At 33.2% G+C, this 125,808-nt stretch overlaps 5 protein-coding genes and 7 long non-coding RNA genes across 20 annotated transcripts; 4 read left to right on the top strand and 8 right to left on the bottom strand.

Moving 5' to 3' along the window:
• Window positions 1–934: 934 nt before the first annotated feature.
• LOC131675332 (kynurenine aminotransferase-like) lies at window positions 935–5,075 on the bottom strand. 2 transcript variants are annotated; one of them, XM_058954266.1, is made up of 9 exons: window positions 4,954–5,075; window positions 3,149–3,305; window positions 2,795–2,892; window positions 2,584–2,734; window positions 2,226–2,462; window positions 1,819–2,056; window positions 1,577–1,743; window positions 1,189–1,512; window positions 935–1,101 (listed from the first exon to the last, which is right to left on the bottom strand). In XM_058954266.1, exons 2-9 carry the CDS (start codon window positions 3,200–3,202, stop codon window positions 1,024–1,026), a joined length of 1,347 nt encoding a protein of 448 aa, XP_058810249.1. In that variant the 5' UTR covers window positions 3,203–3,305; window positions 4,954–5,075; the 3' UTR covers window positions 935–1,023. The 2 variants fall into 2 exon arrangements, with proteins under 2 accessions (XP_058810249.1, XP_058810252.1); XM_058954269.1 differs by having other exon boundaries at window positions 4,917–4,968.
• A 28,836-nt stretch (window positions 5,076–33,911) lies between these two features.
• Window positions 33,912–35,766, bottom strand: LOC131675058 (uncharacterized). 3 transcript variants are annotated; one of them, XR_009302984.1, is made up of 6 exons: window positions 35,615–35,766; window positions 35,391–35,546; window positions 35,119–35,305; window positions 34,737–35,034; window positions 34,478–34,671; window positions 33,912–34,407 (listed from the first exon to the last, which is right to left on the bottom strand). It is a non-coding gene; the product is annotated as an uncharacterized LOC131675058 (long non-coding RNA). The 3 variants fall into 3 exon arrangements; XR_009302986.1 differs by having other exon boundaries at window positions 33,913–34,407; window positions 34,745–35,034; window positions 35,629–35,766; XR_009302983.1 differs by having other exon boundaries at window positions 33,913–34,407; window positions 35,629–35,766.
• Window positions 35,767–39,202: 3,436 nt separating this feature from the next.
• Window positions 39,203–41,131, bottom strand: LOC131675244 (uncharacterized). Its single transcript, XR_009303022.1, has 5 exons — window positions 40,968–41,131; window positions 40,760–40,871; window positions 40,475–40,658; window positions 40,097–40,389; window positions 39,203–40,000 (listed from the first exon to the last, which is right to left on the bottom strand). It is a non-coding gene; the product is annotated as an uncharacterized LOC131675244 (long non-coding RNA).
• A 4,298-nt stretch (window positions 41,132–45,429) lies between these two features.
• Window positions 45,430–47,262, bottom strand: LOC131675294 (uncharacterized). 2 transcript variants are annotated; one of them, XR_009303031.1, is made up of 6 exons: window positions 47,011–47,262; window positions 46,769–46,927; window positions 46,468–46,690; window positions 46,085–46,380; window positions 45,724–46,020; window positions 45,430–45,658 (listed from the first exon to the last, which is right to left on the bottom strand). It is a non-coding gene; the product is annotated as an uncharacterized LOC131675294 (long non-coding RNA). The 2 variants fall into 2 exon arrangements; XR_009303030.1 differs by having other exon boundaries at window positions 46,999–47,259.
• Window positions 47,263–49,663: 2,401 nt separating this feature from the next.
• On the bottom strand, window positions 49,664–52,942 carry LOC131675358 (uncharacterized). Of its 4 annotated transcripts, none has more exons than XM_058954336.1 (6): window positions 52,774–52,941; window positions 51,065–51,226; window positions 50,796–50,982; window positions 50,534–50,724; window positions 50,248–50,435; window positions 49,664–50,166 (listed from the first exon to the last, which is right to left on the bottom strand). In XM_058954336.1, the coding sequence occupies exons 2-5, from the start codon at window positions 51,158–51,160 to the stop codon at window positions 50,406–50,408; spliced, it is 504 nt and encodes a 167-aa protein (XP_058810319.1). In that variant the 5' UTR covers window positions 51,161–51,226; window positions 52,774–52,941; the 3' UTR covers window positions 49,664–50,166; window positions 50,248–50,405. The 4 variants fall into 4 exon arrangements, with proteins under 4 accessions (XP_058810319.1, XP_058810310.1, XP_058810305.1 ...); XM_058954327.1 differs by having other exon boundaries at window positions 49,669–50,166; window positions 50,235–50,435; window positions 52,779–52,942; XM_058954322.1 differs by having other exon boundaries at window positions 49,670–50,166; window positions 50,235–50,435; window positions 52,731–52,942.
• Window positions 52,943–55,112: 2,170 nt separating this feature from the next.
• On the bottom strand, window positions 55,113–58,418 carry LOC131675302 (uncharacterized). Its single transcript, XR_009303033.1, has 6 exons — window positions 58,248–58,418; window positions 56,625–56,730; window positions 56,352–56,538; window positions 55,870–56,284; window positions 55,573–55,795; window positions 55,113–55,506 (listed from the first exon to the last, which is right to left on the bottom strand). It is a non-coding gene; the product is annotated as an uncharacterized LOC131675302 (long non-coding RNA).
• A 2,494-nt stretch (window positions 58,419–60,912) lies between these two features.
• LOC131673847 (uncharacterized) lies at window positions 60,913–64,032 on the bottom strand. Its single transcript, XR_009302754.1, has 5 exons — window positions 63,716–64,032; window positions 63,443–63,632; window positions 63,092–63,371; window positions 62,962–63,004; window positions 60,913–62,866 (listed from the first exon to the last, which is right to left on the bottom strand). It is a non-coding gene; the product is annotated as an uncharacterized LOC131673847 (long non-coding RNA).
• A 12,495-nt stretch (window positions 64,033–76,527) lies between these two features.
• Window positions 76,528–78,418, top strand: LOC131675229 (uncharacterized). Its single transcript, XR_009303020.1, has 5 exons — window positions 76,528–76,681; window positions 76,758–76,915; window positions 77,000–77,183; window positions 77,263–77,693; window positions 77,769–78,418. It is a non-coding gene; the product is annotated as an uncharacterized LOC131675229 (long non-coding RNA).
• A 3,709-nt stretch (window positions 78,419–82,127) lies between these two features.
• LOC131675232 (uncharacterized) lies at window positions 82,128–84,020 on the top strand. Its single transcript, XR_009303021.1, has 6 exons — window positions 82,128–82,282; window positions 82,367–82,503; window positions 82,591–82,768; window positions 82,853–83,117; window positions 83,219–83,282; window positions 83,358–84,020. It is a non-coding gene; the product is annotated as an uncharacterized LOC131675232 (long non-coding RNA).
• A 10,016-nt stretch (window positions 84,021–94,036) lies between these two features.
• On the top strand, window positions 94,037–102,424 carry LOC131675155 (THO complex subunit 4-like). The gene is made up of 3 exons (XM_058954022.1): window positions 94,037–94,183; window positions 101,029–101,554; window positions 101,933–102,424. Exons 2-3 carry the CDS (start codon window positions 101,141–101,143, stop codon window positions 102,242–102,244), a joined length of 726 nt encoding a protein of 241 aa, XP_058810005.1. The 5' UTR covers window positions 94,037–94,183; window positions 101,029–101,140; the 3' UTR covers window positions 102,245–102,424.
• LOC131675146 (uncharacterized) lies at window positions 95,030–96,484 on the bottom strand. The gene is made up of 2 exons (XM_058954013.1): window positions 95,816–96,484; window positions 95,030–95,744 (listed from the first exon to the last, which is right to left on the bottom strand). Exons 1-2 carry the CDS (start codon window positions 96,175–96,177, stop codon window positions 95,210–95,212), a joined length of 897 nt encoding a protein of 298 aa, XP_058809996.1. The 5' UTR covers window positions 96,178–96,484; the 3' UTR covers window positions 95,030–95,209.
• Window positions 96,514–101,022, top strand: LOC131675131 (ankyrin-2-like). Of its 2 annotated transcripts, none has more exons than XM_058953992.1 (3): window positions 96,514–96,813; window positions 96,884–99,959; window positions 100,041–101,022. In XM_058953992.1, exons 2-3 carry the CDS (start codon window positions 96,981–96,983, stop codon window positions 100,794–100,796), a joined length of 3,735 nt encoding a protein of 1,244 aa, XP_058809975.1. In that variant the 5' UTR covers window positions 96,514–96,813; window positions 96,884–96,980; the 3' UTR covers window positions 100,797–101,022. The 2 variants fall into 2 exon arrangements, with proteins under 2 accessions (XP_058809975.1, XP_058809984.1); XM_058954001.1 differs by lacking the exon at window positions 96,514–96,813 and having other exon boundaries at window positions 97,066–97,154; window positions 98,161–99,959.
• Window positions 102,425–125,808: the final 23,384 nt, after the last annotated feature.

Genomic DNA, 125,808 nt, shown 5'->3' on the forward strand with positions numbered 1-125,808 from the left:
ATTTTCCACAACGCATATTCATTTCCAGTCGACCACGACATTGAGACAAGATTGTGTAAAGATCCAGTCAATTCAGATAGGATCGTATACTAAAGATGCATCCATTTAATTATGAATCAATTATACGATATATCCACCATTATTATTCATACACAACAATAATCGCTGGCAAAAGTTATACTACACGTTTCTTATAAGGAAACTACCCCAAGTATATCTCATCAATTTTCTTCATTTTTTGATATGTTGTAGTACATCAAGAAATATTGGACCAATGTCTTTTCTATTGTGCTAATTTAGCGATTTATATCTAATATGAGATTGCTGTTAAATTACGAAGGAGATCAGTCCTTGTGTCTTGGAAATATTAAACGTATGAGCCCCTGTAGTAGAGAACTATGAAATCGAAAAAAAGTCCACTATGAAGTCGAAAAATCATACACGAGAGAAAGATCTTTTAATTTTTAAAGACACTGCTTTTATTATCGACAGTAAACATTCTCATAATTTTCTGGTATGTAACTTCTCAGTTTATTGAAGTTGTAAAAATTTCTACCACGCGACGGCTATTTCATTGTTACCTTTTCCATTGCAATCACGAACTTAAACAGTACCAGACCAGGGATTCATACTATGTTTGTCCTGTCTGTGCAACGATAAGTAGCCAGTTATGAGTGAAACTACTTGGCTACTTAGGTATGAAATAATAAATAACCCTTGCTATAATGATGTAAAAAATGACGTATCACAGCATGCTTGCTCATCTGTAGAATGTTCTGCTTATTCTGAATTCGGAATAAACAGAAAAATTAAAAAAGATTGTAATAATTTTGGATAGATTAGAAGCGCAGATAAAAAGCGAACGACTACACGATAATACGAGATACTAATACGAGATAAACATTCTTAGAGATATCATTGATGAAAGTCTAAATTGAGAAACATTCACAAAATATTGTTTTTAATTTTATGCCTGATCATTTACAAACACATATCTTGCAATTTATGTAAAACAATCATTTTTCATACATTAACAGTTGGAGTAATGACAGTTTTCATCTTCTTGAACTTTTGTGCGCCCTTCTCAAGAGTACTGATGTTCTATTTGAATGAAAAATATCAGTCAAAATATTATAAAAATGCTACTTATTGTTAAAGTAGTACATATTTAAAGTAGTACATCTATACCTTATGAAAACAAAATCGTACATAATCTTGAGCCATGTGTTTGTGCTCCTTTCCGTAGAACATTTCAAGTGGCCATCCAAGTACACCGACATTCTCAATCATCCAAATGATGAAGTCCATGGCAGTGCGAAGTTTAGGTACTCTCTGTCGCAACGATGACCAATTACCTATCATACAAAATCCAGCGTTGGGAATAACAGGATCCAAACCCGCCTCGGTAAGCATTTTCACCATCATATCTCGTTCTTCTTTGACCGACTGTGAATGACTCGCGAAGAACATAGGATTACGTTGTTCTTCCTCGAAAGCGTAGGCTACAGCATACTGTTGAGAATATTATCACATGGATATCATGGTTCTATTATAACAAAACTGATTATTAAAGTACCTGTGAATGCGAAGGCGCGCACGCAACATTCGGTAAATGTGCGACTTTTAAATGGTTGAGGAGGTTTGGATGACCGTAAGCCCAACCGACTCTGAAGCCAGACACGCTGAAACTTTTACTTGCACTGCCGATTGTGATGGTTCGTTCGAACATTCCTGGCAGTGATGCTATAGGCGATAAATGGGTCAGATAATATTTTTGACTAAAGTGAATTTTTCACTCGAATTGTTTCATGTGTATACCCATTCTAATATGTGGCTTAAAAGTCATCCATTCGTGGGCTTCGTCGCTTATAACTATAGTGTCATACTTTTTGGCCAAGTTACCAATGAATTCCAATTCCTCTCGTTGGTATACTTTTCCGAGAGGATTTAACGGATTGTTTAGCATAATCCCTTTGGTATTTTTATTGAACAAACTTTCCAGTTGTTCCTTATCGATTAACCAGTCGTCTCCACTAATCGTTCCATTAGTTTTGACCTAGTTTGAATAAATTATTCAAAATTACGCTTATTGTGTCATTTTTTTTCTAAAAGAATAACAATGAATTGGTTGAATACATCCGATTACTCGTTCAAGTGAAACTTAAATAATTTCTTATACACAATCGGCAAATAAAAATGACAATAGTACTCTGCGATATATCTACCAATTTTAAAGGTGACAGTCTGGGTACACCCCAAGCCATTTTGATGTCTGGTATATATTTAATGTAAGTCGGCTCGATGACAATCCACTCGTCTCCAGGCATTGTATGTCCGAGAACGGCTACTCGAAGAGCTTCGGTAGCGCCCACTGTTATCAAAACGTTGTCTTCGCCATTTAACTCCTGACCGATTAGAGGTGAAAAGGTTTTAGCAATTGCTGTCCGCAATCTTGGTGATCCCTGACGAAAAAAAATGGTTCAATTATTTTACCTACTTGTGAAAGCACACGTACAGTGCAATGATAGATGTAGCGAGATGTAATGTGAAGTTGATAAGTATGAAGATTTAAAACAAACTCACGGACGGTTCGGTGTATTGATTTGCGAATGGATCAGACGAGGCGGTCGCGTTTATTAAAGCATCTATGACGTGCCGTGGAGCTATACCGTCAAACAAATCTTTGCCAAAGTCAGCAAGATCGTTAACGTCTGAGTAAGGATCCAACCATTCTCTGAAATTAACAAAAGTTATTTAATGAACACAATCAGTTATTAATGGCAGAAATACTTACTCAGCCGTGTCATTCAAGCCTATAAGATTTGTTGGAAAGTCAAATTTGGAACGACTCTTAATGACTGCTGCATCAGATATGACCAAACAGCATGCAATCTGAAAACATTTTTCTATATATGCATGTAGCAAGACAAAAAATTCGCTTCTCTGATTTTTCCATAAAAAAGTACGATAACGCTTTAAAAAGTACACGGTTAGATCATTTAACGTAGTATAATTGCATTAATTTAATTTCAATGCATTTCGGATTATACTGATCATTTAAAGTGTATATAAATAGACACCTTAACAATTTTTACTTTGAATCTCTGTTTTGAGTTTATGATACAAACTAAATAGTTTTTATACGAACAAAGAAAGTTGTGATGTGCCTCGAAATCATTGTTACTGGCGTATGAAATGACATAAACTCTTCCGTTTTCCTCGTATGCGTAGAATTCCAAAGTTTGCTTATATACTTTTCATAACTATCCAATTAGTATATGTCAGAATCTAGATGGCTGTAGCCACTGCAAATAAATAGGATCCAATTTGCACAAATTAATCAAATTTCTTTTTCTAATAATATTTTGCTTAAAGAGGGATTTATTGGTCTAATTAGCTATTAGGCAAAATTTTATCAACAATCAATGAAAGACTCAAAGAAAATTGGAAACGTATAAATCGGAATTTTGAAGTAAGAGAAATCTAAGATCAGTGTTTCACGCAAATCGGCAGCAATAACTATTAATAACTATTTTTCGACCTCATAGTAAATTTGTTATTAATCAAAAACTTTCGAAATTATAAAAATTGAAAAACTGCAACTTATGAGAAGTTGGTTAAATAAATGGCGTCGTTATAACATAATGAATTTTTTACGATTATGGTATTAAGATGATAATTTATTTTCATTATTATTGAAAAATCATATGTAGGAAGATAATTATACTACTTGACTTTTTGATAATAAAATAATTTTAATAAATAATTGTTACAACGACATTTTAATTATGAAACGCACATCTTTTATTATCTTGTAACATTTCGTGCGTCAAACACTATTTTTTTTACTTTATTTTCTAATAAAGATGTGTAATCACATGAATATTCGTATATCCATATACCTTACGTACAATTTTTTCAAAAATAAATTTTTTTTATAAAATAAATTTGAAGTCTACTCACATAGTTTTAAAAATACATTTAGAAAAACTATCACATATAACTAAATCTGATCAACATTTAAAAAAGAGTTATGGTACAATATAACATATTATAAATCAATTAACTTCTTACGTATGTTTTTATATAAGACCGTATTCACGAGACAATGTCTTTTGATAAAATATTTTATAGAAATATTTAAGAATTAAAAAATTATTATTGTAAAAAATCGTTTCATCGATTTATTACAACAATTATTTTCTAATTTAAGTAACCTATTTGATCACTCGATCCCATGTTATTATAAGGCTGAAAATACAATTTCACATTTTTATTTTTATATTTCTTTCATTACAATATTTATAAAAAACTTATTTTTATCGATACGAATAATGACATCGTACATATATTATTATTTTTTTATGAGATTAGCTTAAATTTTATTAAATTTCGATGATACTTTATTCAACTTTACTCAATTATATATAGGTAAATATTTGACCACACTTATCCTAAATTTGCGAATCAAAATAATAACTAAGTTGGACATAGATATATAGGACAACTTTTACCAAACTTTATCGAATGTAAATTTGGCAAAGGTTTGGAAAAAGTAAAAAATTTTTCATGTTTACGGATAATTATATATTTACGCATGTAATGTCAGTTTGAATCATTTATTCGATAATACTCATTCATAATTGTTGTTTTGCTTCATTAAATAAATTTTTGGAACTCTGATATTTTTGCTAAAATATATTGTCGTTCTAAATAAAATGTCTATAAAAAAAAATTTATAAAAATTCCTACGTATTTAAATTTGACATAGACTTGTATTCGCCAATCTAGTCATTAAAATGAATATTATCAATAATATTATGAATATCTTATTTTCGAATAATGCAATGTGAAAAATTAAATTCATTCCGTTAAAAACGAAATAGTCTATAGCGTATTCGTATTTGAATTTTTACTTTGCATGTAATTGTTGGAGAACGAAGATGTGCTTACCAATGGAACACCGCGTGATAAACTGTGAAAATCGTCCAAAATCGTACGTATTATTTCTTATTCGATTCTGATAAGCGAGACAGCTATTTACATTTTAGTATTCGCCATAAACGACTTGAAAATAACTGTTCGTTTTTTAAGCACATTTGAAATATTGAATTAAAAAATCACTTTCAAAACAGTAATTGCTTAGGCACGTACAACATTAAAATAACTTTTTCACTAAATTGAAGTAGCTATTTTTATTTGATCACGATTGTTCCATTACTGTGTTATTTTCGTGTACGTAATAAAGAAAGCCAACTTATGATTCAATTTTTAGAATCATTACTCATAAAATTATGTTTTAATCAAATCAATAACGAAGTAGAATGATTTCGGAAACATACCCTCTCAAATGAGCTTTCCCAAAGAAATCTATCAATTCGATCCGGAGTTATTTTTGGATTTATGCAAAAAACTCAGATAGAATATACAACCTTTTGTTAGAAGATGAGAAAAATACGCAAATGGTATAAACAACTAAATGCTAATATCGATTCTCGTGCCATATATATTACTATACAAATATACGTCTAAGCGTTCATGATAAATGAAGTCCTACTTGTAAATTTAACGTTCTTAAAGATACCTTGGAAGTAATATTTTATTTCATGCGTTATTTTTATTTGTCATATCTAAACAAAACTAAATAAACCATTACTTTAGCTTATTAACATTCCATACAGCTCAATTTAAATACTTCATATGGCATCTTATTGACTCCAAACAAATTTTTTGAAAAAAACACGGATTAAATAATATGAATGTAGATCTAATATAAAACTCGAAATATAAAATCAAGAACACATTTTAGAGTCTTTTCTGTATAATTTTGTAATATTTTGTCCATTTTGTACGGTTTTGCTTTATTCATGGATAATCATTTTCTACCTATTACAAATAATAATTCTTCCAGTTATTATGCTACATTTGTCTAACATTAAGCAAGTCAGAATTTGATAACTATAATAGTTTAATATATAATAATTTATAATAAATTAATAATTTATAACAATTTATAAAAATTTATAAACTATTAATCGTTTCAAACTTAGAAACATTCTATAATAAATATTAAAAAAATAGTAATTGTTGAGAATAAGTATCCAGTTTGCTGAATATATTTTTATTACCAAGAAATCTCAATACAGTAATATTATTTTATACGAATATAAAATTATAACAAAATATAGTTACACGACTACTTTATTAAGTCTTTTAACGATGAAAAAAATTCCGAAATTTCCTAAATAAAATAGTTATATTATTTATTCGATTACTTCTTGCTACTACTTTTAAATGACTTTATTAGTATTAATCCGATTTAAATATATTGTGAAAATTGTTTCTAAACTTTTGAAATTAATGAAATATATCGAAAAATAACATGGATGTTATACATTACATCCACATGTTTTTTATAAATTATCAAAGGCCATAGCCAGGTTTCTATGCTGATCTAGGCCCCAAGCCATTTTTGAAAACTAACTATAGGATCTTGTTTGAAATGGTTTGAGAAAACTTCACGCCAATTTTCAGCTCTTAAAATACATTAGAACCGGGGTAAATTAAAAAAAATCGATTTTCAGCACTTTCTTTACGTTTTGACCTCTAGCTCAACCGCAAACAGTGTGCTTAAAGGCTGCAAAAGTTTGACTAAAATGCATCTAAAATCTGCTAAAGCAGGAAGTTTCTATGTTGTTTGGACAACAAAAATCAGTTTTATTTAAAATTCTAGCTGCTCCCTTTCGCAAGTTACGAACATTCATAGATTTTTACCAATCAACTGTACTACGTGTGTCGACAAGTTTTTTATATAAAATGTTTTTTCAAATTTATCGCTTTTCCCATGTATAATCACAATATTTTTGAAAATCAGCTCGCAAATCTCCATAAGTTTTTAATCGCCTACAATTTTCTATTTCTGAAGTGTCCATTGCGCTCGCCGATTAAGTAGAATTAATACAATTTTCTGGAATGGAATTACCTCTCAAAGTATTCAACAAAATAAAACAATATGGGAAGGGATATGTGGAGATAGCAGTCTGTTGTCCATTAATTATTAACAAGAGTTTAAAATCTGCTACAAATTTAAATGAAATATTATTCAGTTTTGTTACATCAACTAAAAGTTTAAAATTATCATAAGATTCTTTGATTTGAGAAACAATACATAATATCAATTTATCAACACTACTTAGCTTATCTTTTTTACCAATACTTGCTTCTTTAGAGTATAGCGATCTATTTTCATATTTATCTAAATCATTTAAGTTGAACTTATTGTTTGCGATATCTTCGAGATTTGACTTTGGAGAGTAATTTTTAGGAAGAATTGTTAAGCTATTCTTAAAAAACCCCTGACCTCCGTCTGCCATAACTTTGATAGTACAATTCCCTTCTATATTTCTTTTTTCTATAATTGAATCAAGTAACTCTTCAGCATCAGCATAGATAAGAGGTCGTTATTGTTATTGTGATGTATTTTCGCAGTCAAATTCATACGTACCTACTCTAATATCTTTGAATGCTTTCGATTTCTGCGACATATGCTGATTATAATTTATAGGAACTGATTTTCTACCTACATTACACCTTAAAAAATTTGCAATTTTTCTCATTTGATTATATGGTGCTCCTAATTTAACTCGAAAAATATCCAAATTTTCTTCACTACTAAAGGATAATGGTTTTCTAATACTATCATGAACAATCAATTTTCTTTTACGACCACCCGTCGCTAAAGTTAGAGTTTGACTCTTTTCATTCATTTCAGTAGCGGAATCCCATTTACTTTTTATAATGGAACTGACTACTTGTTCTTTATTTTTATCAGGAAGCTGTTCAACTAGTTTTAATAAATTTTCTTTAGCGCTCTTACAGTCATGACATACCTTTCCCTATTTGTTGAAAACAGTTACTACAAAGCTTACTAACATCTGAATTCCTTTTATTGTTTTATAATCGGTTTGCAACTTCTTTTTTTTTCCATAACTTTTTTTATATTAACCTGAAACATCTATGTTAGTTCGCAACTCTCTGAAATTTCCTTGACCTTTTTCTTACATTTACGTGCCCAGAAGAAGTAACAGTAGAACATATAAAAAATTGCATGTGTCTCCTGTAGAACGTGTCTTTTTTGGTAATAGTATATTGTTATAATCAGGCATAATTTGTATTTGCCTGTTGTAAATTTCTTTTTCAAAATCAAGAAGTGTTAGATAGCATGACCTGCAGATACTTAGAGGATATTTTTCATTATTGAAATCAAAATCTTTTGATACATACTTTTTTATGAAATTTGCCATTTTATCATTTATCAGAAACTTTTCTGGCTTAACTTTACCAAAAACAATTTTTCTACCACAAGGACTGCATATCTTCTTTCTGTTTCCATTATGAAAACATTTACCATCGTGACTCATACTAAAAATAAAATATTTGTAATAATAATGATTATAAAATTAGAAAGAATTTGTTGAATTATAAATCCCCGCTCAGTCATGAGTTTTTTAATTTTCAAAGTACGGTTATATTTAATCTTTGCATTTATGTATATCTTAAGGTCTTCTATTCTTAATACAAGTTGAGTTTTTTACATACGCCACCTAGCGTCAGTAAAACTTATTAAGTTATCTAAACCTATATGTAACAAGTACTCAAATTTTTTATCACCATTAATTTAATTTTTTTATTTAAGCATTTATTCAATTTGAGAAAATGGTGAATTTGAGATAGTGGTATCATTCGGAGAACGTTAATTTGGTTTTTTTATTTGAAACTGTTTTTTCGTATCAAATATTACAGCTAAATACATAAATATTGCAGCTTTACACTCAAACTCAGATTAAATATCCGACATGAATTATAATAATATGCGACTATAAAAGCCTCTTAGTACAGGTTGTTATGTAAAAATCTAAGAATGCTCGTAATTGGCAAAAGGGAGCAGCTAGGATTTTAAATTAAGCTGATTTTTTATGTCTAAACAACATAGGAACTTTCTGCTTTAACAGATTTTGGATCCATTTTAGTCAAACTTTTGCAGTCTTCAAGCATACCTTGCGCAAAGCAACATTTTTCGACGTACTTGGTCTAGTTTTACTTGTAAGGACATTTTTCTAACTAATAAATATATGTGCAAATTTTTTTCGATACTACGGAGCTTTGAAAAACGGTTTATTTATCGAAAAAAGTGATTCTTTTCGATTTTTTTAAATTTTCCTTCATTTTTCGGCAAGAAGACGATCCGACGATGTCTGGAGACCTATCCTAATTGATTTCTTCGAAAAAAAATACAAAAGAAGTTGTATTAAAAAGTTGCAAAATTTAGTCGCGCTCCGAACAGTAATCAGCAATGTAATGGAAAATCACAAATGTGTTATCAGTTGTTACGCTAAAATATTACTCAAAAAGTTCACAAAATTTTAATAAAAATATACTGCTTTCATTAACTCTAATGTTATTTTGTATGATATGCATGACTTAAATCATTCTTTATCTGAAATTTCTCGAATGAACTTTCGTAAAAAAAATTTTTACCCTCTACTTTTAAAGTTGCATGAAAATTATAATTTTAATAAGATTTAATAACAAAGTCAGCGACTTCGAGTTTTCCAAATAGTTATATAGTAAAAATCTCATTTTTTGAAGTTTGCTTGGTGAATTTATGCATATTTATGAATAATATAAAATAAAAATTTTTAAAAATTGTTGAAATTGAAATTACTATTGATTAAAACCGAAAAATAAAAAAAAAATTACGTCTTACCATGCGTATCTAACTTTGTCATTTGAGTACTGGAAGCTGTGGATATATATCGCGTATCCGTAGGGTCCGGAATCGAGTTTCATAGAACATACTATCATTTAATTTTTGATGGATAATTGAGTGAGAGTGTCTAAAATTGTGGCCGTACTACGGTTGAGGCGATGACCAGTAATATTATATAGAAAAACATCGATAATGGTGATTTTCCATTGTATTGCTGATTACTACTCGGAGCGCGGCTAGATTTTTCAACTTTTTAATACAATTTGTTTTGTTTTTTTTTCGAAGAAATCGATTGGGATAGGTCTCCAGACAGCGTTCGATCGGCTTTTGCTAAAAAATTCGGGAAAATTAAAAAAAATCAGAAAGCATCACTTTTTTCGTTAAACTGGTTTCCAGAGCTCCGTAGTATCGGAAAAAATTAAATTAATTAAATAATTAATTAAAATTAAAAAACTAGACTAAATATGTCAAAAAATTTTGCTTTGCGACTGAGCTAGAGGTCAAAACGTTAAGAAAATGCCGAAAATCGGTTTTTTTTAATTTGCACCGATTCTAATGCATCTTAAGGGCTGAAAATTGATGTGAAGTTTTCTCAAACCATTTCAAACAATACCCCATAGTTAGTTTTCCAAAATGGCTAGGGGCCTAGATTAGCATAGAAACCTGGCTATGGCGTTTATGTAAAGTATAGGTGTTTACGTTAATAAAATAAACAGGTAATCATTATGTATACGCTGTTCTATAAATATTACATAAAATTTTTTATCATTAAAATAAACTACTTGTCTTTTAATTATTACAAAAAAATATATTTCTTGTATGTACTATCTATATAAAAATAATACTATGGCATATGTTTTCTAAACTGTTGAAAGTAATGAAATCTATCTACATACAATACGAATGATATAAGTTAGTTTCATATTTTTCATAAGTTAAAAAAAGAAAACTTAAATACAGCGCAATCTCCAGATTATTATATGGTCAGTCGATATCTATACGTTATAATATATGAATTACCAAAAAGTTATGTCAATTTGAGAAAGAAATGAAATTAGCTTATAACATTTGTATTGTATGTAAATAGATTTCATTAAAGAAAGAATTCAAATCAAGTTCATTACAAAGTAAGCAATCAGCATATCAGTATTCTAAAAAAAATCATTCAACTAATTTTATTCAAAGTAAGCCACCAATATCTCATATTAATATAAACCGTTATGAGTAAAATCTAATTCTTTTATTTCTTCAGCACTACATTTTCATATTAACTTTTAATACGATCAGTTTATACTCACAAATCTTTAGCTGGTTCAATGCAATCATTTTGATAGTTGATTATTTTCTAAAAAATTAGTTGATTTATCTATACTGAGTTCTTGCTCTGACTGATTCAAAAATCAATTCAAGAATTTTGAGAATATGCTGACTAAATTATAAGTTAATATTAAATTCTTGCTATGAAATGATGAAAGAATTAACTATTTCCTACATAATAATCTAAAAGAATACTATACCATTTGATAGAAAAAAAGATGACTATTTCGAGGAAATAACTCATACAATAGGTTACATAGATAGCAAATAGATGGTTTGTGGAGCAGAACTAGATCAAGAAAAAGGAATTATCGAAGAGAAAATACTTCGTTATATGATAACAGGTAATATGATGAACAACCTATGTTTAAATATTATAACCAAATTATTCCTAGTATTTTGAACACTTTAATAGATAAATTAAATCCATAGAGATTACTTATTTGTGAAATAAATATTCAAAAATACTGCAAATATAAAATAAAACTGTTGAGGCACCGAAGTCATTGTGTATATAATTTTGCGTAAACTGCGCCTTCAGCATTCCTACCGCAGGTCGTGTCACGACCCTTGATGGTCAATTTAAATTATTGAATAAAACAACAGTATCAATATTCAACATTAGCTCAAATTACGTATTGGCGTCTGTATTGATTGTAATGAAGTTCAATAATAACATTTTAAACATACATGAAAAACGAACAGATATACTGCGAAAAATTACTATTATACTGTTAAATATATGAAAAAATGATATTTTATTAAAATATAAAAAAGATTCTGAACTGTTCCAAAAGTGTATCAGAAATATTTAAAAATTATTTTTTAGAAACGTTATTTAATAAATTATGACACTATTCGTCACAAAATACAATGAAAAATTTTAACGATCGTTTATCAAATATTTTATTAAACTTTCAAGAAATGTTTCCGATAAAAATACAAACCGTTAAGTAGCTGACGCTCGAGCACCTTATGGTGCAAAACTAATCTAGTTAAGGCACGGTAAACGTACCAAAAGTACTGATTTAAGTTCTGTAACGGAGAATTCCGGCCGTACCCGTCTGGGTTGCTCGCGGCCGTCCGCACAAATTATTTATTCGGGGATTCGGGAAGCAAAAGACGTTCCCACGACTGAATAACGCGTCGAGCATAAACACGTTAAGCGCACAGATTCGAAGTCGGGATGAGGAGTGATACGGCGGCGAATAAACACAACAGCGGATTAACACTAATCCTTTAATCGTCAACAATGAGTTACAATACAGCGAGCTCGCGCTTATACACTACGAGCGGCACAACAATGAATCCGAACGCGAAAGGTGAATCGGCGGCTGATCAGCCTGCCGATTCTCTTTATAAATTAAACCGTTACAATAATGCACGACAAAATACTTTCCGCCGTTAAACTATCAACGGGATAGCCAGCAGGTCTGCCGTGCTACCACCTATAAGCTGGCGCCCAAACATGCAAGAGAGAGAGAGACAAGAGAAAAACACGGCACCGACCTCGACCTTCAGCCTCTTCGACGGCTGGAGCGCTCTGCGCGTGACGTCACTGGTGCGCTCCTCGCTGACCGTCTCGCTGATGTTTGTTGTCGTCGCTATCTGTCCTCTAGCTCGCCCTCTTGCTCGCTCCGCAATATTGCTGCCTCGATCTCAACCCGCTCGCTGTTGTGGCACGTCACGTTCCTCGCGCGCTCGCCCGCGCACCTCGCCGGTTACCCGCACGCACCGGTGCCGGGTATCTTGTGGGACACGGCTGGGCGCGACCCAGCCTCACGCTCTATCACTCGTCCGCGCACCGGGCGTGTCTCCGGAATGAACAAGACGTCGGCGAGGTCGCGAGGCCAACTCGGAAAAACCGCGACCTTTCGGTTTTATCCGCGCGCGCGACTTTCTCCGCTCAATGCCTAGCAGAGACTCTCCAATTTTCCGCGGCGAATCGTCAATTCGAGCGCTCTCTCTCTCTCTCTCTCTCTTTCTTTCTTCTTCTGCGCCATCTGCGTCGCTCCAGCAGTCAGCTCAGCCCGTGTTCAGCACCTCGTAAACAAAAGGTCCACGCATGAGTGTGTGTGCCAAACGTACGCACTCTCAGCCTGGCGCGCCGCACGGACATTTGCGAGAGCTAAACGGACGAGATCGGCCTAGCCGAGATTCTCCGTCACAGTTCAGATAGCTATAAAATGTTGCATGACACTTGGGACTTAAAAATCTTAACGACCGTGCCAAAGCAATGTAGGTCAGGTTATCATGGTAAAATAGTATAAGTGTAGGAAGCTTAATTATCTTTATTCTTATTTACTACACTTTTTTGTACAAAAATGCAATTAATATTATTGATCTTCATTTCTAATTTTCGATAATAATTGATGAAAAACTACATGACTACTGATAAATTCACATCAAAATCAATTGAATAGACCTACAACTTAGACAACTAATTGTCAGTTACAGCATTTATAAAGCAAGATGAATCATCTGATCGTATTTTTTGTTCACTTTTAAAAAAAATTATTAATCTATCAAAATGCTTACGAAAACAGTTGAGCAATACCTTTGAAATCCCCATAATCATAAATATTTCCAATGGAGTCATAACTGAATGGAAGTTTTAACGCTTCTAATAGGCAGAGGCAATCATCGTAGGGCAGGTAATCAGCGATGACCTCGTTGCAGAGATCGGGTAGCTTACAGAGCATTTCAACAGCATACATAACCAAGGGCTTGAGATTAATATCGAGTGTAAACAATGCTGTCCGATATCGTTGTTTAATCAGCCCTCCAAAAGTTTCGAATTTAAAAATGAATTCATACGAGCTGACAATACTTTTGAGTTCCTTTAGGAGACAAATAACCTGTTCATCGCTTGCCCCATTCAGCACATGGTATAAAGTTATTCGATTCTTCACCCGAGTTTCTCGTAAAACGCTGATCTCATAGCGCGACTCTGTGAGGAACATACGGTAGAACACGTAGCCTCTGATCTCGTCGACGGATGCGTTTCCCTCCGGGCCATAACCATAGACACTTTCGTGCCAGTCGTGATACCAGCGCCGATTTTGTTCACAAATCGGCAGCTTGAGACACGCGAGCGCATTGATGCGTTTCAAGAAGTGGTCGGCACAAATTACGATGGTATCCGTGGGCAAGTAAACTAGTGCTGTTTTTCCATGTACATCAACGACGTTGATATCGGACCCGCACCATAGTAGAGCCTCAACCATAGCGTTCCGAACTAATGGAGACCTCTTTAGATTCACTGCTTCGTGTAAAGCTGTGGTGCCATGACTGTCCAGCTTGTTCAAGTTTCGCTGAACATCCTCATCAAGGCAGCGCTCAATCGCGGTTATGTACATGTCGGCTGACCGGTATATTGGTCCATCACATACAATTTCGTGCCACCAATCTTGATCTTGGTTTGACGATTTTGACGCCAGCTTTCTGTTCATATTTTTAATTTCAACGAAATTCACTGCTCGCAGTTTTCTAGTCGATCGAATCGAGCTTGATACTGAATCTGCCAATCACGACTGACTTGTCGATAAATATAGAGCCAATTTCATTACACGTTCTCTCTGTACGAGCTCAAAAGCACTAATACGCTCTAGCGTGAATTATAAAGTTATAAGAATGAACCTTATTGTTGTTTCGACAATCGCAAGGACGCGTGCTATTTACACTTTCCCGTCGACGAGATGCCACTTGTCAATGAACTGTAATACAAATAGTTCTTGGTTAAATTCTATCTCATTACAAATGCAGTTGATTTGTGAAAACTATTCAGTCGATGACATAATATTTGTCGATCAAAATTTATAAATGATAACAATAACTGTAATATTTGAATTTTGATAATACCACTTAATCATGGTTTTTTCTACCTTATGCATTAGAAATACATTTTACATTTTAACTTCAACAGTTTTTTAAGTATTTGATATTAACTTTTATGTTGAAATGAATGATACAGAGTAAATTATATTAAAAAATCATTTATTATTTCCATAAATTTATTTCACCTAAGTGCCAGGTATGATGATAATATTATTGTATCCCTCAGAACCTAGAATTATCTTAATATTCTGTTTTCAGAGAAACCAACTTCACAGTATTATCTCATGCATGGTCGAAAACACATAAAAATTAGTTGACCCACTTTTACGTACACTATAATAAAATTTATTGCTCAAAATTTTCTCTCCGCTCACATCGTCGTTCAAGCAACTTATAAATCTTGATTAACTAATCCATTTCTGTAAAAACCTTACACTCTAAGTAGAATTGATAACAAAGTATATGACAAAGCAAAATAGAATTTCTTTTCTTACGCATGGAATTGTGAATCCTGCAACCTCTTGAAGAAGAAAATTATGATTTCCAACGATCGAGTAAAACTGTTTTTAAATTGATTTTTAACTACTTGTATAAATATAACAAGTTTACTTATTTTTGAAGATTAGTATTGTACATGAAGTATTTTCATTAGTATTGTACATGGTTATCAATTAAATATTCAGCCTGACATTTCTCTTGTCAACTTTTCTGTGATAGTAAGTCGTAATATTGTAAGAAAAACTTCCAAAAACTATTAGAAACGATGTAGCAATAAAATTTTATTATGAACTCTATTGAATGAAGGTTAACTAGGATACAGATAATAATTGAGGTTTAGTTATTAATTACACTGTTGATTTCTCGATGATCATCCACTGACTGATTCACCAAGCATCTCCTTGTAAGTTTCAAGCCTCCGTTCATTTTTTCCAGTCACCTACACGTTTTAAAAACTGAGCATAATTTTAAAAAACTGAAAGATGCGATGAATAAATTCTAGCAATAAATTTTGTATTCAGCTGGTAAAAATATATCGGAATACACGTGTCGCTTTCTGGTGTAGAATTTTTGTGTGTATCTCGTAATAAATTAATACTCATATAACGTTCATCTTCCATTCTTTCATAAAAGAACTTAAGCAGATTAAAGAATTGTTTGTTTAAGTTATCTGCGAACAATCTCCGAAATTCGATAAAATATTGTAACGGTTCGGTCTGAGCTATTTTTTTCCGTTTCTCACTGCGCTACGGCAACTCGCCATACATCCGGAAATGAAGAAAAATCCTATCAAAACTAAACCGCTACCTTACTTATACGATTAAATGTATTAGGGCACTTGATCAAGAACATTACTATATTTAAAGTCTTATAAAGAGCGTGAGTTCACGTGTATGCAAAATTTATTGTTTACTATGTGAAATTTATAACTTTAAGCTTTTTTAATAAACAAAAGCCCTTTTTTCAGTTCATTTCGATGCACTGATCTCGAATTTAAACTTATTATGCGTATTAATTAATTAACACTTAGATCAAATTAATTTACAAGTATAGATCATAAATAATTTTGCAATAAACAAATACAATGGTAATTAAAAAATCATATAGTGAAAATCGTATCTTGAGAATAAGAATTAAGAATTGGACACATTGATAACTGATTCTGGAATAAAGTTATCGATAAATAAAAAATTAATAATTTATTTCATTATTTAAAATTGCGTTGCAAAATAGCTATTCGACAGTACGTACTTGTAAAATTAGTAAAAACGATTGTTATTCGATCGTAAATTTTATATTTGCAAAAGAAATGATTTACGAATTCGTTATTTAATTATTATTCAAATTCTATCTCTTAAATTGACAAACTTGATCTTGGATAATGTTCCGTATATCGTAAATAATTTTTTGGTATGAAAAATTCATATGATTTTATTGTAAATTTTATCTTATTCATTTAATTAATTTTATTTGTGTATATTTTTATAAGGCGATTTTTCCTCGATCAACGGTTTATATCGTAAAATTAAGCGTTTTCAAGTTCATTTTTTACATTATAAACTTTTCACTTTCCGTGCGCAATTTCGCGGTAAAGCTTATTCAAAGTTTGTGTAATTCTGCGATAACAGCGTTGTAGGGGCAACCCAGCGTAAAAAGGAGCCTCTTTCGTGAATATAAATTTGCTTATAATTGTGGCGAGGATAGATTCTGATCCAACCTTTCCTAAATTCTCAGCCATTTCCTCAGATCCGTTTCATTATTCAGTTATTAGCCCTGCTAACCACTTCTCCTTTCCTGCATAACTGTCTAAGAGCTCAACTCAGCTGTAAATATGCCCGCCAATTATCGGCTTCAAAATTGGCTAGCAATTCAGCTAAGTTTTTGTTGCGGTGCTGTCTAGCCTTTCCCAGATATATGCGACAGTACTTAGCAGAAATTCAAACGGCACATCGACATGAAGAACCATGTCGACTTAGTCTCTCTTTGCTGCTCGATGAACGACACTTCTAGTTGTTATTAAGATTTCCTGGCTTTAGGTCACGCAGTCATCGAAGAATGTCATCCTCGCGGCTTTGAATTTGAGTAACGCATTTCCAAAGGTTTCAGTAGAGATTGTTGACGTTTACGTAAGAATGCACCAATCCTTATTAATAAACCATTTAACAATTATTAATTTTATTATTTCAATCATATTATTGCTTACTCTCGAGAATTTCATTTGCAAATCTATCTTTGGGTTCAAACTTCATTTTTATAATATACTCTTGTATCTCTGATTTTCGAAGAAACATTTTAGCAGAAGGAGCAAACTTATAAAGCTTATTAGTTAGCCGACGCTGCCGACTGTGGTTTAAAAACCATTAACGATGGTTTGTTAGTTTTTTGTTCAATAAAGCTTGATAAAGTTAGAGAAATTTCTGACGAATAAACGTTGCTGAAAAATAAGGAGTAAATTTATTTACCAGCTTGCTACTCCCTCATTAATCAACACATCTTTTAATATATAAAAAGTCGAGAGAAACATATACATCTTAAATTTATTAAAAATTGTCGAATATATGATTGTTTTTTTTTTTAATATTCTTGCAAATAATTTCAGATGTTATTATAAAAAAATTGAATGAATTTCATTTTGATAATTAGAAAAAAGATATTTAAACTAATATTTAAATAAAAGAAGTTTCTTCATCTTATAATTATAAATAAAGAATGTTACGATACCTCTCATCGTAGAACGCTATTTTTTTCATTATATAAACCTTCTTCCGTGATAAAAGCAGAAGTTTATTATGATCCCACGAAAAATAACGTTATTAATTACTTTAGACTTTTAGCGCTAGTCATATGCGCTAAATTTTCTATCCATTGAAATCTGCCGTAGAGTCTTTACCTCAAAAACTTTATTTGGAACAAGTGCATCATGTATAATCAATACTTCAGAGTACATACTTTTAAATTGCTAGTTGAATAAAATTTCAATATGGGCTCATGGTGCGCTTAATAACTCGACCGATTAATAAATTCAGGATAGTTAGGATAGATCAGGCTAAATGTTAATTACCTCGAAGATTTGTTTCTTTTCTATTTATTTATGTAATCTATTGCAATACTTCTTATTCGGTCACAGTATCTGTACGTAAAATATTACTTATAATTATTACATAACAAATGAATGGAATGTATTATTATTTTTTAACATTAATCCAAATAGTTTTTTAAATCTGTTTTATTTTTATTGACTTCTATGAATATTCATTTCCAATCATTCAGTTTGATCAAATTGTAAAATTTAATTTAAGTTATAATTTTGTTGTATTGCAATCAATACTTATAGGTCAAAGTATTGCAATCAATACTTATAAATCATCCATTAAAATAATATTCGTATTTTACAACTTTAATCAAAGCATATTATATCATTAGGATTTGCTAAAAAATAATAATAATATTAATATCAACTTCGTGAGAATATTATTTTGTTTGGCATGAATACTACATTTTATTTTATCGTAAATCGAAAATGAGAAGTATTTTTCTTAAGAAAATTTACGCTATCTATAGTTTATAATATAATATTTGTAATAAATTTTCATACTATTAACTATTTTATGATAATTTTAATTACTCTTTAAAATTTTGAAGTAATAAGTCAAATTACACTCTTCTTATTTCACTTAAATAAGTGTGGATTAACGTGTTTTTTTAAATAATTTAAATATAAAATCTTGATTATTAAATCTCTTATTATTCACTTAATAATTAATGAGTGATGTTTGCAAGAGTCCTAACAAATAATTGAATCAGCATTTAATTGTTGAGTAGAAAGCCTAGCCATCATCTTTCTCAGCTTCTCAACCTTTTCATTACTGCTTGATTCAAATGGTTTACTTTGTTCGGCATTGGAATTATTAACTAGCACATTGCTAGCCGTATCGTGTTTGAATGAGTTACGAGCCTCCTTTGCTTTTTGTTGATCGATTTCCTTGCTACTTTTGAGGTGTTCCAGAGTTTGCCAGTACTTTAGTTTAAACATGAAGCCAAAAATAGGAAATTTTTTATGAAACCATGGAGATTTTACATATTTCTTAAGATATTTCAAACGATTCTCCGCGACATAGCTGCGATCGGTCAAGTTCAATATCTGGCTTAATTGATATGTCTTGATTGAAGAATGTGAAATTTTTTCTAATTCTGTTTTGTACATTTGACATATTACAATCTCTCCTTCAGCTCTGATGCGAAGAAGATTCTCGTTCGTCAGAGATGGATCGTGCATTAATACTGCAACGTATCCACCGCAAAGATATCTCTGATTGTAAGTCGCGAGGATCTTGCTATACCAATCCCGGTTCTCTCTACAGATGTACTGCCCGAGGAAAGCGAGTTTATGCAAGTGGCGAAAAAATTGAAAACCTGGGCTATAATCGGGACACTGTTGGCTATAAGTGATGGGAGTTTGTTTCAAATTGTTCAGTGCGTTCACATCAGCTCCGCACATGAGAAGTCCATTGACTGCTGCATAATTCTCACTGACTGCAACTAAATGCAGTGGAGTATTGCCATCTGAGTTTTGATCATTCAATTGGCATTTGTTGATTTTCTTGAAGTGCTGCTCGATTTTAAAAACATACTTTTTGGATTTCCATTTGCAATCGTTCAAGATATTAATTCCTATTGTTTCCTGCAACCATTGAATGTCTGAGTCACTTAGCTCTGGTATTCTGGGTTCACTCACATACTTCGCTGATTGCATACTTGTTTATAGATTCAATCCTACTTTGTCAAATCAATTGATCTTTTTGTTTTCTGAAAATATAAAAAATCTTATTAATTAATAGTAAATTAATTAATAATAAAATGCTATTAATTAATAGTAAAATGTCGATAAAAATATCATAGCGGGATCGGCAGTCACAGTTTTAATGACAAAATAAATTTCTCCAAAAAGTGATACCTGTATATCTCGTCAAGTACGCTCAAAAACTCTTTTTGCAAGTACGAAGAGAAAATTTTTATGAATTAAGTAAAATCTAAAAGCATTTTTCCTGTGAGTTTTACGGTTCTTCAGCACACTTTCGACTTATAATTATCAAACGAAGTTATTTAATAAAAATAAAAATTTTATTTCCAACTGAAGTAAAATGGCATGAAGTGCTTGTCTTTAATAATTAAAAAATATTATAAGTAGGTGTGAGTCTTCACATTTGATTTCTTATTTTCAATTCTACATATGGCGAATATTTGGATAAATATCACGACTTTCTTCATGTAAATTGGTTAGCCAAGTAACAAAGTAATGTTTAAAAGTTAAAGTAAGTTTCAACTTTAGAAACTTGTAATTTGTTGTAATGTGTTTAACAATATGTATTGTCACAAATTTAACAAAAGTTATTTAACCAATTACGCACATTTCGTAGGACATCGATTAAATCTGAGCATTTCCATGAAAATAATCAATTAATTTAGTTCGATTTTTGAAAAAATTCAAACAAGATGGATGCTCTTAAATCTTTCACTTTATTATTCTATAAGCTACAGTACCGGTCATTACTTTTAGATGGGTAATCTATTTTTTACTCCGAATTCTAATACATCTTAAATGTTTGTCGGAAAAAATTTTTGAAAAATCATTGGAAAGTGCTTATCAAAAGCCTTATGTTTGAATAACTAAATACTTTTTTACATTTGTTTTTAAAACTAATAGGATTTTAAACAATTTTAAAAAATTTTTCATTTCTTCATTTTTGTTCAACCACTTACAGTTTTTTTAATGAATTTACGAAAAATCGGTAAACAGATTTGAGAAAGATTTAAAAAACATCAAATATAAGTACTATTTTTTAAATTTTTGCGTCACTTAGTTCTCAAGTTATAATTAGATAAAGTTATAGGTTCATTTCTTTAATATTACAGTTGATCAGACGATATTCCAACATTACTTAAGTAATAATTTACTTAAGTAATTGTTTATTTAAATAATGTTTGTTTACGTTTCCGACTCCTTAATTCGATTTCTAATTACTAAAGGCGGGAATGCTCCATATATTTATGTCACGCATCAGTTAAAAATGAGTTTCCACTGAATGAGGACAGTACTCTTATAGAGGCGCGATCTCAAATTCAAAATTTACATAAATTAGGTATTTCTCTCTATGTAATCGCAAAAAGATTGTGTTCCTTGCTATCGAGTGTGCAAAATGTTGAAAAGTGTACGTAACCCAAGAAAACGTGAAACAAAACAAGACAAATTTAAAACTAGTACTTTATCGAAAAAAGAAAAGCGTGTACAGCTTTTTGAAATGAAAGTTTATCACATTCCGAAATTTCAAAAAATTTGAAGTCATGGTTCAGTATATCGAGCATGTCGAAGACATCAAGATTTACAAAGTAATACTGATCGCAAAGAAAAACCTCGAAAAACGTCAAGCTAAGAAGACAATTTCATTATTGTATTATTATTTCATTATTGTGACAGAAGAATAACTGCTCGTAAAATAACAACAAATATTAACGCATCAAAGAATAAATCATTTAGTTTAATAACATAGTAAAACGCCGCTTACATGAAGCAAATTTAAATGAACACATTGCTAAAAAGCCCCTCTTTCGATCCATTAATCATGAAAAACGTCTCACATGGGCAAAAGAGCATGTAGATTGAATAATTGAAAATTAAAAAAAGTTTTATGCACAGACGAATCAAAATTCGAGTTATTCGGCGGGAAACATTAAAATTACGTGCGGTGTGGACCTGGAGAACGATTTTCTAAACAGTGTCTTAGCCAATAGTCAAACACGGAGGAGGGAGTATCATCTAGTGGGGTTGTTTTGCTTATTATCAAGTGGAAAATTTGAACAAGATAAAAGGTATTACGTATAAAAAAATGTATCACAGCATCTTGCAGCGGCACACTATTCTGTCTGAATTACGTTTAATTGGTAATGGACTCCACTTTCAAGAAGACAATAATCCTAAACACTCTTTAAAGCTGTGTAGAAACTATTTGAATGAAAAAGAAGAGAATGGTGTGTTAAAACAATTTCAGAGAGTTGTTTCTTTATTGTACATATTGTTGTGCAAAATATATTTAAAATAAAATTATACACCTATTATATAACATACATTTCTGACATTAATCCAATTATTATAAAATAAAAATTCTAATCTAATTAAATATACTTATGCTAAAAAAATGTATTTTTCATTTCTTACTCCATAATAAAAAAAATTAATCGACTGACTTATCGTATTGAAAAGTTGACAACAAACTAACGTAAAAATTAAAAAAGAACAGTTGCATATGACATTTTGAAGTTTCCAAATCTGCTTTCCGACTTTTCGTAACTTCATTATTACAAAAACTGCAAGTGGTCGAACGAAAATGAAAAGTGGACAATTAAAAAAATGTTGTAAGAGCCTAGTCATTTCAAAAATAACTTAAAAAAGTATTTATTTATTAAAAAAAGCTTTTGATGAGTAGTTTTCAATAGTTTCTTCAAAATTTTTTTCCGACAAATATTTAAGAAGATATGATTGTTAGGAGTTGGAGCGAAAAATGGATTACCCATCAAAAATTACTGGCTGGTATTGTATCTAAAACTAAAAAAAATAGGCTTCTTACCGAGGATGCTATACTTTTTCATTCGCAGAAGACGAAAAATCCATCACAGAAGTTCGTAATTTTTTATGACAACTTAATATTTTGTAAAAAAACAGAAATTTCAGCCCTTGGAGATTTTGCAAACTGTTAGTAGGTATCAAATTAAAAGTTTATAATTGTCTTTGAAATTAACCAATTGATACGTTTCAACGGAGTTTACATTATCAAAGTTTCGTAAGAGAGAAAATGTTGAGCAGAAAGTAAATTAATATATAAATTTTGATATGTTTGGACCCATTGCATTCAAATTTGAATTTTGATGTTACTTTTTTCATGATTCATTAAATTTATTTCTTATTGAATTACAAAAAAACCATGAAATTTCTGTTTTTACCTTTACAGATAAGCATTTCGACGAGCAACAAATTGGTGTCACGATCGTGCTATACGTGATAAGATATTTTTGTATAGCCCACAATTTATACAAAGATAAAATCAAAAAATGTAATGCATATGCTTTTAACGTTTTATAAAAAAGTTAGTTATATATTGAAAAAAAATATGCCGAATGAATTGATAACTTTTTTTAACCCAAACCCATATCTGCAAATTACAGAAACAAGTCGTGATAACATAATTCCAAATGTTTTGATCGTCATATATCTTATAACGATAATTTTTATTAATAAAATACATTTACTAATGTCTCTTATTTGATACATTTAAAAATATTATAAACAGACAAACAACTACTCGCTATGATTAAGGTGTTCAACAATAATATATTACTATACTGATGATCGAATTATACAGGTTATCCCATTGACGAGAATCCAGTCGTATATATTAACTTGTTTTCGTTGCACTAGGTTTTTATATTTCTATCTTTACAAAATCATAAATAACCACTTATTTTCATTTTCTGTTATTCAATCTACGATCGTTCAAAAACTTGTCATTGACAGTATTAATATTCCGAGTAATATTTTTATGGTATATCACTTTGTTTCCAAATTGATTAAAGCTGCTAAACTAGTTTAAATACAGATGTTGCATCTCATTCAATACCTTTGAACATTTATATTTAGAGTTGTAAAAATGATGCACTTATTGCGAACACACTTTGTGCCAATAAGTATACGCACACGCATATTTTACTGTTGCTTTTAATTTACAAGAGAATGATTTGAGACGATTAACAACAATAAAAAGCCGATAATAATAAGAAACTTCTGTAAATTCAATATTTAAATGATGCTAATGTTATATGTTTTTACTTGCTGTTATACTTTTATACCATTTAATGCCATTTGATTCATTAATTGAATCTGAGTCCGCTGTTTACAAAGTGGTTACCAATGTATGATTTAAACAACTTTTACAATAGGACGTAAAGTAAATTTAGTGAAAAGTAAAGTTTTGATAAAATAAATTTATACCTATAACGAATATATTATTACTTACAAAATATATGTTATTTAATTACTGACAATTGATGGTAAAATGTATAGTGAGCAGCAACTGTAATTAAGTTGAACAAAGAGCACGATAAAATACTAAAAAGTAGCAATAGTACAACGAAGAAATTGAAGCTTTGAGTGTGAAGAATGTGAAGTGAGAAGGCTAATTCTTACTTTTGCCTAAAGAGGGCCAGACCGTACAATATTGAACATGTGAAATATGGAGCAATATAACACATACATAAGTTCACTATAAAGTGCAGATTATTTAAAGCAAGATGTTATAAATGTATCGACAACAAAATTTTCCGATGAATTTTGGTTACTAGTAAATTTTCAATTTTTTCAGCGTTCTTTACATTCTTTCTACCGATATTTCAATATTCTATTGATGACAATGAGTAAAAATAAATAATTTAATCATTTATGTAACAAAGAAAAATAATGAAAGATATTTTCGAAAAATGTAGATTTGAACGTTTGTAAAAAAAATTATAGTTCCTTATTTTTGTACATACAAATCTACAATTATTAGACAAAAAAAGAAATTAAAAAAATTAATACTGATGATTTCAATAGTTCACTAGTATAATTTCTAAATTATTCTGTTAATTGCGCTATTTATTGATCTTTTCAATTGACAAAAGAATTTGAATGTTAAATTTCTAATATTTACGGCCGATCAAATCCCACGAGAACACGCTTATCCCAACGTATTTCTTATGGGAGCATTTAAGTTACTGCTATAATTATAGCTATACTTCCCGTGATAAAATCATAAAATATGTTAATACCAACGAATATAAAAAGCATCTATATTCGTTAGTTATACTTATAGATGGAACAATTTCGCTTGGACATCCAAATACGAGTTTTTTTCTTACAAGAAATTTTTTCAGCTAAATGTTATTCAGCATTATTTATTATTAATTGTTATTAAAACATAATACTGGCCAAAATAGTCAACATAGCTAAACACCTCATGTCTTACATTCATATATAATAAAAATGGATACCTAAAAAAATTAAAGTATTAATTTTAATGAAATATATAATAAATTCATTTTGAATATTACTACAAATAACATTCATAGACTGAATTTTTATTTCAATATATTTTCTAGGTTTAATTTTTTTACAAATATAATCACAAAATATGTTTCATATTCATCTCTGTTATGTAAACATAGTTCTTTATAGCTTTTAAGTTGTTACGTACATATCATTATAATATTTAATTAACAATGTCAAAGAATGATTATTCATACTCTATTAACAAAAATATAAATAATTTTCATTATTTGATGAAAAAGTTGTACTTGGACTATAATTTTATAGATCATTTCTACCTCATTATAAATTATATTACAATCATATAAATACTAAATTATTTCTAATTTATAAAAAACTAATTCATAAAAAATGTACCAGATAATGATCGGCAGTGCTTTCATGCATCATTATAAACTTTCGCATTTAAAATATTTACTTAAAATATTTGAAATAAGTATTCCAATGTTCAAAAAATACAGTTGAATTTTAATGTTCTTACATTAATTATCTATGATTTTATAATAAACAAATATTGCTTAGATATGGAACTATTTCAATCCAAGAAATTCATTTATATTCATCAATTAAAAATAAAAAACAAAAATTATTCAATCAATGTATAAATTGATAGCTATGTTATGATCTATCATATCTCTATTTGAAAGCTTACAGCCAGCTTACTGTAAAATCTGTTATATATCTATGTAATTAAGCCATTTAATCAACATATGTCCACTCTGCTGCTTGTATCAAATTTTGAAGATCATCATTATTTAAGTAATTGATAATATTTTTGGCACAAAGATGAGGTAAACGTTGTCCTAGGCACTTGATAATAGCAATTTCAGATGATGGTAAAAGTTTTCTACGATCAAGAGCCTTCCTATACTTGTGCTTAACTAGACAGCCAAGATTGGGATATTCTTCATGAAAATCTTCAGCCTTAATAGTTTTAGCCAGATTTTCCATTTTAACAACTGAAGTTGCAACTTTGTTAACATCTTTAGTTAGCAATTCATACAGAGTCACCCTATGACCTGCATGCAGCAATTCTTTTACTTTGTCAAATTCTTTGGCATAGCTAGTGCCAGGAAAAACAAATATCTTAGGCATATTTATAAGCAGTAATTTGATGTGATACTATTTTAATTCTGATACTTTATAAAAAAATAATATCAGACATAGGAAATCTGTAATGATATATAACTTTAATTTTAGTATTACACAGAAGTAAAAATGCCTGCTTTAGTTGATTAATTTCTACTTACATAAAATATATTAGAAAATTACTATACATATCAGATGTTATCATCGTTTCATTTATTATATTATTCATAAGTTGTATGAATACTTTTTTCTGTACATCTTGTTCTTTAAAATATCAAATGTGCAGAAATATAAGCAACCCAAATAAATATTCCAAATACACACATGCAAGATACACATACAAGACCTGTGGTATGATTATATACGATACGGTGCCAACACTGTGACCTGCTCCATTCCAGCCTGCATAATTTATGCAAAATTAAAATAAAAAATTTTAATTGATAGATTTTTATTTGCTTCATTCAAATATGTAATCAGATTTACTTGTACTATTATGGTTTTTCTATAACAAATTAATAAAAATAATTACTATAACTGAAAAAATCACACCTCTTTACATTAATTCTTAATCGATATATTTTCTGCTCAACTAAATTTTTTAAAATTACCTCCGGACTGATTTAATTTGTACAATAAAATAACTTAAACAATGTTAAATAGCTACGGCCACAATTTAATAATTATAATTCGAATTTTCTACAAGGAATAGAGCTACACAATTATTTTTTTTTAGGTACTAATCGAATGCTCTTAAATTTTTTCTTTTAATCGGTATTATTAACTTAATTATCTATTTAAGCGTCAAACATAGATTTTCATAATAATAATTTTCACCAAGTCGTAATGAATCTATATCGTTTGTACGACTACGACTAAAATTCACAGTCGGTTGAGTCGGCAGTCAGCCGTTCTATTTCTCGTTCCGGTTCAGTGATAAGAATCCAATGACGCCAAGTCTCTTTCTTATACGAGTATAGTCATAGCGCAACTAGGTCATTCGTACAACTATGCCTAGCGACAGTGACAGATAGGTTATGACCAATGTTTCGGTCTAGACAGTCCAAGTTTCACATTCCTTAATGTTTACTATTTTTAATTTGTTCATTTGAATTCATTTTATATAACGATATACAATTTTCAATTTACATTTGATGCGAAAAAATTGAAATAAAAATTAAAGAATTTAAAGATACACAAATGAGCAAAAGCCATTCTGACAACTTATTGGAAACCTTTATTTGTTTATGTCATACTTTATCATAAACAAATTATCATAGTCTTGCTATCTTCTAGGAGTATTGAAATCTACACGAAGATTAAACAAGTTACTCTCAGTGATTCTACTATTACTTATAGTCATAATAAAAAGGTTCCTTTCGTACAAGAAGAATTAACATTACATTTTGATAACAACAATACATTTTTATTTTTTGGTATTTTTGAACAATAAACGCCAATGTCCGAAATACCTATAGGGCATGAGAACTACTTCACCAAAAGAAATTTACGTATGAAAGATTTTACGAGTTTTATCGATTCTCTTGCATGATTGATCTAGTATCATAACAGTATCATCAGTAGGTACGTATGTACATTCGATTCGACTATTGAAGTTTAATACAATAGAAATAGCCATAGAGGCATCAATGATTAAACCATCAATCCAACTTATTCCATATAGAGATGAAAATTCTTTTACCCCGATTTGAATTAAATTATAAGACAATGATGCTCTCGATTTTATTGTAGCGAATGAAAGCGTTGCATATTTTGACCTGAATTAATACGTTGGCTCTTCGAAATTATTGTTAGCAAATTTCTTTAACCGAATATAAGAATGGCTTATATATTGATATTATATATATTGATTTATGAACTGTATAATTTTTCAATTTATTCGAATATTGAAAGAATCATTTGTTGCTGTTATCATTTTTCGTTTGCGTGGTTCATTTGTACTAAATTTCACATGTTTCTTCAAATTCTTTTGTTTATAGACAACAGCTTGTCGTTCATTTATAATTTCGTTTGAATTGTGTATATTAGATTCTGGTTTGCTTATTTGAATAACCCATCGTTTGCCGACAGTTATATTTACTCGATTTTTCTACTTCAGATGCAGTATTATTATCAATAACAATAGTTCTTTTTTTTTCCTGTTCTACTATTCCGTGTATTTTGCTCATTAACAATTTCATTTCTCTATTTTCATCAGTCACGTTCACAAATTGAACTCATTGTTTATTTATTTTTAAAGTTTTCTTCGATTTTATTCTAATTTTTCTTTTTGGTTTTTTTTCAAATTTTTATTGGTTATTTTAGAAGATTTTTCACATTTTCTCTCTTTCGATTCAGTTCTTTTTAGTTGTAAATCATTTCAATTTAAATGCATTATCATTAATTTTTTCATTTAATTTATTTACTTTGATGCCAATTGTTGATGCTTTTAGATGAGTTTTCTTTTCTTTCTTTTTGCTTTCGACTTTTACATGTGCTTTATGATCTTTCGCTCTTTGGTCAACGTTAAATCTAATTCTAATATTTAAACCGATTTTGTCTTGAAGGGAGATTGGGGAAGTAAACATCAGCCTCTTCACACGATACGAGCGACAAGAGTCAACAGTCACGTGACTTAAGGTGTGTTCACTCTAGGGAGTTACTTGAAGTGGGAACAGCGTGACAGTCATAAAGGTGAAAACACGTATACTCATAAGTAGTTAACAGAGTGGCGGTTAGCTCTGCACCGTGGGATTTTGCGCAACCATTTTCACCTCCCTCGGTCCAGCCTGCAAATTAATGCAAAAAAAATATTTAGATGTGTAAACCAATAGTTTTTTAGTTACCCAATTCAACTGCGTTATTTATTTTATTTGCCCACTTTCACTTTACTTACAAAACTTAATAATTATATCCGGTATCACTGCAAACTTCAAGCGTCCATATCTCGATAATTAAGTAATACTTCTTAATTCCTGAAAATACAAAAAACTGCCCTTGCAATGATTTAATTTGCCCAGTCGATTGCAATGACAATTCATAAATTTTTCATATGAAAAATATAAAAAACTAAAGTATGTGTACGATTCGCGCATTGTGCATGCGCAATCAAATTAGGGGTATCTCATCGGCTTTGATAATGCCACGATCATTACCTATAATAAAAAGTAACTAATCATAAAATATTTTTCTTTATTATATGTAAACGATTTTTAACTATTTCTTTCACTACAATAAAGGTCATTTTATTTGATTTAAAAATTATTACAGAAGTTTCATTGGACAGTGAAATATGAGGTTAATTAATGTTCTAATTGTATAGAATTGGAATAATTATAATTTTATAGCTACATATTTAGGCATTGGTTTCTCTGATAAAAAATACCATCCAATATGATATGAAAAATAGCGGCGTTGTCAAATATTTCCGGTACAATACAGATTTGATTTGATTGCGCCTGCGCAATACCAGAATCGTATAAATGTTATTGCTATTTAATAATTGTCACATGAAAAATTGATAAATTGTCATTGCAATCGACTGGGCAAATTAAATTATCTCAAGAGAAATTTTTTGCATTTTCAGGAATTAAGAAGTATTATTTAATTATCGAGATATTGACGCTTGAAGTTTGCAGTGATATCGGATATAATTATTAATTTTTGTAAGTAAAATGAAAGAGGACAAAGAAAATAAATATCGCAGTTGAATTGGGCAATTAAAAAACTATAGGTTTACATGTCTAAATATTTTTTTTGCATTAATTTGCAGGCTGGACCGGGGGAGGTACCATTTTCCTCTTAAGCACATCTTATTCCCCCCTGTTATATAATATACAGTGCCGGTCAGCCACTTTTACCCCCCCACGGGCAAAATCAGTCTAACTTCAAAGTTTTATATCTCTGGTAGAAATTAACGTACAGTAACTAATTAATTACGTAAATTAACGCGCGTGGGTGCGTTTGAAAGGTCTTTCGGAGAGCTTTCAAATGATATGACTCACGGTTGCCATCGATTGTTTTTTTAAATTTTGCAACAATTATACAAAATTGAAAATTCTGAAATTTTTTTATTATTTTTGACAATTAGCCAATTTTGGAAAAAAAATCGTACGAAAATTTGGAGTACACCATTTTTTAGCTATTACCAAGCCCTATCTGAATCACTCATCAAAAATTTATTTTCGTCAAATATGACGCGCGCATGGGCATTTTTTCCTGGAAGTGACAGTTTTTTTCAACATTTTTTATCTCCGTCAAATTGTAATAATCGAAAAAAATTTTATAGGAGAAAAAATGTTTGTTTTTTCACGTAGAATACTGCAATAATTTTTTTTTCGGTTTTTCGAAAAATTTTTTTTTTCGGTTTTTTTCAATTTTTTTTTTCTCACAGTCGGTACGGTCAAAAGATGAGAAACCACAAAAAAAAAATTTTTTCCACCCATTCAATAATACTACATAACAAGTATCGTAAATTACATAAAAAAAAAATCTTTTTTTTTTCGACCTTGAAAAATAATTTAAACCGAAAAAAAAATTTTTTCGAAAAACTGAAAAAAAAATTATTGCAGTATTCTTCGTGAAAAAACAAACATTTTTTCTCCTATAAATTTTTTTCGATTGTTACAATTTGACGGAGATAAAAAATGTTGAAAAAAACTGTCACTTCCAGGAAAAAATGCCCGTGCGCGCGTCATATTTGACGAAAATAAATTTTTGATGAGTGATTCAGATAGGGCTTGGTAATAGCTAAAAAATGGTGTACTCCAAATTTTCGTACGATTTTTTTTCCAAAATTGGCTAATTGTCAAAAATAATAAAAAAATTTCAGAATTTTCAATTTTGCATAATTGTTGCAAAATTTACAAAAACAATCGATGGCAACCGTGAGTCATATCATTCGAAAGCTCTCCGAAAGACCTTTCAAACGCACCCACGCGCGTCTCTGTACATTAATTTCTACCAGAGATATAAAACTTTGAAGTTAGACTGATTTTGCCCGTGGGGGGGTAAAAGTGGCTGACCGGCACTGTACATATTTATAATATATTTAATAAAAGTCATTGCATTCGATTATTACAGGACTCACTTGGTAAACAATACGAACAATTACCAGACACAAATAGAAAAATAAAAATACGTAAGTTAAATACATGTACATAGAATACAGTTATATACAATCAAATAAATAAAATAAATCATTTCTTCTATTCTTTTTAGAAACTTACAGCTGAAAAACGAACTAATAGATAGTCAGGGAACGTGAGTATGACGATGAACGGAATGAAGATAGTGATAGTAGCACAGAGGATGACGGTGACAATAATAATGAAGACGATTGATTATGGTTTTTATCATAATGCACTGCTTCAATCAGAAAATAGTTTTTGAAATATTGCAGATAAAAGATAAGTAGACTCATTAATACATTTTCGGTGTGTAGAAATCATCAAAATATATTTCGTCAGGTGGCATATTTGCATTATATCACGGTTGCGGGGACATAATTTGAGATTGGGTACAAGAAGCATATTGTTAAATATCTACAATAATAAATTTGTTATTACAGGTGTTGAATGAGGTATCTGATGCCCTGAACGAGAGGATGATCGACGTGGGAATAGGTAGCCATCAGGTGTTGTGGATGTCCTGCTTGATGTAGTCCGGCTTGTGGTTGTAGTGGAAATGAATAAGCCATTTGTTCAAGTATATATTATAATTTTTCATAATTGTAATATATAATTTTTTAATTGTAAAATATATTATTCTTTGTTAAATGAAACATTCCATTTGCGAAAAACTAAGATTGAGCGTAATTTACGTGAAATTTACCATGTGGAAAATTGGGATCATGTTGTGGAGAAGGAAATGAATTTTTTTTTTTTTCATTTCAATAAACTATAAATTAAATATCATTCACAATTATCAAAGTATTTTTAATTAGCTAAGAGGGTAGTAACTTACTGATTTCTCCTGCTGGAAATGTCAGCTCATTGTTCTCAACAGTTTCTAACTCATCTAGAGTTTTAACTTTTCTACCTTACAAAGTCGCTGAAGTTGCAATTAGAGCATTTACAGTTGGTAAAGACTAGTGGTTTTTTTAATTGCTGAAAAGCTGTTTGTAATTGTTGACTGGTTTGTACTTTTTTCATTAAATTAAATTTAATTGAGGTCCTGATTTATAATCTTCCTGTGTCCCGTTCTTTAGAGTATACTTATATACTCAATTAATGTATTACTTAATTAATCTGAAATCTATCCACTTACTAACCTAACCACTTATAATATTGATTATGTTAGTATAGTATACCAACATAATTAATTTACCACATTTTTTACAATAGCATTATATATCTATTCGACCAGCGTTTACAGCTTTTTAATAAAAATGTGTTCGCAGAATTTTTTTTGAAAATGTAAACAACACTGAAACCGGAATAGTGATGAGAATCGGATAACGCTACAAAAATTTTTGATTTCTTAAGTTTGAGTCGTGGCGTTTCTTGGTAATTTGTATGACAATGACCAATAAGTCCGTTCTGCTATTCTGATTGCTCATTCCAATCTGATCTCTCGATCTCTATAGTTAACGATGGGAATAGCCTCAACAAAATAGTAAATGGCAAAAATGTGAAAATGACCAATGACACAAATAGGGCTGTGCAACTGAAGTAAGGGCGCTCGGTTTTCTAGATAAAAAAATCTATCTTTCGTCCAGATGAAAACACAGACATTGATGAGCATATCATCATCTTTCCTTAGAATATTTTGACATGAGCTTTCAAATATAAGCTATGTATTATTTCGATTGTAAATATTTAAACAATAGTAGTTGACGTTGTTATATGTTGGTGAATAACTATATACCTCTCTATGAATGTAAGAGTGCTACTATTAAATCAATGTAAATCATGTTTCAAATTATGAGTGAGCGCAGGTTTGCACACGCGTGAGCTTGCAGTCTGTATTCAAAGCGAGTGTAACAATTCACGAATTTACTTTTGACGAAAATATTTAGATATATATAGATATCAATTTCCTTGAAGGCATAGATATCTTGATGCTACGCATAACAACGGCTATTTAAGTAATGTAGTTGAAAACATATTTTAAAATTATTCGTAATTGAAGATGCTATTTAACTAAATTAGACAACCAACAAATAAAAATTAATGAAGTTGATTATTTATTTTATTACTTAATTATAATTTTTAAACAAATGAATATTCATTTGAATTGGATATTGACTCACAATTATGGATATTCATAGTCTTATAGAAATGAATTATAAAATAGATCACTTAACGCAAAGATTTATGCAAGTCACAATATATAATTAATTAATCATTAGTGAATAAACCTATAAATTAGATTTTCACATTTAACGATAAAAACTTAATATTATTTTTCAGATTACTACAGAATATTCTTTACTATTTAAACAACAATGATAGTCGAAATAATAAATTGAAATTTACATTTTGGTTTTAAATAAATTCAAATTGTAACTACGCTGTCAGACTTCAGTTTAACAAAAAAAATTTTCTAAATAAAAGAAATGCGTCTTCAAAAATGTTTTCCAATCAAATAATTTTCATAAAATCAAAAATAATTTTCTAAAGAATTATTTTCTAATGAAGATTATATTCAATTAAAGTATATGATCATTATTTGAAAGCGTCTTCTTAACTTATCGAATCATCCAACGTACTGATGCTTTTTCTTGCCAAAATGCTTGAATCAGAGAACCCGAAGGATTCAGTGTCTGAAAAGTCAAACGTTATCCAAGTCGAAATTTTGTATAGTCCAGTGAGATTGTTTTTTTTTCAATATACCTAATTCATATACCAATGATGGGCAATGCCAGACCCTCGGTTATCGACAATCAATTAGCGCATCTCTTCCGTTGTTGGCTCTCGTTCGTCATCTGCTAGCCATTTGGAAAACAGAACCACATTTTTAGTAAAATACCTTGCTTCGAGATTGCCTGATTCCGAAACACTCACTAAATTTTGATCCATGTCGCATCCTGCAAAAAACCGTATTGAAATTAATCATAAATTAATATGAGATATCTACAGTTAACAAACGAACCTTATTACCGTCAATAAAGGACTTTGTGTAATTAGCTGAGCGATGCTATCGGTCACAGAAATGATTTGGGAATGTCAATGCCAGGCTTGACCATTGATGGCCTCGTTCAGACGCCGACTATCTACATCCAACATTTCTACCATTTCCTGTCGTCTATGCTCTTCAGCCCTTCTATTCATGCGACTATCAAACTTGTGTAATTTGTAAAGGGATACTAAAACTGCTATAAAAGCTATGAAGATTATTACTAACGTGATGTACAATAGAATATACTTCCATCCGTAATAACTTTCTACATCTGTCGTTGATCGTATAATCATTATTCAATTATAGTTATAGCATAGTACATATTTATTAAATGAAAAAAAAACTCGATGCTTACAAGGGTCATTTAGCTCAGGGAAATCGCCGCCGTTGCATTCATTTTTATTACAGCATTTATAACCATAATCGGAGTGTTTTCCCTGTGTTATATTATTACAAATATTTTGGTTATGCCGTAATGAAGTAACGCATCCACGTAATTTTTGTACGATGTCTGCGGATTCTCGAATGGTAGATTTAAAGCACTGAAATTTAAAAAACATTTGTTACGTATTTCAAATTTGAGATATGAATGAATGGCTAACAAGCTTATTAAGAGATTTTAATTACGTTAATTGCAGTTATACAAAGTGGCATTCGATTTATTGGCATTGTACACAAGTCACCCTCACACTCATAACAATGAAAAATAGGTTTCGTCGCCTGCATTTTTGTTTTGTGTACACTGAATAGACTGTTATTAATTTTGAGATTTCAATCTCAGTCCTAAATGGAAAAGTTATTTAACATTAGAACGAGACGATAGTACGATAGTATTCATGAAGTTCACAAACCGTTCTACAATTACTTTCAAGCAGGAGCCTTGGCAAATCCTACGTCCGCTAGCGTCGATTTTAGTTGAAAATGACAGTAAAATATTCACCAAATTAATGCCAGACATGCGACAGCACTGCCACAGAGATGGAACGAGAATGAGCAAGATTTGACAGAGTGAACAGCAGCTTGATTTTGAGACGTATATTAATTTCTAGCTTATAGTAGGACTTATTATATTAATTATATTAATAAGCTTATATACAATGTATTAAACAAGATTTTGACGTATTACAACCCAACGTCTATGTATTTGAATTTTAACCGGAATGAAAGTCTGTTAGGAGTCTACTGAAAATCTTCTTTATTATCTTGATGGATTTATATGATTAGTGGTACTGTTTACTTGGAATACATTTATTAATATTTATTATATTTTTTTTAACACTAAGATGATGCAAGCGTAATATAGACGAATAAATTGAAGTACAGTTCCGTGGTAAAATATTAGGAAAAAGTAAAAAAAATAAATTCACTATTTGAAAATCCTGGTGTATATAATATTAACGTCGATGTTTATCTTTTTGCATTAAGCATTCAGTAAAAATTTGAAAAAAAATAAAAATATAACTTTGAAAAAACGTTATTTATTTTATTATTTAATGACATTAAATAAAATCGTTCTAATAATTTCAATTATAAAAATCGGTAATAATCATTTACCTTAATTTTTCTGGAGACTATACACTTTGAACGGAAGTGTGAAAATATACGAAAAACTCATGCAGGGGCATATCGCGAAGAGGTTGCCTCAACGGCCTGCTCAATACATAAAAACATACATTTTTACGAGATTTAACCCGATAAAATCATTAAATTTTGTAATGGATATTTTCACAGATACTTCATATCTTGTACTGATTGAGAATTGTATTATAATAATATTTTTAATGATAAAACTCGTAGTTTATGGAGTGGCAAAGAAACAATATTACACAGAAATCACTTAGAGCTGTTAGCTCCCAAGCAACACTATTCGTTGTTAAAACGTCGGAGCAACGATAAAATTGAAACCAAGCAACTGAAAGGAACTCTTCAGAAACGTTGCTACAATTGCTTAATGTCCGCTTGAGGTTTAAAAAGTTACCCACTCGATCGCTCTGGAGTTAACGTCGTCAGAGACAATGAGATTTCTCGGTATTCTCAACGCGTCCTTGAATCCTTCCACTTTGTTCTTAAATTCTTCGGCTGTGCAGTTTAGGGTTCGAGTGGACGATGACAATACGTGACAGCGCCCACCTTTATCCAGACGTAGTCATCTCCTGCCCCACAGCTAAGGTCCACGTAACGCTGACCTCCCTAACCCAGATAGCTGACGTACCTGAGTCATTTGAAAACCATGTCGCAGTCATTATGTTCCGGCACTGTCGCTAATCACATCTCCGTTTCATTTCGCCATTGAAGTAGCAGTAGTTGCGTTGCATCGCATTTGTCTAGGTTTCCCTATAGTTTTCTTGTCTAACTTTCTGTTCAATATCCATTTAGATATAGAATTTCAAGTATTTCTAATATGATATTCTATATATGTGGTAAATATATAATACTTATTCTACTTCTATATTTTAAGCTGATATTTTTCAAATTTTTAACTCGTTTAGTAAAGATATTGATTTTTTTTAAAAACCTAAATTCATATTATTTCATGCTGATATTAATTTGATTAAAAAAGTTGTACCAGAGCTTCTTTTCTGCGATGAAACAAACCTCACAAAAGTTACTAAAAAGTTTTAAACAAAAAAAATATAAAATTGAAGTAAATCTTAAAAATATATACAAAAATAATTATTTTTTACTAATTTTTAGATAATACAAGAGTGTAAATTGCAGCTCCCTTCGGTTTAGTTAAATGAAACATTTTTCATACTTTTCTAAAACGTTTGTAAAATGTTTGTAAATTGCAGCTCCATTGGGCGTAGCTTAAGGGCTACCCTTCCATAAATATACAAATCAATGTAAATAAATGGATTGGCTTTGCTCTAAATTTGAAACATTTATTTTTGAAGAAACTGCTAGAACAACTATCGACTTATATTTTTTTTCGGGTTGCGAGCATGCGGTTAAACTTTGGAACAAAGTCGACCTAATAATTTACATTGTATATCTATACGATGGTCGGGGGTCCCTTAATGATACATTTTTCACACCTTGTTAAAACGTTTGAACAAAGCTTACACAAAGACAATGTTAATTCAAACTTAACAATTATCAAAATAGCTATGGCTCATTAAAATTCAATATATTTGCTCGTTTTTTACGAGCATTATAAATCAATTTATAGCAAAAACGTTTTTGCAAATGCGATGGTAAAAAATTAGTGTTTAATCAAAATACATCATCATTTCGTTATAATATAGTAATAATAATTTGAGTTTTCTCTTTATCTAGACGTAATTCAGGACTATTTATTTAAACATGTACAAAGCGATCTTCCTAGGAGATGCGGCGAAATATAATTTAACGATCAAACGAATTTGTCTTGAGTGAAGTTCGATTGCAATTATATGAGCCGCCTAGTTGTAAGACATTACTTTTCCCACTCTACCCAAATATTTGTTGTGTACCCCTGGAAAGTCATTGCGTTTGATTTAAACTAATGATGATACAAACAAATATCTTAAGATTGTTGAACATCTTTTGTTTTGTTTTTGATACATACGGATTGAACCGATTAAAGAATTGAATTTCAAAGCCATTACTTACGAAGATGAGGCGGCTCATATAATTCCGATGGAACTTCACTTTAAGTAAATTTGTCTAATCGTTCAAGTATATGGGTGGTTCTTAAATATTTCAATGGGCTTAGAGATATCAAGTCACTGATTTTTTTCAAATTTTGTACAGTTGTACATTTCTTTCTACATTTTTATCTCGAAATATTAATTATATTTAAAGTGATTAACTGTTAAGAAAAAATGATATTTCACGACTATTTTTGACGAACATATTAAGTTAGTGATACGAATTAATAATATTATTAATGTGATATGTCCGTTCGGCTTCCGTATAATCGATTTCGAATGTCACGATTCGATGAAATCGTCTGCGTCGACGATCGTCGGAATTAATCACCCTTATCCAGATCAATGATTTACTAAAATCAATAAATAAGTGAGTTACTTGTTTTTACACACTAGACAACGAATTAATTTATTAAAAAAAGAATTGAAGAAGCTGAACAGAACAATTTTTAAGATTTAAATCGCATTATTTAGTAGAATCAGTTCAATTTTGTAATATATTAAGTTAATACAATAATAAAATAATTCTTTAATAAACTTGTAAGTATTTCTTGGTACTATTAACATTTAATAATTAAACTTCAGTGGATATCTGTTCAATACTTTAATATAGTTAGTTCAGTCAAGCGAAAATTTTGCGTACTTTGGTAACTTGCAGATTACCGTATTAATTATATTACTGTAACAACGGTAACATTAATAATACAGTTAAGAAAATATTTAAAACTTTATTAAAAATTTATTATTATGATTAAACATTTATGCTATCCAACTATATTAGATAAAGACCAATAAATAAAAGATGATAAAATTGATTATTTATTTTATTATTAAATTATTATCACTTTGAATCTAAACAAATAAATATTCATTTGAACTTAACGTTGACTAACAATTATAGGTATTCAAGAGGCCGTTATTGAAATTAATTATAAAATAGATCACTTAACACAACGATTTATGCAAGTCACAATGTCGAATCAATTAAATTTAGATCATTAGAGAATATACCTATGAATATGATTCTTATATTTATCAATAAAATCTTGATATTTTTTTTCTAGATTACTGCAGAATATTCTTCACTATTTAGACGACAATGATAGACGAAATAATAAATAAAAATATGCATTTTAGTTTTACATAATTCAAACCGTGGCTATTTTGTCATGTACCAGTTTATCGAAAAAATAAAAATAAAAGAAAAGCGTCTTCAAAAAATATTTTAACACAACAATAATTTTCGTAAAAATTATTTTCCAATTAGATCGTTATTAAATTTAAGTAAATGATAAAATCTTCTAAGGTGTCGAAAGTGTTTTCTTAACTTATCGAATCAGACAAGGCATAGATACATTCGTTTGCTAAAATGCTTGAATCAGAAAACCTGAGGAACTATATCTAAAAATCAAACAAATCAATATCTGAAAAGTCAAACGTCATTCAAATTGAAAATTTAAATGGTACAATAAGGTTGCCTTTTCCACTATACTAAATCCATATGCCAATGATAGAGAATTGAAAACCTCTGATTATGGACAATCAATCAATAATGTACGGAATTGTCTGATTCAAACTGCTCGTCAAATTTTAATTGATGTGTCATTCCTGCAAAGAATCGTTTTGAAATTAACCATAAATGAATGTAAGTTTTTTTCAGTTGACAAATGAACCATGATTGATACCGTTAATAAAGGACTTAACTGGTATTTTGTGAAATTAGCTGAAAGGTGCTATCATTGACGGGAGTGATTTCAAAGCGTCAGCGTTGGGCGTGAGCTTCGACGGCTCTGACGTCGATTTTTATACGCTGCTTCGACGTCGCATTGTATTCATCTCTATCATTTCCTCTCGTATTTGCTGTTCTTGTCTACCAAAGCGTTTATAAACCTTGTATAATGTGTAAAGTGATACCGTGACTACTGCAGCAACTATGATGATTACGAATAACGTTATACACAATATTATATACCTCCAGTCAAATTGACTCTCTGTATCTATCATTGATGAAATAAAGATGATTCAATTACTATCAGTTACAGTATAGTATATAATTATTGTATGATATAAATCGATGCTTACAAGGATCTATCATAGGAAACGAGCCGTTATTACAGAATTCTTCATTGCAGCATCTATAACTAAAATCGGCGTGTTCCGCTTGTGATACGTCATTACAAATATCTCGATTGTGCTGCGGTGAAATAACACATCCGCGAGTATAATGTATAATGTCCTTGGATTTTCGAATGACAGATATGAAACACTAACATTCCAAAAAAAATTGTTGCATTTGTTTCAAAAAATTTTCAAATTTAAGATATACGAGAATGATCGGAGATGAGCTAATTGAGAGATTTGACTTACGTTCATTGCAGTCGTGCAATGCGGCATTTCCGTTAGTGATAGTGTGCATGACGTGTCTTCACACTGATGACAATTGAAACTAGATTCCATCATAATATCTCTTTAGCATACACTGGATGAATTATATTAGAAAGTTATTTAACATTAGAACGTGATGTCAATAACATGATAATATTTATGTATTCCACAAACTGGTCTAGATACATACAAATTAAAAGAACCTTGAAAAATCCTGCGATCGCTAGCGTCGATATATCTCTTTTTCAGTTAAAAATAAAAATCGTTTATTCACCACCAGGTTTATGCCAGACCTGCCACAGCACTGCAGATGGAAAGAGAATGAGATAGATTTGTCAGACTGAACAGCAGTTTGACTATGAGAAAAGTATTAATATTTGGCTTATTCTAGGACTTAACAAGCTTATATACAATCTATTACAGAAGATATTATACCCTACCGATAATGTATTCCATTTTCAACTGAAATCAAAATCTGTTCGCAATCTACTGACAATCTTGTTCACTATGTTGCTGGATTTGTGTAATCAGTGGTATTTATGAATCTATTTATCGTATCAGGTTTAAAACGGCATATGTAACTTATTACTTTTGCTTAGTTTTTAAAAACTCTTATTTTATTCATTTTATTAAATATTAAATTGATTTTCACGTAAAATAATAAAATAATTTTTTCTTGATACAATTATTGCTTTCTTTAAATTAAATATACTCTCTGAAAAATTCTTAAATCTGGGTTTTACTCACCAAACTCCAGTATAATAAAATTAAAGTTAAGAAAGAAATAAAATCAATAACATGACGGTTTCTACGCTTTCTTGTCTTAACTTGAATATTCTAATCGTATTTAAAACGTTGAACGGATTACATTAATATCATACAAGTTACTTTTATAGTGGAATGTAAGTTAAGAAAAGAGTAAAATAGAAAAGTAACCAGCAACTATGCTTTAATGCACATGAATTATAATTATTCGAATTGAATTTGACTTTGCTTTGTTAATAGTTACTATTATTATTAGGAGAGGAATGAAATCTGTGAAATACTGGCAAGTATGCTTTTGTCCAAAAAAATTGTAGTAATTAACCTTTGCTTGGAGTATCATATTGAATCAGAAAAAATTACAGAAAAATATAAAATCTTTGAAAAGTTGGTAAAAAAGGCAATGTTAACGTTTATAAAGAATCACTTTTAATTTATTTTGCTAAATTTGTAGCTGTATTGCTGAAAAAAATGTTGAATACTTTAGCTGTTTCTTCTGGATATTTTACTTATTTGCTTTGTGTTTTATTGGTTTTACCTTTGTTATTTTGTTCAATTTTCTGGTAAGCCGACAATTGTAGACATAACTACTTTGCACTTAAGTTGTTGTGCACAGTAACATACATGAAAATTGATACACAAATATAGTGTCATATTATACTGTGCATAATCATTCATGTGTAAAATAGTTATGCGCACAATTATCGACTTACCGATTTTCTATTTTATTTACTATTGATATATTTACATATACTTTTGCTCTCTTATTCAAACCTATTAGAGTTGTTCCATCTTTGATTTTGACGTCTTTTATTACTTTATTTAAAATTTTTTCATATTTTTTGTACTCTTCATTACATCTGTTCATCGGTGTACTATGCCAAATGTTATATAGCCGCTCTTTTTTTGCAAGAAATGATTATACCTTTAACCAGTCTTTTCATTTTATTTCTGCTTAAAATAATCAAAGTTACTTAAATTATAATGGTTTTAATCATATTGGCTACAGTATTACAGGTAATTCCTGAATCACCTATAGTAACAATAATATTCCATTTCATTTTTTCAGTAAACATTTTTAGTCTTTTATAATGAACATATTTATAATTGTATTTCTTAGCTATTTGTACCGGGATAGTATTTAAATTCTGGAAAAATAAATAGTGATCAGTGAAAGTGCTAATTACTTTTTACGGGTTTGTAATGATATCCGTTCTAGCAAATATATTATCAACGTAAGTTCCATTATTTTTATTATTGAAATTTTGCCTTCTATACTATTAAACTTTGGTTATACTTATACTTCATTAGACAATAAGAAATCCTGAACGTTGCTTTTTATTTATAAATCAATATTGAAATCATTTACTGTAAAGTGACTATGACAGTACTGGTATTCAGTTTCAAATACTCGATTAAATTTTTTTCAAAAAGTTTGCTGTAATAACGACATATATATACTCCAGTTACTTTAATTCCAATTGAATTTTTCAATATAATATCACAACTAATTACATTAAAGATATTACTTCTATCGTATTTAATATTATAGTTAATACTATTTTCAATAAACATAACTACGCCGTATACTTTATTTACATCTCCATTATTGTTGTACATGTTGTAATTTTATAGTTGATATAATTTACAATGATCTATTTTCCATAATTCAGAACATACGATGACATGAGCTTTGTATTTTAATCTGTTAATATGTATTTGTAAGTTATTTATATTTGCATTTAAACTTCTAATATTCATATAAAGAATAACGAATTTGTTCGCTAATTAAGTCTCGTTTATTATTTATAAAATTTTCAATTACTGGTGTAAAATCTCTATTATTTGCCATTTATAAACTTCTTAGAAACCTTGGTAACTGTCTTTCTACTCTGAGTTTCAGATTTATCGGTAATCCGCTTAATAACTTTTAGTAAGTTATTGACTAGTTCTTTTTCTAATGTATTTTTCGATGTACCTTCATTGCTGTTGCTGTTATTCGATTAATGAACGCTATATCTAAAAGATTTTTGAAACAATTGAAAATTGAATTAGGAAAACTTTATCACATAGTGGTATTGATAAAGAAAAATTTTGTGCTTATCAGAGTTTTTTCTGGCTAAGTTGCTCTGATGGGTCCCTAGAAAATAGTCCCCCAGATTTGGTGAGATTTGATTGCGTCGGCTGCTCCGTCAGTGCTATACCTACATATTCACTGTTGCTCACGTACACGCGGCTACAAGCTGAAAATTTATGCAATTAATTTACCTATATTTATTATTAAAAAATACGGAGTATTTCATGAAAAATTCTCACTTATACTTTGAAGTTGAAGAACTAGGCAGTCGCTGGATGTTGGTTGAATTTGAACCTGAAAATAATATAGATCATCTGTATTTTTATTCTTTGAAATATGTACATACTTTGTGATTATTTTATTTTTGTATAATGTTAAGTGATTTTGATTTCCATCTAAAAAAAGTAAAATAATCACAAAGTATGCATTTTGAAGAACAAAAATACTAGTAATCTATATTCCATATTTTCATCTTATTCATCAGATTCAAACCTTCAAACTTATTCAACCAACATCTAGGGACTGTCCGTTTTTCTACTTCAAACTATGACTGAGAATTCTACATTAAATGCTAAGCATTTTTCAATAATAAATATAGATAAAGTAATCGAATTAACTTTCAGTTTGTAACCACGAGTACTCAATTAGCAGTGACAAATAACAATCTAGGTTTAGCACTGACGGAGCAATCGACATAATCAAATTTTACCAAATCTGGGAGCCTATTTTCTAGAGATCCAGCAGAACAACTTTCCCAACAACAACGCTGGTGTTTATAGTACAACATATGTCACTATGATGACTGCGTAATCAAATGGTACTAATATATCCGTAAACTATCCGTACAACTACAGATTGGACTCAAACTTCTAATATATTTGTGAGAATTTATAATTTACTAATAATTAATGATCCTAAATTCGCTAGCTGTATTATGTAATTATTAATAAAATTGTAGTGAGAATCACATTTATTTTTACACCTAATTTAGAATAGCTACGCTTTGGTCTTTAGAGCCAGGCTGCATAATATATTTAATTGATAAAGTGAACTGAACTATAAGCTAAGTTCGATCAATTATAATTATATTAAAAGTGTTGTACGAAGAAATCAAACATCTACCACGCCTAAATAAAAATTATTTATTTTAACCTAATTATGAACATACTGTTCACGTAAAAGTGCAAGAATGCTTCAAAACAATGAAAATAACATCAATATAATACAGTAATTATAACAAGAAAAAAGTTCTTATATGTTTTTTTAAATTATTATGAAGGATCAAACTAATAACGTGACCATACTTTGATCTCTTTGGGCGACACTATATAATTGTAAATAAACATGACTCCGAATTAAGCTCGTTGAATCAATTAATTAATTGCTAACATAGACAAAAGAATTTTACTATGAACTTCGTTGAAAGCACTATTGACTTCTAAGTAAACAACAAGTAGTTATTATTTTTTTGCCGCATTTTCAATGTCGAAATTGAATGCCGTCAAAATTTTAGATATAGAGCTTTTAATTTCAGTAACCTGTTTGGCTTTAAGGTACTATATTTTGATTTTCAACCCGACATGAAATTATATAAAAAATTATTGATTAAAAAATCTTCTGAATATATTATGCTAAAACTAGAGGGCGCAAATTCCCTGCTCTTGCATCCATCCCGCACAGCAATTCTACTGAACTGATTCTCAAATGTAACAATAACAATTTAATTTTTTTCCAGATAAATAAAATATTTCACATGATAATGATGTTTAAAATAATAAATCAGAATATCGAAAATTTTAGTATAGTTTATCAGTTTATAGAAAAAAAATTGAAAACAAAAGAAATACGTCTTTAAAGAATCGTTTTTAATTAAAAATATTTTTCGTAAGAATATTTTTCCAATAATATCATCGTCCAAGTAGTATAAATAATTAATTATTTGAAGATATTGAAAGCGTCTCCATAACTTGTCAAATCGGCCAACGCGCTGATGCGTTTGTTTGTCAAGAGGTTTGAATCAGAGAACCCAAGAAATTCGTTATCTGAAAAATCAAACGTTATCCGAGTTGAAAATTTGAACAGCATAATATTATCTTTTCCAACATACCAGATCTGTATGCCAATTGTCATCGGAAATTTTGGAGTTATTAGTTTGATTATCAGCATTTAATTAGGACCTCTCCTCGGTTGTTGGCTCTTGTTCGTCAATAGCTAGCTACTCGGAGTCATATCTCCTATAATATAGTTTAAGCTATAGATATCGGATTGTCAATAAGTCTATAAATTCCAAATGTGCAAGTTGAAACCATATAATTGGTTCATCGATTTGATAAAACTGACGAATGATAAATAATATTTGATTTGAAAAAGTTCTTTACTCCAAACTTTGTTTGATTTGGCGTTTCTGTAAAGAATTATTTTAAAATTAAACCTCTAGAGGTTTCCCGTTGACAAATAAATCGTATTACCATTAATAAAAGACTTTGTGTAATTAACTGAACGATGCTATCATTGGCTGGAGTCATTTCGGATCGTCAAAGTTACGATCCAATACTTCTGACGATGCCGATACGCCCACGTGGCAATCCATTCATTTCTAACATCTCTACCAATTCTTCTTCTCTTTCTTGTCCTCCTTCTCCTCTTCTTTCTTGTCGTCCTTCTCCTTCTTCTCCTTCCCGCTGTGTTCTGTTGGCGCGCATCTCATATTGGTGTATTTTGATAAGAGTAGTGATGAGTACAACAAAAGATCCACAGATTATTGCTATAAACACATATAACATAATATATTTGAAGGAGAAAAAGTAATCTGCAAATATCGTTGATGAAATAAAAATTATTCAATTATTACCAACTATAACATAGTAAAAATACCAATGTCGACCCGTATTAATATCAGGTAGGATAGGCAAATGGCCGCCATTGCAAAAATCCCCTTTACAGCATTCATAACTATAATCGTCTTTATGCAGGAATGTTACATTACAAATATCTTGGAATACCTCTGTTGTAGGGATGCATCCACGATTATAATTAATGGTTGCGTCGGATCTTCGAATGGCATATTTATAGCACTAAAATTTCGAAATCATTTGATGCGTATTTACTAATTTGAAATATAAATGATGAACTAATTGAGAGCTTTTACTTACATTAATTGTAGTGTTGCAGGTTGGCAAATTCTTTACTGCTTTTTGGCACAAATCACCTACACACTTAAAACAACTAAACTCAGATTCCGTCATAATTTTTCTTTTGTGTACACACAATGAACTATTATGTTAGACCAATTTGGGATTCTAATTTCAATCCTAAACGAAATAGTTATTTAATATTAGAAAGTAACGTTGATAGCGCGATTTTACTCATGAATTTCACAAACCGTTCTAGATACTTTTGGACTAGTAGAACCTTGGCAGATCCTGTGATCGTTAATGTAGATATACGTTGTTCTTTCTCTGTTGAAAATGACAATAAATATTTACCAAATTGATGCCAGATCTGTGATAGTACTACCACGTAGATGGAACGACAGTGAAGTAGATTTGGTAAAGTAAACAACAGCTTCACTTTCACACATGTGTTGCTAGCTTATGGTAGAACTTAACAAGCTTATATATGATTATTTATTAAATAAGATTTCGACGTGTTACATCCTACCGATGATGTACTTGAATTTCAACTAGAATGGAAACTTGTTAGGAGCCTACTGAAGATCTTATTTATTACGTTGATGGATTTATATAACCAGTAGTACCATTTATGTCTTGGAATATACTTATTAGCATTCATTATATATTTAAAAAAAAAAAAAATTATATTAGCGCAATACAGACAAATAAATGAAAGTACAATTCTGTGGCAACGTATTAGGGAAAGGTCATAAATCTAATATTTAGAAACAATATGAATGTTAATTCATTTCATAATGTTGATTCATGTCTTTTTGCTTTAAGTATTCAGTAAAATTTTGAGAAAATATAAAGTCATGACAAAATTTTCTACGATTAAACTTCCAAAAAACCTAGTTTTTTAAAATATTTTTGCAAACTGAAAAAAAATTAATGAAAAATATAATTTTTCTACCTCTACGTGGCTTTCCACTCCTTGTTATTTTTCATAACAGTGATTTAGGCTTTATTCAATAAGTAAAATATTACAAAATTTTTGTGAAAATGCACTATAACTATAACCGTGAATGTCTACCAAAGTATTTTATTTACATTGTGAAGAATACTTTTTAGAATAACTTATATTGAATTTTTAGTATTTTTGAAACTTTTAGATAATTTTTCAACACAGATCTTTGGATAATAAAATCTTAACACTTCATTGATAACAATTTAAAATCATAAGTATCATATTAACTTCATATTTATTTGCCAATAAATAAAATCGTCAGTTATATCTCATACCAATCATGGGAATATTTAATGATTATTGAATTTTCGAATTTTGAATTTCACCAATAAAAGTTTTGATTTGTATTCGTGCATTAAAATAAATGTGAAAAAAAAACGAAAAATATGAACACGCGAAGCGCGCTAACATCACTAAATATTGTCTCAAATGATAGGATAATACGGATTGAAAAATGGACATTGATGATTCAAATGACAAGATCAAAAACAATTTCAAGAATTTCCTTTAAAATAAAAACAGCCGTTGAAGTTTAGAATAAATTAGATAACGATTTTTTCACAGGCCTAGGCCATGCCGAAAATATGACTTGAACGTTCATTAAAAAATATGCGCTCAAATTTGTGCTTTCCATATATTGTTTTGAAAAGTACCGTAACTAACGTGTTCGAGAAAAAGAGTCGTCTATCGTGCCTTTCCACCCTCGCTTCGCTCGGACGTAAATCTCACGTGAGACAACAATCTACTTTCCCGTACCAGTTAAGTATTGTATTATTTTAGGAAGAACTTGATAAATTATTTTCACAATGTGCCACTATCAGATTCACAACGGTCGCTTTCTTAAAGTCAAAGATCGAAAACATCTCTTGAACATTCACTTTGAATTTCGAATTTAACAGTTCACATCAAATAGATTAGGATTTTTTGTATGATAAATGACTTTTCTTATGACGATACCATAGTTATTGTTGCCAATATTACTATTATAATCGCTAATATTAGTTTGGTCGCTTGCATACGTCGCATTTGGATCAGTCGCGAATCAATTACATATTATTTAATAAATATATTCAATTATTATCACATTTATGTAGCACAAAGGTTCCAACAAAAGCACTCAGAAACAATTTAAGCCGTGTATTAATCAGGTACTGACGAATGAATTAGTACACAATTATTTCAATCTCGATTCGACAGGTACAAATTATTTCAGGTATTTAATTCTTCATACTACGCAAGCGATTAAAATTTTGGATTTAACTAACAATTACGTTAATGATTTATGGAAGGCTAGGCTCCTTTGAAATTCCAAAAAGGCAAGACTACGATAGTTTTGAATTTGATTTTTGCGGAAAGTTTGAGAAAACGAATAATGACCAAATAATAGAATACATGGTAATAGATTGATACAGTCATGTTTTGAATATATTTCAGTACAAAATGAAGATAATTATGTTAGTATGGAGAATATTACAAATCAAATAATTGCATATGATTATACTTAATTATACTATGTAAAGTAAAGATATGTTAGTATATTTATAATAATATATTTCCACGGATAAAATGTTAATATTGCCATATAACTAGATGTTTCTTTCATAGAAACCAACTATTATACAACTCGAGGCGGTTCGTCGCCAGGCGATTTTCATTTGAGAACTGTCGTTGGAAATACCACGAAAATTGTGATCCTTTTAAACAAAAGAAATGAAGGAATTGAATTTTTGTACAGTCATGATCAACTGAACTGAGTAGATATATATTTACATCAATTTCTTTGAAGTTACAGATATATTGTTGCTGTGCGTAACAACGGTAATTTAGGTAATAATTTAAAATGTTGATAACATGTTTAAAACTCATTTATTATTAAATTTCCTCTAAACAAACTATATTACAGAAAAACTAATGAATAAAAGTTGATATAATTCATAATTTATGTGATTATTTCATTATAATCACATTGAATGAATATGAATTAAATATTGAATTTAATATAGATTTATGCAAATCACAATGTGCAGTCAATTAGATTTTGACATTCATCGATAAAAACTTGATTGTTTTTAAATTACTACAGAATATTTTGCATTATTTAGACGACAATGATTATTGAAATTATAAGTTGGAATATGCTTTTCGGTAATAATAAAATTCAAATTGAAGATATATGGTAAGATACCAGTTTATCAAAAAAATATTGATAATATAAGAAATACGATTTACAAGAGTCTTTTCGAGTCAAAAATAATGTTTATAAAAATATTTTCCCAATGAAATAATCGTCAAAGTAGAATAAATAATTAATGCTTTCAAGATGTAAAAGTGTCTTCTTAAGTTGTTGAATCGACTGATGCGTTGATACTTGTCAAGAAGTTTGAATCAGAAATCCCAACGAATTTGTTATCTGAAAAATCAAACATCATCCAAGTTGAAAATTTGAATGCTACAATACGATTGTGTTTTCGAACATACTGTATCCATATACCAACGATGGAAGTTCCGGAGTACTCGATTGTCAGCATTTAATTAGTACTTCTCGGTTGTCGGCTCTCGTTCATTAATCGCTAGTCACTCGAAAAAAGGATTCATATCCTAAATCAAGGTCTAAAGCGCACATACCATATATCTCCAAAAATATGAAGTTCAAACTGTAGATTCGAATTCTCCACAAATCTATAAATAACAAATGTTATTGTCAAAACTACAATCGGAATGCTATTTACAGGATCGGAATTAGTGACAGGGATATTTGAGGAACGTGAAGATCTGACCTCTTCGGGTTCATTCTGTTCTGATTCAGACTCCATCTGTTTCAATTGGAATTCTCGCCTTGCATTAAGTATTTGATTCTCATACTGGTTTAGTTTGAGTATAGTCACGATCATTGTTCCAAGAGTTCCAAAGGCAAATAATAACATTAAACTGAGTAGTAAATAAATCCAGGAGTTATAGCACGCTGCATCTATCATTGATCAAACAAAAATAATTCAATTATTGGTAGTTATATGTAGTGCGCTTTTATTAAATGCTTACTAGTCTCTAATGGATTAGCAAAATGACCGTCGTTGCAGAAATGACCTTCACAGCAGTCATAACCATTATTGGCAGTATTCGCATCTGGTATATTATTACAAATATTTTGGTTTTGCATCGATGCAGTGATACATCCGCGTGCAAAATTTAAGATGTTTCCTGTTTTCCAAATCTCAGATTTGAAGCACTGAAAATCCCAAAACATTTGTTACATGTTTCAAAGAGATATAAATTATTAGAAAATGAGCTGATTGATAGCTTTTACTTACGCCAATGCCAGTCGCGCAATGTGGCAATAGCGTTAGTGATTTTGTGCACAACTCATTTGCACACTGATAGCAATAGTAAACTGAACGTTGCGCCATGATTTTTTTTTTGCATATGAAAAATGAGTTATTCTATCAGATCGATTTGAGGTTCTAATATTAGTCCTAAAAGGAATAATTATTTAACATTAGAATGTGATGTACGGAATAACATGGAAACGTTTTTAAAAACGTTTTAAAGAAAATTTAAGAACGTTTAGAAATGATAGGTTGTAAAATTGTTACAATCACGGTAAATCCGTGTGCTTAAATTTAAACGTTTAATATGACGTCACCCATAAGAAATACATTGTCCTCAATTTTAAATACTTCTAAACGTTTAAATTCAGCGACAATGTATTTCTTATGGGTGACGTCACAATTACACACTTAAAACGTTTAAATTTAAACACATAGGATTTTTAAGGTTTTGCCGTGAATTAGATTAAATATGATAGTTTCTTTTGGTTAAAAAAAAATTAGAAAACCTCACGAAAACGTCGCAAGATGGTTTTACTAATATTATCTAAAAAGTTGTGAAATGTTTCTAGAACATTTTGAAAACGCTTTAAAAACGATTTTTTAATGTAAATTCAGGAAGTTGTCACGTCTAAATGTTTCAGAAACTTCTACAAAATGTTTAATTTAAAACGAATTCTGCATTCAATTATCATTGAAGCTTGAAAAATCATGAAAATAGGATTTTTCTTGTTTTCGGCCCTGTTTTACCATTTTTAAATCTAAAAAAAGTTGCAAATATTGGTTTTAACATGAAAAATATGCCAAAAATTTGGTTGGAATTGCAAACCGAAAAAAATTGGTTTGATGTTTTCAAATAGTCCCCTTCTAAATTTGAATTTCATGCCAAAGATTTTACTATGACATCATTTTATAGAGTTTAAAAATGCTACGAATAAAGTAAAATAATTTTTAACTCAGAAAATGACCAAAATATTCTAAAATAGAAAGTATGTCAGAAACAGATTGTGCTCATGCGCGTGAGTCAACAGGTTCGCCATTTTATTTAACATCATAGCTTTTGATGACAAAAAATGTGTCTAACCTGAATAAGATTCCGTTAAAGGCATTTTTAACTTATATATCCCGCCGAGTCCTTTATTATACAATAAAAACATATTTAAATTTATCATTCGATTTCTCACTGCCAATCTTGTGAAATCTCAGTTAGTTATATCATCAAATCTTTTCTTCTTCGACATCAAGTTTAATCGTTTCTCTATCAATAATAAATAACTATAGTTAAGCCTGTCGCAATAAAACTAACGAATAAACTCGAAACTTACTATTTATAATGAAAAAGGAAAACCTTTCCAAAACGAATTTATTTTGAAAAATGCGTTTTTAAATTGTTTCCAAAACGTTCTACACATGTGTCAGCTTATTATACAATATCATTTAAACATTTCTGAAAGGTTTTTTAATTTATTACACTTCTTAAATGTTCCTGTAACAAAAACAGCGGTCATATTTAACGTTTCTGAAATGTGTATGCAACATAAATTTCTTAACGTTTTCAAGTTCTCCAAAAACAGTTTCCAAAACAAGTTAAAAACTTTTTTCTGCGTTTTTCGGGATTGATAGAGTGATAGTATTCAAGAATTTCACAAACCATTCTACATATTTTTAGATTTAGAAATAGAAATTAGAAGAACCTTGCCAAAATCTATGATTCCTAGTTTCAATACATCTCCTTCACAGTTGAAAATGATAGTAAACTATTCACCAACTTAATGCCAGACCTGCGACAGTACTGCCATACAGATGATTCGGGCATGAGGTCGATTTGGCGAAGCGAACAGCAACTTAACTGAGATGTGTCTTCAACTTACAGTAGCGCTTAACAAGCTTATATACGATCTGCTAAATAAGATTTCGACGTATAACATCCCACCAATGCTTTGAATTTTAACTGCATTGAAAATCTGTAGGAAGCCTACTGAAAATCCTGCTTATATCGTTGAGGGATTTATAGTAAAATATTAGGAATTCATCATGAATGCAATATTATGCAATATTATGAAAACAGCGAAATATAGTATTCATTTCAACGTAATGTGAACGTCAAGCCATATCTTTTTGCATTCAGCATTCAGTATAAAATTTGAAATCTTGACAAAACATTTGATAGTTTAACTTCTAAATAATTTTAATTTTAATTTTAAATCGTTATGTTTGCGATCGTCGTATGGTACATCAATAAATTTAGTTCAATTGTAATTGATTATATCTGAAATGCATGTAGCTAATATATAACTAATAAAAAATAGTTACACGAAGGTTGAAACAATAATTCAGGTTTTTACTTGTTTCAAAACCAGGAATGAAACGGATGCGAGTATTTTATCAAATTAATGGTATAAGAGCGATGCTGATGCAATTAGAAGTTTATTATCACTTAAAAATATAAAGTGACTCGTGACTTGACATGTTTGCATTGCCTAATTTGTACGCATAATTCGAAGTATAGTTTGAATAAATTAATCAAGTAAGGGTAATTTCTATTCAATTTGCTTCGAATATTGAAATTGTTTTTTGATTTAGCAGGATTGAAAAACCGAATCTTAATTTTTTTAGTTTAATAAAAAACGAATAAAGATAGCGTTGTTCAGATGCAATTCGGATTCATCATTGACGAAGACATAGATTTTTTAATTAATTTTTTTCTTTCTACATACTTTTTAAGGCTGTAATGAGAAATATATTAACGGTTCAAGTAAGTAGGTGGTGAGCGTATGCATGCATCAGTGTCTAAGGTTGCGAGAGCTGGGACGTATTCCTTTCTTTCTCTCGATCTTGTGCATAACAATTATCAATGGCAGCTTATGTACTGTGAAAATTGATAAAGGGAATTAAGTGGTAAAACTGTATTCGGTTTGTTTCCATTTCGATTTTCGTGTTTCAAAAATGTAGTATGGAGTTACAATGTTATAATAAATATTAAATTTCAGAGACACAATTAATGTCAAGTTATAGGCAACATTTTCTGTATCAAATACCTGTTAAACATTACCAATTTGAAGGTTAATTTATACAGAAATCAACAAAATACTTTATAGATTTTAAGTTTTAAGAAAACAATTAGCGTTAAAGATTATTTATAACAAATCTAAGTTGATAAAATGAATTACGAATTATAGAAACTTTGAATATAGTTAGATTAAATAGAACAATGTCAGCTTTAGAAATTACATAACAATAAGAATAAATGAATAATGTATGTATTTCAACTTATAATTATTTTGAAATAATAAATGTAATTTTATAATTAATTTTAAACTATGATATAGAATGTGACTTTACAGATCCAAAAATAAAATGATAGTATCATTTACAATGTTGAAAATAATACACCAGATGCCATCTCTGATGGAAGCTAGAACCTCGGAAAAATGACTTCTGCGGCTATACATTCATCCGAGAGAAATCTTCATATAATCTTGAAGGCATTGTGTAAGAAAGCTTCTCTGAAGTTATATGATAAATAAAGGTATGTTTCTGTAACGAATTCTTCTCAAAATTGTTTTGAGTTAAATTTGCAAATGTTCTCATAAAAGTGGTAAAATTGACTATATGGAAAAATCTTTCGATTAAACCAGAATAGCGATCTAAAGGAATTTTCATTCACTAACGTTCAGAAAAATGTGGTATCTTTTTCGAAAAATAAGTTACAACGTGATGAAAAAATGTTCATAATAGCTTTAATAGAATTTTGTTAGACCACAGTAGAGAAAACTTATAAATTCCCAGCTTATCAATAGTCCTTAATTTTTTTACACATTAGATACTTTATAAAGGCATATCTCCTTTCTGACTAATAAAAATTTGCAATGTTGAAAGTTAAAATACTTATTCATAATCTCCATTACTTACTTAGTTAACATGTTCTTCGGATTCTCTGCGTGATGGGCTCTGTAGTGCATTTTTTTATCACAAATTTAACATTTGAATTTGGATAGTAATTCTACTTAAAAAAATGGTCCAGATATACAGCTTATTTTTTACGATAACTTTATTCAAAGTTGTAAGCTATATCTACATTTGCATCAAAAAGAATTTTTGAACTTACACATTTTTTACGTTTTTAATTCTATCTGTGCAGATACTGTCAAGGATTGAAATAATAAATTGGAATATACACTCTAGTCATACAAAATTCAAACTTTAGCTATGTGCTAAGGCACCATTTTATCGAAAAAATATTAAAAAAGATAAATTAAAAATAATTTTTGTAGGAATGTTTTCCAATGAAATTACAATTAAATTGAAGTAAACGATTAGTTTTTTAAAAATGTCGAAAGCGTGCAATTAAATTGTCGAATCAGCCGACGCTTTGATACTTTCACTCGCCAAGGAATTTGAATTAGAGATCCCAATGAACTCCTTATCTGAAAAGTTAAATGTTATCAAAGTTAAAAATTTGAATGCTAAGAAAATTGTGTCTTCCAACATACCGGATCGATATGCCAATGATCGAAAAAGTTCCGGAGTCCTCGATTGTCAGCAATAAATTAGGATCTCTCCTCGGTTATCGTCAATAGGTAGACACTCGAAATCATATCTTAAATCAACATCTTCAATGCACATGAGATATATCTCCTAGAATATAGCTCAAGCTGTAGATATCCAATTGTCAATTGTCAATAAGTCAGTAAATATCAAATGATATCGAGAAAGCTAAAAGCATATAATTAGTTCACTGCATTGATAAAATTGAAAAACATCGAATGATACATTATTTGAAAAAGTACCTTGCTTCAGTACGGGATTACCAGATCCCGAACTGCTTGCCAAACTTCGATCGAATTAATATTCCTACAAAGAATCGTTTCGAAACTAATTACGAATAAGTTTGAGTTGTTTCCTGTTGACAAACGTACTATATTGTCATTAATAATAGAGTTAATTGATATTTGTAAAATTAGCTAAAGTATAATATCGTTGACAGAGTGTTCCAGGAACATTAAGGTCTGGACCTGACGTTTATACGCTGGTCTGCATCCATCTCTACCAGTTTCAATTGGAATTCGTGTCTTGCTTCAAGCAATCGTTGTTCATACTGTTTTAGTTTCGTTACAGCAAAGAACATTGTTCCAAGAGTTCCGAAGGCAAACAATAACACGAAAAAGAGTACTACATAAATCCAGGAATTACAACACGGTGTCTCTATCGTTGATAAAAAAAAAGTCAATTATTCTCAGTTATATGTAGTGCGCGTTTATTAAATGCTTACCAGTCTCAAATGGCTTAGCAAAATGACCGTCGTTACAGAAATGACCATTACAGCAGTCATAACCATAATTGATGGTATTCGCATCTGTTATATTGGTACAGATATTTTGGTTTTGCAGCGCTTTAGTGATGCATCCGCGCGCAAAATTTACGATTTCCCCGGTTTTCTGAACAGCAGATTTAAAGCACTGGAAATTACATGGCATTTGTTACGTGTTTTCAAATTTAAAATATTAATTATTGGCAAATAAGCTGATTGTAAACGTTCACTTACGCCAATTGTAGACGTGCAATGTGGCAATGAGGCTAGTGATTTTGTGCACAACTCATTTTCACACTCATAACAATAGTAAACCATAGGTGACGCCATAATTTTCCTTCTACATACATAAAATGGTCTATTTTATCAAATCAATTTGAGGTTCTAATATTAATTCTGAATGGGATAGTTATTTAACATTAGAATGTGACGCCCCGAATAACATGAAAACGTTTTTATAACGTTGTTTAAAAAACGTGAAAACGTGTAGAAATTTAGTCCGTAAATCGTTTTAAATAAGTTTAATATGATATCTTGTTTTACGAAAGAAACATCTGGGAAATATTATAAAAACGTTTCAGAAAGATTCTACTGATACTATCTAAAAAGCTGAAAAGTTTCTAGAACGGTTCGAAAACGTTTGAAAAACACTTTCTTTTGTATTAAATTCAGACGGTGGTAACGTCTAAATGTTTCAGAAACTTTTTCAACGCACTTAATTAAAAACGAATTCTGCATAGTTGAAACTAAAGTATTACAAAAACCAGGACACAATTATTCAAAGAATATATCGTTAAAACTACGTGCTTTGAATTGTTTATGAAATATGAATGCTTAATATCATTCGGAAAGGTTTAGACAAATTTATTGTTAGAAAAAATACACGCAGAAAAATTGAAAAATATTTCTCACATAATTAATAATAATTATCATTGAAGCTTGAAAAATCATGAAAATAGGATTAAATTTAAAAGAAGTTACAAATATTGTTTTGACATGAAAAATATGCCAAAAATTAGTTTGGAATTGCAAACCGAAAAAAATTGGCGCTAATTTGATGTTTTCAAACGGTCGCCAAAATTTGAATTTCGGATCAAAGATTTTATTACGACACCATTTCATAAAGCTTAAAAATGCTATGGTTACTACAAATAATTTCTAGCTAGAAAACTCACCGAAATATTATGAAAAATAGAAAAATTGTCAAAAACAGATTCCGTCCATGCGCGTAAATCTATAGAACTATAATTTTGTTTAACATTTAATACAAGTTTCGATGACAAAAAAATTTGTTTAACCTAAATAAAATTCCATTTGGAGCATTTTTAACTTGCATATCTGGTCGAATCCTTTATTAGACAATAAAAAACGTATTTAAATTTATCATTCGATTTCTCACTGTCAATCTTATGAAATAATAGTAACATCATCAAATTTTTTCTTCTTCGACATCACATTCGATCATTTCTTTATATCAATGATAAATAGTTACAAGCTGAGCCTGTCACAATAACACTAATCAATAAACTAGACACTAACTATTGAAAAAGGGAAACCTTTCCAAAACATGTTGAAACCGTTTTCAAAGCCACCCGAATTTGTATTGAGAAAAGCGTTTTTAAAATGTTTCCAAAACAATTTATAAATGTGTCAACTTTTTAGAGAATATATTTTCTAATTTATTACGTGTCCTAAATGTTCGATTAACAAAAATTGGTCATATTTTATGTTACTGAAACGTTTATACAACATAAATTTCTTAACGTTTCCAAGTTTTCTAAAAAAAAAAAACGAGTTGGAAACTTCTGTGTGTTTTTCGGAGTTGATAGGGTGATAGTATTCGTGAATTTTACAAACCGTTCTAGATCCTTTCAAGTTTGAAGAACCTTGCCAAAATCTGTGATCCCTATTTTCAATACATCTCGTTCACAGGTGAAAATGATAATAAACTATTCACCAACTTAATGCCAGACTTGCGACAGCACTCTCATACAGATGGACCGACAATGAGGTAGATTTAGCAGAGTGAACAGTAGCTTGATTTTGAGATGTATGTCTCCGGCTTATAGTAGCGCTTAACAAGCTTATGTACGATCTACAAAATAAGATTTTGACATATAATATCCTACCATTGTTTTGAATTTTGACTGAAATGAAAGTCCGTTGGAAGCCTACTGAAAATCCTGCTTATGCCGTTGAGGGATTTATAGTAAATATGTTATAAATCTAATATTCGAAAACAGGGAGATGTAATATTGATTTGAACGTAATGTGAACGTCATTGCATATTTGCACCAAGCATTCAGCATAAATCCTGAAAAAATGTAAAGTGTTGACAAAGTATTTGATGGTTCAACCACCAAAACATGGTTTTTCAAATATATTTTTACAAACTGAAGAAAAATTGATGAACAATATAATATTTAACGACCGCTTCATGGCTTTTCACTCCCTAACGTGACGTCAAGAACATTTTTCTGTACTATTAGACTAATCTATTGAATTTAATTTTTTTTTTCTATTATTTATTTTATCTCTCTTTAAAAAATGTATAGCAAAAATCGGTTGTGAAGCATTTAATGATGTCAAGCGATAGCTGACAATGGTTTTTGTAGTCATAAACAAAGAATAAAAGGTTAATGTTAATAGGTTGATCAAAAATGTCAATTCAATAGTCATTGTTATATATAATGAATATATAAATAAGATTAATGTAATTATTATATTAAAATCTAATTTTAAAAAATATAAATAAATCTATTATAAAATAACAGTAATAAAGTTTTATATAATTCAATAGCTCAAGACATCATAAGTTATATCCGAATTTTTATTGCTTGTTCTAGTATTTTTCACTTTAGAAGGTTCTACTACCAATCGTACCATGTGGCAATCTTATCTTTTTGCAATTGCAAATATATTAATAAATATATACCTTATATACTATCAAATAACAAACAATTTAGATTATTTAACTACCAAACATATTTTAACGTAATTAAACATTAAATCGAACCAAAAATCAACCAGTTATTAACCACAAAATTTTACTGATAAACAATTAAATACAGAACTATACCAATCCAAAAAAAGCATACCATACCTTAAACCAATAATGCAATAAAATCATCCAAGATAAATGTTAATGAGTTAATTATTCGAATCAAATGGTTCTAGAGCGACCTACGGCATTAATGCCACAGGGGATAGTCATTCGACTTTATTATCAAATGTTTTCGAGTTATCGTGTATTCGATTTTTATAAATCCATATTTTTTAGTATGTCACAGCAAAACAGCTGGGAAGAGTGGAGGTCAAAGTTTGCATTGAGTCTAATGGGAACCGGTACAATAAAATTTGTTGAAAAATAATTTCAATATTAGTTTCAATAATTTCGTGATAAATAAAAAGTTTACTTGTTATAAAACTATAACAAAAATAAGTAATAGTAGGTTCGATACAATAAAGAAATTATTTCTGTAATATGAATATAGATTAAGCCTTAGAGGCCTATGGCTTTGAGTAAGTAAGATAATTATGTACATACATTTATTAATAACAAAAATCTTTCTTGAAAAATATTTATTGTGAAACACGCAGCTTACTCATCGGTTACAATTTTAGTTTCAGTAAATTAATTGAAAAACTATATATCATAAGAACAGATGTGTTAACGAAATCAGTTTAATGAATAATTGTGATTCTTATACTATTGCTAACCATAATTTTAGACTTTGATGTACAGTCCATAACACATCAATTAACCATTGTATAAACTTATAGATAACTGTTATAAAGCTACTCTGTACAGCTCTGAAACAATGGTCGACTTTTATATAATCAATTCATACCATAACAAATATTTTTCTAATAAATTATTTGAATTATTGTCTCATATCAAAAAACTATCGTACATTTATATTGGATGAATGAGTTTTTTATTAATTATTGTATTGAACCTACTATTACTTGTATTTTTTATAGTTTTCTAATAAGTAAACTTTTTATTTATCGCAAAATTATTGAAACTAATATCGAAATTATTTTTTAACAAATTTTATTGTACCGGTTTCCATAATGATTCAGTACAAGTTTTGACCATCCACTCTTCACAGCTGATTCGCTGTGATATGCTAAAAAGTTTATTATGAGACATTCTTTATGGTGTAATAAGGGTATCTTTTAATATTATTTTATGTAATTTTGCGATCAGATACAAATTTTTATGTAGGTTTTATCTTTTTTCATCATTTATTCAAATAAAATTTGGATACGTCAAGTTTGCGATTCATTTCTCTTCATTATCATCAGATCAGATCACGTTTCTTCTTTGATCTTATATTTCATTTAATAACTATTGTATTACACATATCATTGAACATTTAATATATCTACACATTTCAATATACGAATATAAATAATAAATACAATATTCTACAAGTAATGTGTGTATATATACACGTTCACTATCTTTCTGTTAATGATACTTATCAGATTAGGTATAATATTTAGGGATAAGTACATAAATAGTCAATGTGAATATGAAATCATGTTATTTGGTTAATTATATATGTGTATTTTTAATCGTGCAATGGTACAAGAGCAAAACAGATGCAGCTAGAAGTTTATTATCACTTGAAAATGTAAAGTAAGTCGTAAACTTAAATCAGTCAAATTTCCTTGTGCGTCGATAAAACTTATGAACATTATTCATATATCTTCAATTATGCAAGCATCTAATGAAATATTATCAATATTTCTTTTAGTTACAAGATAAATATTTTTTTAGTTATCGTTCGATGGATAAGATTATACAATTTATTTACAAGAACATATAGATCAGAAGAAGGTATTAAGACTCATATGCCATGATTTCTTTGGTACGTTTTCGACGTAGATAAGACATGTTTCTGCGAGTTATTTTTCAGCATTGTACATAGGTTTTCAAATTTTTATTACAACATAATATCACAGATATATTCCATTTGTTATCTATGTCTAGATCAGAAATATTTTTAAAAAATCATTTGGTCATTTAGTATTTAACAATTATCAATTTCATTATATTATACAGTGGTTGCATCCTCACAGCATTAGGCACGAGTCGGTGATTTCTTCCATCATGTATGTTATTGCAAAAGATCATATAATTTTGAATGCGGTGGTACAGAAACCAAATGAAATATAGAATTAATTATCTTCTTCGTTCGGTTTTTAACAGAAAGTAGTTTTCAAAGAGTACACAACAGTAATATCTGTTGATATTATCAATTGAAATGCTAAGTGCAAACTAAGCTATTTTTCAGAAACAAAGTGTTTGTTTTCTACCACTGATGCCGAGGCAAATTGAATTTTACAGTTTTAAACCACTGTATTGTATTGCAAATTTTGTACTCAACAATGTTATTTCTATGCATATTATTCGTTTATATTTTTTGCAATTTTTACCTTTGAACATTTATTGTAAAAAGCGGACAAATAAATTCGAGGTAGCAAAGTTAGCACATTAACTATTACTATAGTATGTACAAGCGATTCCATCACTAAAATAATCCTACTCTTGCATTCACGTTCCACCACAATTCTATTTGGCTAATTCTAACATTTATCGGAAATAACTTAATTTTTTTCAGATTTTTACAGAATATTTTTCGTTCTTCAATAATAATATAATAATAATAACGATAATGATAATTTAAATGATAAACTGGAATATATATTATAGTTGTACAAAGTTCAAATTGTAGCTACGTGATAAAGCACCAGTTTATCAAAAAAATATTAAAAATAAAAGAAATATGTTTCAAAAAATATTTCAAGTCAAAAAAAACTTTTATAAGAATGTTTTTCCAGTGAAATCATCATGAAATTAAAGTGAATGATTAATTCTTTGAAGGTACCGAAAGCGTCTTCTTAACTTATCGAATCGGTCAACGGCTGGTGCGTTCGCTTGCCAAGGAGTTTAAATCAGAGATGCCAATAAATTCATTATCTGAAAATTCAAACGTCATCCAAGTTACAATATTTTACGATACAAGAGCGGAAAAGTAGATTCTCGTCTCGTGTGGCGTTTACAAACGATAGATATACAAAATCAAGATCTTTTTCCTGAACATGTATCGTATAGTATTTTTCGATACAACTTCATTTTTAAGCGCTCGTTTTCGAAAGCACGTTTTTAAATGTACATTTTTGGCTGAGCGTTGAAAAAAATTTGAAGTACAGTAAGATTGCCTTTTTCAATAAATCAGATGCGTATGCCAATTATTAAGAATTCCAGACCCTCGATTAACGACAATCAATTTTTCATCCAATCGGTTATCGGCTCTCGTTCGTCAATACCTAGTCACTGGGAAAACGAAGCTTATTTTGAATCGACGTCTTCAACGCACATGCGATACTTCCAAAATACGAAGTTCAAGCTGTCGATGTCGGATTGTCGATAAGTCTATAAATATTGAATATTATCGTGAAAGCTGAAAGTATATAATTGATTCATTGAATTAATAAAACTAATGAAAAACAAATGCTATATGATTTGAAAAGGTACTTTGCTTCGGTACAAGATTACCTAAGTTTAAATCGCTCGTCAAACTTTGATTGTTGGAAAGTTTCTGAAAAGAATGATGTCGATATTAATCATAAATGTAAGTTAGAGATTTCCAATTGACAAACAAATCACAATACAGTGAATAACGTACTTCATGAAATTATTTGAGCTATGCTATCATTGATAGTTTAGAGTAATATCGGAACGGTAACATCAGGTGCTCTTTAAAAGGGTCTCTCTAAATGGGTCTAATGATGCCCTTCATATGTCGTCCCTATCTACTATCCTTACCACATTCGGTGGTCTTTGCTGTAATCCGCCTCTGCGTCGTATTCTGAGAACTACATTAAAGTAGAATGCAACAGCTACGCCGAGTGCTATTAAAATTCCATTGAATATAAAAAACAACCAGAACAAATATTTATCTGCATCTATCGATCATGAAATAAAAATTATAAAATTATTATTACGCATTTTTGAATGAGAAATATTCAATGCTTACAACGATATCGTAGTAGTTCAGGAAAATCGCCACCGTTGCACAATTCCTCTTGACAACAATTATAACCATACTCATAATGACTTGCCTGTGTTATATTATTGCAAATATCTTGACTTTGGTGCAGTGTAGAAATACAACCACGAGAATGTTGTATCTTGTTACCGATTTCTCGAAGAGAAGATTTCCAGCACTGCAATTCCAAAAATATTTCTTGCGTATTTGCAAATTTGAGATGTAAGTAAACAGATAAGCTAATTGAAAGTTTTTACTTACGTTAAATGCAGTCTTGCAAATTGTTAATTTATTGTCTGGTAATTTGCACTGATCATTGATACACTGATAACAACTGAACCAAAATTGCGACATAATTTTTTTGTGTACGAGCTATATGAGATATTATATGAGATAAATTTGAGATTCTAATTTTAATCCTGAATGGAATAATTATTCAACATTAGAAAATGACGTTGGTATGTAAGAAAATGACAATAAACTATTCATCAAGTTAATGTCAAGTTAATTCGTCAAGTAAGAGCACTGCCACACAGATAGAACGAAAATCAGATATATTTGACAGAGTGAGCAGCAGCTGCTTTACTTTGAGATTTGTTTCCGGCTTATAGTAGGGCTTAATGAGCTTATATACGATCTACTGTACAAAATTTCGACATATACACCTCACTGATGATGTACTTGAATTTCGTGAACTGGAATTAAAGTCCGTTTGAAGCCTACTAAAAATCTTGTTTATTCCATTGATGGACTTACATGGTTAGTAGTACTAGTAAATTTATCTATATCTTGGAATATATTTATTAATATTCATTATTCAATTAGTAAGACTAAGATCAGATAAACACAATATAGCTGATAAATGGAAATATCATTTGTTGGTAAAATATTGAAAAAAGTTCAGAAATTCAATTTTGTATTATCGTAAGATATAATATTCACTCCAACGTAATATAAACATCAATACGTATCTTTTGGCATTAGGTAATTGGTAAAAATATGAGAAAATATAAAGTTATGACAAAATTTTCAATAATATAACATAAAAAGAATGTAGTTTTTCAAATATATTTTTGCTAACTAAAAGAAGATTAGTGAAAAATATAATATTCAACTACCTCTACGTGACTTCACTAAACGCTGTTTTCACCTGTAATAATAGCATTGTGAATCTCAAATTTCAACAATTATCTTAAATGACGCGACAATATTTATAAAAATATAGGTAATGACGATTCGAACAATATGATCAAAAAGCATTTTCAAAGGATTCATTACCTCTTTAAAAATTGACACACACGTGTTCATGTTTGGAATGGAATGATACAAAGTTAGCGGATAAAACTTAACAAGCTCCGTCCAATTCTTTTCACCACCAATCTCGTAACGACTTTTTGGTATAGCATTTTATATAATATTAGCCGTTACTCGTCTGTATCTCACTCCTACAACAATCTATCATGTTTTTAATGCAGTTAAGAAGTTAAGTATAGGTGATAGGTCCATATTAAATACATAGGCCTACTAACCTTAAATATTACTTTATTCTGGTTTAATTTTGAACTTATTGGAAATAACTCCATCATACACCATTCCTTAAGTTATCTAATAATGGACAACTGAAATATTTATAAAAAATTCAAAACTGAAAGAGAGTAACATTCGGAGATAAATTACTACAGTATTATAATTATTACATTACAGTAACATAGATAATAACTTATGTTACTGTTATATATCATCACTTTGTAAAATAAATTTTTTTTTTTTAATTTAAGCTTTATTAACTTCTAATACATAAGTTATTTAGCAGTATACAAAATACAATAATAATTTTGAGAACATATCATTCTGTTTCTGTTCTTGCGATCAGGCAAAGCATGTTCGAGGAATACAGTCTAACTTAGGTTGCTATATTTTAACATTACAATCCGTCAAAAATTTACAAACAATACGCATTGCTTTAACATTTGGTTCAGATAGTAAGCATTTGATATCTAAGGGGAGGTATAGTTTTATTTTTGCTAATGATTTAACTAGTGTAGGCCTTTGGTTTTCATGTAATGAGCATTGCCAAATTACATGGTTTATATCTTGTACATAATTTCCGCATTCACATTGTGGATCAGGCACGACTTTTATTTTAGTTAATGATTCTTTTAAATTAACATGATTGCTGCGAATTCTACAAAAAGTAACGATAAGTTGTCTCGAGAGTGACTTGTCAGCAAACCAGGGTTTCGACATGTCTTTATAATTTGATTCAAAGTAAGTTTTTCCTTTTACAGTAAAGTCGCAGCAGATCGATTTATTGGTTTTATTTAGAAAAATTTGTTTGAAAAATGGTTTAAAATCACTGTAAGGAATATTTTTGATAAAAGGTATTTGTTCCGTTGCTCTTTTAGCATGCTCATCTGCCAGTTCGTTACCATCAATTCCTACATGTGCTGGTACCCAATAGATCGTAACTCTAATTAAATCATTGCTTCTTTTCATTACTTCGATAAGTTTACGTCTTATTTCTAATAAAATATAATTTTGATCAACCGTGTTTTTGGGGTTAGTTAATGATTGCACTACACTGAGTGAGTCAGTAAAATTGTCAACTTGATAGTTATTAAACTCCAGTGCAATATCAATTGCATCAGATATTGCTATACATTCGGCGGTAAAGATTGAGGCTTTTTTTATTATACTTTTAGTTTTGATGACATTTAACTCTGGGCACACACAAGCAGTGCCTACCGATAAACCTTTCTCGTTTTTACTGCCGTCTGTATAGATTTTTATGGAGTCGATACTTTCAAATTTTTTTTTGAACATTTCATTGGGGTGCTCGCTTTTTTGCATTTGTAGCCCAAATTCAAAATTTGTATTAATTTTATATTTAATAATATCATGTTCGTAATTGTATAAGGATGGATATATGTCTTTATGTATTAAATGTTTGATGCAAGTTATTTTTTTAATGCATTTTTCTAAAATGGACTTTTTTTTCCTTGTACATGTGCCAATGTCTAACTCATATTTTTCAATAGTCGATAGTGTCAGTGAATTTTTAATGCTATAGGTTTTTAACAAAAAGTTTGTACATACTATCTCAGTTCTGTGTTGCAACATTATCAATTTCGCTTCGGCAAGTAATACATTGGTAGGAGTGCTCATCCTTAGACCAAGTGACATCCTAATAGCAGCATATTGTATTCTTTCTAGTTTGTCCTTTTTTGCTTTTTGTGATGGGTAGTAAATAAACCATCCATAATCAATTATGGCTCTTACATAGCTTTTATAAAACGTTAGAAGAGTGGTGGGATGCGCTCCCCACCATACACCTCTTAAGAATTTAATAATATTGAGAGCTCTGTATGTTTTTTCATGTACATATTGTAAGTGTTTGTCAAATATCATTTGGTAATCAAAGAGCATTCCGAGAAATTTGACTTGTTCAAGAGATGGTAGCATGGTGTTGCCTATCGCGATTTCCGTGTCGCCCGGTAGATAGCCGTCTCGGTTGAAATGTATGTAGTTTGTTTTAGTTGGGGAAACGTCCAAGCCAATAGTTCTCAGTCTGTCAGTCACTATTTTTATTGTATTTTCTATTATTTTTTTATCATTGTCAAAATCTGAGGTTTCAATGTACAAAACTACGTCGTCAGCAAATTGTAAGTTCTTTATTTTTTGGTTGAGTTCTAAAAAGATACTAGAGACATAAATAATATATAAAAGTGGGCTAAGCACTCCCCCTTGAGGGACTCCCTTATAACAGTGTTTTGGGTCATCAATGTTAATTTCCGAAAACAACAATCTGTGTTCTATTAAGTATTTGATGAAATTAATAACCTTGGACGAGCATCCTTTATTTGCTAGTGTTTGTAATAAAATATGACTTTGAACATTGTTGAATGCGTTGCTTATGTCTAGAAAAACAGCAAGAACGTGCTCGTTTTTCTTAAAAGCGTTCATTATATTTAATTTAAAGGTTGATAAATTATCCATACAAGACATTCCTTTTCTAAATCCAGATTAACTGCTGGGTAAAATGTTCTCATTTTCGACCCATGACCTTAGCCTGTACGAGAGCATTAGTTCGAATATTTTACAAATACAGGAAGTCAGAGCTAAAGGGCGTAGTCCTTTGCCGTTTGGTTTTTCTACAAAGTGTATGTAAGTTTGTATCCAGCTCTCGGGATAAGTGTTGGTGGCGTAGCATTCGTTAAGTATGTCGAGTAATAAAAGGTGATATTTTATGGGTAGGTTGTGAAGAACTTCGTAGTTTATTCCATCTAAGCCTGGTGCAGATTTATTTCCCCTGGACTTTAAGGCAGTATTAAATTCAACAAAGCTGAATGGGACATCTAACAGGGGGTTGTCAGAGCCGCTCAATATTTCATGACAGTTAAAAAGTTTCGGTTCAGAATATAGTTCATTTAAGGTTGACTCGATTTTTTCTTTATTATTTGCATACTCGTCTTTACTCTGGGGATTAATTTTTATCCATTTATTTTTGAATATTCTAGCTTTTTCCCATGTGTATTTTAAGTTGACATTCATATTTATAGATTCTGCAAATTTATGAAAAGAATTTTTCTTTTTTGTTTTGAAAGTATGTTTAGCAACTGCTCTTAAACGTTTGTATTCTATCAAGTCCGAAAGTCTACCTGAATACTCCCATTTCTTATAAGCAACTTGTCTTAGGCGTTTAATTCTTTCACAGTCATTGTCCCACCATTCGACCGGGTTTCTGTGATGTTTTTTGTTGTATACTCTCTTTGGGCTGCAGTTTATAACCGCTTCAGATATAGTTTTAGTAAAAAGATTGTATTTTTCTAGAGAATTGGAATTTTCGTAGTCATACGTAAGAAACTGTTCATAATTTTTCTCGAGTGTGTTGTTAACTTTTTTCCAGTCGGTGCGTTTTGATTGTATTTTGAATGAGCGTTTGTTATATGTTATTTTTTCCGAGTCATAATTAATGTAAATCGGAAAATGATCTGATCCCCGTGAATCTTCAGTTACTTTGATTTTTATTAGATGTGCTATGTTCATAGTGGAAAAAATTAATTCGATATTAGACTTGGTGTTGTCGCTACTGTTGAATCGCGTATATGTATTCGAGTTATGTAAAAACAAATCGTATTTCTCGGAGTGCTCTTGTAATCTTTCTCCATTGGAATCAGTCGTATGACAGTTCCATGATTCGTTGTGCGAATTGAAATCACCAAGAAAAATGCTTCTGTATTTAATTTGAGAGTTACTTAGCAAACTATTCCACTCATCATTGTCTAGTAGAATATCAGAGGGTTTATAAGACGCTATAATGGCAACCGGCTGTTTTAAATTGGTGATTTCAATACCACATACTTCGGTATAAAAATTATCGTTGATTACATTTTTAATCTCAGTATAATTATAATTTTTACGTATTAAAAAAACTATACCTCCTCCAATAGAGTATTGTCTATCTTTACGGAGTGTGTTGAAGCCGGCGTACAGAAAGTGGTCACTGTCCTTCAACCACGATTCGACACAAACCAACACATCTATATCTTGAATTATCTTCGCAATTTCTTCTTTTTTATTGCAAACACTTCTGGCGTTCCAATACAGCACTCGTAGATTAGTAGCATTATTTTGGTTATCACAAAATTGTTTTTTTTAGCCATTTTTGATAGTAATTGTTTATTCATTTTCTTGTTGACTTTCACTTTCACTTGTTGTAGCATCATCAATTTCCATATCTTGTTGATTACAGTGCGCTGTAAGGTGTCTGTTTATGTTCGTTATTCTTCTTTTAATAGATCTACCGATAATGTGTTTGTGAACATCTGTCAGCATGACTATGAGCGCTTTTACGTTTGGGGTGTATTTTTCTGCAATAGATGGGATTTCGGCGTATCCCGTTGAGTAGGTATCTGTCAGGAACAAGCAAAGTTGAGTGGGAGTTATAGGGTATACACTTTTATACTCTTCTTCTTTATTGTTAGCTGCATCCTCAATTAATGTCTGTAAATTTTCTGGTGGTACTTTGTTTTTTACCGTTTTCTTTTTCTTTTTAAGTGGCTTGATTGTCTGTTTGCTTTTATCTTCTGTTTCAGACGCTTTCTTATCGCTCGATGATGTGCTGACTGAGAGTGGTCTTTTGAATACTTTGCTTCCTTGTTCTGTGTTCATGTTGTCATACTCTTCTTGCCCGTTGAGTTGAGTAGGGGATGGTGTTGTCGGGAGTGTTTTAGTTAAATCAGAACCTATTTCACTAGTTGATTTGCTCTGTTCTTGTGATTTTTGTGTGTTGTCTGTTGCGGATGCCGTTTGGAATTCTTGATTGTCTTGGCTAAGTGCTGTAGCATTTTTTTTAGATTCATCATTTTGTTGTTTATCTGATTTTTTGCAATACCTAGCAGTATGACCTTCTTCGTTGCATATGAAGCAAGTTATTTTGTCAGTACTCACGTAGATGTGATGGATATATTCGCTGTATTTCGTGGTAAATTCATTTGGAAGTTTCGCTACATCGTCCGGATCGATATAAATCTGCCTTCGAAAGCTTAGAATGTGAGTGAAGCCCGCTTCCGCGAACCCAATCCTAATCCAGCTCATGCTTGATTTTACTGCTATGTCTCTGTTTGTCAACTCTGAGATTATTACATCATTCGGTATGCTTGGATAAACGTTGGAGAAAATGACACGTCGGGTTCTTGCAACATAAGGTCTGAGTTTGAATTGTTGGTTATTTATATCTATGGAGTTGTTATCTTCTTTTGTCAAAAGTTCAACTAGTTTTGCACTGTTTAAGTAACAGCAGAGTCTGTTTTATGAAATTTTTGATGCAGCAATGATGTTGGTCGGTGCGGTTTTGGTTGCTATGGCTTTTATGTAATCTTTGATCTGTATACCATCTGCAGTGTCGATAACAACTGCTTGTTCTTCTTTAGGGTACATACTATTACTCACTATTTTAGAAAACGTTGTTGTAGAGTTTCTCATTGGATGTTGGCTGTGATTTTGGCTTTGCAGTTTTGTCACGCCTTCAGCACTATTATCACTTTGTTGATTATTAGGCATTGCGCCTATCGAAGTTGGATTGATTTTATCTGTAGTTATAGAAAACTGTTTCGTATGTTAAAGTTTACGTGTATATGCACAAGTCAGACACGCCGCGGTCGAGCCGCGACGCGAGCGGTAAACAGTTGTGACGAATCGGAGAGCTATATAAACACGTCCTACTCTCGCGACTGTTCGAACCGAACTGGTAAAATAAATTTATTTAAACATGATTCAAGAATGGAGATGATATCAGATATTGAGGATTGTTTTTAGTTACAAAAATAAAACCAGATTTAAAAATAAAACCAGATTTTTTAAATAAATGAAAACATATACAGGGTGTAACAAAAGTACCGAAACGGTCCTGTATTTTTTCAGGTAAGGTATTTTTGAAAAAGTTTAGGGTCAGGTCTTTCGTAAATTTTTGCAAAGAATTCAATGGTGATCTTGGATTTGACCTTGAACGTGACCTTCAAGGTTATTTCAATGTCAACTTTTTTTCAAATGGAAACCCCTCTTTTTCATAGCGGTAATTGAAAGAACGGAAAATTTACATTCAAATATGTATTGAGGTCCAAGGTTAAGGACAACCCTAGAGGTCAAATAAAGGTCACTAACATATCTATGACACGCATACTACACAGTTTATTTATGAACTAATCTCAGAATCGAATTTAACGATTTGACTTGATTAGTTCATTGATGCTTAGATAGATGGCGTATTTGAAAATAGTCTGTTGATTTCATATAGTTTCTTGTAACTCGCAAGCAAAATTGCTGTGAGTGGTGATTATACAAGAAATTAATCAGTGCGGTAACACATTCAGTTCTATAATTCCTGGGTTGACGGACAATTTTTGTAATACGTTATACTACGTATATATCAATTAACCTTGATCATCTGCACAAGCATAAAACCGTCAATTATTGTAGAATTACAATCAGAATAATTTTTTTTTAAATGAAAAAATTCAATAAATTTGTACAATATTTGTACAACTATTGTTTAAGATCTGAATGAGATATGTATAAGTCTTGTATAAATTTTTTCGGAAAAAATATCAGTGTTCCGAACGTTGAAAGTGTGTTCACTTGTCGTGTCTCGATATGGCAAAGTTCACGTAAGAAGGAAGCCCGGGTTGTTGTAACGACCAAAATGGGGGTACAATAGTTTTCTTTTTTACTGCTCTATTTTCCGAGAGGTCCCTGGTCGTCCCTGGGTCGGGCGTTGCCCGTCTCATTTGTTGGTCTTTTTTATTTTCATCTCTCTCCTTGCTCTCGGCTCAGTTCGAAAACGAGAACAAGGTGCAAAGGATCTCGTGGCCGTCAAGCCCCCAGCTCCAGGAATAATTCTTGGAGTCTGTTAGACCTCACAAGTGGTATAGTTTCTGGGTTTGGTAGGGTCACCCACGGAAAGGGAGGCTGCAAGGCTAACCTTGGTTCGGTAGGCTATAGAGCTTGTGAGCAAGAGAGAGGAGGACGGCTATAAGGGGTGCGAGGGCGTGGCTGATGCGTGTGAGCCCGAGTTTCAGGTAGCCTCCTTATAGAGAGAGAGAGAGAGAGAGCCGATGGAGTCAATCACTCCGGTGGGGGTCTTCAGGGTATTTTGTTTGACGAGACAGCTGGAATGCTCCCTGAGTTTGAGCGATTGTGTTGCGTGCTTTTCCATCCCTGTTGCGTTAGTTAAGCGTGTTCTAATCTTTTTGCGTTTTAGTTGCGTGGGAACAAAGAAACAGATACATAGAGCCAGTAGTTCGAGCTATAATGTATAATTTACGGTGCGCATGAATATTTAGAGGCACATCGCATTTAACTGTAATGTGAAAACGAGCGAACGATAAAAAACACAAATGATACAAGGTCGATTTGCCGCACTATTTAATTCAAATGAAGGTAAAAAATCTTGAGAATTGTACTGGAATAATAAAAACTAGTTCACGCTCGTCAACTTATCAAGGATCGTTTATAAAAGTAAATCGTCAAACTTGAAAGCGATGATGATCACTGGACGCGCTTGCCGCCACCTTGAGAACGGCAGCAAATGCGAGTGAACTTTTGTGAGGCTCGATAGCAGCCAGCTTCTTACGTCTCGATCTCGCAGCAGGATTTCTTTTCCCTTTTGCCGCGCGCAATTCGTATTAGACGTGTCGCGTTGTCACGTTTTAATGCGGGAGCCGACGAGCCAAGCATAAAATGACGTCGCGTATCGACGGGCCACACGGTTTCGCGGAAGCTATTTTGCAGGCTGACCGCGGCGCGCGAGCAGCAATGAGATCTGGAGACCGCTGCCCAGCTGCCGTATATTCGATGAGCGAGTTATCGGGGCGAAGCGCGCGGAGGCCCGAATGTAATGCACACTACACGCTTGATTATTTTTGCACCCCGCCGGGGACCAGTCTCTGCTTCGCGTTCTGTTCCCAATCGTTTATTTCGCGCGACGCCTTTCGCTCCAATTCCCTTTTTCTTTGCGTGGTACTCTCGGACATGGGCCTTCGCGTCGTTCATTTCTCGTCGAATAAAAGCATCAAATCGGATCTGTTTTTCCGATTGCCGTTGAAAAATTGAGAATAGGGGCAGCGATGAATTTCCAACCGACTGCACTACCGTGTGCGTGTGTGTTTCTCTTGTCACCGTATCCATCGAGCATCTCGAGTTACAAGCGATTCCTTCCGACTGGCTAGCCGAGGAACAAACAGAGCGCAGACCCGATTCTTCCACAAAGTAAGTAACGTTTGCTTTTAAATGTTACAGACGTGAAATTGATCCGTCGATGCAGATGCACGGCAAGTCTATATCGGATGTGGGAAAGCGTAGTCTGTGTGCATTCGAACTGTTGTACAACGCGATAATTTAAGAGATTGTAAAAACGAGGCTGTTAAAAATTAAAGCTTTAAATTTTTTCTTTTAGGAATTGACATTTATTCACAATTAATTGCACTAGAACGTCTGCGGGTTACAAAGGTTGTCAAACGAAGAGAGCGGTCGGTCGCACACGCCGCCAGAAGTTTTGTACTTTTCGTTGCTGTGACGATAAACAACAGTCGCATAGTAACTCATAGTAGGCTTGTGCTGACAAGATTACGCGACAATACGCGGAAAATGAAAAAATAAATGTTTTGTTACATATTTGTTTGTTTGTTTATTTTTTTGTTCTGTCAAGTTTTATTTAACAAGATATAAAAATTGTTATTATTTATTTTATTGAGCATTATTTATTTAAATTGATTTTTCAATTATTTTCCTACTATTCTGTGAATTTGATACGTATAGTGTTTTTAAGACTTTTCCTATGACTTTTCTACAACTTTCCCGTATGTGTTCGTGTATTATATGAATTTTACCTGATCGAGATAATTTCGGACATTCACAGCAAAATGTGCTGGTGCTCCGTCATGAATGAAAATCGTGTTGTTCTACTGCTTTTGCGTCAAGTGATCGTTCAGTAAACCCGGGAGATTATTTTGAAGGAAATGTAAATAATTTTCCCCATTCAAAGGTTGCGGTAGCTCTTACGGACCAATTATTCTGTTGCCGATCAATCCTGTCCAAATATTTACGGTGAAGCGATGTTGAAAGCTAGTTGAAAGATTCCATTAACAAAATTATTTTGTTCAAGTTGGAGCAGAGAAAATTATCTCTTTTAACCTTTAGAGGACGGGGACTTGGAATTTTTAATGCTCAGTATTTTCTATAAAAAACGCACATGTGTATCAAATATCGGAGAATACTCATATATGAAGTGGTGATCGATGGTCGAGCCACTATAGTGATTTTCCCGTCCTCAGTGGTGATGTTAATTTTGAATTTGTTATCTTAGGTCAATTTACTATATTTCTTTGTTTGAATTATTTTAGTATTTTAGTTTAAGCTCGTGGTTGTGTTTAATTTAAGTTCCTCAGTTGTTTTCTTCAAACTTTAAATAAAATATAAGTCCGTTTAAACCAATCACGACTAATACATACTCTTCCTTACCTCAACAACGATTAACGAAAATGGAAGATTATACTGGACGCTTCAGAACTAAATACCATAAATTTCATGATGATATTGTCATTATAACGATTTTTATACACAAATAAAGTTAACTTTAAATTTTTCTTATACAACACTGGCTGGTCCCGTTAATGGTTTAATGGGTTATAAAGCGATATAGCTTCTCTGATCAAATTAGGATTTTCATAATTCCACATATGTTCATTATGCTAGTTAAATATTCCAAGTCATCCATAAGTGGACTCATCCGTCTATAAAATTCGATCCAAGATACCCTCAACGATTTCAATTTCACTCAATAGCCATCGACTGTAGGCTACGCGTCGTTGAGCATCGCCATCAATTTTAATTATATTTAAATGTGCGTAAACGGAGCACTAACAATATAGCATATGTATATGTGTCTGTGCGTGTGCGTATGAGCGTGCATGTGTTTGGTGAATGTGAGTGCAAATGCGCACGTGTGAAAGTGCGATAATTCAATAAGAGCATCATGTTGTGTTCATTTATTTTCTTCAATTTACCATAGTAATTTGATTTCTTCAATAAAATATAGCAAAAGAAATAATATTTTTAAATATTTAATTATATCAATATTATGGATCCTTATAAATTATTTAATTTAAAAAATAAATATATTTATTTAAGATTTGAATAATTTAATTAAAAATATTGATTTGTGGGATCAAAATGATATGAATTTATATTTTAAATAATTAGCATCAAAATTTACCAAGTTCCTGAACGCGTTTATAATGATAAGGATGTTGTCCGTCGTCTTTCATGATCTGCTGTGCCGAACTGTACGAGCATCTCATGTCAAAATTGTCCCGCATTTCACGGGCAACGTTGCGCAAGCTGTTGGTTGGGTCTTGGTCAAAAGCTTCGACTACCGGATCGTGAAGTGCATCGCGTAGCTCTCTTGCACGTCCACCGTCAGGATTTCGCACGGTCATCCTGTTTGTCTCGCGTAACCTCCGTTCCGTCGCCGCAATAGTTTTAGGTGTGGGCATATTCTCTCATAGCTTTTGAGTGTAATTTTGGTGTTCTTTAATTTCATCATGTTGGATGATTCCTAGCAGAAATAAATGTTACTTCAACGATTAAGATGCTCAAAACAGACAGACTCTTCTGTCATAGTGAAAAAAATTACATCAATCATGCAATGGAGAAAAGTGTTTTTTCTTCTAATAAAAAAAAACGACGAAATCAAGTCAAAATTTTTTTTTCCATGGTTATTTTCATAATGACAATGATACATCTTCCGATCAAAAACATACAAACTTTCATACCACTACATATGTTGATTAATAATTTTAAGATAGTTTCACAAAAATACATAAATTTCACATGAGATATCCTTAGGAGATTTATCCATTCGTTAAATTAAATCATAATAGTATCGTATATCAATGGAAAATATTGAGCTTTGACCATCTGCCCGGTCTATCATTTCATGTGGATGAACAAATTATTATTAAAATGTGGCGAACATTAAATAAAGGAATAAAATGGAGTCAAAATATTATTTACATCAGTATTTAAGAATAAATTGAAATCCCTATGCATTCTAAGAGCAATATCAACAACGTTGTCCGGATAATATGGCAGGACGGTTGCAGATAGAATTACGAGTATATATTTCTGTACATCAGTGTTTTAATGCCATTGGATGAAAAAGTAATCATACAGTCGAATCAACTGGAAACATCATCTTATTACTGTCGTTTACTTATGCGTTTATTCATTTGTATTATTACATTTAATTGCTCTCTGTAGTCTAAGTAAACATAAATGTTAATAAATATATTCCAATATATAGATAGATTTACAGGTATAACTGACTATACAAATTCATCAACGAAATAAACAATATTTTCATTTTTAGTAGGCTTACAACGCATTTTGTAGTTGAAACTCATATCATTGATCGGATGTATACATCGAAATCTTGTTTAGCGGGTCGTATATATTTAAACTTCTTAAGCCCTATTATAATTCGAAATCGTACATCTTACAGTTATGCTGCGGCTCTACCTGCCAAATCTACCTCATTCTCGTTCCATTTGCGTGGCAATGCTGTCGTGTGTCAAGCATTAACTTAGTTAATAATTTACTATCATTTTTAAATGAGAAAAAAATACTTCAATCCTAGCGATATAGGATTTGCCAAGATTCTTCTAGCTAAAAGTATCTAAAACGATTTGTGAAATTCATGTCGCGCTAATAACATCACATTCTAATTTTATATAACTTTTCCATTTAGGATTAAAATTATTATCTCAAATTAATCCGTTATAATAGTTCATTCTGTATATGCAAAGCGAAATTATGACGCAACCTACGTTTAGCTGTTATGAGTGTGACAAAGATGGGTGCGAAGTACCAGACATACAAATGTCAATTTGCAATACTACAATTAATGTAAGTAGAAGCTCTCAATCCTTTGATTCACTAATATTTGTATCTGAAATTTGCAAATACATAACAAATGTTTCGAAATTTCAGTGCTGGAAGTCTTTGCTACGAGAATATAAAAACAATACGCTATATTCTCGTGGATGCGTTGCTACGCTGGAAGATAACCAACGTATTTGTAGTAACGTAACGCAAGCAAATGATACCGAAAGCGTTTACAGTTGTTGTGCAGAAGAATTCTGCAACACCGAAAATCTTCCTGTAATGGAACCATGTAAACATTGATTTTTTCATTTTTTAAAACTAATACTATACTATAGCTGATAATAATTGAATAACTGTTATTTGATCAGTGTTCGATGAAGTGATAGCTGCCACGGGGAACATTTGGGTATTTTATGCATTTACAACAATAGTCCTTATATTGTGGTTATGCATCATCGCCGGTCTTATAAGAATATGCATTTTGAGTCACCGCCACAGGAATATACGCAGGCAGCGAAGAGCTGTAGAAGTGATAGCGATGGGAGATATGCCGCTAATGAACGGTCGCGCCCATGTCATCCCTTAGAGGGAGCTTGATATTGTCATTTCGCTATCGCTGCGAACTGTCAACGACAGAATAGCTCAGCTAACATAATTTACATTAGTAACGTTCGTTCGTCGACTGAAAACACCTTATTTTCATTTATGATTAATTTTCGATAAGATTCTTTCCAGGAATTCCAGAACGATGAAAGTTTGGCGAGCAGTTCGGGATCAGGTAATCCCGTACTGAAACAAGGTATTTCTGACGAAGCATGTATCATTCATTATTCATTAATTTTATCAATTCAATAAATTAATAATGTACTTTCAGCTTTGACGATAACATTTAGTATTTATAGACTTATTGACAAGCTGAAATCTGCAGCTTGAACTTCTTATTCTGGAAAATATGTCGCATGTGCTTTGAAGACGTTGATTCAAAATATAACATCTTCTAAGCGGCTCGCAATTGACGAACGAGGATAATTGATTGCCTATAATCGCCGGTCTGGAATTCCCGATCATTGGCACACGGATCCGATATGTTGGAAAAGACAATCTTATTGTAGCATTCCAATTTCCAACTTTTGACTTTTCAGAAAATGAATTCATTGGGGTTTCTAATTTAAGTCCCTCGGCAAACGAACACTTCAGTGCACTAGCCGATCCAACAAGTTAAGAAGACGCTTTTGATACTTTCACAGAATTAATCATTTACTTTGATTTAATGATGATTTCATTCGAAAAACATTTTTACGAAAATTATTTTTGACTTGAAACGATTTTTGTATAAGATTAACAATGAATGTTTTTTCGATTAACTGGTATGTTACAACATATCTACAATTTAAATGTTGTAAAACCGAAGTACATATTCCAATTTATTATTTGAACTATCATTGTCGTCTAAATAATGTAGAATATTTTGTAGAAATCTGGAAATAATAAAGCTTTTATTGTTAAATATAAGAATCTAACTCGTAGATTCATTCACTAATTATCAAAATCTCATTAATTACACATTGCGACTTGTATAAATCTTTGCGTTAGGTGATCTATTTTATAATTCATTTCGATAAGGGTTTGATTACCTATAATTGTAAATTAACGTTAATTTCAATATTAATTTTTTGAATTTAAAGTGATTATAATTATATAATTATATAAATTTTGAACTTTACCAAATTTTATTTGTTATTTTCTTTTTTTAATTTAGTTTGCAAAGCGCGAATTTAGTCACGATGTTTCTTAAACACGTTTTCAACTATATTACCTAAATTACCGTTGTTACGCGTCGCAATAAGTAATTTATACCTTGAAGGAAATTTATGTCAATATATATCTCAGTTCATTTGATCCATCTTTTGATTTTCGCTTCAATCTGAATGATTCAGTTTGATTCATAGTTTAACACGAACAAATAAATTATCGTTAAAACTTGCCGATCTTCAAAAATAGGCATAAAACATATTCAAAATATTAATTTTATCATTGTTTAAAAATAAGCTGAAATCTTCGTATATTTATAAATTGATATCAACGACATGGTCTAGATAATTTTTTGAACGGTTGCAGATGAGATTATAAATTTTGTCGTGCTATACTGGATGGGAAAATAATTCTGTTCTGCTGGTAACATCATCCTTGCATGATAGCAAAAAAAGTTTTAAGATTATCGATGCAGTGGACGACAATCTATTGTAAACAAACGACCAATTTTATTTATCCAATTGATTATATCACATAAAATAGAAAATTACTGTTTGAATCGATGTTTGAAAGCTTGATCGCAAGTTTTCAATTATGTATTATGTAAATGTCAAATGCTTAGTAATTTAAGATAATAATTCTTGTTTACTAGATCAAGAATATTCTACCTCTTATTTTCGATGAAATTCCTGAGTAATACCAGCTTTTAATTGCACAATGAATCTGTAATAATGAAAATGATTAGTTTATAGAAGCGCAAATAGAATTAATAATGTAGAGGATTTCTGTATTCAAAAAATCCTTTTTGCCGCGATAATAATATAGCTTACAACTTTGTATAAAATTATCATGAAAAATAAAACGCGGAATTGAACCATTACATTTTGAATAGAATGACCACCAACATTCAAATGTTAAAGATCTAATTTGTATTGAAAAAACTTAAACGTATATAAATGTAAAAAGCATAAGTAAACATGTCGAATCTATCTTGTTCAGCGCATCAGTGAACATAGAGGCAGAAATCGAATGACTTGACTTATACTATATGACAATTTGACTACAGAGCCCATCGCGCAAAGACATGCTAATTAAGTATGTAATAGGGATCACGAGTCCTTAACCCCAATATTATCTGCGATCACCTGTACAGAATATACTATTTAATCTTTCAACATTGCATACTTTCATTAGTCAGTAAAGGAGATGAGCCTTTACAAAATATCTAATGTATGATAAGCTTAACAGAAATTAACGATACAAGAGCATTTTTTATTCTAACACATGATCTAGCACTTCAACTTTCTTATTTTTGCACATAACTGTTATAAACATGATAGTCTGACACGTGTGACTTGTTTGTAATAGTGGGATAACCTCAGCTAACATAAAATAAAATGCTGCCTAACAAAATTCTCCAGCGGCGTTATTTTCTCTACCAAAATACTCTCTCTAGCAATAACATTATACATTAAATAATATTTGGTTGACCGGCGACCGATCTAGATGCGGAGTATCAAAGTGACCAAACTAATTATCGTAATACTATAAAGTACCGTTGTCAATAATAACAATGATCTTATCATAGGAAAAGCCAGTCATAAGACGAGAAATCTCATTCTGTTTGATACGAAATCAGTAGTTCTAAGTTTATTTAGTCGTTTTTACACAAAGCTAAATTCCCGTTTGGGTTAACGTGTACAACAATATAATTAACTGAGACACATTAAGTTTTTATATCTATCTTCGTGAACTCGTGCAATTATTTTGAGTATTTTTCATGACTTTTTGCTCGGATTTACTTCTATTATACATATGTGTGTGTGTGTGTGTGTGTGTGTGTGTGTGTGTGTGTGTGTGTGTGTGTGTGTGTGTGTGTGTGTGTGTGTGTGTGTGTGTGTGTGTGTGTGTGTGTGTGTGTGTGTGTGTGTGTGTGTGTGTGTGTGTGTGTGTGTGTGTGTGTGTGTGTGTGTGTGTGTGTGTGTGTGTGTGTGTGTGTGTGTGTGTGTGTGTGTGTGTGTGTGTGTGTGTGTGTGTGTGTGTGTGTGTGTGTGTGTGTGTGTGTGTGTGTGTGTGTGTGTGTGTGTGTGTGTGTGTGTGTGTGTGTGTGTGTGTGTGTGTGTGTGTGTGTGTGTGTGTGTGTGTGTGTGTGTGTGTGTGTGTGTGTGTGTGTGTGTGTGTGTGTGTGTGTGTGTGTGTGTGTGTGTGTGTGTGTGTGTGTGTGTGTGTGTGTGTGTGTGTGTGTGTGTGTGTGTGTGTGTGTGTGTGTGTGTGTGTGTGTGTGTGTGTGTGTGTGTGTGTGTGTGTGTGTGTGTGTGTGTGTGTGTGTGTGTGTGTGTGTGTGTGTGTGTGTGTGTGTGTGTGTGTGTGTGTGTGTGTGTGTGTGTGTGTGTGTGTGTGTGTGTGTGTGTGTGTGTGTGTGTGTGTGTGTGTGTGTGTGTGTGTGTGTGTGTGTGTGTGTGTGTGTGTGTGTGTGTGTGTGTGTGTGTGTGTGTGTGTGTGTGTGTGTGTGTGTGGAACCAATTATATGATTTTAGAATTGTTGTAATTATCGACATTACACATTGTTTTGATTGATATTCGGCAGTTGATATCGATTTTGTCAAGATACACAGAAACTGGTCATAATCGCTACAGACTGAATATTCAAGAGATATTTTCGAACTATGAGTTTAATTTAGGAAAAGGCTACTGCGAAAGTGGCGATGAAAAGCATTTTGTAAAATCAACTTATCAGATATCAATATTTTTCAAGCTTTAAGGCCTGTGATATTTCTCAAAAAGGAAATGAGTTCCTTGAAAATTATTTTTGATGTTGCCGTTTGAAGCACCAATATCCACGTTTTTATCAATATTATCTTATCATTGAAAACAATTCAAATTAGAGGTACATAAGGCTTTTTCTACAAGTGAAAGATAGTATAAAGTAGAAAGCCACGTAGACATAGTTGAATATTATATTTCTTATCAAGTTTTTTTCAGTTTTCATATATTTAAAAAATTAGATTTTTCGGAAGTATAACCATTAAACATTTTATAATGACCTAATAATTTCTCAAACTTTTATGAATTGCTTAATGTAGAAAGATATACAATGATAGTCACATTATGTTAAAGTAAATGTTATATTTAAGGTTTTATTTATATTAGATTTACGAAGTTTTCCTAAAATTGTATTACAGAATTTTACTTATATTTATCAGCGATATTATGCTTATTTGACCTCAGTCTTAATAATTGTATAATGAATGTTAATAAATGTATAACTAAATAACATGTATTTACAGATACGGCTGACAATACAAATTATTAAACGGGATAAACAAAATTTTCAGTAGGCTCCCAAAAGACTTTAATTCCAATCGAAACTTAAGTATATTATCCGTGAGATGTAATATATCCAAAGTTCATTTAGTGGATAGTATATAAGCTTGTTAAATCCTTCTATAATCCAGAAACATACAACTTGTAGTCAAGTTACTGTTCATTCTAACAAATCTATCTCATTCTCGTTCAATCTACGTATCAGTGCTGTCACTGGCCCGATATTAGTATAGTGAATAGTTTGTTGTAATTTTCGACTGAGATATTGACATTAGCAGTCACAGAATTTGTGAAGGTTCTTCTAGCTTAAAAGTATCTACAACACTTTGTTAAATTCATGAATATCACCGCATTAGCAATATCATGTTCTAATGTTAAATGTACTGTTTGATTTAGGATTGAAATTAGAATCTCTCTGTGTACGCAGAAGAAAAATCACGATGCAAAATACGTATCATTATTGTTATCTGTGTGAAGGTGATTCGTGCACGAAACCACTAACGCATTTGCCATATTGCAATACTACATTTAATGTAAGTAAAAGTTCTCAATCAACTCATATCTCAAATCACTTATATCTCGAATTTGAAAACTTACAACAAATTCTTGCGAAATTACAGTGCTTCAAATCAGCCATAAAGAAAATTGAGGACACAGTTAATTTTTCGCGCGGATGCATCACTTCATTACAAGTAAACGACCAAATTTGTGGTAACGCAACACATCTGAATGATGATTATGAATGCTGTCTAGGAGATTTTTGTAACGACGCCCACTTTGCTAATCAAAATGAGCCTGGTAAGCATCGATTACATTCATTAAAAATTGCTTACTATGCCATAACTGATAATAATTGAATTATTTTTATTTGATCAACGATAGCTGGAGTGAATTATTTCGGTTTGCTGTATATACTAACTTATTTCGTGTTAATATCAGCCGTAGTAGCTTTTGCAGTAGTTATCTCAACTCTTATTAAAGTTTATCAATTTGAGAAATTGCTGACTACACCAAAGGAGCATATTGAAATACAAGAGATCGATTCAGACAACCGTGCAGCCGGCAGAAGCAGCGAATAATTACATTAACCTTTCCGAAATCACTCCAGTCATCAACAGCATATCATTCAGCAACTCAATTTCACAAGGTAGTAATAAGGTCCTTTATATTAATCATGTTATGGTTCCTTTATCAATTGAAAACCCTTTATTTTCATTTATAATTAATTTTCAATGAGATTCTTTGCAGAAATGCCACAACAATCAAAATTTAGCTAGCGGTTCGGGATCAGGTAATCCCGTACTGAAAAAAGGTACTTCTGACAAAGCATGTATCATTCATTATTCATCAATTTTATCAGTTCGATGAATTAAATATATACTTTCAGCTTTGACGATAATACATGGTAGTACACACTTATTGACAAGCTGAAATATACAGCTTGAACATCATATTCTGGAAAATATGTCACATGTGCTTTGAAGACGTCGATTCCAAATATAACTCCATATTTTAAGTGGTTTGCTATTGACGAACGAGGGCCGACAACCGAGGAGACAGCTAATTGATTGCTTATAATCGTGGAACTGGAATTCCCGATTATTGGCACACGAATCCGATATGTTAGAAAAGACAATCTTATTGAAGCATTCCAATTTTTAACTCGGATGACGTTTGACTTTTCAGATAACAAATTCATTGGAATTTCTAATTCCAACTCCTTGGCAAGCGAACGCATTAATGCGACGCTCGATTCGACAAGTTACTAAGACGTTTTGATACCTTCAAAGAATTATTTCTTTACTTTAACTTAATGATGATTTCGTTCGAAAAACTTTCTTACAAAAATTATTTTGGCTTTTTAAAAGACGCATTTCTTTTACTATTAATATATTTTCGATTAACTGGTATGTTACATATACCTACAATTTGAATAGTAAAGCTAAAATGCACATTATAACTTATTATTTAAACTATCATTGTCGTCTGAATGATATGCTGTAGAAATCTGGAAACAATAAAGTTTTTATTGTTAAATGTGAGAATCTAATTCGTAGGTACATTCACTAATTATCATAATCTCATTGATTACACGTTGTGACTTGCATAAATCTTTACGTTAAATGATCTATTTTTAAATTTATTTCAATAAGGTTGAGATTACTCACAATTTTGAGTTAATATTGAATACAATATTAATTTATGTAAATTCAAAGTGATTATTATTATGTAATCAAGTAGATTATGAATTTTATGAATGTTCACTTGTTAGTTTTTTCCTAATCTAGTTTGTTTAGCGCAAATTCAATCTCGAATGATTTTTAAACACGTTTTCAACTATATTATAAGTAATTTGTACCTTCAAGGAAATTGACGTCAATATATATCCATTCAGTTCATTTGATCAGTCGTTGATTTCCGTCAAAAATAAAGTCGGGTATTATCAGCAAAAACAAGACGAATGTATAGTCAAGATCAAGAGCGGCACTAGTAAGTCGTATATGTTACGCTGAAACAGCAGCAGCGCGCCATACTATTCGACAAGCAACTCCATCCTCTGGCATGAATTTGCCGCTATAATATTATAGTTGATCGATAACAAATAACAACTTCAATGTGAATGATTCGGTTTGGTTTATAAGTTGGTGTCCCGAAAATTGAATAAGAAATAAAACATATTTAAAATATTACTTATATCAGTGTTTGAGAAAAAACCAAAATCCTTGTACATTCGTAAAACGATATTAACGATATTGGATAATTTAGGTGAACGGTTGCAGATGGAATTATAAATTTCCATGTATAAGTTTTGTCCCTTTCAACAAACGTAATTTAATTTTAGAAAGAATTACTAATGAACGCAAACCACACTTTTATTTTATTTAAAACGATTAGAAATTCCACGATGTTTCCAACCACTGTTTACAAGTGAAAAGGGCCTGGCGGTGAATCGCCTCGAATTTTAAAATAGTTTGATTCCATTACGAAAACATCCAGTTCCATAGCAACATTCACATATTATTTATAATTTTTGCTTCGTCTCCGCGGAAACAAACGTTGATTGATTAAACAACTGATTTATTTATTTTAATGGATCTTTTCTTTACATAATATAATTATGAATTAGCAATAACATGATTTGTAATATCCTTCGTACCTATGAAATTACCTTAATTTTATACTTAAACATATACTAAACATGACTGTATCAATGAATTAGAAGTATTCAATTGTTTCGCCTTCTCGTTTTATCAAACTTTCCGCAAGAATCTAATTTAAAACTACAGTAATTTTATGTCTTTTACCAATCGAATGGTGAAAAGCCTACCACGGATGAATTTCAGTAGGCTTTAAGTTTTGTGTTAAGAATGTGTATTAAAATGGTGTAAAGATATTTTTATTGTTATTTATAGCTGAAGAGAAGCGTATAAAAAACGCTCGAATCGTCCAAATAAAATGGATAATAATGACTACTCGTGGGGAGTTATAATAATTTTTGACAAGATTAATATTTCCTTGAACGAGTTATAGATTTCATAAGACAAAGTATTTATATATTATCAAACAGAGAGGACAATCATGCAGTTCGAGAACTACGACTTTGCCGCATGCTCATCGAAGAAAATACATGCCCTCAAATTCGTGCTTTACACACATTGTCTTAAAGACCACCGTACGTAATGTGTTCGCCTTATGTGCCTTTTCACCTCGCTTCGCTTGGATAAACCACACGCGAATCTACTTTCCCACACTAGTTAGATAATACACTATATTACGTGTTCAAGTCAGCATTCCGGTTTCTGTTCCAAATTTAATTACTCTAATTCTTTTATTTAACTCTAGTAATATTCAAATTATTAGACTTTTTATCCAACAATTTTTAGGAATATTACCTTTTGCAATTATTACCAGATCTATCTCTTTCAAATATGATTGATCCTCTTACCATTTTTTACGTATCTAACATTGAACAGTACTCACGTAGCCATCGAGTTCAAAATCTATTCGCATACGTTTGCGCTAATGTTCTTTTTTTTAACTCTAAACTAATAAACGTATAATAAGATGAATTAATTTATTCAGAAGTCGAGTTAATAAGTGCAATTTGCATTGAGAGCCTTAAGGTCAGTAGAAATTATTAAAATAGCCTGTACGTATGACTATTACAGAGGTAAAAGGGAAACATATATTTAGGAGTTAAGGAAAAAAAGAGGATAAAAGTACATTTGTCTAAAATGTATAAGTTGGCAATCAGGGAGAGCGACAGTAGCGCCACCATTATATGTTTTTTCTTACATATGGCATGCATGCTAGCTGCGAGTTGAGTCGAGCCTATGATTTCGTGTCGGTCGGAGCACTGCCGGTCCTCTCTACGATTGAGTACAAAGAGTGGTCTCTATATATATATATGTAAATACATATATCTTTTCTCTGTCATCCATAAGTGTATTCCACCAACCTCACAATCAATAAAGTTCTTACATTAACCGCATCCGTCTGCCATTTCCTTGGTTCTATCTTTTTGCGAAGGTAAACCAAATAACCGATTATTCTTAAAAGAAATAAGCATTAATGGCTTTGAATTCACACAATTTAGTCGATTTCCGTAAAACGAGTTCTCCACATTTCTTTACGAGGTATTCACGAATGTGGCCAATAATGCACTTTGCATTTATTGTTAACCTTTACTAGGCTCTCCCATGTCCTAAACTCCAGGTGAATTGAATTTTTATTTTTGTATATTTTTCACTGCTGCGAATTTAATAATTTTTTAATTGTCCATTGATTTCATGGTTTCTGACAGTTCATGATTTGCAAGCGTCAATTTTTTCGCGCCATAAGATTGGTTCGATTATCTTAGTAAATAATTGAGGGGGTGCCAATCAAAATTGATGTTCTACGAATCGCATATTCCCATCGTTTTTCTACTTTTTTTCCAACTGCCACTAAGATCCGTCTAAAATAATCATGACTGCAATAAGTAAATGGTCTTAGTTCATAACCTAATCTTACTTTAGATAATACAGCCATTCAAGGTTTATAAGCCGTTTAATTTAAATTGTGACAATAAAGCTGAGAGACCAAATTTTCAAATCCCTCTTGAGTGAAGGTATTATATAGTTAAGCGGTAATAATTAGCTACCAAATATAAGGTAGTTAGTTGGAAATGGACAACTCAGCAAAAGACTAAACAGATGACGATAACGATATACACTTCAAATATCGTCTAAATACTAGAATGAAAATTAAAGTTTGCTTAATATGTGAATAAATATATGACATATTGGACCTTAAGAAATCAAAGACTATAGTAACATTGAGTGTGTTTAGACTATATAGCCAGAATAATAAAAGCGAAGATATATTCTAATGTAGGGGTGTGTTAGGTAAATAAGTGAACCGAGGAAAAACTTAACCGGATTTTTAATGAATAATTTAAAATATAATCGCAAATAGCCGGCATAAAAGACTGCAGATCTGAGAAAGAAATAAAATCATTTCACAATGATGATTTCACAAACAAATAAGGGTAAAATATTACAGCTGTGACGGTGGCATTTATTCCAATAGTTGTCCTCAGCTATCACAAGTTGGCAGCACTCAACAGCAGACGCTGGTCAGTGATGAGAATCCGTTGAGGCTACAAAAAATTTCATTTTCATGAAGTTGTATCTCATCTATATCGTTTATACAACTATGCCCAAGGTATACAGTCTCCATGGTCGGCAGTCAGCCATTGTATTTCTCGTTCCGGTTCCAATGTTTGTTTATATTTTCAAAATTCGTTCGGCTTTCTAAGTCACGTTTGGCATTTCAAATAGTAATAGGTACGTAATTTTTATAGTGCGACTGAAAAATCGTTATTAGAGGAACTAGCAAGTTTTTATATTTTCGCCTACTTCCCCACCTACATTATTATTATTGTTGAGAACGTTTTGTCGTATATTATGAATCCTATTCCTGACTCTCGCGATCATGTCAGCGTCAGGTATAAATGTTTCTACTTTTTTATTACAATTTCTTAACGCGAGTATTTCTTTAATCATTAAAACTGAACGCGTCGAAGCCAAACTTAATTTATTTCTCCATTTGTTTCTTATGTACTTGTCTTTGGACCAAATACGTTCTGGTTGTGCGTTACTGTGAGGAGTACACTGAGCGCAAAATCAGCTAGTTCTGTATATGGGCAAAACCCAAGTTCTTCCTGAATGTTATATGAATGGCGCTGAATTCAAATTTGGCCACAGAATTGATCTAGCACGTCAGGTTTTTGAGATATCCTAACCTAAAAGTCCAAAAATCGGCGTTTTAGTCTATATTTAAGGTTACGTAGCATCGCCATATTCTTTGTTCACAAAAAACTACAGACGGTATCTTAAAGAAGAAGTCTTGCCCTTTCAAATGCCGTTGAGTTTACTCAAATAGCTAATTTTTTCTTTGAGATACTTAATTTTCAACTGTACCATTTCCATGAATTCTCTTCCTCTTAAAATCTATAGGATTCTTAATATTTCGTTGTCGAACTTTGATACTTATGTCGTCTTTTTAGTTTCAACTTATTTTTCAAGTGTCCTTTACAACAATACAATTGTTGCGGCCGAAAACTAGTAGATATCAAGTTTCGTCATCCGAAAATATCCACCCCTGTGTATCTTGAAAGGGGTGAAAAAGGGGTGAAAAACGATCTAAAAGTATTTTCATTTGTAAGTTTCCACGTATTTTAGTACAGTTTCTTTTAACTCTTAACTTGTACACCTCATTTTGACCACGTAACTGCTCGGTGGGATAAATCTACCCCAGCCCGAAAAATATCGAATAAATCAGAGAATTTTAGATATTTTGCTATGAAAATTTTTTCTAGTATATTTCAAACCTTTTACTACAAAAAAAATATTCAGGTTAACAGTTTTTAATGTTACACACACTGAAAAAAATTGTTGAAAAAAAAAAAAAATTTTAGTTATTGTTAAAAATTGTCTGGGGTAAATTACCCCACATAGCAGTTAAGAGGTAAGTAAGTTCATGAAGATAAGAAAATAATGTAAGCCAAGTTTCGGTAACCGAATCCACCCCTAATTTGCACTTTCACTCCCTTTTCACTCCCTATGAGATACTTAGGTATATAAAGGTGGAAAGGAAATCACCCTTAATTAATCTTGATTGTTTTGATATTGTAGATGGCTTTGCACCTGATGAGTTGCACATTTTTCCCTTAGGTGTTGGACCACAATTCATGCACTTGTGGTTTGATGAGCGTAAGAAAGCCTACTTAATAAATAAAAATATGATGCAAGACATGAACGAAATTTTGCAAAAAATTACGAGTTCCCGAACAAATAGAATGAGTCTGAAGTTTGGATCGTTCACAGTGAACGAAAATTTCAAAATTTCATGTTTCAATTTTCAATATGACATATTGATTCTCAGCAATACTATATTTATATGAACAATGATTTAACATTAAAATTTAATTACAACCCCTATAAACTACCCTTACAGTAACTGGTGTAATGAATGTTAAATAACGTTGACACTTGTTATTACCAATAAATGAGAGACAGCATAATGCTTTTCCGTCAAAGTATAATTGTAAGGAAAATGCGAGAACATTTTTCCGGTCGGCGCCCTCGTGAACTACCCCTACAGCCCGTCAAACAACCACTAAACGTAGAATTTAATCGTTTTTTTGTTGAAACATCGAACCACTAAGACATATAATGTTGAACAATGGGTTATTGCGTATGTATTGCTCCTAGGAAAGGGCTCAGAAAATATTTCCGGTCGGCGCCCTCGCGAACTACCCCTACAACCAGTCAAACAACCAATAAACGTAGAATTTAATCGTTTTTTTGTTGAAACAACGAACCACCAAGACATGTAATGTTGAGAAATGGTTTTTTATATAATTATTGCTCTAAGGAAACAGCTCGAAAAATATCTCCGGTCGGCGCCCTCGCGAACTACCCCTACAGCCCGTCAAACAACCACTAAACGTAGAATTTAATCGTTTTTTTGTTGAAACATCGAACCACCAAGACATATAATGTTGAGAAATAGTTTTTTATATAATTATTGCTTCTATGAAAGGACTTGAAAAATAGCTCCGGTCGGCGCCCTCGCGAACCACTCCTCAAGCCAATCAAACGACTGCTCAACGCTGATTTTCATTATTTTTATGTTTTAATTTATAATTATTAGGAAAAAAAATGCCGAGTGACTCATTACGTAAGGTTTCCAATAAGAAGTCCTTGCCTTTATGGAGCGTACGTAAATTTTATAATAAGATAATGTATTTTTTATAGTATTTTTGTTAATATCATAATATATCATTTTAACTGCTAAATTATTATTATTGTAGAATAAGAATGTAAAATGGATTTTGGTTGGTAGAGAGATTGTAGTTTACAAATAAGTACTTTGTAAATTTGATTCACAAAAATTACAATTTTATTGATATTATAAAAATTATTGATAATTGTGCATTAAAGAAAGTTGAGATTTAATGTCATTTTCGATATGGAATTATTATCTGTAAAACAAAAGAAATGAAATATATTATTTATAATAAGTATAATGAATACAAACCTGCGATTATTCCGTAACGCTCCATTAATAAAAAATCAGACAAAAAACATTAAATATCCTCAGAATTGTTTATTTCAAATGACTAAAGGTATGGTTCTTTAGGAGAACGACAGAGGAAACCCACCAAGTTTAATGCATATAAATCTTATAATGAAAGAATTACATACACAAATGTTAGAAATATAACAACAAGAATTCCCATTCGAATATGGTAACTTAAAGTTATTATACATGACAATGAAAGAAACGCAATATTAAAAAGGGAATTTATAAGTATCTGTCATGATGGTTTGTGAAACTATCCACTAGCGAAATCATTTATATTATTTCATGGTAATTTGATCGTACAACAAAAGATAATAAAAGCCTACGTTCAGTGATCATTTAATGAGATGTAGGGGTAAATTGACAAGGAGGAAACTTTTTCAGCCACCTTCTTATTGTAAATCTTATGTAATAAATCATTTGGCATTTTTTTCGTGGTAATTACAAATTAAAACGTAAATATAATAGAATTCATCATTTAGCTGTCGTTTAATTAACTTTAAGGATGGTTCGCGAGGACGCCGACCGGAGATATTTTTCGAGCTCTTTCCTAGAAGCAATACTTACGTAATAACCCATTGTTCAACATTATATGTCTTGGTGGTTCGATGTTTCAACAAAAAAAACGATTAATTTCTGCGTTTGGTGGTTGTTTGACGGGCTGTAGGGGTAGTTCGCGAGGGCGCCGGCCGGACAAATGTTCACGCATTCTCCTTACAATTATACTTTGACGGAAAAGCATTATGCTGCCTCTCATTTATTGGTAATAACAAGTGTCAACGTTATTTAACATTCATTACGCCAGTTACTGTAAGGGTAGTTTATAGGGGTTGTACTTAAATTTTGATGTTAAATCATTGTTCATATCAAGATAGTATTGCTGAGAATCAATATGTCGTATTGAAAATTGAAACTTAAAATTTTGAAATTTTCGTTCACTGTGAACGATCCAAACTTCAGACTTATCAAATAGACCGTTTACGTCGTCCATTAAAAGAAAGAAAACATTGGAAGGGTCGGAAGTATGAAAATTAGTTACTCTTTTACAGCTTACCGATTTTGAAAACAATTTCTGGTTTTAAAAAGTACACGGAACATTGGGAATTACTTGTGAAAGCAATTCATATCATGAAAAGCAATTTTACATCCAGCAATGATTTATTGTAAGCTGATAAATTGCTTCAAAATTTTGTTTGTTTTACTGAAGAGCATTATACTGATAAAGCTATGACATATAGTGTACATCAACTGTTACATATGGTTGATATAATAAACTAGGCCCCACTTTTTGCATACAACGGTTATCCTTTCGAGTTGGGTAACGGAAAAATCGTAGGTACAGTAAAGGTGTGTTACATCAAATATGTCGGAAAATTGAGTACTGTTAAAGCGCAATTATTCTTCAAAAACCTATTTCGGAACGTCACGAAGAATCACCAGTGCTCAAATTTTGTAATTAAATCAAAAATAAATTTAAAGAAAAGTCCGTTAAAGTATTAAAAAATCGATATTTCATAAAATCTTGTTCTACTAATGACAAATGGATAAAGTTACATTTGCTGTCTTCAAAATATATGAATTTATATAATCGTATGTTTATTATAAAGGATCGATGTTTATTCACTTCCAATAATAAAAATTGTAAGTGTTCAAATAACTGTTTCGCTCTAACAAAAAATGGTATTTTTATAAACATTGTCGAGTTTATAGCTGACGAATGGCAAAAAAAAGAATATAGATTATACAATTTAATTGAAACAGAAATTGTTTTCAAAAATAACACAAAAATAAAAAAATCATGAAAATTGACAATTACGTAATGGTTATGAATACTGATGATATTTTTCACGTTGCAATTTGCATAGAAATCTCGAAAAATGAACGTTATATCAGCGCAGTGCCTAATATGCTTAAGTATTAATAAGTATTGCAATGAATATGAATAGATAAAAAATACTGAGAGAGTGAGAGAGAGAGAGAGGGAGAGAGAGACATGATCTGGAAGGTATGCAGATACGATCTAATTGTTTAATAGATACGTGTAAATGAATATTTGTATATAAAATGTATTTTGTTTCATTTACGTTATTGTTTAACTCAACATGCAATAAAATACGTTTAAAAAAATTTTGAATCATTTTTTAAAAGGAAATAAAAGAACATAAATTTTCCTTTATTAAACATTTATTATGAAATATAGTTATTCGAAATAAAAACTAAATTAGAATGGAATTTCTAAAAAATTTGAATAAAATGTATTCGGAATTCATATGAAATTCATACAAATTTTACATGAATTTTATATAAATTTTGCATAAATTTCGTATGAGTTTTCATACAATATTAGTTTAAAATTCATATAAACATTTTTAGCAAGGAAATGGATTGCAGAGCATCACTCGATCTTAGACATACCTAAAATTAAAAAAAATAAAACCATAAATAACAATAAATCTCATAATCAAACAATAAAAATATTTGCTTATCAGACTTTTACAAAGAAGCCGCCAACCGGAATGTTTACGATCGGCCACTAGAGGTCTCTAGTTGCTCATACAGAGTTGTGCCGATGGCCCGATGCAAAAGTCTGGAGCTGGATCCGGTTCCCGGCAGCTACTTACGAATGGATCTTTTAAATTCTTTCAAAATTAACGCAATGACTGGTGGTTTGGAATCCACTTTAAGCTATAGATCTAGTATTGAGGTTGGCACCTCGTTATATTATAAGGTTCCTGCCATTCCATTCGCAGAAGCGACCAAATAATTATTCCTAATTATGTTTTCCGAGAAGGATCTCTCCTCCCCTAAAACATTAGGCTGGCCGCTTGCGTAGTTGCGTATATATTGCGTACTGACATACTAGCAACTGAATTAGAAAGCCACCGCCATCTAGTAAACTAAACTAATGAACTATGAACTATAATAATTTTTGTCTTATTGTAAAATCATAGCCGTTTCTTGGGCTTTTGAATACCAAAAAGTCTGTCATTTTCGAAAAAAAATGAGCTTGTCCATAATAGTTTGACGACCAGTTTTGGAGACGATACTTTTAACAAGCAAGTCACGTGAAGGATTTGAACATTAACATTTTAGCATTCTTGATGTACGTGTAGCATGGTTATTTTTCACAAACTCGCAGATTCATGTATGTATATGCGCAGTTTTGAGTAATCCCGCCAAAGTGGACACAATTGTGAATATAGGTAATCCACACATCCACATATACAATCATACTGCTAAGCAAAACTGCTCGTGGCTCGTTGAGTACCGTTGTGGTTTATTAATGGCTTCTTTCCTTGCTCGTTGTTTCTCTCGTCTCTCTCTCTCTCGTCTCTCTCTCTCTCTCTCTCTCGCTCTCTGTATTTCCCCCTCTCGTTCTACGCTACACACACTGACATCAACTATACCTACACTGTTTTGTTTAGTACTCATATACACACTCGTCATATTACTACTAGAGTCTCGACTCGACCCGAGACTGCTCGAGAGTTCACAGCAGAGACGATCATCGTGGTGTGGTGTTGCATCGCGTGGGTTTTTGCCGGCATGTAAAAGGACGAGTTTTCAATCAATTAATTTTTGGTAAGTTTATATGAATTAATCTTCGAAAGATTTATTTGCCGATTCGACGTTTTTATTTCATGGATACTTGCAAAGTTTTCAATTGTTTCGATATAAAACAATATGATTGTACCGGGATCGTACCTAACCTCTTTTAGCTTTGCGAAAGCGTCTTTGGTTTGAAATTCTTTTGTTCACATCACCTTCCGGATTATGAGATGAAATTACGTATTTGTGATTTGTTTTGAACATTTTACAAGAAACTCTTAAGTGTTTTTTCGAGTTACAACATTTCTAAGGAGATGATATTCTAACCTACGAATACTCGTTTGATAGGCGTCTCTGGGTTTTCGTTTCTCATCAATCACGATTCAAGGAAATGCTTATCAGTAACATTTAAAAGTTAAAGCACAATTTTAATAATTTTTAATATAATAATTACTCTGTAAATATTTTAAATTGCTGGTCAAAATCTTGTTAATAACTGTTTCATATTGAAATTTCAATCGTGCAGTATAAAATATATACATTTCTCCAAAGCAATGTGAATACGTAAATTTTAACATTTATTTGATTGTCATCTAATTCTTATTTTAATTTTGTGTTTAAAATTGTCTTTATTCTAAATCCCATTATGAATTACTCACTATTGTTTCGCTCTTTTTATAATACTACCATCATGTATTTCGCTACACGTGCAATTGAAAAATATATTTTATGATGTTAGCATTATTTTACAACTACTTTATTATAGACATTTTTCTTTTTTTATCATTAATATATAAAATGATAACATATGAATCTAATAAACATTAATTTTAATCATCGAAAAAATGTTTATGTTTAGAACGTTATTTATTTGAAAAATGTATTTTGTGATGAAAATTTTTTTTACATAATTAATAGCCACCCTATAATTATTCTTTACCATACAAATAAAATAGTTTTATTTAAAATGTTGAAAAACATTATATTGAGTACTTTTGGTATTTACAATTAACAAATTATGTAACAATTACATAGATATCTTACTCGCATTATCTTGTTTTAAAATGATTGAATAACCATTTTGCAAACTTGTGAAAATTCTTTCAATGTACAATTGCTGTATTTCTTTTGAAGTTCTTTAATTGAATTTATCATATTTTTTAAATCTGTCTGATCAAGATAGATTCTGATATTTTCAAAACACAAAACTGGTAATTTGAAGTTGATCATTTTTTCTAAGGCAATATGTGCATTGTTGGAAAGTTTTTTATTAGCGAATCCTTTAGTATACTGTAATTTTAAAACACAGCCAAATATAGGAAATTCGTGGTCTACATTTTTCAAAACCTTTTCTAATATTTCGCTATTTATCAATAGTGATATTTCATTTTCTTTCTTTTCAAGAAAGCTCTTCAAATTTATTTGATGATTTAGGTAAATTTTAGACATTTTATGCAATTCTTTTGAATGCACCTCTAAATTGCTGTGACAATAGTAATTGTAAGCATTTAGAGATATTCTATAAATATGTCTATTTCGTTCACTGATCCAACATCCTGCAACTTGCATTTTATTTAAATAGCATGCTAAGTATCTGAAAATTTTTAAATTAAATAATTTATTTCATAGGATAAAATATGCAGATAGTATGCTAATAATATATACCTGTATGATTGTATTTTAAATGAAGTATGAGTTCCCTTCCCCAACCTTTGCCATGAATGTTCAAAGACAGTTTTGCCCTCGTTATCAAGAATATTTGGATCAGCTCCATTGGTTAAAAGTATGTCTAACTCATTGACATTTTCTTCTTCGACTGCAACATGAATTGGTGTTCTGCCTAGATTATCTTGTAAATTAATATCACAGCCTTTATTTATAAAATATTTTATCAATTTGTTGCATTGGTAATGCGTTAAACCTATGCAACCTGTTGTGACAATATAGTGCAAGACATTTTGTCCATTTAAATTAGTTGCATTTGAGATACTGAAATAATCTATTAATTTTTCTGTGCTGATTGACATTTTTTTTTTAAATCTAGTATAAACTAGTTTTAACACGTTTTATTTTATGCTTTCTAGTTTTTAAATATTTTTTAAAAGATAAAGAATTCTACCCATTTCTATTATTGATTTTTATAACCTAAGTTTCTTATAAGGTTTTTGTGATAATAATCGTAAAATTTTATATATTCGATATATAAATAGATTTTACATTTTCCGATTGAAATTTTTATTTTTATGGCGTTTGATTATAAAAAAATTTCGTAGAACATTGGTTTTAAATTTATGTCAAACAAATATTGCTCACGAGAGAACGAGTCACGATGTGTAAATGACTGGCGACTGCGACGCTTGCAAAGTTAGGTTGGGTTCATTTATCAGCCTCTGCCATTTTTTCTTAGAAAATACGCACTTATGATGCTGTCTGCTATCGCTATGTGCAATTTAAATATGTATTGATTTTCTCAACATTTCCGTTTTTAACATTGTAAACTAGACTCATAAAATGCAGTTAAGGAACTGTTTTTTTACATTAAAAATTCCGACTTAAATTTTAGTTTATTTTCGGCCTTTTTATTAGTTGATTAAATAAATAAAAGAGAAATAACATTATATTCTTATACGTAAGATTTAGTCATTTTGCTTATTGTAAATGAGGTATGTCGTAAATACTGTTATTATCCTGTTTTGGCTTTTATAAAATATCTAATGAACTATATGTTTACAGTAATTTTACAAATATTTATAAGCAAGATATTAAAATGAAGAATACATAAACCAAACCAAAGAACTATCAGAATTAATAAAAAGTAATAAAACTTACAATGAACGTAAAACTCAAAACAAATGAAATAAAATTAGGTCAATTTTATTATATTTGTATGCACAAACAACTCAAAGTAGAAGAATGGCTGTTGTACAATTTATCAATTGTGAATAGCAGAGTCAGTATTCATTCTCCAACATTTCCTGGTTATACTGCATTACATTTTGCTGTGGTATGTAAACATTTACGAGCAGTAAAAATATTACTTGAACACAAAGCTGACTTTACAATCAAAAATGCCAAAGGACAAACAGCTTTACATCTTGCTATGACAATGATACTATTGGATAAGGCACCAAAGAGAAAACATAATTTAATTCCTATAATCGATGAGATTTTAGTTGCTCACAAAAAGAATTACATTAATGTTTTAGATAATATGGGATTGTCACATTTTCATATAGCATGTTTCAGAAATAATTATTCAATTGTACTAGGCTTTTTAGAAAATAAAGTTGATTTTAATAGTTATATCAGCCATAGTTCACCATACTGGCCTGGCTACACACCGTTACATATTGCATCCACATATTCCATTTTGTCTACAACAAATTTACTTCTGAAATTTGGTGCTGACGTAAACATAAAAAATGCAGCAGGGTTAACTCCACTTCACGTTGCAATAAAAAAGTGTGATGAACTACTTATAGAATCATTATTTTCAGCTCTTGGACAAAATTCTATAAATCCAATTGATAACAATGGAATATCCTTACTGCATGTTTATTGTATGGGCAATTGTAAATTACACTCTTTAGAAAAGATATTGCAACAGGTCGTCAACATAAATATTCCTGTAAAGTCTGATTCAATTTTGTGGCCTGGGTATACCCCATTACACGTTGCTGTTCATTGTAAATGCACATATCGAATCGTATTGTTATTGCAACGTAGAGCTGATATAAATGCCAAAAATGCAGCTGGTATTAGCCCAATTCAATTAGCTATTCGTACCAAATTGATTACCAATACTTTTATTTACTATGTACATGAAAACATCAAACAAATTTTCCAAATTGATAACTGCAGCCCAAAGATGTTTGAATTTTATTGCACTTGTCTGAATTCAAATTTGGATTCTATCAAATATGTTTTAAATAATGGATTTAATATTAATACAACTATACCTTCAAAGTGTCCTATAAAGTTGTCAGGTTACACTGCATTACATTTTGCAGTTGAACTTGCTGATATAGAAATGATTGATTTTCTACTGCAAAATGGAGCTGATTTATGTATTCAAGATGTTAATGGATCAACGCCAGTTCATATTGCAGTTTATAAAAAAGATTATAGTATTGTGAAGAGAATGTTTTCATATTATACTGAAACAATGAAGAATTCTGTTGATAATAAAGGATTATCACACTTACATGCTGCTTGTTTAGCTAATAGAGCAGATATAGTCAAGAATATTTTAGATTCAGGTTCATTTGTAGACATGGCTACTAGTATTGGAGAAACTCCCTTACATTTTGCAGTGAAATTTAATTGTATAGAAATAGTAGAAGTACTTTTGGAAAGGAATGCTGATTTTACTCTTCAAGAAACGTATACTGGTTCAACTCCACTTCACTTTGCTATTCAAAAACAGTATAAGGAAATCATAATTATGATTTTATCAGTTCATAATAGAAAAATTATCAATCCAGTTAATAATTTTGGACTATCTCATTTTCACATTTTATGTATGAAAAATGAAAGCATTCTAATTAATCAATTTCTACAAAATAAAATAGGTACTGAGGATCAAGTTAAATTAGATTCACCAATATACCCAGGCTTCAGACCATTACACTTTGCTGTGAAAAATGGTCACATAGAAAGTACGAAAATACTTTTGAACAGTAATTTTGATATTATAACCAAAGATATTTTTAATAAGGTTCCTTTACATTACATTGGTAAATTACACCCAAATGAATCCAAACAGATTTTGGATGCCTTTTGGCTTGTAATTCAGAATAAAGATACACAGCTTGCCGAAAAAACTGGATTAACTGCATTACATGTTGCTTGTATGAGGGATGACATACTTGCGGTTAAAAATCTACTTCATAAAGATGTAGATATTAATGCACATGCTAGTTTACAATGTCCTATCTATTCAGGATGCAGTCCTCTGTATTTAGCAGTTAAATACAATAAAATTCGTATTATCAAGATGCTACTATGTTATGGCGCTAATGTAAATAGTGAAGATAAATATGGTTTCACTCCACTTCATATAGCTTGTTCCAATGCAAAAATCAAAGCAATAGAAATATTACTGACTTACAATGCTGATCCAAGCGTGAAGAGTGCAAGACAAATTACTCCACTTCGTTTAGCTTTACAATCAAATAATGAAAAAATTATACAAATAATTTTATCACATCCTACTTCTAAGCGTAACAATCCAATGGATAACAAGGGATTGACGTATTTCCATATTGTTTGTCTAAGGGGCATGATAGAAACAGCCAGAGATTATATTCACTGTGGAGTAAATCTCGATGAACCCGTTCATCCATTCGCTCAAAAATATTCTGGCTACACGCCATTGCATATAGCAGTATACAAAAAAAATCGTCAAATGGTCGATCTGATTTTGGGTCACTGGACGAAAATCAATACCAGAAACAGAGAAGGTGCAACAGCATTGCATCTGACTTGTATCCCTCGAGCTGGCTATGCCGACATAGCTGCCAAACTTTTGTTGTATGGTGCCGATCCAGATGTCAGGAATAATTTAGGATTCACTCTAGTCGAGCTGGCAATAAAGTATAACAAAACTAATATTCTCGATGTTGCTTTCAAGTACAAAGCTAGTCCTAATCTAATGAGTCCAATGATCATGAATTATCGACCTCTCGAATTGGCAATCGCCTGGCAACGTGAAAAAATTGTCGGGGTACTTTTGAAAAACGGAGCTAGCGTTCATTTTACAAGTTTGGAAGGGGGTACTCTGATTCACCAGACGATTCAGTTGGTGCAGGTAAGATTCAATGTTAAATTACAGAAAATTAATTAGATCATTGACAAGTTTCTCATTCTGATGCTGAAATTTACGTTCAAGGCGAAAGAACATTATTACGCACGGATTTTCACTCAATTAATGGAGCACGGTTGCGACCTGAATACAACAGACTGCTCCGGTCGGACAGCTCTTCATCACGCGTATTGGCCGGTCAATCTTGCCGCGCTAAAAGCACTCTTGAGATGCGGCGCGAATATTGACGTGGAGGATCGCAGCGGTCGCACCATAGTCTCTTACTTCTTCGAAATTTCAACGAGCAGAATGCCTAGGCTCGAGCTCTACGAAATTTTCTGCAAGCACTTGCAGGTCAGAAAGTTGGCTGGTTTTCCAATAAGCCACACTAACGAGCTTCTGTACGAGAGGCTGCTCAAGGAAAATGAAAACAATTTGGATGACGAGGAGGAGCACGACGAGAAGAACACTTTGGCAAACGCGTGTAAAATGGAACTTGAGCGGATGAAGAGCACTTACTTCGGATACGTGTCTTTGTACGAGATGTTCCGAAACGTCAATAAAATGGCAACGCATCTGGCACGGAACGGAGCGTTCGCCCGATTAATCAAATCCAATCAATTGGCCCAGCTCTTTCCGGAATGTGGCTGCCTTGTCATGATGCAATACGGAAAAGCTTTGGCTAGAAAAGATCTGCTAGAACCTGCACTTGAAGCGCTCGACGCATTGATAATCGAAAGCTTTGACGAAATATGCTGGAATCTGGACTGCTCTGATGCTGTAATTGATTATTTAAATAACACTGATCTGTGCAGTTTAGCTGCTGCAGTCCGCGCGGACTAATATCTGTATAAATTTTGTATTAACTTGTGATCAACTTTCAGTCAACGGATACTAATTGCTTGAATGTTGCCAATGTAATGTAACGTCTAAATTGTTTCAATAAATCTTGTCAAAAAACTGATCAGCAGGACAGTCTTTGATTCTCGAGACGACAGTCTCCAAAACACAAACTTTCTTCATCAGAGACAAATAGATACAGGCAAACCCAACAATAAGATTCTTTCTGTCTTAGACCTCTGATCAATCCTCGACGCGGCGATCTTCGCTAAGGCCAGTAGCAGCAATTGCAGCAGCAGTAATTTCACATTGAGCAGACGTTAAGTAAAGAGACTTTGACCGGCAAGATGGAAATGAGCCTTGACGACATAATCAAGCAAAACAAGGGCAGCAAATCCCGACGTGGTGGCTTCGTATCCCGACGTGGCTCGTCCCTACGTGGAGGTCGCAAACCTGGCGGCGGTGTGATGCGCGGACGTGGGCGTGGTGGCATTTCTCGCAGTCCACCTAGCTTTGGACGTTCTCGTCGTGGTGCCAAGGCTCGCGATGCTTTCCTCGGCAGCACCTCACCCCGAAAGTTCGGATCTGACTCGACCAAGCTGATTGTCTCCAATTTGGATTATGGTGTTACCGACTCCGACATCATCGAGCTTTTCAGCGAGTTTGGGCCTTTGAAGTCTGCTGGTGTGCACTACGACAGGTCCGGGCGCTCCCTTGGATCCGCTGATCTTATTTACGAGAGGAGAGCTGATGCCATTAAGGTATGACGTAATTCTTTTAATTCTACTTTATTATGTTCTTTGGTTGGCATCTGTATTTTCGCAAATATTTCAAGTCATTTTTTATACTAAATTCACATTTATATTCTTCCTCGATAATATATAATACAAGCATCAACTCTTTACGTGCACATGTTTGTTTGGTATTCATTACTACTTGTGCGTTCTTCGCAAATGATTGTCATATTCAGGTATCTGTGATCTTCCATATAATTTTTATAGTGAAAAAGCCTTATGGGCCATCAGTCAAATTCAGAGTTGTTTATAAAATTTCTAAGAAGAGGAAAAACAAATATAAAAAACTTCAATGAAAAGTAATATTCAACGACATGTTTTGTTTATATATTGTTGCTTCTGCAGGCCATGAAGCAATACAATGGAGTACCATTGGACGGACGCGAGATGAACATCCAATTGGCGACGTCGGAGATTCCAAGTCCTATCCGTGGTGGCATTGGTGGCTTCCGACGTGGCAGCAGCCCAATGCGCGGTAGTCGAGGTCGTGGTGGCAGTCGAGGCTCGTTCCGCGGCCGCGGTGGTCGTGGCGGCAGCAGAGGCGCCGGAGCAGTGGGCCGCGGCGGTGCTAAAACCAAGGCACCAACTGCTGAGGAACTCGACGCTGAACTCGAGGAATACGTCAAGAGCAAGGTCTCCAGTTCTGAAGGCGCTTAAATAACGTCATCCACACACAAGACCACTGCCTTGTACATATGCTGTCTTTTTGAAAGAAAAAGAACCCGTGATTTCGGAAATAGGATTATGCTTGAGACGCGGGAACGTGTCTTTTGAAATTGGGCCTCCACGTTTATTCTTTTCATTTCTTTTTCGCCAAGATCTCAATTTACAACGATATGGCTCATTTATAGAACCTTTTTTTAAGAGACTATAGCTCAGAATATTTAACTTAACGCAATGAATTTTTAGAGTAAATAGATACAACTCGCAGTGGAGCCCTTGTTCTAGGTTGTAATATTGAAATACTGCTAGATAAGTTTAAAAAAAAAGAAAAAAGTACAGTATAGCATAAATGAAAATTTTTCATTTTTTACCAATTATCTAGGATTTTAAAAGATATTTCTTTTGTGTTTTAGTTGTGTGTAATTTAGTATGCACCATTCCTTCTATGTACTTTCATAATAAATAGTCACAGGTTTAAGAGATATTTTATTCAGTTTATTTTTTTCCTTCCTAGTTTTATTTTTGCTTTACAGTTAGGTGTGATTAATTCGAGCAAGTAAATGAATGCGTCGTACCAAATTTATAACAATATATATTTCGCAATAAGGAAACGTAATTTTGTTAAGATATTTTATAAGTATTACCAAACTCTATATATCGTTTGATTACGAGCTATTTAATAACAATAAAATAAAATTAACAATTCTTTCATTTTATAATTATTTTTTGCACTAAAATAATAATACTTTAAAAAATATTATAAAAGATGAATTATTAAAAGATTAAATTTGTCAAAATTCCTATGACGAGAAAAATTTATCATTTAGAAATAAAAGATTAATTAACTACAAAGTTTTTTATAGTGATTAATGATTTATTTAATCAATATAGATAAATTTGAATTTGATAATTATATCCAAAATACTTATGACATATGTTCATGCTTAAAAAGAATGACTCGGCTGACAATACGGTAGAAAGGAGATTGAAATTTAGTTTGGTTCATTGTTTAACAAATAAAAAGTTACTTCGTTCTTTCTTTCTGAAAAAGAAGAGTTTGAAAAGTGAAACATCTGTTGATTATGATTGATAAGTTGTGATATTGAAGATTTTGACATTTGATTGACTTGTCGATGTGACATAAGGATTTGATAGGAGAATTAAAAATAATTTATTGACTCTTTGATTTTATTAAGCGATTAAGTTAACTGACATTTGATTTAACTGTCATTGACTTTAGTTAAACTAAGAAAGATTTGTCTATGGTTGTGGTCAATGAAGGATTACTATTACGTTAGATAATAAAAAAAAGTCTTACATATTTGACGCATGAAAACCGTATGTTAAATATTGTTCAAACAAAATATAAAAATAATTTAATTGAACAATATTTTTCTACAAAAAAGAATGTGAAATGACATTAATGATAGTACTTGTGTTTGTCAATTTTCGTTGCATAGGGATTTAATAAAATAAATGATAGCCAGTTACGAGTAATTTATTAAATTGATATCGCTATTGAATTTATTATTATTTATTATCTCATAAAATCATCATAGATATTCATCGTGCATCAAGACTACATAATAGTATAATAAAAGCAATTTTAAATGTAACCGCCATCACATTCGAATACAACACCACTGCTCATTACGCACACAGTCCACACAGATGGAGCTCGCGGCCATATTGTAGGAGGCGTCGTTTGTGTGTATGTGGGTGGTGAACCTAACCTCAGTCGTGTTACGCCAGGCGTCGCGGTAGTCGCGCCTCTTTCTCGCTCTCTCCGTCGGTGAGCATTGAGTTGAGACAGAGTCAGCCAGCAGAGAGCATAGACGGAAAGAGAGAGAGAGAGAGAGAGAGAGAGAGAGAGAGAGAGAGAGAGAGAGAGAAAGTGAGTGAGCGAGCAAGAAAGAGAGAGAACAGAACAGCACAGCAGTTGAGTGGTGCGTGTCGTGTCGCCGTGTGCCTATCCTGTAAAAGGAGAGAGCATCGCTCATATCACTTGCCTCCCGTACGATAATAGTCGTTTAAAGTGCGCGACAAAAAAGTTTGCAGCGCTGTGCAAGTGCAACTCGTAGAAGACGACGACGAGAAGTCGAGTACAGTTCCCAGATCGAGAAACAGGTATGAGGAGAGTTGGCACAAGCGGCGCGTGGCCACGCATTCCGCGGCACTTCCGTCTCTCTTATGCTCTCACTCTCTTACTCTCTGTCTCTCTCTATCTATCTTTCTCTCTCTGCTACTGTAAGTGTGCGAGCGTATATATATGTGCGAGTGTGCCGAGCAACGCCCGTATACGTGCTGCCTTTTGCTACCGCCGCTATCCTCAGCACCTTTTTTTCTCCGTCAGTCAAAGCCGCCGCCCGGAAAACCGTTTAATGCTTTTCCTTCGAAGCGAAAAGGCTGCAGCAGCGTTACACCTCAATCCTTTAAAGGGAATAAGCCCAACCTCCTCGATGAATGCTTATGTCTGCTGATGCTTGCATGGCTGTTTCTGCAGCTATACATGAAATGGAGTTAAATTTTCACTCGGCAAAACTGGCACTCTCACATGGCTGCTTATACGCTTATCAGTACAGTTTATTAGTAAAAACTTCTTATAACTGGTTTTAGAGAGGTATATCTTTTCTCTGTAAAGCGTAGAATAATTATTGTTCCATTGAAGCATAAATCCATTGTCTTTGTCATTACACATCAGATTGATAATCAATGAGTCCTACTGCAAGCTATATACTCATTACAGACACCTGCTATAGTTATGTACTCGACAGTGTTATTTCAAACCTATAGACCTATTAGTGTAGTTGGGGGTAAACTCCAAGTGCTGCTCTACATTGTTTCTTGTGGTTTATTCGCTTAATTCTTATCTTGATTTGTTAGCTTGTTCAATCAATTGACACAAAAAAAGAGACTATTTGAGTTGGTATTTGTACTCTGAAGCACTACGTAACTATATGCATGACTGTGTGTATATGATGGTCTTGATCATTATTTGCTTATGCAGATTGAGTGTTTATCACACATATTTGAAACTCGAATAGAGAAAATATAATAGAATCAATAATCAAAGATATTCATTGACCCATACTATGCAAGCAGGCATTGGCAAATGAGGTGTACATTCATGGATGGTCAATGAATGATTAAAGCAAATAAATAAATATAGGGCTAATAGTTTGTTTGTTGCAGTTAACGCTTACACACTGGCCTCCTCTCAAATAAATAGACCAATATTAGTTGTATGTACTTGTAATTACCCTGCTGAAAGTCTGTAATTGAAGAATATTTCTTTTCATTGAACAGAGTATTTCAGCACTGGGAAAAAAGAAGAATGGTAGAGTGGCATTCAGGTCAATCCATGTTGGCAGGCTTTTATTTATTTATTTTTTCTTTTTAATGCCCTAAGTTGTCTGCGAGTGCTCTTTCCAAATTAAAAGCTCGGGTATATTCGTCTTTTCAACGACGTCGACTCATTGAGCGTACGCATGCACATTTTTCGAGCTCGTGTGTGTATACGCGCGCGCGCGTGTGGGTACGTAAAGCACGTAAACGTACGTACACACATGCAGGCGTGCAGGTATACGGTCGCTGCGCGAAGCACAGGTGCGTGAACTCGGCGCCGACACCTCCATCATTGGCGCCCCATTCAGCGTTGCACGTACTACACTCACACGCGCCCGTGCAGTGTACGCGTTTGACTGCTGACGGCGACTGCGTGCGTGCATGCGTGCGCGTGTGTGAAAAAGTGTTGCTGGTTTCGAGTGGCATTCAATTGTTTTCAATGGAAGCTTCGAAGCGCGTTCTGACTTTTCGAGGGAATTATGCTGATTAGCATTGCGTTGCGACGGCGCTAAAGGAAGTCGCTCGCTGTCCAAGTGCACGTCGTTATTTTGTGCTCAGCCTGTTACCAATTTTTGATCGTCTACGCTTTGGTGTGTCGCGCTCTCTCCGCGGTGATTACATTGCTAGCTGCGATCCTGCGCGCGTCGTTCACGTTCGTTCAACCGGAAAAACGTCACGTCGCTCGAGTGGCGAACGTTAACAAAACCATTTTCCTGGATAAAGACAAGTGTCTCAATGAGTAAGCCGACGGAGTCATAGAGAATTGGTGCCTCCGGTCGTGAAGAACAGACGTCTGTTTTAATCGGAACACAGTGCTCGCACGAAAACAATCCACCGATAGGCTGTACATTTGTTGCTTTGCCTTCGGGCTTAAGGTGTGTCGGAATTGCCGTTGCATATTTTAATGTTTGCTCTCGGTGTTCACGCTTGCGAACTTCTGATTCCCTATTGATATCGGCGAGGCAACTGAGATCGTCACAAGTTTAACCGGGTTACCGGCTAATGCCTTTACCTGCTTGCTCACAGTATTTTCGGCTATTGTCGGTACACCATTAGACACGAACAATCAAACGACTCGATTACAGACATCTCGTTATGTTCTTTAACGTTCAATTTACTCGGCAATGAGAATCGAAAGATGAACAGTGGCGGAGATAAGTCAACGGGCTAAAGTGTGACAGTTGAGCGACGAAAAGAAATAATTGTTGCGTCGAATGTCACGAATGTGTCTCGTTTTGAGCACAAAGGAAAGTCTTGTAATCGACGTAGAGCTTAATGGAGTCGCGATAGAACTGACAGACGACATATCGTAATTGGTGAAAATTCGAGTAACCGTTTGTCGTTTGCAGATTGACGGGGGCGCGTCCGAGAGGCGATGCCGGCTTGGTGACACTCGCTGCAGCGGCGACACCCATAAGCAGACGACCGAGAATCCCAGCACCGACGCCACTGGCGAGCGTCAAGTCTCGACATTGACAAAGGTAACGCACGCGTCCTTCGCTTTCTTATCCCGGACGCGGGGCCCGTCCGTAAACCAATAAGGACATTTTTGGCACTAAATTTTCAACAGCGAACCTTTTGCGCAATAACTTTCATTGGCATTAATAGATGAAGACGTATAAGTTTCCTATTGTTAATTTGTTTAGTTCATTGTTTGAACAACGTTTGAAATGTGCACAAACGTGTTTTTCGCCTTTGAAATTGAAATTTTCAGAGCAAAGTTTATACTCCAATGGAGAAAATTGTAGATATTTAAATTACCGTCAAAACGAGAGGTCGACCGAGCCCATCGAACCAAAACTAACTAAGAAAAATAAGAAAAACTAAAATTTGTAAAGGGTAGTTTTTAAACCTTCATTCACAGTACATTTTGGCGATGAAGGACCGAGCTTTAGGAATTTAATCTAGCAAAAATTAAGACAGTGGATGTTATTAAAATTTTAGAAGATAATTATGACGTTACTTTCTGTATGCTGTTGAAATTTTAGAATGCTTAACGGTACCGAAATTAAGATATAACTTTCCAAAGTTGTGAAGTTCAATACGGGAGGTATAGAAAAACGCTCTTCAAACATAACCTTGATATTAATTATTCAATATTAATGCAAATAATGTCATTACTCCGGGACTATTTTTATCAGAAAAAAATTTTTGTTTTTAATTGGTAACGTATAAGTAAATCCTAGTATCGTATCAAATGCGTTGTATAAATTACTTTGTACGATAGCTTACAGCAATATCTATCAAATTCATCGTTTTCGATTATATAAAAAATGTTTATTATATAAGTAAAGATTTCCTGAAATGTTCGTTAATCTTATGCATTTTGTTGCACCGGGTGATACACTTTGTGTCGGAGTAACGTAATCAAACTCGCGATTATCGCATTTTGCTGTAATTTGCAAAATATCGTCTGCCATGCCTAATCCGTCAGTCTCCAAATCAAAATAGACAATGGAAAGAACAGAATCATCCACAGTTGTTTGTAATTATTAAGGTTTTATTGTAAAATCAATGTCGTAGTTACTTTAACAAGTGACACCTAACGTTTCTTTATATTTTTTCAATAATTCTATTTTTTTAATTCCTTTAGTCGGTCGGTTTAATTTCTTTGGTTTAGCCTTCGCCTGTACAGCTTTTTTCTGTCGTTGTGCAGCGTAGTTACGAGTATATGCAGCTGTGTAAGTACTAGGAAGAAGTTGCAAATTTTTTTTAATGTACAACACAGAGTGGACTCTCCTACATTTTTGCAACAAACTACACTTACAACTCTGTAATCGCGGATGCACTCCGGGAATAGCAGATATTTTTTGGTGCTTTATGTGCAATAATATTGCTCACACTTTTATTACTTTGACTAGAAGCTCTAACAGAAAAATAACTTGAGAAATTTGTATAATAATCAAAGATCGTAATTCTGTCTAAGGAACTGAATCTTTAAATTTTACAGTCTGAGTGTTTGAATTGCCTGCATGTTTGCACGAGTCTCCACAGCTTACATAACAATCAAACAAATGGTCAGGAATGCTACGTAAAATTTTTATAATTTCTATGCCTTTACCAATATTTTAAGCAATCGCATATTTAAATGTTTTACACGCGTACAGACTAACTGCACTTTTTTTTTAATTCTGGATAAGAGTTTTTTATATTAAGTAAATTAAATGTTTGTCGACATTTTTATTTAAATTATTTGAATCATATAGTTTGTATATTTTTTTAGGATTTTCCTTCTGTGCTGCAGTCATAATAGTACTGTCTTCGTTACCTATTACTACTCTAACATTCAAACTCATTTCTTTTCAAATACTGCTATTATTTATTTATTTATATTTATATGAATCCTTGAAAATATTAGGAATATTCGAACAAGCAAATATTTTGTTCAACGTGGTGCAGCCTATGCCAGAGTGGACAGCATCTAAAATTTTTAAAATGAATTGAAGTTTAGCTCATGTGACATATTCAATAGTTATTACCTTTTTTGTACGAGTATAAATCATAATATATTTTGTATTTATATCATAATATATTATGTTTTCTGACTTGAAAATGGTTCCAAAGTTGATACAATTTTCTTTCTTGCATTTGTCATCATTTACAATAAAAACAGAATGAAGGTTTTAACGTTTTTCTTTATCAAAATCTAACAATTCCTGGTAGTCTATATATTTCAAATTCTTGCCTAAATTTTGTATGTTTACCATTCACCATCCACGACAAGGCTCATTTTCATTATACTTTTCATTTACCTTTCTACTTTCGTCTGACATTTTTTGCTTCTTCTTTAAATTATTTTGAATTTCACTGGCATTTTTTTTGTTTAATTTATATTTTTGTATACATCTTCTGTTTTCTGCTTTTAACTAATTCATTCTCATGTTGCTTTTATTTTCTTGCTATTTCTTGCGAACAATATTTCATTAGTCTGTTAAAATACAACATTACCAAATTTGTTTAACTTACACATACAAGAAGCTCATTACTTATATGAATATACAACATACAAAACTTTTCTCTATCCGTGTGAAGTCTACTGTCATGTACGAATTGTGGTCAATTACCTTAATCTGATGTATATATCATCTGTGCGTAATATAGGTTTTATCGGATTATTAGTTTCTGAAATATGGAATTACAAAAATAGACCTTTTTTTAAGTTATCTTGCAAAATTCACTCTCACTCAGCCATTTAGACTTATTTGACATTAAAAAAAAATTCGAAAGTATATATCAAGCTTTACAAATCTTATATTTACACCTAAGCTCTATATTGCGTTTAATTAGGTGAAAATTTCAATCAGAGGTCCAGCGAAATTCGTCCGTGACTAAAAACAAGCGAGTAGTGGAGAAACTTTGATAAGCGGTGATGCTGAGAGATATCGTAAAGGTAGCACGCACTACGCTACGTATTAATCTGTCGATTAATTATCTTTGGCATAATTGATGCTATTTTAATAATTTTCTTTTCTTTTCGGGGTATTTCGACCTGAGCAGTCATAATCTTTTATCAAATTCAAGAAAAATCACATATTTTAGTTTATATTACTGCTTTTAATGTGAACATTAGCAATCTCACACACACACACACGCACACGCGCGCAAATAAACTTATGCATTTAGATAAATCTCTGACTGTTATTTTAAGTTCATCATGAAATATGTGCATGTTTTATACGTTTTCAAATAATAGTGAACATAAATAAAATCAGAAATAGAGGTATACATTTTATTTTAATTATAAGATCTATTTAATACACATAGATTAAAGAATGATTCAAACTCATATTTAATTCATAAATATAGTTTATCAAAATATTATTTATTTATCAATTTTTATAAGTTTTTCTCTTGTAAAATGAGAGAAAAAAAAACTTTGGAGCTTACTCAAGAATATATTATATATACATCTGAAATTTAATACTGAACGGTCATTTTTTAACTCATTAACGCCCAAACGACATGAATTATTAGTAAGTTTTCGACGGGCTTATTTTGTATGTTATTAGTTAGAAAAAAATTCGAATACTACTATTCCGACGTAAAATTTGATGTTCCTTCAGAATCCGAGCTTAAAATTTTGGTTCAAATACCAAGAAATAATGATATTGTCGTTGTAATCATGAAAATGTGAAAATTTTCGAATAAAATTTATTTTTGGCATTTTTTGGTATATTAACAGACGGGATTCATACTCCAATCATGATCCAGGAGTGATCATAATACTCGATGATTAACTATAAATTTCATATAATTTATATAATTATTAAGTCATTTCTTTTTACTACATGGTGGTCAGACCCTGAAAATTCTATGAAAATATTAGTTTTTTTTTTTCGGAATCTATTGAGTTAAGTACAAACATGTCTTAAAATTAATTAAAGAACACACTCAAATTTTTTCAGAATTTTTAAAGATGAATTTTATTTTCCAAAATGGTAAAAAATTGTAATATTTAGAAAATTTGTTCTCAACTCTAAAAAAAACGTAGGGGTATTTTTTAATTGATTCTAAGACATTTTCGTTCTATATAAATTTTTACTAACCAAATAGTTTATGAAAAGAAAATTAGCAAAATATGAAATTTGAACTTTTATAATTTTTTTTCTCGATAACTATTGAGTTTAGTAAAAATTTATCTAGAATAAAAATATCTTAGAATTGATCAATCAATACCCCTAAATATTTTCAGAGATGAAAAAAATTTTTCTGATTATTTCAATTTTTGGCCATTTTTGATAAATAAAATTCATCTTTAAAAATTCTGAAAAAATTTAAGAGTGTTTTTTTACCAATTTTAAGACATATTTGTTGTTAAATAATTTTTTCTTAACTTAGTAGATTCCGAAGAAGAAATAGCTAATATTTTTATAGAATTTTCAAGGTTTAGCCGCTATATAATGAAAAGGAGTGATTGAGTAATTGTATAACAATATATATTGTTAATTGTCAAGTATTGTGATAACCTTTGATCATGATTTGAACATAAATTCCGTCCGTTAACATACCGAAAACAATACCAAAATTAAATTTTTTGAAAAAAATTTCGAGCTTGGATTCTGAAATGACATTAAATTTTACGTCGAAATAGCGGTATTGTAAATTTTTTTTAGTCTAATAACATACAAACTAAACTCGTTTAAAACTTACTAAAAATTTACGTCGTTTGGACGTTAATGGGTTAATTTGAGAGTATTCGGAGTTTCTAGATTGCAGACAGGCAGCAACGAATTAAATTTAAAGAAGCCATGAATATAAATGGATGCGACCTTAAGCTATACGAAAATTTTCTTATTTTGTGTATTCGTAGAATAAACGCATATGCTTTTTTACATTTACTATTTGTACAAGTATTAAGTATACTTCTTTTAAAACTCGATTAACAAAAGTAAAGGTAAGTTTTTCATACTTATACGTATATGTATCATTTGTCTACGACAATATATAAAATCAATATTAGGAACTGAATGTTTCTTTTAGAAAATAATATTCGTAATGCATTTATTTCTTACGATTTTTAATTATTTATGGTAAAAAATAGTAAAAATTACAATATTTTGACATTGTGAAAATCTGTAGGCGTGATAAAATTGATTGTTAGAATTTTCTATTTCACCTTCACTTTAAAAATGACTACGAAAGTTCTGGTAGATTTACGATATTGATAGTCTGATATCTACGAAAACGGCGGAGAATCATCGACCTATGTTTCGGTTACAAAACATTCGTTTTATAGTTTGAGTACTGAATACATCGATGATTAACTTTTCTACAGGTAGCAAAATTTTGCAGCTTTCAGCAACCTCCATTATAGGTTTATAATGTACTTTTTTATAGATGATTTTGAAAAAGTGAAAGCATGTTCATTAGGACATTTAGACGGAGAATGTACTTGAAAATAAGATGAACATGAACAACCCTGCCAAGATAAAAGCGATCTTTGTTTTCTTGGGGTAAAATTATGGATCCTAATAAGTTCTGCAAGGTTACAGTGAGGTATTGAAAAATTAATAGGTCGTAATCGAAAAAATGATAAGCATATTGAATGAGACAAGTTAGTAGAAATTAATGAATATAAAGTTTGCTATGCAATGTATGTCAGGGAATCTAATATTAACTTGGCTTTGAAAAATTCGACGGAAAAAGTATAATTACAACGAAATTAATTGAATCTAAAATTGGGCAGTTAAAATTGTATTCAAAATCCGAAATTAATTTGATAATAAAATCATCGCGTATATTGAATTTGAAAAATAAAGGTGACGACTACTATAAAAAATTTTAAATCTTATATCATGGTTAGTGCATGAGTAAATTTTACTTTTACAGTCCTACGAATGTGAAAGGGAGACCAATTAGCGATGACACGACCAATTTGATGTCGTTTATTATAAATTTTTTATTAGAAAATAGCGAAGAGTGTCAATTTTCGTTACAGCATATTTTAAAAGAATATACAAATTATCTATTGTAGAATTATCTAAGTTTTTCCGCATTCAAGAAGCATTAAAAAAACATTTCGAATATGAAATATCTATTTAGTCAACTTCGAGTGATAGGATAATTTGTTTGAAAAGTTCGCGAAGAGAATAAAATCAAAGAAATTTATATGACAATCATAAAAGTAACCCGACCAAAGAAAAGCAACGGATAATTAATATGGCTGCTCATATTATTTTACAGAATATTAAAGAAATTAAAGGCTACGTGTAACTATAAAGTGCCTACTAGATTTTTGGAAAATATTATTGAAAAATTTCCAGAAACGTTAAAATATTTCTTGGTATAATAATTGTAACGCATAAACGTACTCCGAAAAAAGGATCTTTCAATAAATTCGATAGTTAAATGACCACGCTAGGACATATTCTAATATCTTCGGTTAGATCACGGTGATTTTGTTCTTCCGTTTTATTAGCACTTTCTTCCATGATTCATATACGATATGTTGCAAAAGGTTTAATAGATAATCTCTTCATAATCTCGGTCTTTGTGCTTCCTATTCTGACACCTCGATTTGAATCATCGTTTATGAAATGCCCAGAAACTCTAGATTTTATTTCAGATACTTATTTGCAGTTTGTATACAATAATGCATATCACAATACTGCTACTATCGATGGCAAAAATACGTTTCATTACATGGACGATATAAGCGCGGTATATAGGTGCGATCAAATTGTTTGAAAAAAGCTTTGCCGACTAATACAAATTATTTCTGATTCGTTCCAGTAACTGATTTTAAAAATAATAAACTTTTTGATTTGAGAAGTATAACCATCAATCTATTAGTATAAGACGGCATTGATATAATTGCTAAAATTCAACCTATAGATTTAATATGGTTTTATAGCAAATTCATTGCACCAAAAAAAACATTAACTGGCATGGCTTCACGAACAACTATCACGTATTGAATGATAGACTTTGTATTACTAAAGCTATTCCTTTGCCATTTATTAAGAAATCTTCAAGTGACCACAAGACAATTTTAACATGTTAAATCGATACTAAATGCAGGGTTGATGCCATTAAATAAAAACATTATTTTATTACTTTTGATTTGCCTCTACACGTGAAAACAATGATAATTGTGGTCTCCATTGATTCTAATAATGATCCAAGGGTTGTTGCTAAAGTTTTAGAATATATTTGTTAGCGCAAAAATAATGGCCCAACTTCAGATCCAATATATCGAATTAATTTGTTTAATCGAAACATTCATTGATGTCGAGCGTTCTGGAAATTTTCAACTACATATTGAAGCTATCCAATTGATGACTCCACTTTCTTACACCTCAGGACATCATTTGTATTCTAAAGCTAGCATGTTATGTTTGCAGCAGATACGTAAATTGATAAAAAATTATTAATTTCGTAGAATATGACAATTGTTGCAATGAAGGCTTTTTTACAATTAGGCGGTTGAATCGATTTTGGTCTGGAATGTAGTCAGATATGATAGAACAAGTGTTAATGAAGTCCATAAAATGTATTAGAAGCTTGACAGATTAAATTGTAAAAAGAGGGTTTTATCTAGGTTAGCCGTTTTAAAAGTTCTTACATTAATGGAAAACTTTTGTAACATTACGTTTTCCACGTCCGAACAATACATTGACAATAAAATATCTAGACTCCATCGTGATGCAGTGGATTTATTAAAGATACAACATTTCGTTGAATTGTATAGCCCATTCCCTGACACCGATAAAATTGTAGGAATATTCTCCAGATTTGCTGGTGATTTATCGACTGTGAATAGCTTTAAAGCTTTTGAAATAGGTAATAAATTAATTAAAAAAACATCAAATCATACTTTTTCTACGTTAAAACATAAGAGAAGTAGTCAAGTTATAAACTTAGAGGTAGTTAAATCGAAAATCAAAAATATCACGAATGAAGAAATTCATGTCATCAGAACTTATCTTTCATAAATGAACTTTGAATATACATAATCCAGAAAATGTAATAAAATACAACAGTAAATATGATTTATCTTTGGTACTTTTATCATTGTTCGATGATAATGGTATGAGAAAAATAATCTCTTGAATATATATATTGAATAGTTATATTTCATATGCGAAAAAGCATTATTAATCTATTAGTTATATTATATTCGATTGTTATACAGACAATGAAACAGCAACAACAAAATTAGTTAAGCATTCTTGTAGGACATATTTGCAAGGTATTGGACGTGAAATTGTATTTAATAATTATATTAAAATAACTGTAAGCCAGAAGCAATTTTCAGTAACCATAGGAATATGTCAAAATGTATTAATATGCTGTGTGACTTATTAAACATAAATAACTTTAAAATAAGAATCGCTAATGATGACGCTGATCGTCTAATTATTGAAACTGCTCTTGGTAATGCACGCGTTGATTCCGAAAATATTACTATTATTATCGATCAAAATGCTGATTTGTGAATTATTTTTTGACAGTTTCATCGAAATTTTAAGAATATTTATTTTAGGAAAGATAGTAAAGGCGTGCAATCTAATTAATCTTATTATGCAACAGTTTTATATATACGAGTCTCTAATGTATTATATTGCTTTTACATGCTTTTTGCGGATGTGACACAACATTTATCTTTTACAAGCAAGGAAAAACATGATAATCTTGATCTTTATTTAATCTATGTGTAATGAATATATCTTATAATTAAAATGAAATGTATAACTCTATTTCTTATTTTATTTATGTTCACTATTATTTGAAAACGAATAAATCATGCACGTATTTGATAAAAAAAACTAAAATTGCAGTCAGGGGTTTATTTCAATGTGTGTGTGCGTGTGCGTGTGCGTGCGCGCGCATATATAATTGCTAATGTCTACATTAAAAGCAGTAATCTCAACTAAAATATGTGATTTTGCTTAAATTTGATAAAAGATTATGACATCTCAGATAAAAATACTTCGAAAAGAAAAAAAAGTTTATTGAAATAGCATCAATAATGACAAAGATAATTAATTAATCGAAAGATTAATACGCTAAGTGGTGCGTGCTACTTTTACTATATATATCTTACAAGGGAACATTCCAACTCTCGCTGTAATTTTGATATGTTATAGGTTATTGAAAAATAAAAGATACGTTTTTTTTATCGATGGAAACAGATTTCTAAAGGATGAAATCTACCCTCGAAAATTACCTCTCAGAGCAGTTTTCTATCGATACTTTTGGTTTCAATTAATATTTTTCAATAAAAAAAAATGAAAAAAATATACATCGGGAAAAGCAACTTACTTCCATTTTATTTCATTGAAAAATATTAATTGAAACCAAAAATATCAATAGAAAACTGCTCTGAGGGGTGATTTTCGAGAGTGGCTGTCTCCTCTTAGAAAGCTTTTTCCGCCGATAAAAAAACACGTATTTTTTATTTTTCAATAAGCTATAACATATCCAAATTGCAGCAAAATCGGAGGCGGAGGGTTGGGAACGTTCCCTTGTCAGTATCCCGGCTTATCGAGATTCCTCCAATACTCGCTTATTTTCGGTCGCGAACGAATTTCGCTAGACTTTTGTTTGAAACTTTTACCTACTTGAGTACAATCTAGAGCTTAGATGTAAATAGAAGATTAGTGAAGCTTATAATATACTTTCAATTACTTTTTTTAATTTGAAATAAATCCAAACGACTGAGGGAGAGTGAATTTTGCAAGATAACTTAAAAAAGGTCTATTTTTGTAATTCCATATTTCAGAAACTAATAATCCGATAAAACCCATATTAAGTACAGATAGTATATGTCATAGATATTATTAAATTCCCAAAAACCAATCCTTCATCACTAAAATTTACTGTGTAATGAATTTTTAACAACTACCCTTTTTTCACTAATTTCATAGTTTATTTTATTTTTCTCAGCCCAGTATGGATGGACATGATCGCCCTCTCATTTTAATGGTAACTTAATTACCTACAATTTTTTCCATTGGAGCATAGACTTTGCTGTAAAATTTTCAATTTTAAGGGTAAAAAACACGTTTTTGCACATTTCAAACTTTTTTAAATAATAAATTAAAAATATGAACAGTGGAAAACATACATTTCATCTACTAATGCCAGTGAAAGCTATTGCGCAATCGTTTCGCTGTTGAAGATTCAGTGCCAAAAATGTCTATTGATTGTCCTACTGGAACGAACTTGTCGTTTATGGATGGGCACGCTCACGAAAATCCAGCTGCGCAGGCGGATAAGACAATCGCGCGACAGCGCAAAACGATATTGCCGGTGGATTTCCATGAGACTATCAGTTACGGCTGAACTCGCATTTTTTTTTTTCTTTCTTTCCTTTTTTAATGCGCGCCACCTTCTCTGCCCGCCGTACTCTTCGGGCCACACTTCGGTCTAGCTCCGAATTTCCATATTTAAAGCTCATTTTTGTTTTATTTATGAAGCTTCCACCACCGGCAAGGTCTGTCGCCGCCTTCTTCCTCTTCTTTGCCGTCACTTTTGCCCGCTCTCGCTTCACCGCAAGCGTCTTCTTATTATTTCTCGTCTCTGTCCGTCCACCGCAGACTTCGATTCCCGCGCGCGAGCATTCAACGCGTTTTGCTCGGGCGGACTTCCGCCCGAGGCTGCCGCGATCTCCACGAAATCCCGCGTCCAAGCGGAATTCTCTCGCGCGTTCCTTGTCTCGGCGCGCGCGCGCGAGCGAATTCGATACTGATCGCGTCCGAGCCTCCGTGGAATCGACACGGGTGAAGCGTACGCGCGTCACACGGCGCTCTTACGTCTATAATTGCGTGCGTGCCTGTGTTTTCTCGCCACCCGCGAGCGATTAATTTGTCTCGCTCGCCGACGCTAGCTTTTCCCCGGCGTCCGTTCGCTGCCGCGCGCCACTCTTTGCCTCCTGTCATCTCCAGCAGCTCGACCACAGACTGCGTCTCTCTCTTCCGCGGGCCTCTCAGCGTGCTTGGCTATCTTTCTAACAGCTCGGCAAATTGCGCGTGCATTGCAAACACCGGCGATGCTCGGCTTATAAATATCATCGTCTCGAAAGGAAATCGAGGGGATGCCTTGCGGTTTGCCTCGATGATTCGCGCACATAGCTGAGCGAGAGGCGCAATATACTCGGGCATATTGAAACGAAGCAATCCAGTCGATGTAACGGGCGATGTTCTTACGAGCATCGCTTCGCTGAGATACGCAGGCTTATCGTCGTCCCCGTACAGACCGTAGTTTCGGTTAACAAGCTCGAGAGAAAGAGAGAGAGAGACGAGGACGGAGGAGTCCGTTTGCGCGCCGTGTATACAGGGGGAGTCGCGCGGCGGTCGCGGCGGCGGGCAAAAGTTAGAAAACATTTCTTTGGCGATTAATGGCCGCGCGGCTGTTTTCGCGCTCGGTTTCAGCTTTTAATTACGTCGAAAATCATGGATCTCGCGCTCGCAACTCGCCGCGCCCGCCAGCTCAAAGTTCGACTCCAAACTTCATTAAGGAAACTTTCCAACGAAGTTTGTACACGTAGTGGCAGTTTATCGTAATTGCTTTGGCTTTATTATTTTGCTCGGACAAGGAGAAAGAAAAAAGGCAAGCCGATTAATTCGGCCATACAATGTGCTCATCGCTTATTTTTAGCTCTTATCGCCCCCTCCCCCTCACACATACACACACACACATACGCGCGCACACACTCCCTGTCTGCACGTATGCTATCCCTCGTCTAATAACACGAGCGAGTTCAGTTTGATTGCCAAATTGCCGGAGCTTTCGCTATTATCGTGCCTCCCGCGAAGACTGTCGCCAAGCGTTCCAACCAGAATTTTTGTCGCGAACTTACTACGACGACAATCTTGCTCGCCAGAATTTTTCATCTCCGAGTAGTTGCGTTACTGCGTCTGAAAAATCAAGGGAGAAGAAAAAGTGGATCGCTCGCAACTTGTTAATGCACTCACGGCGCCGGGGAGCGTCACGATCGTAAACCAAACTTAACCTAAAAATTGCGCGCAAAGAGGCAAAAAAAGTCTGCGCGACGCAGCATTCCAAGCCCAAGAGTGTGCTTTGCGCGTCCTCTGACCCAAGAATTTCCAGCTCGTTTCGCGCTTGAAAAGCCTCCCGCGTCGAGTTCGCTACCTGTCGCTCAAAGTCGATCGCTAGTTTGAGTATTTTATGCAGAAATAATCGCTCGCTCGAGCGCGCGTTCGACATCTTTGCGCTTGATTGAAATAAGAGATGAAGGAAGAGGGAGGGGTACTATCGTCACGCTACGCCCACTCGCCTCGATGGCAGCTCCGAATAATCCCGCCGAATGGCAATTGATCGCTCGGGTTATTGTCGCGACACTCGCGCGTCGTTTGTTCGGCCGGTGCGTTTTATTGACCGCACGACGTCGCGTCCGATTGCCACTCTTTCAACGCCACCGCGCCACGCGCTGCGGTCACGGCGTTCGACGTCCTTTCGCGAAAAATTACGCGACGAGAGGAGGAAGAAGTGGCACAAAGGTGTCGCGGACGAGAGACGATAGCGCGGTCGCGCGCGTGAATCAGCTTCGCGAAGCGCAACGCCGTGCGCGCGCGCGGGCCATTGCCCGAACTCGACACCCTCGTCCACGATGCGGGACGCGTGACCGCGTGACTCATCGCGCCTCGTCTCCCTCCGTCCGCCGCGCATCAATTTGGAATCTCGCCGGGCCCTTCGTGCCGCGTTCCGCTCCTTCTCGAACAACTCGGCAGCTCGCTTCGTGACGCACGGCTATCCGAGCTCCCCGGCGAAATCCTTCGGGCTCGGCTACGCTTTGGCTTTTTTTTTTTTGTTATTCTTTTAATTAAGGAAAGATCAGTTGCGCTATCGGATCGCTCAGATTAGATAGAGGATTAAATGAAGAATCACGCGACAATAGTTGTTTGTAACTCGATAAGTCAACAATCAATCGGACAAGCTAACGACCGACATTTCCTATCTTGTTCTATACGTTTGCTCGTCAATTCTTTTCATTAAAATTTGTATTGTCTTGCCGACGTTGCGCCAAAGAAGCGGAGGCGATCGATCGGCGAATAGACGGCCCGGCGATCTCGTTGAACGAGCCTTCGCTCGTACGCGCGTGAGGCGATAAATCGACGGGAACGTTGAGGCGCATCGCGTGGAGCGGCACGCGCGAGCGAAGACAAAAGCGAAAAATGGAAAGGCGCGGCTGAAAAGCGAGTCGCCCCCTTCGTGCTGACGCGAAACCATCGTCGCTGCACGCCGAATCAATTTGGTTTTCGCGTTGGCCGAGGCGAGACGAGAGAGAGAGAAAGTACTTCCCAGAACGTCTTTTCCGGGGGTCGAGTGAGTGCAGGTTGGACAGCCGCGGCAGATCGCGCATCGCGCACGCGAAGCAGCTAACGGCTGGCGTCCCGCCGGCAGCGACTGAATCGGCTTCCGTGAAACGCGCCGGCGGCGAGCCGTGGGCTGCCGATGCGCGCGAGAGACAGAAGCGAGAAAGCGCACAGATCCGTTCCGGCGAATCCCAGTTGGCCGGATAAAAAGCTCCGGTAGATTGGTCGGCCGCCGCCGCCGACGACGGTCGTTACGCGCACGAGCCACGCGGATTAAACGTCGCTCGCTCCGCCGCGCGCGCGTGTAGTTTCGATCCGATTCATCCTCTCGGCTCGCACGGGTGTCGACGTTCGGGTGCGACGCGCGCGAGCGGGCCAGGGGGGGGGGGGGCGCGTCTACGTTTGCGCACGTAACCGAGTGTGGCTGCAAGAGAGACGAAGCAGTGAAAACGAAGCCCACGGCAAGTCAGCTGTGCTTTCCTCGGCTGCGCGCGCGCGCGGCGAAAGATACACGCGTCCGCGTAAGAACGTCGACCAGATGATGCTTCTCATTGCTGTGGCTTTCCGCGTCAAAAGACGCGTTAATTTTCTCGTCGTCGTCGTCGTCGTCGTCGTCGTCGGGGTTATCGGCTAGGCTGTTGTGCTTCTCGTAAAGCGGCCGTACAGCCCTGGCAATAAAGTTTCGCTCGGCGCGGTCGTGCGCCGTTGCAGCTGTAATACGAAGCCGATTTAATTAGGCAGCAAAGCAAATCGGACAAGGGGATCGACACCGCGTGGCATTTCGATAACGCGCGTGGAGAGATAGACGGTTGCGCAACAACGACGCCCAGGCACTGTCTGCCAATGAGAACGTTTAGCTTTAACCGCGAGCGGCGTCCCCCTCCTCGCCACGCGTACGTCGATCGCAGCCCCGAACGCGTCCCGTGTCTCGTCAACAGGTGTCGAAAGAAGGCCGTGCGCGACCATTGATTCTTTTGGTTGAGTGAGCGGTTGGGAGGGGGGGGGGAGCGGAGTGTCCGCGCGACATTGGATATTCGTCGCAGAGCTCCGCTGCTGGTCGGTGCGGCCGGTAGGCGGCAAAAGCTCGTCGCTTACGGGATCCCCGGTAGTTGTTGAGTGCGGGTGCGGCGGCAAAACGGCGTTCCCGTTTCTACGAGTCAAGCGAAACCTCCGCCACCGGGGGTTCCGACCCGTGCGTGCGGCACCTCTTGATGTCTCACGAGCAGCTCGCCCAACTTGCTTACTGTCCACGGCGACGCGTGCGGAGTCGATTAATCGCGAAGGTCACATAATCACTCGCAAGCCCGTACCGCAACTGCTCGTTGACCGGGCTGCGCACCCATCTGCGAGACTTCGTTGTTAGCCGAGCGACGAGTTCGCTTGTTTCCAGCGCGGCTCGCTCGAGCGTCATCTCGCAGATGGTCATCGTCGAGTGGAGAGCGCGATGCGCGCAAATTGCACTTGGCGTCGCGTCACAGCGAAGCGTCAATCTTCCTCCCGCGCCTCCAAAAATCAGCCGAAGAGGATGTGAGATTACTGCAACCCACGGCGACTTAAGCTCATTATGCACTTTTTTGCTGGCAAAGCTATAATCCTCTTCAACGATAATGAATGGCTCTGTCGCTCCCCCCCCCCCCTCTCTTTCTCTTTCTACGCCAAGCCTCATGTTACAAAACCCTCAGCTGTCAGCGTCGTTGCCGGAGCGCGTAATTAATTAAGCCGGCAAAACGCAATCGTCCTCCGATAAACTGGGTCGCTGACGTTCCCGTCGGCTGGCCTGCAGCTCGTTCGTGAGCAAGCCTTGCTGTACCCCCCCCCCCCCCCCCCCCCCCCTTCTGCGCGTCGGTTATCCCGCGCGCCCCGCTGTAATGATCGACGGGCAACTGCCTCTGCACTGCCAGAAATTACCTTACGCGATTCACTATAATTATAAGTACGAATTGCTGACGATATTGTGAATTTAGTCTACTCTCAGAATATATTTTCACAGTTCAATTGCCCCTTGAGGAATATCGTAACAATGAGTATTGCGAAATGTAGCGACTGTTTTCACAACTCGGCTGCGCCCCATTTATTAATAAAATCACGTCTCGTGGTGCTTTTCCCCGCAATCGTAAGAAATTTTATAAGGGCACTTGTCTGCGCGCGCGAGATGTCGCCAAGACAATCGTCAGCGCGACCCGACTCCGGTCGCAATTTCGCGCTTTTGTTTATTTCTCTGCTTTGTTCTCCTCCTGCCAGCGATTGGCAATAACAATAGAGACGAAGAGCAGTCGTATGGCTCACTCTCGGACTGCTGTCGAGGGGCGCGCGGGCCGAGGGCATCGCCGTCTGCCGAACGCCGTCGACCTTGGCGCGAAGAGCCGAGCCGGAGGCTGGGCGAGCGTTGGGCACCCGGGAACAACTCCTCGCCGGGGGAAGGCCATCGACCCGCTCGGCGCGCGAGCGACGGATGCTCGCGAGGCGTGCGCGCTACGAAAATAATGGAAAACGGGCCGGGTCGCCAATTATAGTGGCGGCGCGCTCCGTGCGGCTTTTCCCGCGGCGCCTCAATTCTGGGAACGAGCGAACTTGGCCTACTCGCCGGGACGGGCCAGCTTCATTGTGCCCTCGGTCGTTCTCACTCGCGCGGCCGCAATTATTCTAATCGGTTTGCGCGTTCCGCGCGCTGTAACGGCGCCTCGCGCGCTACTATTTCTGTCGCCTCGTGTGTATTCAAACTCGGCGCTCAGGGACAATTGGGTCGGAAGTGGAGGAAAATAAAAAAAAGAGAGAGAGAGAGAGAGAGAGAGAGAGAGAGAGAGCAAGCGGATCGATCGACGTTAATAATGCAACAGCGCGGCTGCTGCCGGTGCCCAGCCCTCTTATCAAGCTTCTCCCGGCTTTCACCCGCGAGCGAGTCGAGCGTTACGAGCGTATTTGGCCAGATAGACAGGCGGAATGAAAACGCTCGCTGTCGCGCGCGCGCTAACAATTGCACGGTCGGTACGTCTGGCCTTATGCCGCGTATCCTGCCAGCGTGCCATCTCTGCGTCGAGCGAGCACGTAGCGCGAGCTGTGCCGCCGTTGCGAATTCGCAGCGCCTCGTGCTTTCGCCTTCGCGCGAGTGATGAGTCAATTGACGTTTGCGCGAGGATCGGTCGATCGAGGCAAAAGAGGAAAGAGCGCGAGAGGGGCTCGAAAATATCGGGCGTGAGAGAGCGACGCGTAAGCCGGGCTGATGGATTGGAAAATTGAATCGGCTGACGAATCTCGAGTGCCGAGGCTGGCAGGCCCTCGCGACGTCGCTCGTTCGCCGCGCGACAGCGGACCTCGAGAGACTCGTCTCGATATTTCGCGCTCGTCATTCAGGAGTAGCGGGGCCCCCTCGCCCGTGCGCGTTTCTGATTGCGTTCCCGCGCCTATCCTAATCACCGATGCGCGCGGCAGAAGAGCCGTGACAATCGCCGCGACTGCAATCGCGTTCGAATAGTCTACGCTCGCAACTCGAGTGCGCGCGGCCTGTCCCGACTCGGTCGTAACCCAAACTGCTCGAGCGAGTTACCATCGGGATCTTTTTCGCTTTACATTTCTTCGCGTACGATGCGATCCGACAGCAAAGCATTTGAATATTGAATGCAGCGCAATCGATTGAACTGACTCGAGTGACTCGCGTCGAAATCGTCGAGGCGCAAGCCACTTGGAGTGCAGGCTCGGCAGCGAGCGCGGCCAGCCGTCGGTAGCGAGGTGGGCGCGATTCGGTGAAAGTTGTCGATCGGGATGCGAAGGCTCGCGTCGCACGGCAGCTTCGCCGCGAGAATGAGGATGGCAGAGCGATGGCGATGGCGCAGCGCACGGAAATCCCGGCGGATTACGTCACGGCACGTAGTTTATACTGCAACGGCTCGACGAGGAGGCGGCGGCCGTTTTCCCTCGGCTGCTACTATATACCGCCTCTTTTCTGTCTACTGCTGTGCTGCTGCTGCTGCTGCTGCTGCTGCTGCTGCTGCTGCAGCGCGTCGACCTAGTTCGAAATTATTGCTACTCGCGCGCGAGCGAGCGAGCGAGCGAGAGTGAGACAGAGAAGGGTCATGCGGCTCCTATGAAGATTTTTCTCTGCTTTCTCTTCTTGTTTTTCGAAGGATTATTGATGCATGGTTTTCATTTTTTACGACCCCCTTCGTCGCTATTCATAAAATATTTCATCTAACTCTGCCAGTTTATTATATCGATTTTCGATTTATGGCTAACGGCATTGTGCTTCATTGTCGTGTTTTCTTTTTCACGTTAATGCCGTTTCGCTCGCGCATAGGCGTAGTTCATGCGAACGGGGATGCGCGCGACATCGGAGCGAGGGCCGTTCTCTCGGTTACTATCGAAACGCTCGCTGCAACAGTCAGCGCGCAGTCGTCGCCGCGATCCGGCAAAGCTCCGCCCGCTACCATGTTAATTAATCGGCGCCCGACGCGAGGCTCCATGTGCGTCACCTGCCGTCCGGAAGCAGCGCCGAAACGATAGGGCGTCGCGCGCGCGCCGACACAATGCGAAACGATCGCGCCTCCTTCCGTTGCCACGCTCTCTCGTCTCTCCGCTCGGCGAGAGACGCGCCGCAGACTGCACACTCGCGGTTTTCTCGCGCGCAGCAGCTACGCGCTCCCGACCGTTCGTCATCGATCCTCGAGTTGAGCGCGCGCGCACAATTTCCTTTTGTTGGGCGCGCAAACGAGCAGCGCTACCCGGCCTAATGAGTCGCGCGAGCTCTCGTAGCGACGTCATTTGTCTGCGAAGAGATGGGAAGGGAAAAAAAGGGGAGGGGGAGGGAGGGCTGGCAACCAATGTCGGCCGCGAAGGCATAAAGGAAGGCTCGTCATCTGTCCCGCGCATCGTGCGATCAATTCGATTAGACGAGCGCGCGACCCCCCAAGCGACGAGCGAGGGTGCGGAGAGCGGGGCCGAGTTGGCTCGGCTCGAGCCCGCTGACCCTGTTCCTCGCGCGCTGCCCGTCGCCGTCGTCGCCGCTGCTGCACGCGCTCGAAAGCGAAAATTGCCCCGGCTCTTCTTGGCTGCGCAATCGGGTTATCCCCCTTTGACCTGCTTGCCAAATTTATCGCGTGCGTCAAGCGGCGACGAGGCGCGAAAGACACGGATCGAACGTGAAAGCGCCCGTGGCGTGGCTTTCGCCCCCACAGCCCCAGCGAGTCCACGAACGAAGCGAGGAAGTCGCTCGCGAGGGGCGCTGGTCCGTCGTCGACGCCCGGTTGTATGCACGAGCGGCCTCGGGAGTCGAATTAGCGCGCCGACGGCAACTGCAGGAGCGCGGGCCGCTCGCGAGGGGAAAGCGGAAGTTAATCCTTTACTTTAATCCCACTTTTGCCCTCCGCCCATGTAGGTCAGTTTATCGAGTGCGCGCGCTCCTTCCCTCGTCTGACCTCGTGGCTTCGCCGAAAGAAGCAC

This window comes from Phymastichus coffea, unplaced genomic scaffold (assembly GCF_024137745.1).
Source record: "Phymastichus coffea isolate CEN01 unplaced genomic scaffold, Cenicafe_Pcof_1.1 PCOF00001, whole genome shotgun sequence".
Classification (NCBI taxonomy): domain Eukaryota; kingdom Metazoa; phylum Arthropoda; class Insecta; order Hymenoptera; family Eulophidae; genus Phymastichus; species Phymastichus coffea.

Excerpts from the sequence above, each read along its gene's own strand:
- LOC131675332 (XM_058954266.1), bottom strand. The coding sequence starts at position 3,202 with ATGTCATTTCATACGCCAGTAACAATGATTTCGAGGCACATCACAACT. Across the intron at positions 2,463-2,583 it reads ATCAATACACCGAACCGTCC|GGATCACCAAGATTGCGGAC; the intron begins GTGAGTTTGTTT and ends TTTTTTCGTCAG. Across the intron at positions 1,102-1,188 it reads TACGATTTTGTTTTCATAAG|AACATCAGTACTCTTGAGAA; the intron begins GTATAGATGTAC and ends TCATTCAAATAG.
- LOC131675358 (XM_058954336.1), bottom strand. The coding sequence starts at position 51,160 with ATGGCGCAACGTTCAGTTTACTATTGCTATCAGTGTGCAAATGAGTTG. Across the intron at positions 50,725-50,795 it reads TGCTAATCCATTAGAGACTA|ATGCAGCGTGCTATAACTCC; the intron begins GTAAGCATTTAA and ends GATCAATGATAG. Across the intron at positions 50,436-50,533 it reads AACAGAATGAACCCGAAGAG|ATTTGTGGAGAATTCGAATC; the intron begins GTCAGATCTTCA and ends TGTTATTTATAG.
- LOC131675131 (XM_058953992.1), top strand. The coding sequence starts at position 96,981 with ATGAACGTAAAACTCAAAACAAATGAAATAAAATTAGGTCAATTTTAT. Across the intron at positions 99,960-100,040 it reads AGACGATTCAGTTGGTGCAG|GCGAAAGAACATTATTACGC; the intron begins GTAAGATTCAAT and ends TTTACGTTCAAG.
- LOC131675146 (XM_058954013.1), bottom strand. The coding sequence starts at position 96,177 with ATGTCAATCAGCACAGAAAAATTAATAGATTATTTCAGTATCTCAAAT. Across the intron at positions 95,745-95,815 it reads TTTAAAATACAATCATACAG|ATACTTAGCATGCTATTTAA; the intron begins GTATATATTATT and ends AAAAATTTTCAG.
- LOC131675155 (XM_058954022.1), top strand. The coding sequence starts at position 101,141 with ATGGAAATGAGCCTTGACGACATAATCAAGCAAAACAAGGGCAGCAAA. Across the intron at positions 101,555-101,932 it reads GGAGAGCTGATGCCATTAAG|GCCATGAAGCAATACAATGG; the intron begins GTATGACGTAAT and ends TTGCTTCTGCAG.